General features: G+C 43.2%; 4 protein-coding genes and 1 long non-coding RNA gene across 5 annotated transcripts; all 5 read right to left on the bottom strand.

Moving 5' to 3' along the window:
• Positions 1–21,666: 21,666 nt before the first annotated feature.
• On the bottom strand, positions 21,667–27,228 carry LOC129829219 (sclerostin-like). The gene is made up of 2 exons (XM_055890877.1): positions 26,777–27,228; positions 21,667–23,653 (listed from the first exon to the last, which is right to left on the bottom strand). Exons 1-2 carry the CDS (start codon positions 27,015–27,017, stop codon positions 23,232–23,234), a joined length of 663 nt encoding a protein of 220 aa, XP_055746852.1. The 5' UTR covers positions 27,018–27,228; the 3' UTR covers positions 21,667–23,231.
• Positions 27,229–55,495: 28,267 nt separating this feature from the next.
• On the bottom strand, positions 55,496–60,410 carry LOC129828527 (dual specificity protein phosphatase 3-like). Its single transcript, XM_055889545.1, has 3 exons — positions 60,337–60,410; positions 59,498–59,730; positions 55,496–55,557 (listed from the first exon to the last, which is right to left on the bottom strand). Exons 1-3 carry the CDS (start codon positions 60,408–60,410, stop codon positions 55,496–55,498), a joined length of 369 nt encoding a protein of 122 aa, XP_055745520.1.
• A 4,979-nt stretch (positions 60,411–65,389) lies between these two features.
• Positions 65,390–86,581, bottom strand: LOC129829218 (dual specificity protein phosphatase 3-like). The gene is made up of 3 exons (XM_055890876.1): positions 86,173–86,581; positions 74,513–74,745; positions 65,390–70,398 (listed from the first exon to the last, which is right to left on the bottom strand). The coding sequence occupies exons 1-3, from the start codon at positions 86,337–86,339 to the stop codon at positions 70,157–70,159; spliced, it is 642 nt and encodes a 213-aa protein (XP_055746851.1). The 5' UTR covers positions 86,340–86,581; the 3' UTR covers positions 65,390–70,156.
• Positions 86,582–105,475: 18,894 nt separating this feature from the next.
• LOC129829217 (uncharacterized) lies at positions 105,476–112,499 on the bottom strand. Its single transcript, XR_008755353.1, has 4 exons — positions 112,061–112,499; positions 108,409–109,535; positions 107,955–108,082; positions 105,476–107,769 (listed from the first exon to the last, which is right to left on the bottom strand). It is a non-coding gene; the product is annotated as an uncharacterized LOC129829217 (long non-coding RNA).
• A 10,169-nt stretch (positions 112,500–122,668) lies between these two features.
• On the bottom strand, positions 122,669–125,135 carry LOC129829216 (ADP-ribosylation factor-like protein 4D). Its single transcript, XM_055890874.1, has 2 exons — positions 124,970–125,135; positions 122,669–123,970 (listed from the first exon to the last, which is right to left on the bottom strand). The coding sequence occupies exon 2, from the start codon at positions 123,842–123,844 to the stop codon at positions 123,239–123,241; it is 606 nt and encodes a 201-aa protein (XP_055746849.1). The 5' UTR covers positions 123,845–123,970; positions 124,970–125,135; the 3' UTR covers positions 122,669–123,238.
• Between the last annotated feature and the right edge of the window lie 172 nt (positions 125,136–125,307).

Raw genomic sequence — 125,307 nt, 5'->3', positions numbered from 1 at the left:
TATATCGATATAGGACTCGTTTTACTGTGGATATAGATACTTTTGTACCTGTTCCCTCCAGCATCTTCACAAGGTCCTTTGCTGTTGTTCTGGGATTGATTTGCACTTTTTGCACCGAAGTACGTTCATCTCTAGGAAACAGAACGCATCTCTTTCTTGAGCGGTATGGTGACTGTGTGGTCCCATGGTGTTTAAACTTGCATACTATTGTTTGTGCAGATGAACGTGGTACCTTCAGGCATTTGGAAATTGACTTGTGGAGGTCTACAATTTTCTTTCTGAAGTCTTGGCTGATTTCTTTTGATTTCCCCATGATGTCAAGCAAAGAGGCACTGAGTTTGAAGGTAGGCCTTGCAATACATCCACAGGTACACCTCCAATTGACTCAAATTATGTCAATTAGCCTATCAGAAGCTTCTAAAGCCATGACATCATTTTCTGGAATTTTCCAAGCTCTTTAAAGGCACAGTCAACTTAGTGTATGTAAACTTCTGACCCACTGGAATGGTGATACAGTGTATTATAAGTGAAATAATCTGTCTGTAAACAATTGTTGGAAAAATGTATTGTGTCATGCACAAAATATATGTCCTAACCGACTTGCCAAAACTATAGTTTGTTAACAAGACATTTGTGGAACGGTTGAAAAACGAGTTTTAAAGACTCCAACCTAAGTGTATGTCAACTTCCGACATAAACTGTATATACAGTTCATAATACATTGTCCTATCTCCTCTTTCTCCTCTATTGTTGCTTCATTCCTTCCTCGCTTTCAACAGTTGAATGAAATAAGTTTCGCTGTCCTTATCTTCATCCTTCTAATGACATCCTTGAATAATATAAGACTAGAATTAGATGCAGAAGGCTTTCACTTCTCTTCACGAAGATTGAATGGTTATGGGTCTGAACGAATAACTTCTACAGCCATCGCGTCTTCACTCTTCTTTCAAGCTACCCGTGAGTTCTATTGGCTGCCGTCTTTAACCTTCAGCATAAAAGAGCTCATGTCCCTCTCATAATAGTCTATTCGTATAAGAAATGCAAAATAAATTATATCCAACAAGCTTTTCTAGTCTAGTTTTTCCTGCATGGGACTCCAAGAGTTAGGGAGCGTTTTTTAAGGAGAGGCCAGCGTGCTTGCGTACTGTGCAAGAGACAGAGGTTATAAGTTAGAAGCTTATTATGCATAACGCATCATTAATTCTCTAAATATAAGGTGAATACTGCATTGAATGTATTACCTGAAAGAGGTAGGCTAGGACATCTATAAATAGGGCTATATATCAATCTAGAACAGGATTCTATATTTTGGGTGCAATTTGAATGGAGTTGATGGAGACAAAGAAAGACTTTGTGTCACGACTTCCGCCAAAGTTGGTGCCTCTCCTTGTTCGGGCGGCGTTCGGCGGACGACGTCACCGGCTTTCTAGCCGCCACCGATCTACGTTTCATTGTCCATTTGTTTTGTCTTTATTGTACACACCTGGTTTCCATTACATTATGATTTATTCCCTCTGGTTTCCACATGGTTTTTGTGCGTGTTTGTTCGTTGCTAAGTGTTCGCTATTTCTGTGAGCTGGAGTAATTTCCCTGCGTGGAATTATTTTTGTGGTTTATTCGAGTAAAGTACGTTTTTTTTTTACTCAGTTCTGTGTCCTGCGCCTGACTCCGTCCTACCCGCTGCACACTGACACTTGACACTTTGAGAGAGTGCTCGCATGTGCACTGATTTAAAGCAACGATATTGGAGTGATAGGCTGTTTTAAAACTCTGGAGTGGTAATAAATAAAAAAACTAATCTTTTAGAATTAAAAAACAAGGTGACCCCCGAAAGCCAGATGGATATGGGTAAATTAGACACACAGTCGGTCTTAACATTACTGTAGCTTAGGCAATGCTGCAGCAAATGTAGGCCTACCTGTCACAAGAACAACAGTTACCATGATGAAACGATAGGTCTACATGCTTTGTGAACTGTGCTCCATACTGGGATGGTCTGTCTATCCCCACCCTGAGCGTTGATTCATCATGCAGAGGCCATGGGGTAGCCAGATTTAGACACCGCATATCATTTAACAGTTCCATTTCACGCCATGCTGATCATATCAATAATTTATTATAGTTTACCGGTTTCTCGCAGTTATTTATCCCGGGAAAGGGGAATGGTTTTGTATGGTAAATCCCGGTAAATCTCGGTAACCGAGTTCCTGCTATTCAACCCTAGTCCCCACGGACCAGAAGAGACCTATGGAGACTTGTGGTCCTTTTTCTGTAGTTTTCTCTCTCTCTCTGCTGGTCCAATCAGACTGGCCTGCCGTAAGGTGTTTATTAAAGGTTGAGGGACGTTCCCACAGGAAATGACTGCTTCTAGGAACATGGATGGATCCGGCCTCCATGCTCCTTCCTGCTCCACAAACACAGCTCAGCCAGACCGGCAGCCATGATGGATGAAACAGGCAGGCTAGCCCTACCTCCGTCTTATTTATGGGACCAGAAAGCTACACATGGAACAGTGAATGTCATTACACAGGAAGGGTAGAAAAAAACATCTGACATTGAAATGAACTACATGTAACAGTTATGCTGGAAATGGGGAGTGATAGCTGTTTGTAATATGGACATTCCAGAGCTCGAGGTAATGCCGAACCACTAGACCCTATTTCATTTTTCAGTCTGGTCTTTGGATCATGTTGTTCGTCCGTGGATACTGATCCAAAGCCTTGTAAGTGTTGTATATTTGTCAAACTTCTCTGTATCTCTGGCTAGGTACCCAGGCAGTAATGATAACCTGTATTCATTAGGATGGGGTGAAAGTTGGTTTGGTCCTGGGTGGGTCATTGAAGTTTCTAACCATGACACGAGCAACTGGAATCACGCACTGTATGGTTCAGGATGGTTTGGCTCAGCAGGGTGGGTCGATGGGCTCGAATTATTGTGGGATCATGCACAACAAGTGTTTTACCACTCTTGGCATTGATACAGTACAGCAGGAGTTTGTTGAACCTTTTGTTACAAAGTTTATGTAGGCTGGAGAAAATGGCAAAACATTTTATGGAAGAATGGAAATGTAAGAAGTCACATTTCCCTTGCTTTCGTTTGTATTCAATCATGTTATCAGAGTTCCATCTAAGAGTAATTCATGTGTGTGTATTGGAAGCTAAACTGTTGACAAAACAAAATCTGGTTAGATTGGAAGAATATATTTCTAGAACTACTCTGCTTTGACCAAACTGTAAAATATGATCAAGTGTGATAATCAAAGATTGTACTGCAGGCAAAATAGACATTTGTCTTGAAAGAATTTTCCCTCAAAGGGTGTTATACGGTTGTCATTTATTTGGCAAGGAAAATGTCCATTACAAAGGCTACATTATTTACATTAGTTTAAAAGAGATTTTAGCCAGTGAGGTTGTTCAGAGTGAAATGGACATCAGTGTATTGCTAACAGTATATCTTCCTTCACTGTCTCTGTCCCATACCTGGCTCGATCCCCTGCTCGTAGACACACGACTGCACTCTGTGACAACATACCAACAGTTTCAGCTATCAAAAAAGATCTAATTCGATAGCTCCATCGGAGTCATTTCAAGCTAGCTGTGGAGTGAGCTTATGGTACGTTCTTATACTCACTCCTTCTAAACTCGCTAGACAGCGAGCGACGCTGGCAACTGAGCCCAACTGGCAATCCAGATCACGGCACCAGTGAAACGGACGTCAACCAGCTACCGCATAACATTCTGAGAACCACATGCTTTTTAAAGCTTGGTGAGAGTGTGGTTGTCCTATGGTAATTTTGCATACAACCTTCCCACAACTTTCTGGGAAAGGTGCAGGATAGATGCTTGGCTTTGGAACATTCTCAGCACATTTAAAGGAACTTGACAAAAAAAAACATTATTTTCTTGGTGTGTCATTACTTTAAAATAACATATACTAAAAGTAAAAAAATATGGTTACATTTAATTTCAATTTTGGTGATGTTCTAGGAATGTTTTCTAACTGGTTTGACATTGGTAAATGTTCTCAAAATGTTCAGAGAACATTAAAAACAATGTTCTTCTGTGGGAATTTCAGTACTTCAGCATAAAGTTTCCTACAGGTTCTATTTAAAGTAATGTTCTCAAATTGTTCCAAGAACATTAAAAAACAACGTTCTTCTGTGGGAATGTCAATACAGCATAAATACGGTAAAGATGGAACACAGACCGTGGGTGATAAAAGGCGGACACTGGATTGGTGCACATTCAACAAATCTGATCTAACAAAGTGGATATTTGTCAAATCCGTCATGATTAATGTATTATAACAGGCCCACAATGTGGTTACTAAAGCCCAATTTGGATATATTTGGCTGTTTTCACTGCATAACAATTAGAAGTTGTTTCTTTTCAGGTTTAGAAGAAGTGACTGCTAAATGCTAACTCCCATTCGTATAAGCTGTTAGCATAGATAGCATACAGAAATTGGTGGTGGTAGTCAAAATTGTGCTTAACTGCAATACCGTTGATTGGTGACGATGACAATGACATGAACATGTATTGGGATTGACATTCATACAGGCATTATACTCAGATTTTTACCTCAACATAATGTGAAATACACATAAACAATAGCCTAAATATAGTCTAATTTCGCTTGCGGGCAAAGAAGAGAATTTTGGGATCATTCCCCCAAGGCATCTTTCCCCCACACGTTTCCATGGCATTTCCATTGTTTTGGTAGAGCTGCATTGACCTATTTACTGCATCTATAATGTTTTCTGCAGGTTTAATGTTCTCAGAATGTAATGTTCTCAGAATATTGAGAGATGGGTAAGAAACAATGTTCTTCTGTGGGACTTTCAGAACTTCAGCATAACGTTTTCTGCCGGTCTCCTCGTGGTTCTATTTAAAGTCATGTTCTCAAAACAGTAAGAAAACTTTCCATGATAGCATGAAATTTGTAACGTTCAAAGAACATTCTAAGAATGTTATTTGAAAACATACGCAGTACATTCTGTTCTCAGCGTCGAACAACTCTCTATATTCTCTATCTTGTTACTTGTGTTCAGGTGTGTTGGCCTCGCTCTCTAATTGGCCACACCTGATCTTAATGAGTGCTTGTTTTCTTTGAAATGGGATCTGTTTGAATAGATGGCACCGTGCCACAATAAAAAAGAAAACGTGTTTGCATTTTAATTCCCATGTGTCCTAGCTGTTCAAAACAGTTAACCTAAGCTAGCGGTGTTATTAAAAATGTTACTGAAACATTCAGTGAAAGATTTAAGGAAGTTATTAAAAAACCTCCCAATAACCATAACATTTAATTGAAAACATTCACAACATTTAGAGAATGTTCTCAGAATGTTATTTAATTAACTTCGAATAATCTATAATTTCCATTCTCAGAACTTTAATAAAACCCAGGAAAACTTTCAGGGAACCCTAATAAAACGTTCTCTGAACATTCCCAGAACAGGCAACATTTTCACCTCTGCTTTTACCGGTCAGGAACCTATTGCTTTTTTCCCCAGAACCAATGTGAAACCAAAAACATACGTTCCCACAACTTCTAAGGAACCAAATGTGGTTGCTGGGAAGTGTGTTGCTATCAGTACATTGTATTTTCCTCCACTGTCCCTGTACCCATACCAGGCTCGAACCAGTGATCCTCTGCTCGCAGACACATGTGACTGCACTCCTTGACAGCATACCAAAGCTATCAAAAAATATCTCATTAGATTGCACCATCTGCGACAATTCAAGCTATCTGTGTCGTGAGCTTATGTTATTTCCTGCCCAAGTCAATGACAAGCTAGCATTTCTATATGAGAAACCTATTGACCTTCTAGACTAGAACTAAGACTATGCACAGTAGCCTTGGGTGGGTTGCTAACACAGTTAATTAGCCATGCTCTCGGCCAGGGACGGATCTACAGACATCTGTTTGCAGGATCAGTTCTCTCTCTCTCGCTCTCTCCTCCGTGGAGGTATGAAATGGTCAGTTTGCCCCCTGTTCCTTCCTCTGGGTCAGATATGCGTACTAGGGGAGTAATCGCAACATGCCACGGCAACAACACCAGATGATCTGAGGCCTCCCTTACGCCCTCTGAGTGCCTGTGAAAGAATGGCGTGTGGAGTGGGCTTAGGGAAAAAGGGAAGGATGGGAGGACGGGGGTGGGGAGAGATGGAGAGATGCAGAGGATTTCACAATAAAAATGGTGAAGAGTTAGGCTGCTCATTGACAGAATGGAAAAATCCTCTCCTCAGTTAAATGGTAGACTGTGAGTCATGACAAGGAGCCCTCTCGCTCACAGAGCCATTTTATGAACAATTAGCCGTAGCTGTCAAGACACTACTGTAGTAATCCAGCGCACCCAGGCCCAGCTTCCCTCAACTTGCCTTACGCTGCTCTCATCCCTGCCATGAATGCCTATGTGAGAAAAGAGGAAAGGGGAGACCTTGGCAACGTGTGCCCATACATCCATCATACCATCGTCTATCGAGCAGAATGTGGCCCAAAGAAACGAGCTGAATACACATCACCGAGCTTTTCAGATGAACATGGAAACACTTAGCTTTGAAAAGCAAATATTAGTTTCATGGCACCGTAAGGCCTGGCGGGCCCAATCAGAATGATGCATTTCACTCAACAAAACAGGGAGGAGTTTATGAATTTCACCCAGATGAGATTTTGGAAAAACCGTGTGATACAACTCCTTAACTGCCCAAACCCATTCAGTCATTGACATTACAGCAGGGCTTGGAACAAGACTTAAGTGAATGACTTATACAATTCCAGAGGCTGTCTGTCGTCTGATAAGGAGCTGGAGAGCTGAATTGATCCTGATCTTAAACTCTCCTAAGTCCAGCAGATCCTGAAGATATCTGGAGCCCAGTCTCTCCTGGGCCACACGGCTAGGAAGTCATTTCCACAGCAGTTTTACTGATTGCCTCGTGTTCCTCGAAGTGGGGTCAAGAACGAGTCTAATCAGAATAACTAACAGCATTAAAACAGCTTCCACATGGTACACAATCAGAAAAATGTTTAGTGTGTGATTTGAAATAAAATAATATTATGTTGAGAGAAAGAGAGAAGGGGTGAAGATATTGAGCCCCCTCCCCCCCCCCTCAAAGAAGGATGACGTAAACAAAGGCACCGACTTGTCTATGTTAGCGGACATAAAAGTGGAAACATATTTTTATGGCATTATTGTTATGGCGGAATAAATGCGTAAACAAAGACCACAGTTGACCTCTTTGAACTGGAGTCACAAGATTGTTGTGCAATGTCAGTGGACTGAACGGGTGTTTAGTTGTGTTTTGTGGTTTATGGAGATATCACTCTTGGGGTTGGCTAACCTTGGACCCCACCAATAGACTGGCACTAAGTCAGCCTTGGAGTAAATAGACTGGCACCTTTCTGAGACGCGGGGGGGGGGGGAACAAGGGAACTGGGGAACCAGGCTCAGCCTACATGTGTTGTGTTGAGAGCTGAGGTAATGCTACAGAGACTTATTAAAGTCCTGGACACAACATGTGTCATCATGTGCTCGCTCCAATCCAACAGAGTTCGGTCATGTTCAAAATCAGCTGACATGCCCATAAAAGTGATGAGAAGTGGGAGCGAGCTCCATGGATGGTGCCAGGCCATAAATCCATCGCTAACACAGTGGGGCTCAGAGAGGACTTCAAGGGAAATCACTTGATTCATACTGTCAACTGCTTCTCTGAGAAGTAGAACTATGAGCGAATTTGTTTGTGAGAAAATGTCTGCCTACTTGAGGGCAGTAAATATTTTTCTCATGGGAGATATAATCCCTAACATGCCATGGCTACCACACACTCAAATACTTTGCTCCTGTTTCAAAACGTCCCACTAAATGTAATCGTTCCGTGTGCTTCAAATGAAGCAAGCTTTAACAATCATTCCTCCTGTTTTATTATTTACCACTTATGCTAGTTCTAACTGGCTTATTGAAAACCTGCATGAGACTCGAATGTGTCCGATGACCACTGTGTGTGTGTGCTCTCGCTCACGCATGTGGGTACTTGTACATGTGTGTCTTATAGTGTGTGTCACACGTGTGGTCATCGATGTCCAAATTGCAATGATACTAACTCTGTCCATTACTCCATAAGTAAAAACAGTCAGGTTCGTTCAAGCACCATCTGGACATGACACAGCTGCTGATAGAAACCTCTGAATGTCATTGAGTGAGAGACATATTTCGGAGATTATGAAAGCAGGCAATTATTTCTAAGCCATCCATTCCCTCTGGCCTGGGAGGGGTGGGGTTGGTCTTATGGCGTGCTTAACCCTGGTATAAGCTAGAGCGAAGACTTGTCCTATTTTCTTCCACATGGATGATATTCCATCCTTATGTTTACCCAACTAGCACATTTGTTTAGTTGGTCGTTGTGGGAATGTACGTTTTTGATTTCATACGTTTCCTGACCGGTAAAACTAAAAGTTATTTAAAAGTTCTGAGAATGGAAGTCAATATTTCGCCTGTTCTGGGAAAGTACATTTTTAGGTTGCAGGGAGGTTTCTGCGAACATTTTATTATGGTTCCTGGAGAGTTTTCTTGTGAGGTTTTATTAACTTTTTGAGGATGGAAATGATATGTTATTCGATGGTAATTAAATAACATTCTGAGAACATGTTTCAATAAGACGTTTAATAACACTGCTAGCTTAGTTTGGGTTACATGTTTTGGACACCAATCACAGATAGGACACATGGAAATTCATTTTCTTAGGCATTCATCTTGTAAACATTAATCTCTCTCTCTACCGCAACTGCTGTCTCGACCTCTGAATGCTTGGCTATGAAAAGCCAACTGATATTTACTCCTGAGGTGCTGACCTGTTGCACCCTCTACAACCACTGTGATTATCATTTGACACTGCTGGTCATCTATGAACTTTTGAACATCTTGAAGAACGATCTAGCCTAAATGGCCATGTACTCTTATAATCACCACCGGCACAGCCGGAACAGGACTGGCCACCACTCAGAGCCTGGTTCCTCTCTAGGTTTCTTCCTAGGTTCCTGCCTTTCAAGTGAGTTTTTCCTAGCCACCGTCTGCATTGCTTGCTTTTTGGGGGTTTTAGGCTGGATTTCTGTATAAATACTTTGTGACATCGCACATTTATTTTCTATTGTGGCACAGCATCAGTGAGATTTGAACCTATGACCTTCTGTCCTCCATGGAATCAGTCCACTGTGCCACCAGGATGGAGCTAGCATGCCATGTCATACAAGGTCTCACACTAATTTTTGTTTATTCAAACATACCCCATTTCAAAGGAAACAAGTACTCAATAAGATCAGGTGTGGCCAATTAGCGGGCACAGCCAACACACCTGTAACGGCAGTCCTCCTCCTCTTCATCTGAAGAGGAGGAGTATTGAGGGAACCAAGGCGCAGCGTAGTGAAAATACATATTTTATTAACGAAACACGAACTTGATTAAACTAACAAAAACAACAAACGGTGTAGACAGACCTAGACGACGTACTTACATAAAACAAGAAAAAACGCACGAATAGGAACATAGGCTACACAAACCGAACAAACCGTAAACAGTCCCGCGTGGTGTACAGACACAGACACGGAAGACAATCACCCACAACGAACACTGTGACAACGCCTACCTAAATATGACTCTTAATTAGAGGAACGCCAAACACCTGCCTCTAATTAAGAGCCATACCAGGCAACCCAAAACCAACACAGAAACAAAAAACATAGAATGCCCACCCAAACTCACGTCCTGACCAACTAACACATACAACAAACTAACAGAAATAGGTCAGGAACGTGACATAACCCCCCCCCATAAGGTGCGAACTCCGGGCGCACCAGCACAAAGTCTAGGGGAGGGTCTGGGTGGGCATCTGACCACGGTGGTGGCTCAGGCTCCGGGCGAGGTCCCCACCCCACCATAATCAATCCTAGCCTCCATCTCCCCCTAAGAATGTCCACCCTCATTTTACCCCCACAAAATCCCCTTAGTAACATCAATGACAGGGACAGCACCGGGACAGAGAGATAGATCAAGACAGAGGGATAGCACAAGACAGAGGGATAGCACAAGACAGAGGGATAGATCAGAATAAAGAGGTAGATCAAGATAGAGAGGGAGATCATGATAGAGGGGCAACTCCGGACTGAAAGGCAGCTCCGGACAGAGAGACAGCTCTGGACTGAGGGGCAGTTCTGGGTATATAGCCGTTTCTGGCTGAAGGGCAGCTCATGGCTGACTGACGAATCTGGACGCTCATGGCAGGCTGACGGCTCTCGACGCTCATGGCAGGCTGACGGCTCTCGACGCTCATGGCTGGCTGATGGCTCTCGACGCTCATGGCTGGCTGACGGCTCTCGACGCTCATGGCTGGCTGACGGCTCTCGACGCTCATGGCTGGCTGACGGCTCTCGACGCTCATGGCTGGCTGACGGCTCTCGACGCTCATGGCTGGCTGACGGCTCTCGACGCTCATGGCTGGCTGACGGCTCTCGACGCTCATGGCTGGCTGACGGCTCTCGACGCTCATGGCAGGCTGACGGCTCTCGACGCTCATGGCAGGCTGACGGCTCTCGACGCTCATGGCAGGCTGACGGCTCTCGACGCTCATGGCTCTCTGACGGCTCTGGACGCTCATGGCTCTCTGACGGCTCTGGACGCTCATGGCTCTCTGACGGCTCTGGCTGCTCATGGCTCGCTGGCGGCTCTGGCAGATCCTGTCTGGCTGGCGGCTCTGGCAGATCCTGTCTGGTTGGCGGCTCTGGCAGATCCTGTCTGGTTGGCGGCTCTGGCAGATCCTGTCTGGTTGGCGGCTCTGGCAGATCCTGTCTGGTTGGCGGCTCTGGCAGATCCTGTCTGACGGGCGGCTCTAGCGGCTCCTGTCTGGCGGGCGGCTCTAGCGGCTCCTGTCTGGCGGACGGCTCTGTAGGCTCATGGCAGACGGGCGGCTTTGCAGGCTCATGGCAGACGGGCGGCTTTGCAGGCTCATTGCAGACGGATGGCTCAGACGGCGCTGGGGAGACGGATGGCTCAGATGGCGCTGGGGAGACGGATGGCTCAGATGGCGCTGGGGAGACGGATGGCTCAGATGGCGCTGGGGAGACGGATGGCTCTGGCCGGATAAGGCGCACTGTAGACCTGGTGCGTGGTGCCGGAACTGGAGGCACCAGGCTAAGGACACGCACCTTCATACTAGTGCGGAGAGCAGGGACAGGGCACACTGGACTCTCAAAGCCCACTCTATACCTGGTGCGTGGTACCGGCACTGGTGACACCGGGCTGAGGGCAAGCACATCAGGATTAGTAGGGGGAGAAGAAACAGTGTGTACAGGGCTCTGGATACGCACAGGAGGCTTAGTGCGTGGTGCCGGAACTGGAGGCACCGAACTGGATACACGCACTACAGGGAGAGTGCGTGGAGGAGGAACAGGGCTCAGGAGACGCACTGGTAGCCTAGTGCGTAGTGTAGGCACTGTAGGTACTAGGCTGGGGCGGGGAGGTGGCGCCGGAAATACCGGACCGTGGAGGCGTACTGGCTCTCTTGAGCATTGAGCCTGCCCAACCTTACCTGGTTGAATGCTCCCGGTCGCCCAACCAGTGCGGGGAGGTGGAATAACCCGCACCGGGCTATGTAGGCGAACCGGGGAAACCATGCGTAAGGCAGGTGCCATGTATGCCGGCCCGAGGAGACGCACTGGAGACCAGACGCGTTGAGCCGGCCTCATGACACCTGGCTCAATACCCAATCTAGCCCTACCAGTGCGGGGAGGTGGAATAACCCGCACTGGGCTATGCACTCGTACAGGAGACACCGTGCGCTCTACTGCGTAACACGGCGCCTGCCCGTACTCCCGCTCTCCACGGTAAGCCTGGGAAGTAGGCGCAGGTCTCCTACCTGCCCTTGGCCCACTACCTCTTAGCCACCCCCCAAGAAATTTTTGGGTGTTACTCACGGGCTTTTTGGGCTTCCGTGCAAGACGCGTTCCCTCATAACTCCGGTTCCTCTCTCTCTTTTCCTCCACTCTCCGAGCTGCCTCCAGCTGTTCCCATGGACGGTGATTCACTTTAGCCCATGGTCCTTCTCCGTTAAATATTTGCTCCCAACTCCACAAGTCCTGTATACTTCCCCGTTGCTCCAAATTACGCTGCTTGGTTCTGGATTCTTGGTGGGTGATTCTGTAATGGCAGTCCTCCTCCTCTTCATCTGAAGAGGAGGAGTATTGAGGGAACCAAGGCGCAGCGTAGTGAAAAGACATATTTTATTAACGAAACACGAACTTGATTAAACTAACAAAAACAACAAACGGTGTAGACAGACCTAGACGACGTACTTACATAAAACAAGAAAAAACGCACGAATAGGAACATAGGCTACACAAACCGAACAAACCGTAAACAGTCCCGCGTGGTGTACAGACACGGAAGACAATCACCCACAACGAACACTGTGACAACGCCTACCTAAATATGACTCTTAATTAGAGGAACGCCAAACACCTGCCTCTAATTAAGAGCCATACCAGGCAACCCAAAACCAACACAGAAACAAAAAACATAGAATGCCCACCCAAACTCACGTCCTGACCAACTAACACATACAACAAACTAACAGAAATAGGTCAGGAACGTGACAACACCTGAAAACGTAAGATAGAGTATAGAGAGTTTTTTTGACAGTGAGAATGGAATGAACGTTAAAGTTTTCTTGTTTTTATGGAACATGTTCTTAATGTTCTGTGAACATGACTTTAAATAGAACCTGTGGAAAACATGTTGAAGTACTGAAAATCCCACAGAAGAACATTGTTTCTTAATGTTCTCAGAACATTTTGAGAACATTACTTTTAATAGAACCATGAGAAAACCTGTAGACAATATTATGCTGAAATACTGAAATTCCCACCTAAGAAACATATGGTTTTGAGAACGTTATGAGCTAGCTGGGTATCATACACCATTCCCATAAGGTTCTGGTGGTCTTCTCTGCGGGACTGGCCGTCGGCATGGACTTGTCATTTCCCGGGCAGCTCCAGGCCAGGTGTCCCTCTTGGCCACAAGTGTAACACCTTCTCTGGTCCACGCTAACTACCGGTCGCCACCTCGAGGGTGACCTGGGTTCAGTAATAGGAGGCTGTCTTGAAGCGGGGTTCAAATAGCCATCTCACTTTGTACCACGCGTTGGTTCTGCCTTGACTTCAGCCCTACTGGGCTCTAACCTGGTGATTTTCTAATAAAGCGACCAGGCACTTTGTGTCAGTAGGGAAGCCCCGGATACATATTGTCACGTTTCTGACCTGTTTTATGTTATTTTTGTATGTGTTTAGTTGGTCAGGGCGTGAGTTCGGGTGGGCATTCTATGTTTTGTGTTTCTATGTTTAGGTCACTTGTAATTAGCCTTATATGGTTCTCAATCAGGGACAGGTGTTTGACGTTTTCCTCTGATTGAGAACCATATATAGGTTGGCTGTTCACACTGTTTGTTTGTGGGTGATTGTCTTCCGTGTCTGTGTATGTTGCACCACACGGGACTGTTTCGGTTTGTTCGTTCATGTATGTAGTCTGTTCCTGTTCGTGCGTTCTTCGTCTATTTGTAAGTTCTCAAGTCAGGTCTGTCTACATCGTTTATTTGTTTTGTAGTTGATTCAAGTGTTTTTTCGTGTTTTCGTTTTCGTCTTTCAATAAATTCAGTATGTATTCACAACCCGCTGCATTTTGGTCCTCCGATCCTTCTCTCCTCTCCTCGTCTGAGGAGGAGGAAGAACTAGACACCCGTTACACATATGTCCATTACCAGTTGATCTATTGCTGATGGCTTGTCCCCAGTGGTAAGCCAACTTCTAGATAATCTAGCCAGCTCGGCTATTTGAGGTCTTACAGGGGAGTGGCCATCATAGGCCCAGGAGTGGAACCGTTGGGCCCGGGTTGGTAGGTTGTGCCCATAATGTGCCAAGAAGGCAGTTTTCAGAGCAGCGTAGTTGTCGACGCCCGCCACTGCCAAGTCCCTGCAGGCCCTCTAGGCTTCTCCAGTCAGAAAGGGGGCCACTTTGCCAGCCTAGTCCTCCTTGGGCCGTCGCTCTCTCTCTGCGATGCGCTCAAAAACCTCTGATACGCTTCAATGTCATCTTCAGCAGTTAGCTTGGTGAGGACCTTTGCCTGGTTACGTTATTCGGTCCGGCCGAACCGTGGCTTGGCTAAGTTGTCTGACGGCCTCCTGAAGGGGCTCACCTCTCTAGCCCTCTGGAGCTGACCAATATCTACTCTTACCATTGTAGCTCCCTGCAGGCCCCTGGGGTTGCCACAGGGGCAAAATGTGTTGAGCACATACAAACAGCCACTCCCAACTGTTTATATTCTTAATAACCCCCCCTAACTACCCCGTCACTCAAACACAGGCACACGCGCACACACACACACACACACACACACACACACACACACACACACACACACACACACACACACACACACACACACACACACACACACACACACACACACACACACACACACACACACCTCCCCCTCAGGGGGTTAAAAAGGTTTGGCATTGGCCCTCAAATGCTCAAAATGTTCTACAACTGTATTGTACCATTGACAGCATCTTGACTGGCTGCATCACTGCTTGGTATGGCAATAGAACTGCCCTCGATCGCATGGCGCTACAGAGGGTGGTGTGGACAGCCCAGTACATCACTGGGGCTGAGCTCCATGCCATCCAGGACCTCTATATCAGGCGGTGTGAAAGGTAGGCCCAGAAGATCGCTAAAAAAAAGGCATAGGTTAAGTCCTGAGATTACAGACTAGTACTAAAACACTTGAAGTAGGCATTCTAGAGTTAAGTCAACAAGTTACCACCCAAGCCATAGACTGTTCTCTCTGTTTCCATACGGCAAGCGGTACCGTTGCAATAAGTCTGACACCAACCGGCTCCTGAACAGCTTCTATCCACATGCCATAAGACTGCTAAATAGCTAACTATATGGCTAACAAAATGGATATACGGATTATCTGAGTTGACCTTTGTATTTTATTCAGATTTCTGCTCTGTCTCTATGCACACTCACAGGGCACTATGTACTACACACACTGATACTCCAACACACATACAAACACCCACTCCATCATTTGCTCACACACACATAATATGCACATACTTGGCTTGGCACCTAAAACCCTCAAAACTTTTACAGATGCACAATTGAGAGCATTCTGTCGGGCTGTATCACCGTCTGGTACGGCAACTGCACCACCCGCAACCCCAGGTCTCTCCAGAGGGTGGTGCAGTCTGCCCAACGCATCACCGGGGGCAAATGATCTGCCCTCCAGGACACCTACAGCACCCGATATCACAGGAAAGACAAAAAGATCATCAAGGACAACAACCACCCGAGCCACTGCCTGTTCACTCCGCTATCATCCAGAAGGCGAGGTCAGGACAGGTGCATTAAATCTGGGACGGAGAGACTGAAAAACAGCTTCTATCTCAAGGCCATCAGAGTGTTAAATAGCCATCACTAGCACATTAGAGGCTACTGTCCTATACACACACAGACTTGAAATCACTTGCCACTTTAATAATGGAACACTAGTAACTTTACTAATGTTTACATGTTTTGCATTACTCATCTCATATGTATATACTGTATTCTATTCTATACTATTGTATCTTAGGCTATGCTCTGACATTGCTTGTCCAAATGTTTATACATTCTTAATTCTATTCCTTTCCTATAGATTTGTGTGTATTGTTGTGAAATTGTTAGATATTACTGCACTGTTGGAGCTAGAAACACAAGCTTTTCGCTACACCCGCAATAACATCTGCTAAAGACCTGTTTGTGACCGATAAAATGTGATTTGATTTTTAAATTTATACTGACTACACACACCCACTCATACACAATCATTATATACTCTGCTACTACAGTGTTTATCATATATCCTGATGCCTAGTCACATTACCCCTATACATATCTACCTCGATCGATCCAGTATCCCTGCACGTTGTAAATATTGTACTGGAACTGACCCTATATATAGTATGCTCACTTACTTTATTGTGTTTTTCTTATTTTTATATTTCATGTGTTTTAGTTCTACTTTGTTATTTTTAGTATTGCATTGTTATTGATTGGTGCATTGTTGGGGTTAGAGCATACAAGAACTGTACTTGTGGATGTGACATAAAAACTTGAAACTTGAAACACACACACACACGTACCTCCTTGAAATCCTAGGATGACATCACACATTGCGATAACTCAAAGGTGGTGACATCACACCTCACACATGTTTCGGTGGCCCTTACCTGCCCCCCCCCCCCCCATCTTTAGATATGAGACTCAACACATGCGCTCCACTTCTCTGGCATGTGTTTGTTGGTAGAACAGAGATTGAGTGTGAGGGGTGCCTTTTTGACTTGGACACGTTGTAATCTTTAACAAAAACAAAGCGCGTCAGGGGCCAGCACCCAACACCCAGCTCAGAACGCCAGCCCAAACAAAATCACATTTTCATTTGGCTTTCTCGGCTTCGATTACGAGTCCAATTAGCCACAGTCAAGCGGAAAAATGCTCTCCCAAGAGCGTTCACCGGTGCCTTTGTTGCTGTGGTTGTTTGGAAATGTTTATTGGCCGCTCTGTTTCCTTCCCTTCTCTACCTCCTGTTATCCTCTCCTCACATATGGTCGGCCCTGGCCTCACTCCTTATTCTTGCCTGCTGGCCGAGGCTTACATGGCTAATTGCGGGCCTGTGACCCATATTGTGCTACCGTCCATCTCAGAAGATGTGTGTCAATCTTCCCCATTCTCCTCTCCTCAGCCCTGGTAGAGGGAAGGCATGTGTAGCCCTAACCTCATCCTGGCTCCTACCAGTCCCGTGCCCGGGTAGAGACGCTTACATACAATTGAAGTCGGAAGTTTACATACACCTTAGCCAAATACATTTAAACTCAGTTTTTCATCATTCCAGACATTTAATCCTAGTAAAATCCCATTTTATATGGGATTGAGGTCAGGGCTTTCTGATGGCCACTCCAATACCTTGACTTTGTTGTTCTTAAGCCATTTTGCCACAACTTTGGAAGTATGCTTGGGGTCATTGTCCATTTGGAAGATCCATTTGCGACCAAGATTTAACTTCCTGACTGATGTCTTGAGATGTTTCTTCAATATATCCACATAATTGTCCCTCCTGCAGCAAAGCACCCCCACAACATGATGCTGCCACCCCCGTGCTTCACGGTTGGGATGGTGTTCTTCGGCTTGCAAGCATCCCCCTTTTTCCTCCAAACATAATGATGGTCATTATGGCCAAACAGTTCTATTTTTGTTTCATCAGACCAAAGGACATTTCTCCAAATAGTACGATCTTTGTCCCCATGTGCAGTTGCAAAGCATAGTCTGGCTTTTTTATGGTGGTTTTGGAGCAGTGGCTTCTTCTTCCTTGCTGAGCTGCCTTTCAGGTTATGTCGATATAGGACTCGTTTTACTGTGGATATAGATACTTTTGTACCTGTTTCCTCCAGCATCTTCACAAGGTCCTTTGCTGTTGTTCTGGGATTGATTTGCACTTTTCGCACCAAAGTACGTTCATCTCTAGGAGACAGAACGCGTCTCCTTCCTGAGCGGTATGACGGCTGCGTGGTCCCATGGTGTTTATACTTGCGTACTATTGTTTGTACAGATGAACGTGGTACCTTCAGGCATTTGGAAATTGCTCCCAAGGATAAACCAGACCTGTGGAGGTCTACAATTTTTTTTCTGAGCTCTTGGCTGATTTCTTTTGATTTCCCCATGATGTCAAGCGAAGACGCACTGAGTTTGAATGTAGGCCTTGAAATACATCCACAGTTACACCTCCAATTGACTCAAATGAGGTCAATTAGCCTATCAGAAGCTTCTAAAGCCATGACATAATTTTCTGGAATTTCCCAAGCTGTTTAAAGGCACAGTCAACTTAGTGTATGTAAACTTCTGACCTACTGGAATTGTGATACAGTGAATTAATTAAGATAATTAATCTGTCTGTAAACAATTGTTGGAAAAATTACTTATGTCATGCACAAAGGAGATGTCCTAACCGACTTGCCAAAACTATAGTTTGTTAACAAGAAATGTGTGGAGTGGTTGAGAAACGAGTTTTAATGACTCCAACCTAAGTGTATGTAAACTACCGACTTCAACTGTATGTTAGCATGTTGACGCTAATGTGGGAGGACGTCTCCCGGCTCGCCTCTGCTCTCCTCTCCCCTGACCCTGGCTTCCCCTTCCCCGCTGAACATTAGTCTCTCAGCCCTCTTCTGAAACCCTATCCTCCTTCTCCAGCAACTGGCTAAGGTACGACAAAAAATGTGTCAGACTGGTTGCTTTCCATGTTCCAGGTCTGTGCCAAGCTGCTCCTCTGGTTTCGATTTCTTTTAAGCTATTAGCACTCATGACCTGATAAGGGTGTGGTCAGTTGAACACAAACATCCCTCTCCAAATACATCTGTCATAGTCCATATGTGTCTGACTTAGGGAATAATATCTGCTCCTGGAGCACTTTGACTTGGGGAATAATATCTGCTCTTGGAGCACTTTGACTTGGGACACAGAGGTGAAATTACTGGGGCATAATAGTATTATACGTTTATATAATCCTTGAAAACGGTCAGAATATCATGTATTGCATTAGCAATGTTCTCTGCTCAGTAAATATATCCCTCCTTGGGAAATTACTTGGAAGGCCGCGAGGTTGTTAGGCTATTGCGCAGGAAGCCGACCAGGGGAATTGTAATATGCCAAAGATTGTTTTTGAGGATTGCTTGCCCTTAGCTTGATTTGAATAAGCCAACATTGTTCACATGCTAGGACTGTCTCCTCAACTTAATTAACGTTCATGTATTACTAGTTCAGCAGAAGAGAGTCGTTTACTCTAGTAATACAGACAACAACTGGCAGACATGCGTATTAGTCAAACATCTTTATATGGTGATATACAATCTACTTAATTTGCTCTCTGGCAAGACATCAGTTAAGTCTGTGTTGGCAGTTGCTAAGCCATTGGTTACTAATCTTACAAAAACATTCTGGCACAAGCTAAACAATAATGCTGTGCACACTGTTGAAATGGGACATTTTACGATTCCATTATACACTTAACAAAAATATAAAACACAACGTGTAAAGTGTTGGTCCCGTGTTTCATGAGCTGAAATAAAAGATCCCAGACACAAAAAGCTTATTTCTCTCAAGTGTTTTGCACAAATTTGTTTACATCGGTGTTTGTGAGCCTTTCTCCTTTGCCAAGAAAATCCAACCAATTGACAGGTGTGGCATATCAAGAAGCTGATTAAACAGCATGATCATTACACAGGTGCACCTATGGGACAATAAAAGGCCACTCTAAAATGTGCAGTTTTGTCACACAATACAATGCCACAGATGTCTCACAACCGCAGACAACGTGTCACCACGCCAGCCCAGGACCTCCACATCCGGCTTCTTCAGCTGTGTCTGAGACCAGCCATCGGGACAGCTGATGAAACTGTCAGAAACAGTCTCAGGGAAACTCAGCTGTGTGCTTGTTGCCCTTACCAGGGTCTAGATCTGACTCCAGTTTGGCATCATAATCGACTTCATGCCCATGGTGGTTGTAGGGTTATGGTATGGGCAGCCATAAGCTACAGACAAAGAAGACAATTGCATTTTATCTATGGCAATTTGAATGCACAGAGATACCGTGACAAGATCATTTAGCCGCCGCCATCTCCTCATGTTTCAGCATGGTAATGCACGGCCCCGTGTGGCAAGGATCTGCAAACAATTCTTGTAAGCTGAAAATGTCACAGTTCTTCCATGGCCTGCATACTCACCAGACATGTCACCCATTGAGCATGTTTGGGATGCTCTGGATCGACATGTACGACAGCGTGTTCCAGGTCCCGCCAATATCCAGCAACTTCGCTGGACAACATTCCACAGGCCACAACCAACAGCTTGATCAACTCTATGTGAAGGAGAGGTGTCGCACTGCATGAGGCAAATGGTAGCCACACCAGATACTGACTGGTTTTCTGATCCACGCCCATACCTTTTTTTTTAGGCATCTGTGACCAAAATATGCATAGCTGTATTCCCTGTCATGTGAAATCCATAGATTATTTCAATTGACTGAGTTCCTTATATGAACTGTAACTCAGTAAAATCTTTGAAATTGTTGCGTTTGTATTTTACATTTTAGCTGATGAGCGTAGTAGTGTGTTTAGAGCACAAGTCCAGAAAGCACTTTTGTTCGGCAACATAGCCTAACAAAAGTGATTAGCCTGAGAAATCGGCAGCTGAAAGAAGGGCTTAATGCAACATCTTGTCAGAGGAATCATTAAAAGTTCATTTGTATCATACAACATTTCTACGTTTCTATGTAAATATCAGTTCTTTCGCTAAGTTTGGGAGGTGGGAATCAGTGGTTATAAAAACCTGTCAGTTGTATAAATATTCACTATACCAGTACATGCCATGAAACGATCAGGAACCGTCTGTGAATCCACTAAAGTTGATTTGTGGGGACCAAATCGGAGGCTTTTGCACTCTCTTTTAATAGCCGAGGCCCCCATAGACTTTCTGCACCTGGTGCTAAGAACCTCAACGACGGCCCTCATAGTGGGCGTAGTTAAGTTGCTTTAGAGTAGACATATGACGTGCCCAAGGGAAACTGATCGCGTCTGACCTGCCATACACCCTCGTGTTCCCTGGGCCTACCGAGGTCGACGCGAGGTAATTGTGGAGTAATGGCCTGTATAAACGCAGTAACACGGGCAGATGCTTTTGTCAGCATCAATCTATTAAGGTACTACTCATGTACTGCATTTAAGTACCCGTTCTTGAATTACTGGGAAACTTAGTCGGATGCCAGTAGTTTGAGCTAAAAAGCATGGCATATCTGCTCTCTTGGATAGGGCTTGATTATGACCGAATATCAATTATTAGTCATTGGCAAGGGTAATGACAAGCACTCACTTACAAATCGTTTCCACTCGGTTCTCTGTTTTGTATTTACTACAGTTTAACATGATTTGGTCTTCTAAAGTGCTGTAGTATAATAGGTGGCAGTTATAATCATTACGAATTACGTTGGTCCATAAAACTCATCGTAAACACCTCATTTGGTGCATTGGAGTGCCTGGATCCAGTAAGTGTTGGTAGTTGTCAATGTTTTCAGTGAATAAATTAGGACCTTGAGGTAGGCGAGAAAACAGGCTAAATGACGGGTTCTATGGCTCGTATCCACCTCTATGAACAAAGCTCTCCTTTTGTGAGCCGGGCCAGACATTCCAAAGAGCTACAAAAGCCTCAACTTCCTAATTGCCCGATATGTGTTTTCATGAGACATAGTGAGAGGTACGCTTAGCGTGCAGGTACAGATAAAAGAGAGAAAGACCTTGACAAAGCAGGCCCATTCAGAGAAGAATGATAACAAACACACAGTTCTTTCAAATATATCTGCCTTTACTTGATTCGTGTACTGTACAGCATTTCATTATTATCTGACAGTCACTATTATTCTAAATGACAATAATGGCTATCATTTACTACAAAAAGTTGCATAAATAATTTACATGTGGAAATAAAAAATAAATATGCAGTTAATTTCTTTGAGTCTGCAAGGTCCCCCCCCCCCCCCCCCCCAACTGCTTTTAGCCAAAAGACCAGACAGGAACAATATGTACAATCAAGCTATACATGACAATTCTACTTATATGACAAAATCCTTTCCAGTTGCTATTTCAAACACACAATTTAACAAGACGGAAACGTTGTCAGTACAGTTTAGAAAACTGGAAATCAGGAAGCAATATGAGAGAATGGAACAATGGAACGTGGACAATAAGTGGAAACGTTATGAGTATTCTTCATGAAATACAGGCCAGGCCGTAGTACTGTAAGGGTTGAAAAAGGGGGAATGGGTGGTCAGCATGGGCTGACTGGGCACCCACAACTTTTTCCTGTCTGTCTGTCTTTCTGTCTATTTCTGTCCGTCTGCATCCTGCAGGATATCAACAGCCAATATCAAACAATTCAGATTGAGAGTCCGTTTTTTTATCTCATTCCTATCTTTCCTGTCAGTGCTATTCAGAGAATGGGGCTGAGAGTCAGAGAAGACAATATTTTTTTTCTCCCTCACACTCTAGGTTCACAATGAATAGAATAGGGATATGACTAGTTGGTCGTCAATGTTACTTGTTGCTGACAAAATATTTCCGGTCAGTGTGGGTTTAGTGGAGAATGTTGTGCCAGAAGGTAACAACAGGCACAATTACTGGAGCCGCCTCCACACGTGGACCTTTTGTGTGTGTGTGTGTGATTCCTGCAAACAGGAACCAGCCATGTCTAGCGGAAATTCTAAACACAGGAATGGGCTCATTTAGTCATTAAGACGAGTCACAGGAATGCCCAGTTGCCTGTTTGACCGAAGGGACCCTGGTCTTGGACTGCTGACACAACCATTTCCCCTCTCTCACTCTCCCTCTCTCACAAGGGCTCTAGGGCCACTGGGCCAGGGGCCCTAACTGACAGCTCCTGTAAGGCTGCTACGGAGCGAGGAGGGCCCTGGGAGGCTCCTGGTGAGTGAGTTGCTGCCCGGGTTGTCATGCGACTGCGTGGTCTGCGGTCGAGGCCAGGGCCTCTCAGGCCTGTCAGCAGCCCACTTCCAGAGCCTGAAGCCCCAGGGCTACCACGTGCTGCTACGGTACAGTACACACAGCCATGGAACAGATGGATTAGAACCAGTTACAGCATAGAGACACCTTTCAACCCTATAGGCCTATCAAGCAGTGTAGCCTGCCCGCTGGGTGTTTTCACAGGTGGGTTTTGAGTTTAGGTGCACCTCTTGCTGTGGCTAAGGTAGATTCTGCTTGTGCCTGAGTCAGAGGCCGTTATCTATGAACTGGCCAGTCACATGGCCTTCCCTGGCATAGTCTGTTGACTCATTTGGTGATGCAAATCAAAAGTTCTGAAATATGTTTGAAAATAGGCTGCAAAATCTACAGTGCCTGTCTGGTGAGAAAACGCATGTCAAGCCAGTCCAACAAACAGCTTAACAAATCCCTTTTTTGTTGAAAAATGTCTCTTAATCTCCCTCTTCCAATGAAGGAGCTGTGTCGGGCTGTGTGTGACATGTGCGTGTGTATGAGTGAGCGTGCTACTTTGGTCTCTGCATTTGTACGGAAGAAGGGAAGGAATCCTCAGTAGGAGTTGCTGACCAGCGCCGGGGTGTTGCTCTTGCCCTGACCCCCGGGCAGCCGAGTGCGTTTCTTGTTGCGCCGGGGCTCGGGCGAAGAGGAGGCCTCCTTGGCATCTGACTGGTTGTGGTGGCGGCTGTAGCGCTTGCACTTGCAGGAGGTGACCACGCGGATTTTGTAAGTCCGGCTGTTGCCGTTGGGGCACTGCAGCTGCACCCGCTGGGTTCGGGAGTGGGCCGGGATGCAGCGGTAGTCGGAAGCGCTGCTCCGCCACCATTTGCCGCGCACGATGGAGTTGGGTAGGAGGTGGGCGGGCATGCACTGACCCGAGCACACCAACTCCTTGACGGGCTTGGCACTGCGGCAGGAGCCGTCAGTGATGTAACGGGTGGAGCGCAGCTCCCTGCAGCTCAGCTCCGAGGCACCTGGGGTGAAGAGGAGGATATCAAGGTTACACAATCTGTGGCATCCCTCCAAACCAAACACTTTGAAGTCGGACCGACTCGAGGAAACAATCTTCCATTTAACTGTTCAAGAGCAGAGAGCTTGAGAGCTGTGTCTCTGTGAGACGTGCTGAATATGTCAATGGCAAAAGTACGTGTGTGTCAGTGTCAAAAGTATGATTCCCACTGTGCGTATAATGTTATTTGTTTATTCTAAGAACTTGGTTTGATTGCATGCGTGGAGTTGGGCTGGGAAATGGAATATGAGTCTCTATTTAATTCATCGGAAATGTTCATAAACTCATAAACTCATAAACTCATAAACATAACATTTCGAATTTCTTAACGCAGAGTGCACTTTTTACAACAAATTTGAATGGTAATTAAATAAATGCAATGTTGATATACAAATCGAATTCAAAATCAATGTTGTCCCCATGTTTGGGTAAGGGCTCAGTATAAGGGGGGAAAAAATAAGTTGCAACTGAACACTAACGTTGATGCATGATCTGATAATGACTGTTGCCTGACAATGAGGTTGGATGTGGAATTCCAGCTGGCAGCAATCAGCTGATAGTAAATCCAGACCAGAATGCTATTAAACAGCTCAATCAAACATAATGGAGATTTAAATCGGAAACAAAAGCTGGCATACACAAAACAGGCCCTCCGGAAAAAGGATGTGAAGATTGGAAACTTTCTCTAAATGCTTGTTGTCATTCCTAAATACAACATTTGACAATTGGAAATGAGACAAATGTACCAAAAGACTTGAGAAAGCATATTCAGTGCATAATTGGTCATTCAACATGTTGGCCATGGCCTTTTCAACAGCCCTATGCATGAGTTATTGTCCTCTTTTTTCTATGTGGCGTGTAGAATGGCAGAGGACGGTTTAAGAAATTATACACTCTTGAGATGCATCTGTTTTCTTCTGTGGCTTCTCATTTGCAAAAAAAGGCAATAAAAAAGGATTCATGGAAGGATGACTTTTCCCTCCCCTCGGAGAACCTGATCTGGTGTTATTTTGTGGCTCGGCTGGTCGGGCAGGCCACAGCATAAGGTCTCTCTCCTGTTCTCAGGTCTCTCCCAGTGTGCTGACTGCTGGGCCCAGGGACCAGGGATGGACTGTCCTGGAGGGGAGCCAGACAGAGGTCACCCTCTCTGCCTCAATGACTCCACTGGGGACCATGGGAAGAATCATGGGAAGATATGGTACTCCCAGAGGAAGGCAGATAGGCCTATGAGAAAGACCCCTATCGCATATAATATGACCCAATAGATGATTATTTCTCTCTCTCGGGTTGATGGATATTGCTCAGTATAAGAGGAGATTTAGAAAGACGTGTGTTCTTCCTACCCCACCACGAAGCTACAGGTGTAGGATCTTAATCTGACCGCCCTGGTGCAAGGAATGTAATATGCATGGTGTATTTGAGGTTTAAAAAGCCTTCTGAAGTTTATAATTTCCACTTTGACATTTCTGACTTGACTTCCCCTTACGAAAAATATATCAAGCCCATTAATTATAATCTATATAATAAATGACATTTCATGTTGGTGCAGGTTTATTTCCCCTCTGTAGCAAATGGTCTCAAATGAATATCCTACATATGTATCTGTTGTTTATCGATTTCAAGTATTATGTGAAATGTATCTCATCCATCATTACAGTATTTTATATCCTAATCACAACATTTGTCATTTTTACTCTTCGCACAACTTCTTTTAGATTTGAAGTGACATGATTAGATTAGGAGAAAACTGGGAAAGAATGACATTGTGCATCTTGAATCCATGATACAAGGCAATCAGAGATATTTCCTCTGTGAAAATCAGCATGACTACAGCATAACCTTTACTGGCCACAGGTGGGACTCATTCTCTATCACAGTGTTGCAATTTCCAAATACCCTGAAGAAATCCCCTAAGAGCAGAAACTCTTGGATTTTCTATTTGGACACATGATGTTGCAATTAAATAGTTATGGCATAAGGCAGACCTGAACTAATTCGTTGTATAAAAGAGAGGGAAATAGCACCAAGGATCGAGTGAAAACCCTGATCTCTCATAAGTGCAGCTCTTCAGATTGTGTGAGGATGAAACCACGGGCATATTATGTGTCTGTGACATATTGCCCTATCAGCCTTGGCATAGCATTCATCTAACCGCAATCCGGCTTCCTCCATTGAACAGTACAGCTGTTCCAGTCTAATGCATCAGCAGAGAAAGCTGCAATTTAAAACAGCCACTGAGGGTTGAGGCATTACTCATGATATTGCTATTAACTATTCTACATACAGGAAGTAGCACTTCTCGGGCACTTTCATAAATGAAACATTATTGTATATTCTGGGTGGTCTTTGGAGGGTTTCTTGGCATAATGATCGACATAAACCACACAGGTGAGGTTTCATTATTCTCCAGAGACTGTAGGCTACATTGATATTTTAATCAATACCGTGCGCATTTTTTATGATTAAAAGGTCTTGTGTGGTCTTGCACATTGACAGAAACGAAGTAACCCGTGCCTAAAGGATGAGACGCTATGCTGGGAAATGAGCAGTTCGCGCTCTTTGAACAGTGCTGACGGTCCAGAAACTCAGTGCTTGAGAAATAATGCCTTATCTCACATGCGTAACATTACAGGTTATTAGATATTGTCAAACCGTTTACCACAAATTGAAAACGCATTTTTTTCACTAAGTGATTGCGCACATTATGCACCTGAGCATATTGCGCATTGATCTCCAGGAGATATTAACACTATTCCACGCAGTTTATTTCAAACTCCTCGATTTGATATAAGTATCCTACGAATAAATCGAACTCGGTGTTAGAGTAAATTCGAGTGTTAGAGTAAATTGTTAGAGTAAATATTTGTTAGATTGATTAAACAATATCCCAACGTATTCAATTAAATTGATGAAAGATTACCCACACAGAGACATCGTTTCTCTCTACCAATCTCACATTGTAGGCTACGAGTGTCTCACAAGTAAAGCAATTAATTATTACAAGTATTCATAATGCGCCTTGAATATGGACATCCTCTATTCCTTCTAGCTATGTAGGCTACCAGACAACGTAAAAATGTATACTCACTATAGGAGGCTGTGTTTGCTGATGATCTCCTTCCCCCGTGTTTTGGTCGATTCATTGTATTATTGTTATTATTAGAAGCTTGCAGTATTGGTTCCCCGGGAGGCTGTATGTCTTCAGTATATTCTGGTACGATCTCTGTAGCATCGTTTTTTAGCACCCTCCATCCTTGCACGAAGGTACAACATCCCTGTAGCAGCAGCAGCACCGTGCTGGAGACAAGGAGCGCGAGAGACACCTGCATGCTTATCGATTTGCGGAGCTGGAAAAAACTATGGGTAACATGCGCTCTGTGACAAGTTGACCAATTCCTCCCATACAAGAAACCTTGACGCTATTTAAGTACCTCGGCGTTCGTCAAAACTGACAATTGAGTGCTTACACGAAGTGGGAGGGGTCCTGCCCCCGCCAAATTCATTGAAACTGGAGAGGTGCATGTGCGCGCGCCAAGAGAGGTGCGTGCGGGTTTTGGGTTGGTTGGTTTGAGGGAGACAGCGCATCTAGTTCCTGTATTGCCTCATTTTTCCTTCGTGATTCATGCAATATGTACGTGTCTCTAAAATATTCCAGTTGTTTTGATGTGGTATTGTTTGGAGTGATGCAGGGCGCAGTCTCGATGACCATTGAGTGATGTTTTATGGCGAGACTGGTTCCCCCTCCATCATAGACAATGTGTTTGATAGCTGGCGCAATTTTGTGTTGTAAAAAAATATGCAAAATTGTGAAATTCGTACACGTTGACAGGTCGCAACAGTCTATTTACAATAGTACTTGCTTGTTTTATAGTATTTATTTTATTGCTTTTTTATTGTATGCTCGTGTATCTGCTTTTGAATTAATAGACTATTGACTAACTTGGCTATTGACTAACTTCAAACATTTATTGCAGCCGAAAAAGTATCTATAAAAATGTAACACCATTCATCATCAAACAATCTCATTAACTCATTATCACTGTTTTTTTTATTCACTGAGAATGACACGTGGAGTCCCATCCTGGTTTCAATAAGATAATAAGGATGGAAAAGATGGACCCAGACAAATTCTTGGCATCCTTGAAAATCACAGCCTTTGGATTTGCAGAGGTGTCATGCCCATATGGGGCACAAGGGCACCTGCTGCCTGATATTTTGTTTGTTTATGTAATTAAAAATAAATCATATATAGCCTGTATTTATTTTTTTAAATACATTTTTCAGATGTTAAATTAATTACTTAACTTCATTTTTAAGACCACGTTTTATCATAATGATTTATATATATTAAAACATTATCTGTGCAGAGGGGGGGGGGGCACACTACCGGGACCAGGCAAAGAGTAACCCCCTATTCTCCCAAGTAAATGGTTCTTTCCAAGATGCACCATGGAGCAAAGATATGCTCTAATGCTTGCAGACAGTATCATCTGTTGAAGAGGAGAGAGTGAAACACACAGCATTTGATTGGATGTTAGCTGCCGGTGATAGGCAAGACTCACAGGGGGTATGCTTGTAAATTAATTTGATCAAGCTACATTACATGACCAAAAGTACATGGTTATAACCAGGTTATAATACTAGCCACCTGGCAATTTTTGTTAAGTTGGCTTTAGCTAGACAGCTAGATCGGTTCCCAATCTCCAAACCTCATAACTCACTACCAAGCCATTTCAGGCTATCAATCAAGTTAGTGTAGTTTGTCTTACTATCTTAGCTGGCATGCCTGGTGGCAAAGTTGCTAGACTTTCGAAAGTACTAAAATTGCTTTAATTCTTGGGTTATACTACATGTGGTAGTTGTACTAAACTCCTAAGGCAGAATAATGGATGCATGGAGGCTCAATTGTACAAATACTGCCCTCTTGAGGGACAATAAACAAATAAACTGTTCAGAGGAAGCAGATAGGATTAGGACTGCCCTCTGATCAAACTGAAATGTTCTCCTATTGGGAGTCCTTTTAAGAACACAGCAGACATGCACAGGCAGGCCAACCAGGGTGTGTTGCGTGAAAAATTATACTTTTACACACATTCTGGTAAAATAGTACTGTTCATGACACATTGTCTCCTCTCTTACTCATTTTGGGAACTGAGCTATGGTCATAATGAGATGTTTGATGGTTTCCTTCTAGCTTCAAGCCTATTGAAACCCTACATCAGGGTTGGAATAAAGGGAGCCATCCAACCGGCTTCAAAACCATGCCAATAACGATCAAGATGATTCATTATAGCTGAAATGCTCCTTTCAGGGGCCACAACAAACAAACAGCATAAAACCTGTCAAAAAGAGAGATTGTTATCTTTGTTGATGAACTTCTAGCTTTGGCACAGTGATTTAGTGGACTGGACACCGCTCTCCCAAAGACTCTGTCCATGTGTCTCCATGTCTTCCCTTCTGTCGTCACGCTGGTGAAAAACGGTCCCGTGTTCACCCCAGAGCCAACTCTGATTACTACCTTGCCTCCGTCCCTGCCGCTCACAGTCCTCATTTAGATCTCTCTGGCTTTCTGAATAGAACACCCGGGCTCCAGTGCTTTTTTTACTGCTTTATCGATAGCAGCCGAGGACCTGAATAACAATCAGACGCTCTCCAGATTGTGGGCCGCCAGCAGCGAGAAAGGATGGGTGGATATTTTATAGGAGAATGTCTGAGCCACATAAACAAAACATTTAGCTGCCCAGGACTCAACCTGGTCTCATAGACTAGACATAACATAGTAAATGTAAATCCAGGACACTCAAATTAGTATGCTATGTTTGGTATGGTTACATAAGACAGAAGGTTACATAAGGCAAAAAAACGAAAGTAGGGTGGTTGGTCGGGGTGGACGTATAAGGTTGCGAGTTCGAATCTCATCACAGACAACTTTAGCATTGTAGCTAAATTATTTTAGCTAATTTTAACTACTTAGCATGTTACTCAATCCTTCCTCTAACCTTAACCCTTTTAGCTAACCCTAACTTTAACCCTTTAACTTAACTCCTAAACTTAACCCTAACCTTAACACCTAACTTAGCTAACATTAGCCACCTAGCTAAAATTCGTAACATATAGTACGTTTGCAAATTCGCAACATATAATATGAATTGTCATTCGTAACATACCACGCGAAATGGGTGATGGACATCCACAAATTAATGCATACCATATGAAACGTAACACATCATACTAAATGAAGTGTCTCGGATTTGGATACAGAAATATACGAAATGCTCTGAAACCAGGTTGCAGCAGCCAGAACTGGAGGACTGGGTGTTGGGAAACAGTGATTCAAGATGCTAACTACTTGACCACACATGTTTGAAAAATATGTTTATTTCAGATGTGTGTGAAATGATTGTAAATGTTGCGTGGAATCGTAAATGTCTGTTTTGCAATTCATTTTGCCCAAATTCTTAATTGTTTCCATTTTTCGTCATTGTTTAAGTCAGTCAACAATGTGTCCTCTGTAGTTCTGCTGAGTATCAACAAAACTTCTCATATCTGGCATCTTCCCCTAAATACACCCTGCTGGCGTGATATCTATCTTAATAGTTTCATTCGTAGAGAGGGTCATATAGAGTGCAAAATGGAAAGGACATAAAATGCAGGCAAACATGTTGATGGAACAATATACTGTATACTGTATCACCATGCATTCATGTCCCTCTGTTCACATAATATAACAACTGCATAGGACTGTACTTGAGAACTGGAGTGTCCAAGCAACTCAAAAGACAAGAAGAGTCTCCTAAATCTACTCAATTTAATGGAGGGATCCTGATAACCACAAATTGTAAGAGATATTGTAGGAATCTGTCTCAGTGCTAGAGGCGTCACTACAGACACCCTGGTTCGAATCCAGGCTGTATCACAACCAGCTGTAATTAGGAGTCCCATAGGGCGGCGTGCAATTGGCTCAGCGTCGTCCGGGTTTGGCCGGTATAGGCCGTCATTGAAAATAAGAATTTGTTCTTAACTGACTTGCCTAGATAAATAAATATTAAATATATATATTTTTTACATTCAGTTGCTTTGGAGAGGAGATATTGGATACATGGAAACATTTAACAATGTGTATTAGCTAAGCTACTTGGGGAAAGGTTATTAATCCATGCACGTTTAAAAGCAATGCATTATTGGCAGGTGTTCTGCACTGTATCACAGTGTATATTTTACAGGGCAGGAATGCTTTGCTTTGCTTTCAAACAGTCCAGGCACTTGATTTATCATTCATTCATATAAACACAATGAATTCTAAACCGCTTCTGCACATTGTCACACAATGAAAAAGACTGATCAACATACAGTATAATGTTGCACTCTCCACAAAACAGAACACAGGACATTTTCTATCTAGGAAAGGCTTTATGATATACATTTTCACTCTGCCTCTATAGCTGAAGCTAAACGAACTGTGTGAAAATCCTCTGCTATTTCAACGGTGAAGCTAGAATTTCAACCACTTGTCATGACAGGACTGGAATTGGTGAGCTTTACACCACCCATCTCCCATTTACTCGCGACGCATGACACATGTGGCTAGGACCACAGACTATCAAGGACTACAAGGCAAATCCAGCTGTGTGGTGCCCACCGAAGCCTCCCTCCCAGACGAGTTTAACAGATACGTTTTGTCACCAAGGCCCCATATACTACCCACCACTGCGACCTGTACGCTCTCGTTGGCTGGCCCTCGCTTCATACTCGTCGCCAAACCCACTGGCTCCAGGTCATCTACAAGACCCTGCTAGGTAAAGTCTCCCCTTATCTCAGCTCGCTGGTCACCATAGCAGCACCCACCTGTAGCACGCGCTCCAGCAGGTATATCTCTCTGGTTACCCCCAAAGCCAATTCCTCCTTTGGCCGCCTCTCCTTCCAGTTCTCTGCTGCCAATGACTGGAACGAACTACAAAAATCTCTGAAACTGGAAACACTTATCTCCCTCACTAGCTTTAAGCACCAGCTGCCAGAGCAGCTCACAGATTACTGCACCTGTACGTAGCCCATCTATAATTTAGCCCAAACAACTACCTCTTCCCCTACTGTATTTATTTATTCATTTATTTTGCTCCTTTGCACCCCATTATTTATATTTCTACTTTGCACATTCTTCCACTGCAAATCTACCATTCCAGTGTTTTACTTGCTATATTGTATTTACCTCGCCACCATGGCCTTTTGCCTTTACCTCCCTTATCTCACCTTATTTGTTCACATTGTATATAGACTTATTTTTCTACTGTATTATTGACTGTATGTTTGTTTTACTCCATGTGTAACTCTGTGTTGTTGTATGTGTCGAACTGCTTTGCTTTATCTTGGCCAGGTCGCAATTGTAAATGAGAGCTTGTTCTCAACTTGCCTACCTGGTTAAATAAAGGTGAAATAAATAAATACAATTCTATGCTCAATTTGAGGCAGACAATACCAAACCATCCAGGAAGACTCTCGCTGCTCTTGGCGACCAGATGCGTTCGCTTTCCTAGGCTGACGTGAGGAAAACTCTCGAAAGCCGCTGGCCCAGATGGCATCCCTGTCTGCGTCCTCAGAGTGTGTGCTGACCAGCTGTCGGGCGTCTTCAGACATCTTCATCCTGTCCCTGTCCCAGGCTGTAGTCCCCACTTGCTTCAAGGAGACCACCATCATCCCAGTGCCCAAGAAAAACAAGGTGCCCAAATGACTATCGCCACGTCAAACTCACGGCCTAGTATGGGAATTGCTTCGTCCATGACTGCAAGGCCCTCCAGTGGGTGGTGAAGATGGACCAGTACAACACTGGGACCGTGCTCCCATCCATCCATCCATCCAGGACATCTACTCAAAATGGTGGCTGAGGAAGGCCTGCAGCATCATCAAGGTGCCCACACACCCTAGCCACAAATTGTTCACTCCCTTACTGTTGGGCAGTTTGTATCGGAGCATGAGGTCTGATACCAACAGGTTCAAAGACAGTTTCTATCTACAAGCATTAGACTGTAGAACACTTCAACTGGACAGACCACCTGCTCTGATTTGCCGCACCGTAGCAAACACCCCCCCCCCCCCCCGTGTGTATCTCTCAGCTCTATCCTCTACTAGGCCTAAACCTAATGCTGCATATTCTCGTAGGTAGACGGTAGTCTCATTCTATGCCCTGGCAAACAAGGCTAAGTAGACACCAGCAGGAGCACATAACAGCCTTTATGTCTTGTTCCAATGCTTTCCAAACTGAGCCTTCATCTAAATCTGCTCCGTACACCAAAGCAGGCATGAGCCATGTGGTGGGAACTGTGGGAACCTCGACTGCGGCTTGACTGGGGAGCCTGAACCATGTGCTAACCAGTTGCGCTACCCAGAATGCCGCAGGTGCTATTCTTAGCTGCTAAAGTAGTTACCCTACAAATCAAATTATTCACTGCCAATGTGAAGGCTTTCTCTGGAGCGTTTTACAAGAAGCTCTAACATAGCGGTAGATTACGAGGCAAGGGAACAGAATTCTAGCTTCTTTCTCCTCTCCTTGACTGACCTCTCACCAAATACACATGGCTGACGCCAAGAGAAGAAATCTCTGATGGGATATTTTGGAGGAGAGCAGGGTTTTTTGCACACAACATTAGTGGTTATGAAAACCAAACGTTATTGTCCTTTTCCCAAAAAAACGTCCAATATCAACTGTGTCCACCCCCCTTTCTTTCTCCGCAGGCCGGCATGTTTCTCCTGATTGTCTTTGGTCGCTGCTCCACTTTGTTATAATCCAGATTGCTACTTTTGAAATGCTTTTATCAAATGAGGGCCATGATTGCCAACTGAGATTCAACAGAGCATTGTTTCCCATACCTTAAAAGTACCTCTTAATTGGTTTGGCATTGTCAGTCTTCTCTGTGACCTACGTTTGCCATTTGATGTTCACTGTCGATGCTATTCATTAGATTGGAAACCTTGTAGGTTTACAAGACTGTATTATACATTGGCCATAAAGTATGTGCACAGTGTTTATTTAAGCTCTTAGAATGGGGAAGCTCCAACGGGGCTGCCTGCATGTGAAGGCCAATTGGGCCAGGAGGAGAGGTCTGCTTGTGGGATTGTGGCCATATGGTTTGTTAATGGAGCCCTCTCTCTCTCTGTGTGTGTGTGTGTCCATATCGTGGTATGGCTGTGGAGGTCACACTCACACCACATACATGAACAGAGATCCTGAATTTGGCCCTCTACACTAACACGATCCAGGGCATTTTGATATGGAACCTGGTCCAATGTATGATGTAGTGGTATATCGTAAGTATTTCTTATCCTACCAAATATTCCCTGACTGTGTTTTTTAAAGCTTTCGATATTCCTTGCCCGCGTCAACCTGTCAGGAAACATGGTATACGCCCAAACCCAACTTGAGAAAATATAAGTACTAGCAGCGTGGCCCACCCAAATCTAAACTTTCGGAAGCTTGATACATATTGATGAATGAGAACGGAGTGTGATAATCTCCCAGAATACCGAGTGAGGTGTTCTAATTAGCCATGAAAGTATAAACAGCCTTCAGCTGCTGAACAGACAAGAATTTACATCCACACACGGGGTGTAAAAACATTCTTATTCTCAGAGCCGTTTAGGACTAATAAAACGACGTACGAAACGTGAACATAATCTCCGGCTCTGGGCATCTAATGCAATAAAGAGCAGCAATAAGGGGGTCATGCCACAGATTGTCTCATAAAGGTAGCTGTTGAGCGTCGCAGATAAGTAGCCATTCCCTTTGGCCACCCAGCCTGCTAGCTTCCAGAAAACACTACCCAGCCCCAGACTCGAACGATGCCTATCCATTGCTAACAGTAGCGTGAAAACAAACCTGTAGCGGATAGAAACAGATTAAGCCTACATTCCTAAATTAGATGGCATAACCCTGTGTTTACCTCCGCCATTGGGTTTTTTCATTCAGTAATATGGGCTTTCATGGGGTTGGCTATGTGATAATAGAGATTGATAAGGTCGATATGGTCATGGTAAAATAGTACATGTATAAAAAGAAAACGTCTCCTTGTTCATGCTATGACTATTGATACTGTGTTTCTTGCAAGAATTTTGCCTGTTGCCATGTAGTTCTGGGTAGTCTTTTTCCACAGCAAGTGTCAATAATAGAGTGCAAATACAGGCCATATTTCTTTTATATACCCTGAAGTATATTTGGTCATTTTCTTTCAGATGTACTGTGTACGGCGCTAACAAAAATGTTCCTGTCAAGCTACAGTACATTTGAATCCAGGTTATGTTATGTGGGTGGTACACAGTCACACAAAGCCATCCAGAGTAAATGAAAGTAAGTAGTACTCAATATCACGTTGCACAATTGATATCCAAACACATGCTGTTTAAGGCTAACCTTGGCAGGAGGACACATAAGCCTTATGTGGAGCGTCAACAATCTTACCCCAGTTTCCTCTGTTATGACTTGTTATTACTATACCTTAGCAAGCGTTTCATGCCGATGTTAGGCCTGTGGATAATTTGACCACATTATGTTTCATATGCCGCAATATTAATAATAATAATGCTTTTCAATTGGGGAGAGTGGGGTAAGTTGAGAATTTTGTTTTGACATTCAACATCACTCAGTCAAGGGAAATATAGTTTTCTTTCTAATAAAGATATCAACATATATTTCAGGATGTTGTGTATCCCTGGAAATAATCAGAATTCAAGTAAACATTACAGTTTTGAAAACATAGTCCAGAAAAAGTGGCACAACTTACCGCTGGTATGGGGTAACTGGAGCCACTGGATAGGGTAAATTAAGCCACCTACTGTACACCTTCAGCTGTACTGAATTAAATATTACCACTACCTTTTTAAAATCATGTCAATTTTTTCTCCCGAAAACAATTCAACACAATCACTTGTTCGTCTTTTAATAATTGTATGCTTCTTTTAACAAAGGCTTAACACCTAACAAACACTTTGTACTTTATTAAACAATTTTAACAAAGTCCAGGCCCTGCTGTTACCTCATATCCCAGCGATAATACCTTGCAGTACAAGAATGCACTTTCATGCTAGGTTTAGGACATCATATTGAAGTTTACAGAGACCCCCCGACAGTCTCCAGTATCTATTCTAGGGAGGCTAGGGTCAGTCTGTCTTATCTGGTGTCCTTGTGTGAATCTAAGTATGCTCCCTACCTCTCTCCCTCCCCTTCCTGAGCCCTAGGATCATGCCTCAGGACTACCTGGCCTGATGACTCCTCCCTGTCCCCAGTCCACCTGGTCGTGCTGCTGCTCCAGTTTCAACTGTTCAACTGACTGCAGCTTGGGAACCTGACCTGTTCACCAGACGCGCTGCCTTGTCCCGGACCTGCTGTTCTGGACTCTCTCTCTACCGCAACTGCTGTCTCGACCTTTGAATGCTCGGTGACTAAAAGCCAACTGACATTTACTCCTGAGGTACTGACCTGTTGCACCCACTACAACCACTGTGATTATCATTTGACCCTGCTGGTCATCTATGAACATTTGAACATCTTGAAGAACAATCTGGCCTTAAATGGCCAAGTACTCTTATAATCTCCACCCCGCACAGCCAGAAGAGGACTGGCCACCCCTCAGAGCCTGGTTCCTCTCTAGGTTTCTTCCTAGGCTCCTGCCCTTCTAGGGAGTATTTCTTAGCCACCGTGCTTCTACATCTGCATTGCTTGCTGTTTGGGGTTTTAGGCTGGGTTTATGTATAGCACTTTGTGACATCTGCTAATGTAAAAATGTGATTGATTGATTGAGTGTAAAGTACTTAAGTAAAAATACTTAAAAGTACTACTTAAATACTTTTTGGGGTATCTGTACTTTACTATTTATATTTTTGAAAACTTACTTCACTACAGTCCTCAGGCAAATAATGTACTATTTACTCCATACATTTTCCCTGACACCCAAAAGTACTCGTTACATTTGGAATGCTAAGCAGGACAGGAAAATGGTCTAATGCACACACTTATCAAGAAAACATCCCTGGTCATCCTACTGCCTCTGATCTGGCGGCCTCACTAAACACATGCTTCGTTTGTAAATGATGCCTGAGTGTTGAAGTGTGCCCCTGGCAAACTGTATACAGTGCATTCGGAAAGTATTCAGACCAATTGACTTTTCACACATTTTGTTATGTTACAGCCTTTTTCTAAAATTGATTAAATAGTCGTCCCCCCCCCCCCATCAATCTACACACAACGCACCACAATGTCAAAGCAATAACAGGTTCTTAGAAATTTTTGCAAATTGATTAAAAATACAAAAAAATCAGTACTTTGTTGAAGCACCTTTGGTAGCGATTACAGCATCGTAAGGTCCAAGTCTTCTTGGGAATGGCGCTACAAGCTTGGCAAACCTGTACTTAGGGAATTTCTCCCATTCTTCTCTGCAGATCATTTCAAGCTCTGTCAAGTTGGATGGGGAGCGTTGATGCACAGCTATTTTCAGAGATGTTAGATCGGGTTCAAGTCCGGGCTCTGGCTGGGCCACTCATGGGCATTCAGAGACTTGTCCCTAAGCCACTCCTGCATTGTCTTGGCTGTGTGCTTAGTGTCGTTGTCCTGTTGGAAGGTGAACCTTTGCCCCAGTCTGAGGTCCTGAGTGCTCTGGAGCAGGTTTTCATCAAGGATCGCTCTGTACTTTGCTCCCTTCATCTTTCTCTTGATCCTGACTAGTCTTCCAATCCCTGCTGTTGAAAAACATCCCCACAGCATGATGCTGTCGCCACTATGCTTCACCGTAGGGATGGTGCCAGGTTTCCTCCAGACGTGACGCCTGCCATTCAGGCCAAAGAGTTCAATCTTGGCTTCATCAGACCAGAGAATCTTGGTCTGAGAGTCTTTAGGTGCCTTTTGGCACACTCCAAGCGGGCTGTCATGTGGAGGAGTGGCTTCCGTCGGGCCACTCTACCATAAAGGCCTGATTGGTGGAGTGCTGCAGAGATGGTTGTCCTTCTGGAAGGTTCTCCCATCTCCACAGAGGAACTCTGGAGCTCTTCCAGAGTGACCATCGGGTTCTTGGTCACCTCCCTTAGCAAAGCCCTTCTCCCCCGATTGCTCAGTTTGCCTGGGCGGCCAGCTCTAGGAAGAGTCTTGGTGGTTCCAAACTTCTTCCATTTAACAATGATGGAGGTCACTGTGTTCTTGAGGACCTTCAATGCTGCATGCATTTTTTGTACCCTTCTCCACATCTGTGCCTCAACACAATCCTGTCTCGGAGCTCTACGGACAATTCCTTTGACCTCATGGCTTGGTTTTGCTCTGACATGCACTGTCAACTGTGGGACCTTATATAGACAGGTGTGTGCCTTTCTAAATCATGTCCAATCAATTGAATTTACCACAGGTGGACTCCAATCAAGTTGTAGAAACATCTCAAGGATGATCAATGGAAACAGTATGCACCTGTCGCTCAATTTCGAGTGTCATAGGAAAGGAATTTTAGTTTTACATTTTAATACATTTGCTAAAATTGATAAAAAACAGGTTTTTTTTGTCATTATGGGGTATTGTGTGTAGACTGATGAGGAAAATATATAATTGAATACATTTTAGAATAAGGCTGTAATGTAACAAAATGTGAAAAAAATCTAGGGGTCTGAATACCTTCCGAATGCAGTGTATTTTTTAAAAAAGAAAAGAAAATTGTGCCGTCTGGTTTGCTTAATATAAGGAATGTTAAATGATTTATACTTTCACTTTCAATTTTGATACTTATGTATATTTTAGAAATTACATTTACTTTTGATACGTATGTTAAGTATGTTTATAACCAAATACTTTTAGACTTTTACCCAACTAGTATTTTACTGTGTGACTTTCACTTAAGTCCTTTTCTATTAAGGTATCTTTAATTTTACTCAAGTATGACAATTGGGTACTTTTTCCACCACTGTTTAGAATAATCTTAAAGTTATCTACTTTGGTTTAGATACAAGCATCATGAAACCTCTAACACAATAAATTAAATTGACTTGGTGAAAATATGTTTTTGGGACCTAACTTGCTTACCACTTTTTCCATGGGATTTCTTCCTTCACAGACACCATGAAATGATGACCAATGGACAAATGATACATTTTGTGTGGCTCAACTTACCCATTTGGAACAACTTACAACACCCTCCCCTACAGGTAACAAGGTGATTCACATCATAAAATAATACAATTAAAGTATAAACAAATAAACAAAGACAGGAGGATGGAGAATGAAAAAAAAGATAGCTAATTATACATTGAAATCATACATTAATAGTATATATTTTTGAAGTGTGTTCAGCAGGGATTTAAAAAGAGCCACTGAATCTGCAAGCCTGATCTCATCTGGCAGATCATTCCAAAGTCTAGGGGCCCTAATGGCATATGCCCGGTCTCCTTTTGTTTTCAACCTACACTTTGGATTGGCAAACAGTGCCCAGCCAGAGGATCTCAGGCTGTCCTGGCATAGGGAGATAAAATATCTGCGATATAGGATGAGGATAAACCAATAATGAACTGGTTCCCTATTAAGTAAATCCATCATTATTACTGTCTTACATACTCGGCATGTTTCCCAACACAAATCAAATGAAAACCTTCGGAAAGAATAACAGGCAAGCTGGAGTTATACACTCCCCGCCGCTTTCCCTCAAAGGTCAGAAAAATGAAAACATTTCTGTTTTCTTTTTTTTGTGTGCATGGGGGACATTAAATATGTTATGCTCTCACCACCAACTCTTAAAGGGACGGGTAGTTCTAAAGAGCTTGGCGGCCATCTTTTGTCAAGCGTGACATGACAGTTTCTTCTTTCTCCTTAATAAACATCAGAAAGGCGTGCTTGGCCCGGCTCCACGGCTCTGTAAAACAACAGAGCGGGAGGAGATGAAAAGAGCGACACCACCACGGGCACAGGCGCTTGGAAGAGGATCTGAGGGCCATCCATTCCAAACTCCATTCTATCCGATATTTCCCAATAATTAGCACTGCGCCACAGATGTTCCCCCTCTTCCCTCCCTCTATTCCACCTCACCGCACTGTTTTTTTTGTGAAATGAGCGTGGTGGAGTATTAGGACAAGGAGTTAAGGGGAGCATCATGTGCTTTTAATTTGATAAAGTCATTAAAAAGAGGACAAAAGATGAAAGCGGAAAGGCCTACATTAAAAAGACAAGTAAAGAATTGCAAAATAACCTACATTATCGCTGCAGAGATGGAGTTCCAGATCCGAGCCGTTCGATGTTGGATGAACCCAAACATACTGATTTCACCCAGAACGCAGTTCATTTTGAATTAAAAAATGTGCCTTCTGGTATTTTGACATTATAAACCCTGAGGGGAAAGGGATAAATTAGTCGACTAGCATTATTAAAGATTTCAAAATACACCTGACAACTTTATTTGGTGGAATTAAGGGAGACTTATTGATAATAGTCTTGGGTTGAAACCGATAATATCTGCTATACATATGACTAGTACACCACACCAATGAAGCATCTCCTTCCTAAGCTAAAAAATAGTCACATAAAACTCGAGTGCTAGTTATGCAGTGTGTTGTCGCTGATGTAATGACAGCTCTGGAAGAGAGAATGGTTCTGTTGACATCACTCCGATTACAGGAAGACAAGTCTCTCTCTTCCAGCATTCTGACACATCCTCAAAGTATCTGACTGTTTCCCTAATATAGCGAAGGAATGAGGCCATTCTCACTTCCAACTGTGCTACAAATCACTTAGCAAGACGTCCGCCTTGAATCCTCTGCCATCACCACAACACAGCATAGACACTTCCTATCAGAGAATACCCACTAGCTGCAGATAGCTGAAGTAAATTACACTTCATCATGCTAAGCCTAGCTCGATTATTGATGAGATTCCGGATACAGCGATCCAGGATTAACACTGAGCCGCAGAGATCTAGGGACCCATAGCCTGCTACATCCAACACATAATCCTTCCACTTTACTCCTGCTAGTGTCTGACCTCTGCTCCCCCGCCCGCTTTTCCGGCAGGGGCCCTGGATATGACAAGGCAGGGAGGAGACCCCTGGATCTCGGGTGCCCCTGGGGAGCGTTACAGCTGGGCTACAGTAATTGCAAAGTGCAAGTGGCCGTGGTGAGAGCGGGGAGTCAATGCACAATCAGTATCGGGCCTTTTCAATAGTACTCGTGGACACATGCTGTTTGAGAGGGGCCATCCCCAGGCCAGGTGTGTGCCACTTCAACGTTGTAAAACCTAAAAGAGGATTTAGATCAAATCAGGGAGACGTGGCTGCTGGCTCGATGTGTGAAAAGGAGAGAGAGTGAGAGAGAGAGAAAGAGAGAGAGAGAGAAAGAGAGAGAGAGAGAGAGAGAGAGAGAGAGAGAGAGAGAGAGAGAGAGAGAGAGAGAGGGAGCAAGAGAGAGAGAGAGAGAGAGAGAGAGAGAGAGAGAGAGAGAGAGAGAGAGAGAGAGAGAGAGAGAGAGAGAGAGAGAGAGAGAGAGAGAGAGAGAGAGAGAGAGAGAGAGAGAGAGAGAGAGAGAGAGAGAGAGAGAGAGAGAGAGAGAGAGAGAGAGAGAGAGAGAGAGATTTCAACAAGGCTCTCCAGAGGAGTGTGTCTCCATCTAATGGTCAGGTGATACAATGCCATTCAGGAGATAGAATACAGAGAGGATGTGACATTGGATCAGTGTCACCCATAGACTTAGTTAGACGACTCATCTTTGTATTTGTCCCATTATGGTGTCTTTGAGAGCATGGGCAGTGTCATTGAGGCCATCTCCATCCTTCCTTAACCCATCCGAAGTCCCACCCAGTTGAATGGTGGAAACCCTCAATTGCACTGTCTATGCAAAAACAGTTTTTTTCCAAGTAAAGATCTCTATCCATCTCTATGGTGTCACCTCACCCACCAGTCTTATCTGACGCTTGCCTGACGACTCACCCTGAATGTAATTCCCCTGCTCTATTGACTGCTACATACATTCAGTCTGAAACTTCCATCCTAGAAGTCGTTCGCATGACCTCAAACTAAGATGCGTTGCACAAAACAAATTCATCAGCGGTTGGATCGTCTCTTAACAAATCTAACCAATCAGAGTATCAAAGATGACAACGTCATCATGTAGGCTGGCTCTGGCTCAACCCATCTGTTTCTGGGACCAATCAGAACTGTCAGAATGGGTTCTCGTTCTAGAAATCGTCGGGGAGGGAGGAAAATCCAGACTCATCGTGGAAAAGAAACATCAGTTGGCCGGAGCGATGTGGAGGGGTAGCCAGGTAAATCTGACGTGACCAATGTGGGGAGCTGTGTTTGTGTCACCTTTGAGGAGATGATCACAAAGGACTCCCCAGTAGAAACCCGTATCGCAGCTGTTGCAACGGTTAAATACAGCCCAATGTTTTCAATGCCAGTCAAAAGTTCATTGTGCGTGGAGTGCAGACTGAGCGAGTACAGTAATGCATTAAGGTAGTATTCCTCCTGTCAAATGTGTCAGAGATACAGGGCTGAAAAGTATCACTACATTACTGCAGATATAGACAGGGTTAGAGTGAGCCCCACCGGGCACAAACTGGTTGAATCAACATATTTGGTCAATGTAATTGTGTCAACGTATTGTGACGTGGAATCTAAGTGGAAAATAGATTGGATTTGAAAAAAGTCATCACTGTTGTTTTGAGGGTGAAATTTCAACCACAGGATAATGTCATCATGGAAACCAAATTTCAACATAGACAAACCTTGTATAAAATATGTTGAATTTGTACCTTTGAATCGACGGCAGATCTTCAACGTTATGTCCACTATCCCCCCCAAAATGTAAATAGGTTAGGCGGCAACTCCTACTGTAGAAATTGATCTATCTATAGCTTTCATTTAGTCTCCCTTCCGGGGATTTTACCAAGCCCACCTATGATATTTGCCAGTGACTATTACCAATGTGCTATCGTGAGAATGATTGAGAGATCTCCACTTAAAAACGAAATAGATCCATGGTTGCTATCAAAGTCATTCCACATGGTAGGTTTAACAGAGCAAATTAAATGTGACCATAGTTTATCACTCAGGCCTATATAGCACGTGCAAAGTCATCAACAGCTATTGTTTCAATTCTACCCAGAATTCAATAGAGACACTACAATAGGCCTAGGGTTTCAAGCTCTGGTTGATTTCAAATGTCATGATATTTAGTGATATTGAATTGTGTTTGGTTGTCAACGCAACCAAATATAAACATTTGAAGGAGATGCATCTTCTGCCTGGATAGTTCCATCTGTGCCACTGATTTATAGGATGTGTTCATAAATTCAAACTGGACTGCCAGAGTGCGCTCTGGGCGTTCGCAAATTCAGAGCGTTGACAGATTGTCCGTTCGTAAATGTACAGCGTTTCGCTCTCTCTGAGCGTTCAGAGCGCAGACTGACGCTCTGAACGGCAGTCAAGCTAACTGGCTAAAGTTGGCTAGCTTGCTAGCTACTTCAAGACACAAATGAGTGAACACCTCACTCTGACCGTTTTATTCACTCTAGCAGAGGTGCAGAATCTCGAACGGCATTGATCATTTGCACCATGCACTTTTAAAGTAATCTCAACTGCAATCCAGGTCATTTGGTTCTGCTATTAGATGATAACACAGCACAGTGATAACACATTATTCTAAATATCTGACATTTTATTCCCATTTGAACTTTGCTGTGCTTTTAAATGGTTGAAAGCTCAGTGAGATACATTTGGGTGACAACTAAACCAAAAATGTGACTTTGTTTTTCTATTGGAATTTGGTTGTGCTTTTATGCGTTCAACCACATTGGAAATGCAACTTGTGGCTTTTTATCTATGAGACAAGGCCTTGTGCCCAGTGGGAGGAATCCGCTTTCTGTTTTAAGGCTAAAGATAAAATATTCTGAAGTAACTCTCAGGTAAGCAGTTCTTTCAACATTTTCTCGATTTGAACAGTATATTCACATGGCCTTCAAGTTTTGTATTGCTTGGTTTGATTGACGTCTCTGCTCAGGCCAGGCAGGCCTTTGCCCGTGGATGGTCATGGTCCTTCTCTTCTGTATACTCTTGTGATTTGGGACTACTGTGTGCTCTGTTTTTCCTAAATGCATTATTCTCCTCTGTGGTAATCAACGGCCCATCAAGACAAAGGAAGGGATAGCTTGCAGGATGTAATAGAAAATGCTCCAGTAATAGAATATTGTCATGCAAGCAACATGGCTCCCCATAAAACATGTCCTTCTCATGCATGGATCTGCTCTACCAGGAAATCGTGGAATTGTGGGTTATTAGAGTATTTTACAATGATGCCTAGGTTAATAAATGTTATACCATGTTTACAGGGTAATTGAGGGGTGTCAAACACAGAGCAAGACATGAAATAGAGGCATGGAATATCTAAATATGTGCTGTATCTATCACAGATCAAGCTAAATGACAGATTAGTTTGGAGAAAACAATATGGTAACACTACTTGACACCTAGCACTTTATTTTATGGCTGATTATGGACACGTTGTCAAACCCCACCTTTCCTTTGTGTTTTAAAGTTTCTTAAATAAATTGTGAATTCTGTAGTCATGTTTTGTTGTTAAATCATATTAATAACTTCCAGAAAACACACTTTAGGACACTGTCATGAAGCATTGGGACCATCCTGTGCCACTTCACTTTGACCAATAAAAAAAAAATACACTATGAACATCATAATCGTATAAGACAGACAGGCCTATCATGAACATGCCCTTATTTCAGTCATTAGTCAAAAAGAGGGGCTCTTGTCCTGCTCCTGAAATCATCCCAATCAGCAACGGAGCATTGGGGTAGGTGCATGTCTGACAATGTGTGAGCAATTACAATTATCATTAAATAAAAGGTCCATAATCAGAAAACATTATACAACATAAAAATTACTGTTGACATGTAGGTTATGGTGGAATAGAATGGAATGTTTTGCCTTGTCTGGTAGGTTGTTTGTTGACACTTATGGAGTCATAACCAGCCATAGAAATAACAATACGTCAAAAGGTGTATATCGTGTCATGATCATATGACAAGTTGTCAGCTGTTATGACATGGCTGTGACAGGGTCGTAACACTAAGTGTCAAGTAAAGTGTTACCAAAAATACTGTATTATACACACACACAAGCAGAAAAAAAATTCCAGCCACCAAAACAAGGTTAACATCTTAGCCATTTATTGTTCAACATAACACTTTAAAAAAGGTCAGAAAAATTACATAGCAATTCAAAATCAAGTGCACTTCAACGAGCAGTCATCTCCACCTGCAAGGGTGCTGTCCTTCCAAATGGTGTGAAGAAAGTACATCTTCAGTGTAAGGCTTTTGGGTGGGATTATGTGTCATTAGTCATGATGCATTTCCTGTGATGAGTTTCCTGTTCCTTCTCCAGGCAGCGCCCGCTAACTGCTAATATGAAAAGGAAATTAACCCAACAAACCAATATTTTTGATAGTGGTAATCCTCAGTGACAAGAATAAAGGACACGAATGTAACGTTGTGAGAACGTGAGATGATAACTGGGGTGTGGAAGCCAGGCAGTGTGGGGTCATTTGTGCCAAATCTCCTACTACTTCATAATGCCTGAACGGAATGGAGGGGGCACTGATGTCACTGATGGCAACGTGGAGTAGGAAAGTGACATTTATGTCTGTCTGAAAACCCCAAGGTAAATCAGATGGGGCTGGAAACATGAAAAATTTCAGTGAAAGTGAAGAGTGACTTAAGGAAGGCTGGGTGCCAGAATATTAACTGTTTATAAGAATAATAAAAACAGCAGCATTTATTAGTACAGAGAAATAACTAGAAACAGAATACTGGTACACAATGATATATTACTATAGGGCTGATTAAAAACCTTTTGTGATTGTAAAATACAGTGACTCACAATAGCCAGAGCGCAATTACTGTAACTTACATATCCCTCATATAGTAATATACAGTAGAGTAATATCACATTCTTGACACATCACATAGCAAAACCATAAGCACAGAGATGTTACATTAATTATTCAAATGTATATTATATTCAAGAGTGAATATTCAGCACATAAATTACATTTCATGGCACACGTTACTCAAAACAGACCAGAAAAATATTCCCAGGTCAGTCTATGTTTCACAATACGTACAACTGTATAATAGACAGAAAACCAGGACTAATGATAATTTGCAAATAAAAAGGTGTCAGCTTAATGGCATTCAATAACTGAATAAGTTGTGCAAAAAAACACTGGAATCATTTGAAACAGCAGGGGGCAGTGTTTATCCTTCAACACTAACGGAAGGGTGTGTTTGATGCTGACCTATGGAGCTGGTTCAACCAACCACTTGCTATAAAGTTAACCATTTAACCTAATGTGTGGCAAAAAAAATTGGGTACTAAAAATCAGTAAACTGTAGGCAGATAATATATTTTTTTTTACCCTCATCTTAGACCAATAGCCAGAAATTCTCCCAATGGGTTGAATAACTGAACCTTTAAATTGGTAATCAATACGGTTTGGAAAAATGAAATGGTATCTAATAGTGTCTTGTTGCCTATTGTTGTTCAGTAGGAAAACAGACGTATGGACCTGATAGAAATAGGCCAATTAGAACAAGACAGACAACACTCCTTTCACGTTACCAAGCCAGTCATTTACATTGTAACCAGCTACTGTAGGTTGCTTGGAACAGAACATCTTGGCACACTATGTTTGCGTTAATGGCAAAAGGGTCTCAGTAACTACAGTAGGTTAGGTTGTATAAATCATAGGTCTTCAGATCATACAGGAATGTTAGACATGTCTGGACTATCACTTTGTTTTAAAATGGATTCATTAGGAAAAACAATTTTGCGCTGTTGGCGTGATGGTGGTTATGAATGGTAGTGTGTGATGCGTGAACATCCTATTAGTTAGCACCATGACTCACAGAATCGATAGCAATCAAAATAGATCTACAAATCAGTCCATGTATATCGCATCATCTTATATCCTCAACAAAACAGAAAAATGCATGAAAGCATCTTTAAAGCACAGATATTGGAATATAAAAGAAATGTAGACGAGTTAGTGGTGGGAGGATTGAGTGATCTAATGTTGACAGAAAAACGCTAAGTGTGTAAATGTTGAACTTATGGGGTAATACATTTAGAGCTACAGTAATGATACAGTACAACGACTAAACCACATGTACTAATGATACCTACACATTAGACACATTGCTTAAATATGTATATAGATGATTCATATTTAGATTAAAAGGAGGAATAGATAGCGCTGTATCAGATAACACAACCCAGTTCTCAGAGTTCATTTTCTCAGCCAGAGAGAGAACTAATCCAACTTCTTTTTTTCCATCCATGGACGCACCAATAAGTCAGCAGGCCTCTATGGTGAGCGTTATCTGATTTGACACATGGGAAGAACTGGGTGAACAAACTGTTCTAGAATCCTCTTTAGTGCATCATGTCCAAAATGGAGTGATGCTGGTCATTAGGACTCTATCCACGTTAGTGGGACTGGATCCAATGTCAAGTCAAAAGACAACACCGGATATCTGAGGGGTGACCCCACCGCCCCCCAAGGCTCGATGTCTAGTGAGCTCGCCTGTGGAGCATTTTTCTTCCCATTGATTCCGACGTCATTGCTTCAGAAAAGCCTACCACAATTCATCTCAGTTGATGTACGACTGTGTGTGCAACACTGGATATAATAAGTTCTGACGTTTATATTTTGGATTCGATCATACAATATACTCTAATAGGGCATTGAGAGATATACAGCAATGTACTAACACAGACAAACGAAGGCCTTGGGATTTCACCTCATTATGTGCATGTTAAGCCAAAAGAGGCATAACATTTGTATACACATATTTTGGTGCAAGGCAGTGGACATGTAAGGGCCAATTGGAATTGCTGTGAGTGACATTGACCGACAGCGGAACTGTAATTAGTAGGCGGTAACTCTGGCACAGTAAGTGCGTATTCCTTTGGCTGACATCTTGGGGAGCCACCTTTCATGTTTCTATGGAATGATTTGTTGATATACCAAATTAGTCCAGCCAACACTACATTTGTCCCTTCCTGGTGTTATGCCAGGGTGCTTCGCTGTCACACCCAATCAGGAAGTCTAGACCAGGTATTCCCAAACTGGAGTACACGTACCCCCAGGGGTACGTACGCGCAATGCCGTTGAGGGTACGCGGCTATAAAAATAAAAATAAACCATCTAGCGTTCAGCGAACTAACAATGTCAAATACAGGCAGCCTAGTCAAATAATACACAGTTGAGGGAATTCCACTAACGGCCCGTATGTAGCCAAATGTAGCTGCTGCTCATTCCGTTTGCTCGAAAATTGATAAATGGTTAAAAAAAGGCCAGTGTCCATAGAGACACATACCAGCTCTACTGGTAGTACTGCTACTACCAGCAGTACTACACCTGCACATGTTGACAACACAAGTTGTTCTGCTTCCACGAGCACATACAATGCTAGCATCAGTAATTCTACATTTGTTGTTAGCCCAGCTAGCATGGACACTGACAATTGTGAATCTGATGCAGCCGAAGAGCTACTGCCCCCTTACCCGGGAAAGCACCGAACAGACAGGGATGTTGGACCATCGAAGAGGCGCAAATATGATGAGAACTACATTGATTTGGGGTTCACTTATAATGGGAGCAGTGCCTTTCCTCAGCCACAGTGTTATATGTGCAAAAGTACTCTCTCACAACTCAATGAAACCTTCACTCTTGCGCAGACATTTACATTTACATTTAAGTCATTTAGCAGACGCTCTTATCCAGAGCGACTTACAAATTGGTGCATTCACCTTATGATATCCAGTGGAACAACCACTTTACAATAGTGAATCTAACTATTTTAAGGGGGGGGGGGGGTTAGAAGGATTACTTTATCCTATCCTAGGTATTCCTTAAAGAGGTGGGGTTTCAGGTGTCTCCGGAAGGTGGTGATTGACTCCGCTGACCTGGCGTCGTGAGGGAGTTTGTTCCACCATTGGGGTGCCAGAGCAGCGAACAGTTTTGACTGGGCTGAGCGGGAACTGTACTTCCTCAGAGGTAGGGAGGCGAGCAGGCCAGAGGTGGATGAACGCAGTGCCCTTGTTTCGGTGTAGGGCCTGATCAGAGCCTGAAGGTACGGAGGTGCCGTTCCCCTCACAGCTCCGTAGGCAAGCACCATGGTCTTGTAGCGGATGCGAGCTTCAACTGGAAGCCAGTGGAGAGAGCGGAGGAGCGGGGTGACGTGAGAGAACTTGGGAAAGTTGAACACCAGACGGGCTGCGGCGTTCTGGATGAGTTGTAGGGGTTTAATGGCACAGGCAGGGAGCCCAGCCAACAGCGAGTTGCAGTAATCCAGACGGGAGATGACAAGTGCCTGGATTAGGACCTGCGCCGCTTCCTGCGTGAGGCAGGGTCGTACTCTGCGAATGTTGTAGAGCATGAACCTACAGGAACGGGTCACCGCCTTGATGTTAGTTGAGAACGACAGGGTGTTGTCCAGGATCACGCCAAGGTTCTTAGCACTCTGGGAGGAGGACACAATGGAGTTGTCAACCGTGATGGCGAGATCATGGAACGGGCAGTCCTTCCCCGGGAGGAAGAGCAGCTCCGTCTTGCCGAGGTTCAGCTTGAGGTGGTGATCCGTCATCCACACTGATATGTCTGCCAGACATGCAGAGATGCGATTCACCACCTGGTTATCAGAGGGGGGAAAAGAGAAGATTAATTGTGTGTCGTCTGCATAGCAATGATAGGAGAGACCATGTGAGGATATGACAGAGCCAAGTGACTTGGTGTATAGCGAGAATAGGAGAGGGCCTAGAACAGAGCCCTGGGGGACACCAGTGGTGAGAGCACGTGGTGCGGAGACAGATTCTCGCCACGCCACCTGGTAGGAGCGACCTGTCAGGTAGGATGCAATCCAAGCGTGGGCCGCGCCGGAGATGCCCAGCTCGGAGAGGGTGGAGAGGAGGATCTGATGGTTCACAGTATCAAAGGCAGCCGATAGGTCTAGAAGAATGAGAGCAGAGGAGAGAGAGTTAGCTTTAGCAGTGCGGAGCGCCTCCGTGACACAGAGAAGAGCAGTCTCAGTTGAATGACTAGTCTTGAAACCTGACTGATTTGGATCAAGAAGGTCATTCTGAGAGAGATAGCAGGAGAGCTGGCCAAGGACGGCACGTTCAAGAGTTTTGGAGAGAAAATAAAGAAGGGATACTGGTCTGTAGTTGTTGACATCGGAGGGATCGAGTGTAGGTTTTTTCAGAAGGGGTGCAACTCTCGCTCTCTTGAAGACGGAAGGGACGAAGCCAGCGGTCAAGGATGAGTTGATGAGCGAGGTGAGGTAAGGGAGAAGGTCTCCGGAAATGGTCTGGAGAAGAGAGGAGGGGATAGGGTCAAGCGGGCAGGTTGTTGGGCGGCCGGCCGTCACAAGACGCGAGATTTCATCTGGAGAGAGAGGGGAGAAAGAGGTCAAAGCACAGGGTAGGGCAGTGTGAGCAGAACCAGCGGTGTCGTTTGACTTAGCAAACGAGGATCGGATGTCGTCGACCTTCTTTTCAAAATGGTTGACGAAGTCATCAGCAGAGAGGTAGGAGGGGGGAGGAGGGGGAGGAGGATTCAGGAGGGAGGAGAAGGTGGCAAAGAGCTTCCTAGGGTTAGAGGCAGATGCTTGGAATTTAGAGTGGTAGAAATTGGCTTTAGCAGCAGAGACAGAAGAGGAGAATGTAGAGAGGAGGGAGTGAAAGGATGCCAGGTCCGCAGGGAGGCGAGTTTTCCTCCATTTCCGCTCGGCTGCCCGGAGCCCTGTTCTGTGAGCTCGCAATGAGTCGTCGAGCCACGGAGCAGGAGGGGAGGACCGAGCCGGCCTGGAGGATAGGGGACATAGAGAGTCAAAGGATGCAGAAAGGGAGGAGAGGAGGGTTGAGGAGGCAGAATCAGGAGATAGGTTGGAGAAGGTTTGAGCAGAGGGGAGAGATGATAGGATGGAAGAGGAGAGAGTAGCGGGAGAGAGAGCGAAGGTTGGGACGGCGCGATACCATCCGAGTAGGGGCAGTGTGGGAAGTGTTGGATGAGAGCGAGAGGGAAAAGGATACAAGGTAGTGGTCGGAGACTTGGAGGGGAGTTGCAATGAGATTAGTGGAAGAACAGCATCTAGTAAAGATGAGGTCAAGCGTATTGCCTGCCTTGTGAGTAGGGGGGGAAGGTGAGAGGGTGAGGTCAAAAGAGGAGAGGAGTGGAAAGAAGGAGGCAGAGAGGAATGAGTCAAAGGTAGACATGGGGAGGTTAAAGTCACCCAGAACTGTGAGAGGTGAGCCATCCTCAGGAAAGGAACTTATCAGGGCGTCAAGCTCATTGATGAACTCTCCAAGGGAACCTGGAGGGCGATAAATGATAAGGATGTTAAGCTTGAAAGGGCTGGTAACTGTGACAGCATGGAATTCAAAGGAGGCGATAGACAGATGGGTCAGGGGAGAAAGAGAGAATGTCCACTTGGAATGCATTTAGTCCATTTAGAAACAAAACATGACAATTTTAAAAATAAGCCACAGGAATTTTTGGAGCAAGAATTAAGACGACTTTTGAGTAGTAAGACATGTATAAAAAGCAACAGATACCATTAATAAGAAGGGGCTAGAAGCGTCGTAAACGGTGAGCTACCGAGTGGCTAGGACAGGCAAGCCCCATACTATTGAGGAGGACTTAATTCTTCCTGCTGCCACGGATATGGCTGGGACAATGCTGGGGGAAAAGCCCCCCCCCAAAAAACTACACAGTCAATGCCTTCATCAAACAACACTGTCACGACACATCAGTGACATGGCAGGAGATGTTTTGAAACAATTGCTGCTTCGCATACAAGCCAGTGAATTCGGTGTGTTACAGCTGGATGAGTCAGATGTGGCAGGCCTGGCACAGCTCCTGGTATAGGTCTGTTACATTTATGGGGGGGTCAATTAAAGAAGACCTCTTCTGCAAACCAGGACAACAGGAGAGGATATTTTTAAAAGTACTGGACAGCTTTGTGACATCAAATGGACTTTGGTGGTAAAGATGTGTTGGTATCTGTACTGATGGCACAAAAGCCATGACAGGGAGACATAGTGGAGTAGTAACGCGCGTGCAAGCAGTTGCTCCCGACGCCACTTGGGTACAATGCAGCATCCACCAAGAGGCTCTTGCTGCTAAAGGAATGCCTGACAGCTTGAAAGACATTTTGGACACTACAGTGAAAATGTCTAACTTTGTTAAAGCAAGGCCCCTGAACTCATGTATTTTCTGCACTGTGCAATGATATGGGCAGCGACCATGTAACACTTTTACAACATACAGAAGTGTGCTGGTTATCAAGGGGCAAAGTATTGACACGTTTTTTTTTTAAATTGAGAGACGAGCATAAAGTTTTTACTGAACATAATTTTCACTTGTCTGACCACTTGCATGATGACGAGTTTCTCAAGACTGTCCTATCTGGACAATTTCTTCTCCCACCCTCGCCTCAATCTATGATTACAGGGAATCTCCGCAACTTTATTAAATGTGCGGGACAAAAATCGAGGCTTTGATTAAGAAGTTGGAGCTCTTCTCTGTCTGCATTAACAAGGACAACACACTGGTCTTTCCATCATTGTATGATTTGTTTGTGTGCAAATGAACTCAAGCTACGGACAATGTCAAATGTGATATAGCAAAGCACCTGAGTTAGATGCTCAATTACGCAGGTACTTCCCGAAACTGATAACGAATCCAGTTTATCCTTTTCATGCTCTGCCTCCAGTCCACTTACCGATATCTGAACAAGAGAGCCTCAAAATTGCAACAAGCGATTCTGTGAAAATGTAATTTTAAAAATCAGAAGCCACTGCCAGATTTCTAGATTGGGCTACGCTCAGAGTATCCTGCCTTGGCAAATCACGCTGTTAAGACACTGATGCCCTATGCAACCACGTACCTATGTGAGAGTGGATTCTCAGCCCTCACTAGCATGAAAACTAAATACAGACTGTGTGGAAAAGGATTTAAGACAGACTTCAAGCACACACTTCTCATTAACCTGTGATGAGTTATTCACAATTTTCGATTAACAAATATGGTTTTATATGTAAGATGGTAAAATAAAGAGCAAAATTATTATTATTAATTATTATTGCCCTGGTTCTATAAGAGCTCTTTGTCACTTCCCACGAGCCGGGTTGTGACAAACTCACCCTCATTCTTATGTTTAATAAATGTATCGTATAGTGTGTGTGTGGCAGGCTTACAATGATGGCAAAATAACATTTGAGAGTGCGCTGACCCTGGTGCTAGAGGGGGTACGCAGCTGGAGGTTGAACATTTGAAGGGGTACGGGACTATAAAAAGTTTGGGAACCACTGGACTAGACCAAATGAACCAGTGTCTGTCAAAACATTCCAGACTGGTCTGGGATACATTTTGTTGGTGTCATGACATCACTGTAGTCAGACAGTCCTGGCAGTGTGATACTATGAAAATATTGTGCTATAATCTATTACTCGTACCTCAGAGCTCCAAAAGTGGCACACAGGGAGAGCTGTCCAGTGTTCTAAACCTATGGTCTAGGGAATGCTTCATTGGTCAGGTCAAAACCTCACACTAGGAGAACTTTGGAGCTGTATGTACTAGCAGTGGCATGTATGTTATTGGAATATAGAGAGATGGGTGACAGAATATACGTTAAAGCACTGAGCCACGGTTAGAAGGCTTCCATCTCTCCTCTGCCTAACATAACTCCCCCGCTGTTGGACAGATGTAACCAACGATACAGGCAGAGAAAGAGGACAGCAGCGTGACAGATACAGTGTGTGTGAAAGAGAGAAAGCGTTAGTTTGTGTGACTGTCAACATGCATGCATGTACAGTGCCGTGAAAAAGTATTTGCCCCCTTCTTGATTTTCAAAATGTCTGCCTATTTTTGATACGGAACGTTATCAGATCTTCAATCAAAACCTAATATTAGATTAAAAGGGAACGTGAGTATACTAATAAATTATACACATTTTATTTATTTAAACAAAAAAGTTACGCAACATCCAATTCCCTTGTGTTGCACCCTTACACTCAATAACTGGTCGTGCCACCTTTAGCGTAGGTGTGCAACCAAACGCTTCCTGTAGTTGTTGATCAGTCTCTCACATCGCTGTTTCACCCACTCTTGCATGCAGCACTGCTTTAACTCAGCGACATGTGAGTTTAAGCATGAATTGCTAATTTAAAGTCCCTGCCACAACGTCTCAATTGGAATTAGGTCTGGACGTTGACTAGGCCATTCATTCCAAAAGTTTAGATGTTGCTTTTTAGACATTTTTATGTAGACTTGATTGTGTGTTTTGGATCATTGTCTTGCTGCTTGACCCAGCTGTGCTTCAGCTTACAGACGGATGGCCTTACAGACGGATGGCCTCACATTCAAGTAGAAATCATAGTTCCCTCTATTAAAAAAGGCAAGTCGTCCAGGTCCTGAGGCAGCAAAGCATCCCTAAACCATCACATTACCACCACCATGCTTGACCGCTGGCATGAGGATCTACAGGAGAACGTCAGGCCATCCGCCTGTTAATGCTACACCAGAAGTTAATGGGTATATGTAGGAGGAGTGTACATGGTAGGGTCAATGGAGGTTGGATAAGAGCCAGGGGCTTGGAATGTTACGAAGGGAAAAAGGCAATCACATGGTTGCGGTCACTGATAAAGGGGATCTAGCTGTGGATTAGAGAGGAAATTGGGGCCGAGGTCAGGTCACATGAAGTGAGAAGGAACAGTTTATTACCCATATCACTTCATTTCCCGCCCAACAACGATGTTTAGGGAAAAGGAGGAGACTCCGTCCTAAAGGGGAGGGTATAAATACTTGTGCTGGAGGAAACACGTCTGTCTTCTGCAGCTGTGTGACCCAGTGGGTGAATAAACTTGGTTTGAGCTTTACTCTATTTTAGAGCTCAACAGCTGGCGCTGCGAGCAGGGTCAACCACGATTTACAGTCCAACTAGAGAATCCGAATCAGTGAAACAGGAGCCGGCACCAAAAACAAGGTAGGCACAGTTCCTACACCTGTTATCACTCATTCTGACTTATTGGGGAGATGAGTCGTAGGCTGAACCAATTATAGGATACAGACCTAGAAAGCCTGAGCTTATTGAGTAGTCCCATTGTATTACGACCGATCGTAGATTTAGGATATATGGTAAGTCACGGAAGGTAAGCCCGAGCAGGCTAGTACCTGCAGAGGGTAAGTCCTAGGGGAAAAGGGGGCAAATACTTTTTCCACACAGGGGCATTGGGTGTTGCATAACTTTGTTTATGAAATAAGTATGGTATTTGTTGTGGTATTTGTTCACTCCGGTTCCCTTTATCTAATATTAGGTTTTGGTTGAAGCTCTGCTAACATTCCGTATAAAAAAATAAATAAGCAAAAGTAGAGAAAATTAGAAAGGGGGCAAATCCTTTCACAGCACTGTATGTATATGCATGCATGTTACAGGTTGTGGATGTACGCGTGTGCATGTGTCTGAGTGATGTGTTGCTGGTCAGGGTGGATTGAGGCCGGTTGGCTCTTAGGGGAGCAGAGACCTACAGAAGGTGTTGGGTCACGCTCTCTCGTTCCCTTATTTGGTCTTCAACTTGGCCACCACGACTGGCATCACCCCATTCAACTTGCCCTCTTTCGCCAGCTTCACGTTGAGTTGGCACAGCTGGCGCAGAAAGCCGTCATTGGGGCCGATCTCTCTCTTGAGCCTCACTGTGGCGACCGCCACCCGGGCGTCCAGTTTGTGGCGCAGCATGAGCTAAGCGATGACAACGGTGGGCGAGCGGCTGTAGCCCTCTCGGCAGTGGACGTACACCTTCCCTGATGGACAGAGACAGACACTTAGGGCTACGTCCCAATTCTCTTTACGCAACTCCTTTCCTTCATGAACACTGACGGTTGAGAGGACTGGATAGGGATAGGGTTTCACTATACTGCTTGCACCCATCAAATCCTGTCAGATCTGTGGTCTTAAAGGAACACAAAAAAAAGGAGCATTTAGTCATTAGGATTCTGACGAAGACTGCGACTGAAGTAAAAGGAAAAAGAGGGAACACTGAGGTACTGTGATGATAGGAGGGAGGGAACAGATGCTCCAAATATAACCTTGCCTGGCGAAGCATCTCAGCCAGGGAGATGCACATCTAGGGCCTGACCTCTGCGGCAGACAAGTCAATGTTAACCATCTTCATTGCACCTAACCACTGGCCTAGCCACATCAGAGCAGTGTGCGCACCTGGATACGTAGGCTACGCGTATCATCCTCAAAGCATACGCTCGTTAAGAATCAACCTACTCGCCCGGGAGGAATTCACCGTGCTGACTTCACCGAGAAGCTGATCTGCTTGTGCTCGGTTCAGAGCTGCCAAGCTTCAAAACCCGATGCCGCCCGCCGATCAATGCATGGCTGACTGTAGCAGCTCATTATATACACCTCGCCGCTTCCCACAATCCCGCTAATATATATATATAAAAAATAAATAACACACGCTCGGTCAATACACACGCAACCTGGCTGGCAACACGCACTCGTCCACTTGAGCAACCCGGCTGACGAGTCACATGCACAAGCTCCAACGCTGACCTTTCCACAGCTCTGCACGGTGGTCACAAAATGTCACTGATCAAGCCTCGGTGGGTTATAGCAGGACACTATCAGGAAGGGGCTGGTGTTATGGCATTGTGTGTCTCGTTCGAAAGATGTCCACCGCCTCTCTCTTCCACCTCCTCTACTGTAGTACACTGTGATTTACTGGGGTGTCGATGCAGCTGCCGCCTAATTGGCTGAGAATTAAGATGATTTATAATTGCGCAGCTGTGTCAACGCTTCCATTAAATCCATGCCACCAAACAGTGTTCAGGGCTCCAATGAAACGGGCCCCCAGGGTAACATTTGGGAGAGGAGAGGAGAAAGGAGCCAGAGGCGTGGTCAGAGATAGGTGGCTGTTCTTGTCCTTTCTGTCTACAGCAGGCTGTTATGAATTAGAGGGTGTTGGTTGAAGTGATGGGACTCCTTTTATTGTTCGCTTCTATGATAGATTTCCATTATGTTTTGTGTTGGTGCTCTGATACAAATCTGACACATATTTCAAAGAGTACGTCTTACAGTACTATCAAACGCAATATGTTTCACTGTCCTGGTACTGTACATCAAATGGTCCTCTTTAAGTAGCATCTCCTAAGCGTGTTTTACCTTTGGAACACAGAGGAAAGGAAAAATAACTTGTGGTGTCTCTTTACTCTCGATGGAAAAATGTGGGGGGTTTGGTACAACAGATCTATCACCAGCAGAATGTTCTCAAATTTAACTGACCGAAACATCAGCTGATACAGCAATGTGGAATAGGACTAGCGTGAAAAACAGTTTACAGGACTATCCATCTCCACTTTAAGCCGGACTGATGACGTACACGGATTATACAAAACATTAGGAACACCTTCCTAATATTGATTTGCACACACCCTTTACCCTTGGAACAGACTCAATTCGTTTGGGCATGGACTCTACAAGGTGTCAAAGGCGTTCCACAGGGATGCTGGCCCATGTTGACTGCAATGTTTCCCAGAGTTGTGTCAACTTGGCTGGTGGACCATTCTTGACATTCACGGGAAACTGTTGAGAATGGAAAAACCCAGCAGCGTTGCAGTTCTTGACACAAACCGGCACGCCTGGCAACTACCACCATACCCCGTTCAAAAGCACTTACATCTTTTTCTTGCCCATTCACCCTCAATGGCACACAACACAATCCATGTCTCAATTGTCTCGAGGCTTAAACATCCTTCTGTGACCTCCCCTTCATCTACACTGATTAAAATGGATTTAACAAGTGACATTTTGTATACTCAGTGTCTAATCCATCATTAAAATATCCTGTGCCCTGAAGGACAGTTGCTGTTACTCCTCAGAACTTGGACTTGGAGAAACAAAGGTTTGTCCACAGTTTTTACCAGGGGGAAACAAACTATTGATAGCAGAGGATATTACGGAGTCATTCAACCTCAAAAAGCGCATCTCAGATTGCTCCGAAATTATTTCTGTAGTTAGAAAACAGATACGATCAGCATTCCTGAGACATTTTGTTGAAATTTCATTCGATCTGAGAAATTTTGAAAAATAATTGCACCCAAATTGGCAATTTTACTTTACAGGATTCATATAATCTTCAACAAATATAGTACCTAAAATCTGATTTGGACCATAATTCTTCCTAACATGAGGAATCCAATAAAATGGTCAAAAGCCACTCACGGACCTCCCAAAAAAAACAGTATACAGTATCAGTTCTCCATGTTTAACAAGTTGTATGGAGCTGCTGCTTGGAGTATTGCCACTTCATCCTTTGTAATGCATTTCCAGTGAATTTGGTGATGTTTTCCCCCTGTTCAGAGAAATTAGCAAATTTGAAGTCACATGCATTATTTACCATAATATTTGTGAGAAAGTGCCAAGCTTTGCCCACTAGATGCCACTTAGAGTATCACTATCCATATTTTCAAAGCATAGTGGTTGCATCATGTTATGGGTATGCTTGTAATCATTAATGACTGGGAGATTTTCCACAAAATCCTTGAGGAAAACCTGCCTTAGTCTGCTTTTCACCAGACACTGGGAGATTAATTCACCTTTCAGCAGGACAATAACTGAACACACATGGCCAAATCTACATTAAAGTTGCTTACCAAAAAGACAGTTAATGTTCCTGAGAAGCTGAGTTATGGTTTTGACTTAAAAATCGGTTTGAAAATATATGGCAAGACTTTAAAATGGTTGACCAACAATGATCAACAAACTTAGAATTTTGAAAATATTGTGTAATCCAGGTGTGCAAAGCGCTTAGAGACTTACCCAGAAAGACTCACAGCTGCAATCACTGCAAAAGGTTATTATTAGGGATGCACGATATCGGAATCAGCTGATATTAGCTAAAAATGCCAACATCGGTATCGGCCTGATGTCTAGTTTAACGCCGATTTTAAAAACCGATGTCAAAGCTGACATGCATACCTATATAAACGTAGGTACACAACGTAATGACGCCGCGTAAAATGTTACGCTACACGTGCAACACAGCATTCCTAACCTAGCCCACAATGTCTGCTGTGTGGATCAAGCAGTCATCATGTCCAGCAGTCATTTGAAAGAGTAAGAACATTTCAGCGAGACGACTCAACGGCGAAATCCATTTGCGTGTCATAAAAGATACAGTAGTAGTGTCAAAGCGGTACAAAAAGTCAGCAAATACTGAGACACAGTGCATTAGACCGCTGCGTCCGTATGGGTGTTAACTATTTAACCGTACTAGTATGCTTAGAAGGTCGCAAAAATTGCAAACAGCGGTATCGGGGTTTTTTTGCAAGGAAAATATCAGATATCGGTATCAGCCAAAAAATGTCATATCGGTGCATAGTTATTATACAAAGTATTGAACACTTATGTAAATTAGATCTGTACTTAACTTTCAATAAACTTGCAAAAAAACATAAAACATGTTTCCAATTTGTCATTATGGGGTATTGTGTGTAGATGGGTGAGATTTATTTAATCCATTTTGAATTCAGGCTGTAACAACAAAATGTGGCATAAGTCAGGGGGTATGAATACTTTCTGAAGGCACTGTATAAGAGGCAGTTGCCACTATTTTATTGCATAGATTGCATAGATTGCATTTATTGCTTATAAACTACATGGTGAAATCGTTTAAATACACAATTATCACCTATGAATAAGTTAAAGAGAACACAGAGTGGTCAGACTCACCTTTGCCATTGTTGTGTGCTAGAGCCTTCTCGATAAAGTCCGCCCCCTCCTCAAAAAAGTTACTGAGGTTGAACTGCGGCTTGTCATTGGCCTGGATGCCATGGTAGGTGATGCCCGAGCCCGCGTAAAAATCTGCATTGGTGTTGACGTGCATGAAGGAGTTGCCTTCCGCCACATTCAGGATGTGGGTCACGCCCAGCTTCTGCAGACGCATCAGATTCTGGCCCACGAACCTGTGAGATATAAACCATAGAAATATCTATTTCTGAGGTAGACGGCAGACATCGATTAAGCACGGGGCACACCCGAGTACATTGCTTTGGAACACTTCAATAAAGTTATATTGAAGGCTTCCATAATCACTCTTATCAGCTTTGTTGAGTAGCTACTCAAGGGTAGATACGGCAAATAAGCAAATGCTAGACCTACTTTACAGTGGCTGTCAAACTAAACACACAGTACATGGTTCAGCAATACCAGGTTCTAGCAGTTCTGACAAAGTTGTCCCAGACATGCTATTCAAGCCATTGTCGTAACACCGTCTCAAAGCCTCTCCTGCTGGTCACCCTAAATGTTCTGAGTAGTCAATGCATTCTCGGAGCATTATTGTGAAAATGTGATTGTTGCATGCGCTTCCTGGTTGTCGATTATCACACCAAATAAGCAGCCCTTCAAATTAGAGGGGATGGCTATTTCAGCCACACCCATAAAATCGAGCACACAGCCATTTTTTTTATAGCAATGAATCCTTTTCTTCTTCTCCCCGACAATTGACCGGTGGCATTTTTATTTAAAATCAGCTTTTCAACAACAAAATACAGCCAAAAGCACACCATTACCGACTAATGGTAACACTGGTCTGCATGGCACTGGGCTCCGAACACTCCCCTGTCCCCTGGGGGACCACTAACATAGGCAGACATATCCCCTGTCTAAAAGTGGCTCCACCAAACTTTACTATGGGGGATAGTAGATAGGTTCAGAGCGTCCATAAGGCTTGAATTAAATTGCCAAAATGATATGGCCTAATTAGCCTACACAGAAATACAATCATTCAAAATAGGCTGCTAAAGCATGACTTGGCCAGAGGTTGATTAGCTTCTCTAGCCTTAGAAGACAATGAAAAGACTCATCTGTCTTTTAGTTATCAAAATTCTCAAATTGAGGGAACAGTAGCCCTATTAGCTATCTTATTGGCACCAGCGGAGAGCGTCGGCCATATCCCCGGTGAGTGCCACCCAAGTTCGGTTTTGGACAATCATGTCCTCTTATTTGGGTCTCTCCTTCTCGTAGGCATATGATATGGACAACATCGTTTTTATTGATCTGAGTGTCAGTAGAATATGCTACCCTGTAATTTGTCAAATTAAAAAATAAATTCTGTTAATGTGTCCAGTCATATAGTGTAGTAAGTAGTATTGCGTGAGGGAAAACACATTTCATGCAAAGAAATAAGTAACGTATCTATATCTATAGCCAAGGCCTCTACACTATGGGCGTTTCGCAATTCATTTAACGGTCTTTTTTGCAAACATCGATGAGTGATGACCATCTATTAAGCACATTACAAATAGTAGGCTCTTACATAAGTCTGCAAATGAGATGACGCATGGAATGCTTTATTATACAGTGCATTCGGGAAGTACTCAGAGCCCTAGACTTCTTCCACATTTTGTTACGTTACAGCCTTATTCTAAAATGGGATTGTGAGAGCAAAACTGCAACTATGTTATAATACTGTAATTGCATCAAATGGTTGTTTCATGCAACAGAATAGAGGGTTCTTATAACTCTATTGTGTCTGTGTGAACTAAAAGTGGACCTCTGGGAGATTTAACACTGACAGAAGATTTACGATGTCTTTGGGTGATACCACATTCCAGAGCATAAGTTAATTTAAGTTTCTGTTCTATAAAAAAGGTACCAGGGAGAGATGGCTCGGGGCCAGACACTGGTTTCTACGCAGTGAGAACAGTTTTTACAGCAGATACTGTCTGCTGTGAATTGTAAGAATCTTTCATACGAATCTTAACCTTGTAACTCATTCCATACATCTGTTGTTTGTCATGTAGACTGAAGGGGGTGTATCTTTGCTATATAAGGCCATGGTATCTTTTGTCGGTGTGTTCAATGAATCACCTACGGGGGGGCTCGATGACAAGCTCCATTAGTGCAGAAATTAAATAAGTTTACTGGTTTTGAAGAAATGTAAAAGTCTCCTTTTGATTACAATAATTCCACGACAGGATTCAATAGACCCCCCCAATCTGCAAACAATACCCCCATAATGACAAAGCAAAAACAAATTCAGAATTTTTAGCAAATGTACTTAAAATAAATATGAAATATAACATTTACTGAAGTATACAGACCCTTTACTCACTACTTTGTTGAAGGACCCTTGACAATTATTACAGCCTCAAGTCTTATTGGTTATGATGCTGCGAGCTTGGCACACCTGTATTTGGGGAGTGTAGTGGCTTCCTTTCCTCTTTATCATAGCCACTGCCCAAGCCTGAAGCGGGGTTGTTTCGTACGGATACAGTTCACACTCAAGGTTTCCAAACGGCCAAACATTCAATGAGATCCAGGGATATGGTGCAACAAATGTTTATTCTTCTTATATCTAACAAAAAATGATTCTCCAATCAACTTAAAGCAGAGATTACTTGATATGGCAAATACATAATATGACCTGTCTGTATGTATGTCTGTATGTTCAAAAAACGACACCGCTCCTGCGTCTAGCAAGGACTCCTTTCCGAAGGCCCAACTTCCTGCCTTTATACTAACACACTTAACACTGTACAATGAATGGGCAAGAGGGGGGGCCAAAAACTGAATTACACTAACAACAAATTAATATATCTCGATCAGGTAAATATAAATCATAAAAGGTACGTACCTAATATTTCATCATATACATTCATATATTTACACAAACGTAAATGGAGCTCAGTATGTTCAGTCTTTTATACAGATATGTCCAAATCGGCTCTAACAGGGAGTATCTCCCATTCTTCCCTACAGATCCTGTAAAGCACTGTCAGGTTGAATTGGGAGCATAGTTGCACAGCTATTTTCAGGTTTCTCCAGAGATGTTCGATCGGGTTCAAGTCCAGGCTCTGGCTGGGCCTCTCAAGAACATTCAGAGACTTGTCCCGAAGTCATTCCTGCGTTGTCCTGTTGGAAGGTGAAACTTTGTCCCAGCTGGAGGTCCTGAGCAGGTTTTCAAAAGCATGATGCTGCCACCACCATGCTTCACCATAGGAATGGTGCCAGGTTTCCTCCAGACATGGACACTTGGATTTCAGGCCAAAGAATTCAATCTTGGTATCATCAGACCAGAGAATCTAGTTTCTCATGGTCTGAAAATCCCTCAGCTGCCTTTTGGCAAACTCCAAGCGGGCCATCATGTGCCTTTTACTGAGAAGTTGCTTCTGTCTGGTCACTCTACCATAAAATGCCTGATTGGTAGAGTGCTGCAAATATGGTTGTACTTCTGGAAGGTTCTCCCATCTCCACAGAGGAACTGGAGCTCTGTCAGAGTGACCATCGGGTTATTGGTCACCTCATTGACCAAGGCCCTTCTCCCCAGATTGCTCAGTTTGGCCAGGCGAGCAGCTCTAGAAGGAGTCTTGGTTGTTTCAAACTTCTTCCACTTAAGAATGTTGGAGGCCAATGTGTTCTTGGGGACCTTCAATGCTGCAGACATTTTTTGGTACCCTTCCCCAGATCTGTGCCTCGACACAATCCTGTCTCAGAACTCTTTCATTTTACATTTACATTTAAGTCATTTAGCAGACGCTCTTATCCAGAGCGACTTACAAATTGGTGCATTCACCTTATGATATCCAGTGGAACAACCACTTTACAATAGTGCATCTAACTCTTTTAAGGGGGGGGGGGGGGGGGTTAGAAGGATTACTTTATCCTATCCTAGGTATTCCTTAAAGAGGTGGGGTTTCAGGTGTCTCCGGAAGGTGGTGATTGACTCCGCTGACCTGGCGTCGTGAGGGAGGTTGTTCCACCATTGGGGTGCCAGAGCAGCGAACAGTTTTGACTGGGCTGAGCGGGAACTGTACTTCCTCAGAGGTAGGGAGGCGAGCAGGCCAGAGGTGGATGAACGCAGTGCCCTTGTTTGGGTGTAGGGCCTGATCAGAGCCTGAAGGTACGGAGGTGCCGTTCCCCTCACAGCTCCGTAGGCAAGCACCATGGTCTTGTAGCGGATGCGAGCTTCAACTGGAAGCCAGTGGAGAGAGCGGAGGAGCGGGGTGACGTGAGAGAACTTGGGAAAGTTGAACACCAGACGGGCTGCGGCGTTCTGGATGAGTTGTAGGAGTTTAATGGCACAGGCAGGGAGCCCAGCCAACAGCGAGTTGCAGTAATCCAGACGGGAGATGACAAGTGCCTGGATTAGGACCTGCGCCGCTTCCTGCGTGAGGCAGGGTCGTACTCTGCGAATGTTGTAGAGCATGAACCTACAGGAACGTGTCACCGCCTTGATGTTGTTAGTTGAGAACGACAGGGTGTTGTCCAGGATCACGCCAAGGTTCTTAGCACTCTGGGAGGAGGACACAATGGAGTTGTCAACCGTGATGGCGAGATCATGGAACGGGCAGTTCTTCCCCGGGAGGAAGAGCAGCTCCGTCTTGCCGAGGTTCAGCTTGAGGTGGTGATCCGTCATCCACACTGATATGTCTGCCAGACATGCAGAGATGCGATTTACCACCTGGTTATCAGAGGGGGGAAAGGAGAAGATTAATTGTGTGTCGTCTGCATAGCAATGATAGGAGAGACCATGTGAGGATATGACAAAGCCAAGTGACTTGGTGTATAGCGAGAATAGGAGAGGGCCTAGAACAGAGCCCTGGGGGACACCAGTGGTGAGAGCACGTGGTGCGGAGACAGATTCTCGCCACGCCACCTGGTAGGAGCGACCTGTCAGGTAGGACGCAATCCAAGCGTGGGCCGCGCCGGAGATGCCCAGCTCGGAGAGGGTGGAGAGGAGGATCTGATGGTTCACAGTATCAAAGGCAGCCGATAGGTCTAGAAGGATGAGAGCAGAGGAGAGAGAGTTAGCTTTAGCAGTGCGGAGCGCCTCCGTGACACAGAGAAGAGCAGTCTCAGTTGAATGACTAGTCTTGAAACCTGACTGATTTGGATCAAGAAGGTCATTCTGAGAGAGATAGCAGGAGAGCTGGCCAAGGACGGCACGTTCAAGAGTTTTGGAGAGAAAAGAAAGAAGGGATACTGGTCTGTAGTTGTTGACATCGGAGGGATCGAGTGTAGGTTTTTTCAGAAGGGGTGCAACTCTCGCTCTCTTGAAGACGGAAGGGACGTAGCCAGCGGTCAAGGATGAGTTGATGAGCGAGATGAGGTAAGGGAGAAGGTCTCCGCAAATGGTCTGGAGAAGAGAGGAGGGGATAGGGTCAAGCGGGCAGGTTGTTGGGCGGCCGGCCGTCACAAGACGCGAGATTTCATCTGGAGAGAGAAGGGAGAAAGAGGTCAAAGCACAGGGTAGGGCAGTGTGAGCAGAACCAGCGGTGTCGTTTGACTTAGCAAACGAGGATCGGATGTCGTCGACCTTCTTTTCAAAATGGTTGACGAAGTCATCAGCAGAGAGGGAGGAGGGGGGAGGAGGGGGAGGAGGATTCAGGAGGGAGGAGAAGGTGGCAAAGAGCTTCCTAGGGTTAGAGGCAGATGCTTGGAATTTAGAGTGGTAGAAATTGGCTTTAGCAGCAGAGACAGAAGAGGAGAATGTAGAGAGGAGGGAGTGAAAGGATGCCAGGTCCGCAGGGAGGCGAGTTTTCCTCCATTTCCGCTCGGCTGCCCGGAGCCCTGTTCTGTGAGCTCGCAATGAGTCGTCGAGCCACGGAGCAGGAGGGGAGGACCGAGCCGGCCTGGAGGATAGGGGACATAGAGAGTCAAAGGATGCAGAAAGGGAGGAGAGGAGGGTTGAGGAGGCAGAATCAGGAGATAGGTTGGAGAAGGTTTGAGCAGAGGGGAGAGATGATAGGATGGAAGAGGAGAGAGTAGCGGGAGAGAGAGCGAAGGTTGGGACGGCGCGATACCATCCGAGTAGGGGCAGTGTGGGAAGTGTTGGATGAGAGCGAGAGGGAAAAGGATACAAGGTAGTGGTCGGAGACTTGGAGGGGAGTTGCAATGAGATTAGTGGAAGAACAGCATCTAGTAAAGATGAGGTCAAGCGTATTGCCTGCCTTGTGAGTAGGGGGGGAAGGTGAGAGGGTGAGGTCAAAAGAGGAGAGGAGTGGAAAGAAGGAGGCAGAGAGGAATGAGTCAAAGGTAGACATGGGGAGGTTAAAGTCACCCAGAACTGTGAGAGGTGAGCCATCCTCAGGAAAGGAACTTATCAGGGCGTCAAGCTCATTGATGAACTCTCCAAGGGAACCTGGAGGGCGATAAATGATAAGGATGTTAAGCTTGAAAGGGCTGGTAACTGTGACAGCATGGAATTCAAAGGAGGCGATAGACAGATGGGTCAGGGGAGAAAGAGAGAATGTCCACTTGGAATGCATTTAGTCCATTTAGAAACAAAACATGACAATTTTAAAAATAAGCCACAGGAATTTTTGGAGCAAGAATTAAGACGACTTTTGAGTAGTAAGACATGTATAAAAAGCAACAGATACCATTAATAAGAAGGGGCTAGAAGCGTCGTAAACGGTGAGCTACCGAGTGGCTAGGACAGGCAAGCCCCATACTATTGAGGAGGACTTAATTCTTCCTGCTGCCACGGATATGGCTGGGACAATGCTGGGGGAAAAGCCCCCCCCCAAAAAACTACACAGTCAATGCCTTCATCAAACAACACTGTCACGACACATCAGTGACATGGCAGGAGATGTTTTGAAACAATTGCTGCTTCGCATACAAGCCAGTGAATTCGGTGTGTTACAGCTGGATGAGTCAGATGTGGCAGGCCTGGCACAGCTCCTGGTATAGGTCTGTTACATTTATGGGGGGGTCAATTAAAGAAGACCTCTTCTGCAAACCAGGACAACAGGAGAGGATATTTTTAAAAGTACTGGACAGCTTTGTGACATCAAATGGACTTTGGTGGTAAAGATGTGTTGGTATCTGTACTGATGGCACAAAAGCCATGACAGGGAGACATAGTGGAGTAGTAACGCGCGTGCAAGCAGTTGCTCCCGACGCCACTTGGGTACAATGCAGCATCCACCAAGAGGCTCTTGCTGCTAAAGGAATGCCTGACAGCTTGAAAGACATTTTGGACACTACAGTGAAAATGTCTAACTTTGTTAAAGCAAGGCCCCTGAACTCATGTATTTTCTGCACTGTGCAATGATATGGGCAGCGACCATGTAACACTTTTACAACATACAGAAGTGTGCTGGTTATCAAGGGGCAAAGTATTGACACGTTTTTTTTAAAATTGAGAGACGAGCATAAAGTTTTTACTGAACATAATTTTCACTTGTCTGACCACTTGCATGATGACGAGTTTCTCAAGACTGTCCTATCTGGACAATTTCTTCTCCCACCCTCGCCTCAATCTATGATTACAGGGAATCTCCGCAACTTTATTAAATGTGCGGGACAAAAATCGAGGCTTTGATTAAGAAGTTGGAGCTCTTCTCTGTCTGCATTAACAAGGACAACACACTGGTCTTTCCATCATTGTATGATTTGTTTGTGTGCAAATGAACTCAAGCTACGGACAATGTCAAATGTGATATAGCAAAGCACCTGAGTTAGATGCTCAATTACGCAGGTACTTCCCGAAACTGATAACGAATCCAGTTTATCCTTTTCATGCTCTGCCTCCAGTCCACTTACCGATATCTGAACAAGAGAGCCTCAAAATTGCAACAAGCGATTCTGTGAAAATGTAATTTTAAAAATCAGAAGCCACTGCCAGATTTCTAGATTGGGCTACGCTCAGAGTATCCTGCCTTGGCAAATCACGCTGTTAAGACACTGATGCCCTATGCAACCACGTACCTATGTGAGAGTGGATTCTCAGCCCTCACTAGCATGAAAACTAAATACAGACTGTGTGGAAAAGGATTTAAGACAGACTTCAAGCACACACTTCTCATTAACCTGTGATGAGTTATTCACAATTTTCGATTAACAAATATGGTTTTATATGTAAGATGGTAAAATAAAGAGCAAAATTATTATTATTATTAATTATTATTGCCCTGGTTCTATAAGAGCTCTTTGTCACATCCCACGAGCCGGGTTGTGACAAACTCACCCTCATTCTTATGTTTAATAAATGTATCGTATAGTGTGTGTGTGGCAGGCTTACAATGATGGCAAAATAACATTTGAGAGTGCGCTGACCCTGGTGCTAGAGGGGGTACGCAGCTGGAGGTTGAACATTTGAAGGGGTACGGGACTATAAAAAGTTTGGGAACCACTGGACTAGACCAAATGAACCAGTGTCTGTCAAAACATTCCAGACTGGTCTGGGATACATTTTGTTGGTGTCATGACATCACTGTAGTCAGACAGTCCTGGCAGTGTGATACTATGAAAATATTGTGCTATAATCTATTACTCGTACCTCAGAGCTCCAAAAGTGGCACACAGGGAGAGCTGTCCAGTGTTCTAAACCTATGGTCTAGGGAATGCTTCATTGGTCAGGTCAAAACCTCACACTAGGAGAACTTTGGAGCTGTATGTACTAGCAGTGGCATGTATGTTATTGGAATATAGAGAGATGGGTGACAGAATATACGTTAAAGCACTGAGCCACGGTTAGAAGGCTTCCATCTCTCCTCTGCCTAACATAACTCCCCCGCTGTTGGACAGATGTAACCAACGATACAGGCAGAGAAAGAGGACAGCAGCGTGACAGATACAGTGTGTGTGAAAGAGAGAAAGCGTTAGTTTGTGTGACTGTCAACATGCATGCATGTACAGTGCCGTGAAAAAGTATTTGCCCCCTTCTTGATTTTCAAAATGTCTGCCTATTTTTGATACGGAACGTTATCAGATCTTCAATCAAAACCTAATATTAGATTAAAAGGGAACGTGAGTATACTAATAAATTATACACATTTTATTTATTTAAACAAAAAAGTTACGCAACATCCAATTCCCTTGTGTTGCACCCTTACACTCAATAACTGGTCGTGCCACCTTTAGCGTAGGTGTGCAACCAAACGCTTCCTGTAGTTGTTGATCAGTCTCTCACATCGCTGTTTCACCCACTCTTGCATGCAGCACTGCTTTAACTCAGCGACATGTGAGTTTAAGCATGAATTGCTAATTTAAAGTCCCTGCCACAACGTCTCAATTGGAATTAGGTCTGGACGTTGACTAGGCCATTCATTCCAAAAGTTTAGATGTTGCTTTTTAGACATTTTTATGTAGACTTGATTGTGTGTTTTGGATCATTGTCTTGCTGCTTGACCCAGCTGTGCTTCAGCTTACAGACGGATGGCCTTACAGACGGATGGCCTCACATTCAAGTAGAAATCATAGTTCCCTCTATTAAAAAAGGCAAGTCGTCCAGGTCCTGAGGCAGCAAAGCATCCCTAAACCATCACATTACCACCACCATGCTTGACCGCTGGCATGAGGATCTACAGGAGAACGTCAGGCCATCCGCCTGTTAATGCTACACCAGAAGTTAATGGGTATATGTAGGAGGAGTGTACATGGTAGGGTCAATGGAGGTTGGATAAGAGCCAGGGGCTTGGAATGTTACGAAGGGAAAAAGGCAATCACATGGTTGCGGTCACTGATAAAGGGGATCTAGCTGTGGATTAGAGAGGAAATTGGGGCCGAGGTCAGGTCACATGAAGTGAGAAGGAACAGTTTATTACCCATATCACTTCATTTCCCGCCCAACAACGATGTTTAGGGAAAAGGAGGAGACTCCGTCCTAAAGGGGAGGGTATAAATACTTGTGCTGGAGGAAACACGTCTGTCTTCTGCAGCTGTGTGACCCAGTGGGTGAATAAACTTGGTTTGAGCTTTACTCTATTTTAGAGCTCAACAGCTGGCGCTGCGAGCAGGGTCAACCACGATTTACAGTCCAACTAGAGAATCCGAATCAGTGAAACAGGAGCCGGCACCAAAAACAAGGTAGGCACAGTTCCTACACCTGTTATCACTCATTCTGACTTATTGGGGAGATGAGTCGTAGGCTGAACCAATTATAGGATACAGACCTAGAAAGCCTGAGCTTATTGAGTAGTCCCATTGTATTACGACCGATCGTAGATTTAGGATATATGGTAAGTCACGGAAGGTAAGCCCGAGCAGGCTAGTACCTGCAGAGGGTAAGTCCTAGGGGAAAAGGGGGCAAATACTTTTTCCACACAGGGGCATTGGGTGTTGCATAACTTTGTTTATGAAATAAGTATGGTATTTGTTGTGGTATTTGTTCACTCCGGTTCCCTTTATCTAATATTAGGTTTTGGTTGAAGCTCTGCTAACATTCCGTATAAAAAAATAAATAAGCAAAAGTAGAGAAAATTAGAAAGGGGGCAAATCCTTTCACAGCACTGTATGTATATGCATGCATGTTACAGGTTGTGGATGTACGCGTGTGCATGTGTCTGAGTGATGTGTTGCTGGTCAGGGTGGATTGAGGCCGGTTGGCTCTTAGGGGAGCAGAGACCTACAGAAGGCGTTGGGTCACGCTCTCTCGTTCCCTTATTTGGTCTTCAACTTGGCCACCACGACTGGCATCACCCCATTCAACTTGCCCTCTTTCGCCAGCTTCACGTTGAGTTGGCACAGCTGGCGCAGAAAGCCGTCATTGGGGCCGATCTCTCTCTTGAGCCTCACTGTGGCGACCGCCACCCGGGCGTCCAGTTTGTGGCGCAGCATGAGGTAAGCGATGACAACGGTGGGCGAGCGGCTGTAGCCCTCTCGGCAGTGGACGTACACCTTCCCTGATGGACAGAGACAGACACTTAGGGCTACGTCCCAATTCTCTTTACGCAACTCCTTTCCTTCATGAACACTGACGGTTGAGAGGACTGGATAGGGTTTCACTATACTGCTTGCACCCATCAAATCCTGTCAGATCTGTGGTCTTAAAGGAACACAAAAAAAAGGAGCATTTATGGCATTAGGATTCTGACGAAGACTAAGACTGAAGTAAAAGGAAAAAGAGGGAACACTGAGGTACAGTGATGATAGGAGGGAGGGAACAGATGCTCCAAATATAACCTTGCCTGGCGAAGCATCTCAGCCAGGGAGATGCACACCTAGGGCCTGACCTCTGCGGCAGACAAGTCAATGTTAACCATCTTCATTGCACCTAACCACTGGCCTAGCCACATCAGAGCAGTGTGCGCACCTGGATACGTAGGCTACGCGTATCATCCTCAAAGCATACGCTCGTTAAAAATCAACCTACTCGCCCGGGAGGAATTCACCGTGCTGACTTCACCGAGAAGCTGATCTGCTTGTGCTCGGTTCAGAGCTGCCAAGCTTCAAAACCCGATGCCGCCCGCCGATCAATGCATGGCTGACTGTAGCAGCTCATTATATACACCTCGCCGCTTCCCACAATCCCGCTAATAAATATATATATATAAATATATATATATATATATATATATAAAAAAATAAATAACACACGCTCGGTCAATACACACGCAACCTGGCTGGCAACACACACTCGTCCACTTGAGCAACCCGGCTGACGAGTCACATGCACAAGCTCCAACGCTGACCTTTCCACAGCTCTGCACAGTGGTCACAAAATGTCACTGATCAAGACTCGGTGGGTTATAGCAGGACACTAGGGGCTGGTGTTATGACATTGTGTGTCTCGTTCGAAAGATGTCCACCGCCTCTCTCTTCCACCTCCTCTACTGTAGTACACTGTGATTTACTGGGGTGTCGATGCAGCTGCCGCCTAATTGGCTGAGAATTAAGATGATTTATAATTACGCAGCTGTGTCAACGCTTCCATTAAATCCATGCCACCAAACAGTGTTCAGGGCTCCAATGAAACGGGCCCCCAGGGTAACATTTGGGAGAGGAGAGGAGAAAGGAGCCAGAGGCGTGGTCAGAGATAGGTGGCTGTTCTTGTCCTTTCTGTCTACAGCAGGCTGTTATGAATTAGAGGGTGTTGGTTGAAGTGATGGGACTCCTTTTATTGTTCGCTTCTATGATAGATTTCCATTATGTTTTGTGTTGGTGCTCTGATACAAATCTGACACATATCACAAAGAGTACGTCTTACAGTACTATCAAACGCAATATGTTTCACTGTCCTGGTACTGTACATCAAATGGTCCTCTTTAAGTAGCATCTCCTAAGCGTGTTTTACCTTTGGAACACAGAGGAAAGGAAAAATAACTTGTGGCAAAGTGGTGTCTGTTTACTCTCGATGGAAAAATGTGGGGGGTTTGGTACAACAGATCTATCACCAGCAGAATGTTCTCAAATTTAACTGACCGAAACATCAGCTGATACAGCAATGTGGAATAGGACTAGCGTGAAAAACAGTTTACAGGACTATCCATCTCCACTTTGTTAAGCCGGACTGATGACTTACACGGATTATACAAAACATTAGGAACACCTTCCTAATATTGATTTGCACACACCCTTTACCCTTGGAACAGACTCAATTCGTTTGGGCATGGACTCTACAAGGTGTCAAAGGCGTTCCACAGGGATGCTGGCCCATGTTGACTGCAATGCTTCCCAGAGTTGTGTCAACTTGGCTGGTGGACCATTCTTGACATTCACGGGAAACTGTTGAGAATGGAAAAACCCAGCAGCGTTGCAGTTCTTGACACAAACCGGCACGCCTGGCAACTACCACCATACCCCGTTCAAAAGCACTTACATCTTTTTCTTGCCCATTCACCCTCAATGGCACACAACACAATCCATGTCTCAATTGTCTCGAGGCTTAAACATCCTTCTGTGACCTCCCCTTCATCTACACTGATTAAAGTGGATTTAACAAGTGACATTTTGTATACTCAGTGTCTAATCCATCATTAAAATATCCTGTGCCCTGAAGGACAGTTGCTGTTACTCCTCAGAACTTGGACTTGGAGAAACAAAGGTTTGTCCACAGTTTTTACCAGGGGGAAACAAACTATTGATAGCAGAGGATATTACGGAGTCATTCAACCTCAAAAAGCGCATCTCAGATTGCGCCGAAATTATTTCTGTAGTTAGAAAACAGATAAGATCAGCATTCCTGAGACATTTTGTTGAAATTTCATTCGATCTGAGAAATTTTGAAAAATAATTGCACCCAAATTGGCAATTTTACTTTACAGGATTCATATAATCTTCAACAAATATAGTACCTAAAATCTGATTTGGACCATAATTCTTCCTAACATGAGGAATCCAATAAAATGGTCAAAAGCCACTCACGGACCTCCCAAAAAAAACAGTATACAGTATCAGTTCTCCATGTTTAACAAGTTGTATGGAGCTGCTGCTTGGAGTATTGCCACTTCATCCTTTGTAATGCATTTCCAGTGAATCTGGTGATGTTTTCCCCGTTCAGAGAAATTAGCAAATTTGAAGTCACATGCATTATTTACCATAATATTTGTGAGAAAGTGCCAAGCTTTGCCCACTAGATGCCACTTAGAGTATCACTATCCATATTTTCAAAGCATAGTGGTTGCATCATGTTATGGGTATGCTTGTAATCATTAATGACTGGGAGATTTTCCACAAAATCCTTGAGGAAAACCTGCCTTAGTCTGCTTTTCACCAGACACTGGGAGATTAATTCACCTTTCAGCAGGACAATAACTGAACACACATGGCCAAATCTACATTAAAGTTGCTTACCAAAAAGACAGTTAATGTTCCTGAGAAGCTGAGTTATGGTTTTGACTTAAAAATCGGTTTGAAAATATATGGCAAGACTTTAAAATGGTTGACCAACAAACTTAGAATTTTGAAAATATTGTGTAATCCAGGTGTGCAAAGCGCTTAGAGACTTACCCAGAAAGACTCACAGCTGCAATCACTGCAAAAGGTTATTATTAGGGATGCACGATATCGGAATCAGCTGATATTAGCTAAAAATGCCAACATCGGTATCGGCCTGATGTCTAGTTTAACGCCGATTTTAAAAACCGATGTCAAAGCTGACGTGCATACCTATATAAACGTAGGTACACAACGTAATGACGCCGCGTAAAATGTTACGCTACACGTGCAACACAGCATTCCTAACCTAGCCCACAATGTCTGCTGTGTGGATCAAGCAGTCATCATGTCCAGCAGTCATTTGAAAGAGTAAGAACATTTCAGCGAGACGACTCAACGGCGAAATCCATTAAAGCCAAGATAATGGAATTCATTGCCCTTGACAATCAACCGCTTGTCGTGAGTGATGATGGCTTTCGCCTTTTTCAGATGTAGCCCTACCGGAGTTGCACAGTAATAGCGCCACTGCTATCAGCTTCACGACATACATACTATGGAACGCCGTTTGGGTCTTTGCGTGTCATAAAAGATACAGTAGTAGTGTCAAAGCGGTACAAAAAGTCAGCAAATACTGAGACACAGTGCATTAGACCGCTGCGTCCGTATGGGTGTTAACTATTTAACCGTACTAGTATGCTTAGAAGGTCGCAAAAATTGTAAACAGCGGTATCGGGTTTTTTTTGCAAGGAAAATATCAGATATCGGTATCAGCCAAAAAATGTCATATCGGTGCATAGTTATTATACAAAGTATTGAACACTTATGTAAATTAGATCTGTATTTAACTTTCAATAAACTTGCAAAAAAACATAAAACATGTTTCCAATTTGTCATTATGGGGTATTGTGTGTAGATGGGTGAGATTTATTTAATCCATTTTGAATTCAGGCTGTAACAACAAAATGTGGCATAAGTCAGGGGGTATGAATACTTTCTGAAGGCACTGTATAAGAGGCAGTTGCCACTATTTTATTGCATAGAAATCAGGTATTTGCTTATAAACTACATGGTGAAATCGTTTAAATACACAATTATCACCTATGAATAAGGTTAAAGAGAACAGAGAGTGGTCAGACTCACCTTTGCCATTGTTGTGTGCTAGAGCCTTCTCGATAAAGTCCGCCCCCTCCTCAAAAAAGTTACTGAGGTTGAACTGCGGCTTGTCATTGGCCTGGATGCCATGGTAGGTGATGCCCGAGCCCGCGTAAAAATCTGCATTGGTGTTGACGTGCATGAAGGAGTTGCCTTCCGCCACATTCAGGATGTGGGTCACGCCCAGCTTCTGCAGACGCATCAGATTCTGGCCCACGAACCTGTGAGATATAAACCATAGAAATATCTATTTCTGAGGTAGACGGCAGACATCGATTAAGCACGGGGCACACCCGAGTACATTGCTTTGGAACACTTCAATAAAGTTATATTGAAGGCTTCCATAATCACTCTTATCAGCTTTGTTGAGTAGCTACTCAAGGGTAGATACGGCAAATAAGCAAATGCTAGACCTACTTTACAGTGGCTGTCAAACTAAACACACAGTACATGGTTCAGCAATACCAGGTTCTAGCAGTTCTGACAAAGTTGTCCCAGACATGCTATTCAAGCCATTGTCGTAACACCGTCTCAAAGCCTCTCCTGCTGGTCACCCTAAATGTTCTGAGTAGTCAATGCATTCTCGGAGCATTATTGTGAAAATGTGATTGTTGCATGCGCTTCCTGGTTGTCGATTATCACACCAAATAAGCAGCCCTTCAAATTAGAGGGGATGGCTATTTCAGCCACACCCATAAAATCGAGCACACAGCCATTTTTTTTATAGCAATGAATCCTTTTCTTCTTCTCCCCGACAATTGGCCGGTGGCATTTTTATTTAAAATCAGCTTTTCAACAACAAAATACAGCCAAAAGCACACCATTACCGACTAATGGTAACACTGGTCTGCATGGCACTGGGCTCCGAACACTCCCCTGTCCCCTGGGGGACCACTAACATAGGCAGACATATCCCCTGTCTAAAAGTGGCTCCACCAAACTTTACTATGGGGGATAGTAGATAGGTTCAGAGCGTCCATAAGGCTTGAATTAAATTGCCAAAATGATATGGCCTAATTAGCCTACACAGAAATACAATCATTCAAAATAGGCTGCTAAAGCATGACTTGGCCAGAGGTTGATTAGCTTCTCTAGCCTTAGAAGACAATGAAAAGACTCATCTGTCTTTTAGTTATCAAAATTCTCAAATTGAGGGAACAGTAGCCCTATTAGCTATCTTATTGGCACCAGCGGAGAGCGTCGGCCATATCCCCGGTGAGTGCCACCCAAGTTCGGTTTTGGACAATCATGTCCTCTTATTTGGGTCTCTCCTTCTCGTAGGCATATGATATGGACAACATCGTTTTTATTGATCTGAGTGTCAGTAGAATATGCTACCCTGTAATTTGTCAAATTAAAAAATAAATTCTGTTAATGTGTCCAGTCATATAGTGTAGTAAGTAGTATTGCGTGAGGGAAAACACATTTCATGCAAAGAAATAAGTAACGTATCTATATCTATAGCCAAGGCCTCTACACTATGGGCGTTTCGCAATTCATTTAACGGTCTTTTTTGCAAACATCGATGAGTGATGACCATCTATTAAGCACATTACAAATAGTAGGCTCTTACATAAGTCTGCAAATGAGATGACGCATGGAATGCTTTATTATACAGTGCATTCGGGAAGTACTCAGAGCCCTAGACTTCTTCCACATTTTGTTACGTTACAGCCTTATTCTAAAATGGGATTGTGAGAGCAAAACTGCAACTATGTTATAATACTGTAATTGCATCAAATGGTTGTTTCATGCAACAGAATAGAGGGTTCTTATAACTCTATTGTGTCTGTGTGAACTAAAAGTGGACCTCTGGGAGATTTAACACTGACAGAAGATTTACGATGTCTTTGGGTGATACCACATTCCAGAGCATAAGTTAATTTAAGTTTCTGTTCTATAAAAAAGGTACCAGGGAGAGATGGCTCGGGGCCAGACACTGGTTTCTACGCAGTGAGAACATGTAAAAGTCTCCTTTTGATTACAATAATTCCACGACAGGATTCAATAGACCCCCCCAATCTGCAAACAATACCCCCATAATGACAAAGCAAAAACAAATTCAGAATTTTTAGCAAATGTACTTAAAATAAATATGAAATATAACATTTACTGAAGTATACAGACCCTTTACTCACTACTTTGTTGAAGGACCCTTGACAATTATTACAGCCTCAAGTCTTATTGGTTATGATGCTGCGAGCTTGGCACACCTGTATTTGGGGAGTGTAGTGGCTTCCTTTCCTCTTTATCATAGCCACTGCCCAAGCCTGAAGCGGGGTTGTTTCGTACGGATACAGTTCACACTCAAGGTTTCCAAACGGCCAAACATTCAATGAGATCCAGGGATATGGTGCAACAAATGTTTATTCTTCTTATATCTAACAAAAAATGATTCTCCAATCAACTTAAAGCAGAGATTACTTGATATGGCAAATACATAATATGACCTGTCTGTATGTATGTCTGTATGTTCAAAAAACGACACCGCTCCTGCGTCTAGCAAGGACTCCTTTCCGAAGGCCCAACTTCCTGCCTTTATACTAACACACTTAACACTGTACAATGAATGGGCAAGAGGGGGGGCCAAAAACTGAATTACACTAACAACAAATTAATATATCTCGATCAGGTAAATATAAATCATAAAAGGTACGTACCTAATATTTCATCATATACATTCATATATTTACACAAACGTAAATGGAGCTCAGTATGTTCAGTCTTTTATACAGATATGTCCAAATCGGCTCTAACAGGGAGTATCTCCCATTCTTCCCTACAGATCCTGTAAAGCACTGTCAGGTTGAATTGGGAGCATAGTTGCACAGCTATTTTCAGGTTTCTCCAGAGATGTTCGATCGGGTTCAAGTCCAGGCTCTGGCTGGGCCTCTCAAGAACATTCAGAGACTTGTCCCGAAGTCATTCCTGCGTTGTCCTGTTGGAAGGTGAAACTTTGTCCCAGCTGGAGGTCCTGAGCAGGTTTTCAAAAGCATGATGCTGCCACCACCATGCTTCACCATAGGAATGGTGCCAGGTTTCCTCCAGACATGGACACTTGGATTTCAGGCCAAAGAATTCAATCTTGGTATCATCAGACCAGAGAATCTAGTTTCTCATGGTCTGAAAATCCCTCAGCTGCCTTTTGGCAAACTCCAAGCGGGCCATCATGTGCCTTTTACTGAGAAGTTGCTTCTGTCTGGTCACTCTACCATAAAATGCCTGATTGGTAGAGTGCTGCAAATATGGTTGTACTTCTGGAAGGTTCTCCCATCTCCACAGAGGAACTGGAGCTCTGTCAGAGTGACCATCGGGTTATTGGTCACCTCATTGACCAAGGCCCTTCTCCCCAGATTGCTCAGTTTGGCCAGGCGAGCAGCTCTAGAAGGAGTCTTGGTTGTTTCAAACTTCTTCCACTTAAGAATGTTGGAGGCCAATGTGTTCTTGGGGACCTTCAATGCTGCAGACATTTTTTGGTACCCTTCCCCAGATCTGTGCCTCGACACAATCCTGTCTCAGAACTCTTTCATTTTACATTTACATTTAAGTCATTTAGCAGACGCTCTTATCCAGAGCGACTTACAAATTGGTGCATTCACCTTATGATATCCAGTGGAACAACCACTTTACAATAGTGCATCTAACTCTTTTAAGGGGGGGGGGGGGGGGGGGGGGTTAGAAGGATTACTTTATCCTATCCTAGGTATTCCTTAAAGAGGTGGGGTTTCAGGTGTCTCCGGAAGGTGGTGATTGACTCCGCTGACCTGGCGTCGTGAGGGAGGTTGTTCCACCATTGGGGTGCCAGAGCAGCGAACAGTTTTGACTGGGCTGAGCGGGAACTGTACTTCCTCAGAGGTAGGGAGGCGAGCAGGCCAGAGGTGGATGAACGCAGTGCCCTTGTTTGGGTGTAGGGCCTGATCAGAGCCTGAAGGTACGGAGGTGCCGTTCCCCTCACAGCTCCGTAGGCAAGCACCATGGTCTTGTAGCGGATGCGAGCTTCAACTGGAAGCCAGTGGAGAGAGCGGAGGAGCGGGGTGACGTGAGAGAACTTGGGAAAGTTGAACACCAGACGGGCTGCGGCGTTCTGGATGAGTTGTAGGAGTTTAATGGCACAGGCAGGGAGCCCAGCCAACAGCGAGTTGCAGTAATCCAGACGGGAGATGACAAGTGCCTGGATTAGGACCTGCGCCGCTTCCTGCGTGAGGCAGGGTCGTACTCTGCGAATGTTGTAGAGCATGAACCTACAGGAACGTGTCACCGCCTTGATGTTGTTAGTTGAGAACGACAGGGTGTTGTCCAGGATCACGCCAAGGTTCTTAGCACTCTGGGAGGAGGACACAATGGAGTTGTCAACCGTGATGGCGAGATCATGGAACGGGCAGTTCTTCCCCGGGAGGAAGAGCAGCTCCGTCTTGCCGAGGTTCAGCTTGAGGTGGTGATCCGTCATCCACACTGATATGTCTGCCAGACATGCAGAGATGCGATTCGCCACCTGGTCATCAGAAGGGGGAAAGGAGAAGATTAATTGTGTGTCGTCTGCATAGCAATGATAGGAGAGACCATGTGAGGATATGACAGAGCCAAGTGACTTGGTGTATAGCGAGAATAGGAGAGGGCCTAGAACAGAGCCCTGGGGGACACCAGTGGTGAGAGCACGTGGTGCGGAGACAGATTCTCGCCACGCCACCTGGTAGGAGCGACCTGTCAGGTAGGACGCAATCCAAGCGTGGGCCGCGCCGGAGATGCCCAGCTCGGAGAGGGTGGAGAGGAGGATCTGATGGTTCACAGTATCAAAGGCAGCCGATAGGTCTAGAAGGATGAGAGCAGAGGAGAGAGAGTTAGCTTTAGCAGTGCGGAGCGCCTCCGTGACACAGAGAAGAGCAGTCTCAGTTGAATGACTAGTCTTGAAACCTGACTGATTTGGATCAAGAAGGTCATTCTGAGAGAGATAGCAGGAGAGCTGGCCAAGGACGGCACGTTCAAGAGTTTTGGAGAGAAAAGAAAGAAGGGATACTGGTCTGTAGTTGTTGACATCGGAGGGATCGAGTGTAGGTTTTTTCAGAAGGGGTGCAACTCTCGCTCTCTTGAAGACGGAAGGGACGTAGCCAGCGGTCAAGGATGAGTTGATGAGCGAGATGAGGTAAGGGAGAAGGTCTCCGCAAATGGTCTGGAGAAGAGAGGAGGGGATAGGGTCAAGCGGGCAGGTTGTTGGGCGGCCGGCCGTCACAAGACGCGAGATTTCATCTGGAGAGAGAGGGGAGAAAGAGGTCAAAGCACAGGGTAGGGCAGTGTGAGCAGAACCAGCGGTGTCGTTTGACTTAGCAAACGAGGATCGGATGTCGTCGACCTTCTTTTCAAAATGGTTGACGAAGTCATCAGCAGAGAGGGAGGAGGGGGGAGGAGGGGGAGGAGGATTCAGGAGGGAGGAGAAGGTGGCAAAGAGCTTCCTAGGGTTAGAGGCAGATGCTTGGAATTTAGAGTGGTAGAAATTGGCTTTAGCAGCAGAGACAGAAGAGGAGAATGTAGAGAGGAGGGAGTGAAAGGATGCCAGGTCCGCAGGGAGGCGAGTTTTCCTCCATTTCCGCTCGGCTGCCCGGAGCCCTGTTCTGTGAGCTCGCAATGAGTCGTCGAGCCACGGAGCAGGAGGGGAGGACCGAGCCGGCCTGGAGGATAGGGGACATAGAGAGTCAAAGGATGCAGAAAGGGAGGAGAGGAGGGTTGAGGAGGCAGAATCAGGAGATAGGTTGGAGAAGGTTTGAGCAGAGGGAAGAGATGATAGGATGGAAGAGGAGAGAGTAGCGGGGGAGAGAGAGCGAAGGTTGGGACGGCGCAATACCATCCGAGTAGGGGCAGTGTGGGAAGTGTTGGATGAGAGCGAGAGGGAAAAGGATACAAGGTAGTGGTCGGAGACTTGGAGGGGAGTTGCAATGAGATTAGTGGAAGAACAGCATCTAGTAAAGATGAGGTCAAGCGTATTGCCTGCCTTGTGAGTAGGGGGGGAAGGTGAGAGGGTGAGGTCAAAAGAGGAGAGGAGTGGAAAGAAGGAGGCAGAGAGGAATGAGTCAAAGGTAGACATGGGGAGGTTAAAGTCACCCAGAACTGTGAGAGGTGAGCCATCCTCAGGAAAGGAACTTATCAGGGCGTCAAGCTCATTGATGAACTCTCCAAGGGAACCTGGAGGGCGATAAATGATAAGGATGTTAAGCTTGAAAGGGCTGGTAACTGTGACAGCATGGAATTCAAAGGAGGCGATAGACAGATGGGTCAGGGGAGAAAGAGAGAATGTCCACTTGGGAGAGATGAGGATCCCAGTGCCACCACCCCGCTGACCAGAAGCTCTCGGGGTGTGCGAGAACACGTGGGCAGACGAGGAGAGAGCAGTAGGAGTAGCAGTGTTATCAGTGGTAATCCATGTTTCCGTCAGTGCCAAGAAGTCGAGGGACTGGAGGGAAGCATAGGCTGAGATGAACTCTGCCTTGTTGGCCGCAGATCGGCAGTTCCAGAGGCTGCCTGAGACCTGGAACTCCACGTGGGTCGTGCGCGCTGGGACCACCAGGTTAGAGTAGCAGCGGCCACGCGGTGTGAAGCGTTTGTATGGTCTGTGCAGAGAGGAGAGAACAGGGATAGACAGACACATAGTTGACAGGCTACAGAAGAGGCTACGCTAATGCAAAGGAGATTGGAATGACAAGTGGACTACACGTCTCGAATGTTCAGAAAGTTAAGCTTACGTTGCAAAAAATCTTATTGACTAAAATGATATAGTACTGCTGGCTGGTGAAATAGGCTAGCTAGCAGTGGCTGCGTTGTTGAGTTTGTTTGAAAGTGTAGCTGGCTAGGTAACCTCGACAATTACTCTAGACTACACAATTATCTTGGATACAAAGACGGCTATGTAGCCAGCTAAGATCAAACAAATCAAACTGTTGTACTGTAATGAAATGAAATGTTATACTACCTGTGGAGCAAAGCGGAATGCAACTACTCGCTCCAACCCGGAAGTGCGTATCGTAGAGGGAGAGGCAATAGAAGTGTTGTTTCTTGTATTATTGTCTTTTGTGTCTTTAGAGGACTGCTTCACCTTAATGTCCCTTTTCCCCCCTTTCCCTTTTCTTCTGTCCTAATTTTGTCCCACTTTGTCCCTTCTTTGTCCCTTCTTCTCTTCTGCCAACTAGACACACCTTGTTAGCTAGCTAGCTTCTTCCAGGAATGTCCCTAGCAACTGCCTAGCAACAGGTAAACAACTTAGCTAGCTAAGAAAACGATATAATTTTATGAAAAAATTGTTACTTTTTCAAAAGCCTTTCTTCTTTGTTTGCTGCTTGTTTGGTCTCCTATTCAGTTTGCAGTTTTCTTTTGATTTTTTTCGATGTACTTTACTCTAAAAAAACATTTAAATTTCAATATTTGTAGGAGCTCATCTTTTCAGCTGCTGCTGCTTAATTTGGAACTTTCATTGAATGCAGGTCATGTTTACTGTATTTACTATGCTCTGGGGGCTATATCATCTCATCCCAGAGTGCTCTGCAGTTGGATGAGCATATCATCAGGCTCCAGGCAGGGGCATGGAGAGAGGCTGAGTGACCCTGGATGGGTCCCCTGGGACAGAGGGTCAACATGCCCGCACTGCAGGGCTAACTAATGAAGAACCAGTCTGCCACCATCTTAGTTTATGACTAGGGGATGAGGTTGCCCATCTGTCTGGCCTGTTTGCAGGGCCAAGGCTACTCTGAGGTGATGAAGCGATGGCTTGAGTACATGAGGCTCAGATCTGCTCACATAACCCGATATAGCTACCCTTCGCTCTCCTCCATCTACCCCTCTCCATCTCCCTGCCATCTACTTTGCCCTCTCATTATTCACTCTGAGGCTCGGTCTATTCTCGCAAATCCAGTCACATTTCTCTTGTAAAGACAAAGCCTCCGTAAAGGGCTGAGGATGAATGTGTAACTTTGAGCATGTGTACAATACATGTTTCAGAGGATGTGCCTGTAAGCACCAAAGTGTACAAAATAAAGAATCTATGCGTCTGAATGTGTTTGTACACCAGTGCCTACCCAAGTGTATGCATACCCGCTTGCGTTTGTACGTGTGCGCGCATATAGGTGCAGGCACAGGCTATACTCAGTGCATGGCTAATGCCTTCACGCCCTCCATTTACCTGCCCTGTCCTCCGCTCACTCCTCCGTGCAGTACCAGCCCATGCATTATTAAAACAAGCAATTACAAAGAACCAAAGTGTGCCGTCAACAAGGGGCTGCCCAGCACTTATATATTAAAGACTGAGCGGGTGTCGATAAAAGCATTTTAGTGCACCTTACGTCATGGCTTCCATTGACTTTTGGCTCCATGGATGGTGTCGTTTGAGAGTGACTCACGCCTCAAGTTTGTGTAATGAGCTTGTCTTCAATCCAGTCACTGAGATGCGTAGTAAACGTATCATTCAGGGAGTGTTCGACCATGATAGCAGCCAGGACAAACATACAGTATTATAAATCTAAGTTTAGACATGTCTAACGTATACTGCCCTAATTTCTGTAAGAATAATTAGATTAACCTCACCTGCAGTTATTAAAATAAAAACAGATCATTACTATTCATCATGAAAGTAGTAGCACTTCCTAAAGCCTATCTGAAGATAGTAGAGCGGGAGGTTTGAAACTACTGTATTACAAAAAGGTACAGGTGGTGGACCAAAAAAACGGGATCAGATGAATGAAAGATGACAAGATGACAATTCCCCCACCCAAAAGTGCATGAGCAGTCTCCAAGTAGTCATCTTCGTGTCCCTCATTTCTTTGCATTTTTGGTCCACCACTTCTAGGTCTTCTGTCCCAGACGTCCCTCAACCCTGATCGTACTCTTCATCAACGACTACCTGTCCACTCCAAACATCTTGGAAAGAGTACAGCGGTTTCAATCTTGGTAAAGGCATCATGGCTAGATGCATAACATGCTTAACTGTAGTTTGTGTAATCGAAACCAAACTATTTATGCTGATGATTATTGAGTATTCGGGATAAACACACTATTCCCATGTGTTTCAATGCAAACCGGGCATAATAGGAGCATACTGGGCTTAACTGGAAGTGATTTATGTTGGGGAAAAAAGACCATAGCAAAGTTTACTCTTAAATATTTTGAAACCAATGGTTTGGGGTATAAATATAAATGATAAGACAAAAATATTATGCCACATTAGTATTGATCAATATTTCTATACATTGTGTAGAGGGAGTGCTTTGTGCTACTGTACCCTTTAAGTCCACCTGAGATGGTGCATTCGGAAAGTACTCAGACCCCTTGACTTTCCATGTTTTGTTACATTACAACCTCATTCTATAAAGGATTAAATAGTTTATTTTCCTTATCTACACACAATCCCATAATGACAAAGCAAAAGCAAGTTTCGAAATTTGGCAGCGATTACAACCTCGACTCTTCTTGGGTATGACGCTACAAGCTTGGCACACGTGGATTTGGGCAGTTTCTCCAATGCTTCACCATAGGGATGGACTATCAGACCATGAGAAACAAGATTATCTGGTCTGAGGAAACCAAGATTGAACTCTTTGACCTGAATGCTAAGCGTCACATCTGGATGAAACCAGGCACCGCTCATCACCTGGCCAACAACATCCCTACGGTGAAGCATGGTGGTAGCAGCATCATGCTGTTGGGATGTTTTTCAGCAGCAGGGACTGAGACTAGTCAGGATCGAGGGAAAGATGAACAGAGCAAAGTACAGAGAGATCCTTAATGAAAACATGCTCCAGAGCGCTCAGGACCTCAGACTGGGGCAGGGGTTCACCTTCCAACAGAACAACAACCCTAAGAACACAGCCAAGACAACACAGGAGTGGCTTCGGGACAAGTCTCTGAATGTTCTTGCCAGAGACCGGACTTGAACATCTCTGGAGAGACCTGAAAATAGCTGTGAAGGGACACTCCCCATCCAACCTGACAGCGCTTGAGAGGATCTGTAGAGAAGAATGGGAGAAACTCCCCAAATACAGTTGTGTCAAGCTTGTAGCATCATATCCAAGAACACTCTAAGCTGTAATTGCTGCCAAAAGGTGCTTCAAAGTACTGAGTCAATTTCCTGAACAAATGTTTTGTCATTATGGGGTATTGTGTGTAGTTTGAGGGAAAATAAACTATCCATTTTAGAATAAGGCTGTAACGTAATAAAACTTGGATAAATTGAATGAGTCTGAATACTTTCCCAATGAACTATATAACAATGAAAGGCTCATTTAAGATAAAATGCATATAAAGATCTAAGCTGTGAATGCCTAAAATCTATTACCTTGTTGTAGTTCACCAAGTTATGTTGCTACTGTGTGACTGACATGCAGGCACGACTGCTTGCATAAAAATAAACGTTTTCAACTGGCAAGAAAGTAATTAAATATGCTATCATGTGCATATAAGTACATGAATCTCTAAATTTTACATAAAGTACAATCACTTATCTGAGAAGATACAGAAAATATCAGGGGGAAAAAAGTTTATGAAATTGAACTTAGACATCACTGTCAACTTAAGACACCAGATTGTCTTAGAATACAAACTTCTGGCTATAACAACCAGATGAATTGGTTGAAACATTAGAACAGAACGTTTCGTTGTTTGAATCCAAAGATGGAAGTGGGCTTAATACTTTAGGTACGCTTACCCTACATCATAGCACGTTTTTGGGTCATGCAGAAATCTTAACCTGAAAATAGAATCCTGTAGAAAAATAATTATATTCCGAAAACATTCATTGAAAATGAAACCGTTGCTGCTTCCGGTTGTCATGCAATAAGTAACTTTTTTTGGCGACTGAACAAATTCACATAGAAATGTGAGTTATTGATCTGTCACTCATTTAAAGCAAATCTGAGGCAGATCTGTTCTGTGCGCCATTTCTATGCTTCCCATTATTACCTTTTTGTTTACTTTAGGTTTGTACACCAGCTTCAAACAGCTGTAAATACAATATTTTGGGTTATGGAAAATACATTTCACAGCAGTTTAGATGGTACAATGATTCCCTACACAATGATTGCTTGTTCTGTAACAAACTGAAATTAGGCAAAATTTGAATTTTTTGCAACCAGGAAATGGCAGTGATTTCTGCATATTGCTCCTTTAATAAGAACATGAAATATCCTTGGAGTAACTTTAGACTCCTTTAGCCCAATATTGGGCTACCGCCTCCCATGCTCGTGGCAAATATTATGAAGAGATTGCATTAGCCTAATGCATAAAATACATTACTTGACAAGGTTAGTAAAATACAATTGAATGCGGAGACACCTTTTGACGATGTTTTTGGAATGGTTTGATTTGGAAAATGTTCGTTTACAATATGGTGATGAAATATGGTGATTCATTGATGGTGATGAAATTGTATACTAGGGCTCTCCAACCCAGATCCTGGATAGTTACTATTCTGTAGGTTCACTCCAAACAGAATATAGCGCACCTGATTCTAATAATTAACTCGTTTAACAATCATGTTAATTACAACCTCGGGTTGGTTCCCAAACCAGTGTAACCAGAAGAGCCCTGTTCTATACAATTATTGTTATACATTAGACATTTTTCAGCACAACTAAAGCACACATTCCTCAGAATTCGGCCAAATAAAAATAACTTACGCGTTACCAACGTATATTCTAGGGAAGACCTCGTTGAAATGCTGTGTTGGTAAACTGTAAAATCCGCTGCTGTTTGACAAAAGCGCGTTCAGTTGTTGCACGGTAACCTCGTCGTCTGGCACGGTGACTTCAGCTGGTGGTGGCTTGGCCGGGCTTGATTTTTTCATGGTTCCGGGCTCTCTCTCTCCAAACTGGCGAACAAACGTGTCAGTCTCTGAGTCGTGTCAATTTATGATTTTGCAGCATTTTATTCTCAGTTAAGTCATGTTGTGTAACCTACACGGTGTCTGAAACGTACGCTCTCATCGTTCGCAGACACAGCCCAACTCGCCCACCGCGGGTCAGACACTCGAGATAGGAATTGGTTGACGACACGCGCGCGCAACACAAGAGTATCTACCGGATAATAAGGCGGAGATCCGGGCGCCATTAAAGGAAATAAACCCATTTTTACGTGTGTCCTTATTTTCCTTCTTTCTGTGCTAGTTGATCCCCCACCAAATATATATTTTTTATATTTAGTTTAATTACAGAGAAAATTGGTTGTCACATTTTGGTGAGTCATCACTTGCCATTGACTATAATGCTATATGCAAATATGTCTAAAGCGTCTTAAAAACCTTTTTTCTTATTTTTTTCCTTTTTTTTCTTAAAAACAATTACACGCTCCATACCAACTCATATTACATCATAGCTTGTACTAATCAGAGAGTAGAAGACATGTCTCTAACATGTAGGTGCACTTTTTGTGAACAGTCCCATCACAAATCCGACTGTTGAATAAACTTAATTTGTACATACTTTACCTGTTGTCTGCTGATTTTGTCCTTATGTAGCAGGTAATCTGAGACGATTGTGTCTTTTTTACAGCAACTTCTTTCAGACTGATAGCCATGCAGTTAGTATGGTAACAGTCTGATGATAAGACAATTTAGATCAGAATCCCATTCTGAATGATGACTCTGCAAAATAAAAATGTCCACTGACAAATCAATTTTTATAATTACGCTGTTTACAAATATAACATCAAAAAATGGGAAAATATGGATTTATGGGACAGTGGAACATTAAAAAAAATAGTGCAGAGACATTCCGAATGGGATTCTGATGTAATATGAGTTGTTTTGGAGTGTTTTGGAGCATTTTCTAACGTTTTAGACACATTTTAATAATGCATTGTAATCAATGGCAAGTGAAGACAGCAAAATGTGCCTACCAATTATCTCTGTAATGAAACATAATATGGCATTTCCATCTAAAAGAACCCATGAGCAACAACATGAAGTTCAGAGGAGCATGTCAAATTCAGACCCTTTGACTTTTTCAATATTTTGTTACGTTACAGCCTTATTCATAAATAGATTACATAATTTACACACAATACCCCATAATGACAAAGCGAAAACAGGTTTTTAGAAATGTTTGCAAATACATTACAAATAAAAAACAGAAACCTTATTTACATAAGTATTCAGACCCTTTGCTAAGCCACTCCTTAGTAAAAAGCACATGACAGCCCGCTTGGAGTTTTCCAAAGCGCACCTGAAGGATTTTCAGACCATGAGAAACTAGATTCTCTGCTCTGATGAAACCAAGATTGAGCTCTTTGGCCTAAATGCCAAGCGTCATGTCTGGAGGAAACCTGGCACCATCAGCAGCAGGGACTGGGAGACTAGCCAGGATTGAGGGAAAGATTAACGGTGCGAAGTACAGAGATCCTTGATGACAACCTGCTCAGGACCTCAGACTGGGGCAACGATTCACCTTCCAACAGGACAATGACCCTAAGCACACAGCCAAGACAACACAGGTGTGGCTTCGGGACAAGTCTCTGAATGTCCGTGAGTGGCCCAGCCAGATCCCAGAACATCTCTGGAGAAACCTGAAAATAGCTGTGCTGCGACGCTCCCCATCCAACCTGACAGAGCTTGAGAAGAATGGGATAAACTCCCCAAATACAGGTGTGCCAAGCTTGTAGTGTCATACCCAAGAAGACTCGAGGCTGTAATCGCTGCCAAAGGTGCTTCAACAAAAGGACTGAGTAAAGGGTCTGAATACTTATGTATATGTGATATTTTTGTAAAATGGCAAAAATCTATAAACCTGTATTGCTTTAGTCATTATGGGGTATTTGTGTGTAGATTGATGAGGGGGGAAAAAACAATTTAATACATTTTAGAATAAGGTTGTAACATAACAAAAAGTGAAGGGGTCTGAATACTTTCTGAATGCACTGATCATTTTTCAACCATTTTCAATCCTAAAAAGGCTTTGATTTCTAAGTCAAACAGATGGAAAAGAGGCCATGTACAACATCTACCAGAACAATTCCTAAAAGGCATTAGAAATGCACCAAAACACAATGTTGAAGGAAAGACCCTTGCTAACTAAAATCAACACTTTTATATTTAGTTTGGGAGAAATTTGCCTTCTGTAAGTTTAAGCAGGCTGCATCACAACCGGCCGTGATTGGGAGTCCCATAGGGCGGCGCACAATTGGCCCAGCGTCGTTAGTGTTTGGTCGTGGTAGGCCGTCATTGTAAATAAGAATTTGATCTTCACTGACTTGCCTAGTTTAAAAAAAAATGCCTTGTACCTGTAATTCAATTATCAAAAACCCACATCTCAAATCGAATCAAAGTTTATTGGTCGCGTACACAGATTTGCAGATGTTATCGCAGCTGTAGTGAAATGCTTGTGTTTCTAACTCCAACAGTGCAGTAATACCTACAGTGCCTTCAAAAAATATTCATAACCCTTGACTTTTTCCACATTTTGTTGTGTTACAGCCTGAATATAAAATGGATTCAATTGAGATTGTTTTGTCACTGGCATAAACACAATACCCCGTAATGTCAAAATGGAAACGTGTTTTGACATTTTTACAAATTAATAAAAAATGAATAGCTGAAATGTCTTGTGTCAATAAGTATTCAATCAATCAAGTTTATTTTATATAGACCTTCGTACATCAGCTAATATCTCGAAGTGCTGTACAGAAACCCAGCCTAAAACCCCAAACAGCAAGCAATGCAGGTGTAGAAGCACGGTGGCTAGGAAAAACTCCCTAGAAAGGCCAAAACCTAGGAAGAAACCTAGAGAGGAACCAGGCTATGAGGGGTGGCCAGTCCTCTTCTGGCTGTGCCGGGTGGAGATTATAACAGAACTATGCCAAGATGTTCAAAATGTATTCAATCCCTTTGTTATGGCTAGCCTAAATAAGTAAATAAGTAAAAATGTGCTTCACAAGTTGGATGGACTCTGTGCAATATTAGTGTTTAGCACGATTTTTAAATGTTTACCTTATCTCTGTACCCCACACTTATAATTATCTGTAAGGTCGAGCTGTGAATTTCAAAAATGGATTCAACCAGAAAAACCAGGGAGGTTTTCCAATGCCTCGCAGAGAAGGGCACCTATTGGTAGATGGGTTATTACACAAAAAGCAGACATTGAATATCCTTTTGAGCATGGTGAATCTATTAATTACACTTTAGATGGTGTATTATTACACCCAGTCACTACAAATATACAGGCTTCCTTTCTAACTCAGTTGCCAGAGAGGAAGGAAATCGCTCGGGGATTTCATCATGAAGCAACATTGCAGTTCCTCCACAAAACTAACCTAATTGATAGTGTGAAAAGAAGGAAGCCTGTGCAGAATACAAATATTCCAAAACATACATCCTGTTTACAAGGCACTAAAGTAATACTGCAAAAGATTTGGCAAAGCAATTCCCTTTTTGTCATGAATACAAAGTGTTATGTTTGGGACAAATCCAATACAAAACATTACGGAGTACTATTCTCTATTTTCAAGTATAGTGGTGGCTGCATCATGTTATGGGTATGCTTGTAATCGTTAAGGACTTTTTCAGGATATAAAAGAAACAGAATGAAGCTACGCACAGACAAAATATTAAAAGAAAACGTGGTTGTCTGCTCTCCATTAGACACTGTGATGAAATCACCTTTCAGCAGGACAATAACCTAAAACATAAGGCCAAATCTACATTGCAGTTCCTTAACAAGAATATAGTGAATGTTCCTGAGTGGCCGAGTTACAGTGTTGAGTTAAATCTGTTTGAAAATCATTGGCAAGACTTACAGTTGAAGTCAGAAGTCGGAATACACGTCATTAACTCGTTTTTCAACCACTCCGCAAATTTCTTGATAACAAACTATTGTTTTGGCAAGTTGGTTAGGACCTCTACTTTGTGCATGACACAAGTAATTTTTCCAACAATTGTTTACAGACAGATTATTTCACTTATAATTCACTGTATCACAATTCCAGTGGGTCAGAAGGTTACATATACTAAGTTGACTGTGCCTTTAAACAGCTTGGAAATGGCTTTAGAAGCTTCTGAAAGGCTAATTGACATCATTTGAGTCAATTGGAGGTGTACCTGTGGATGTATTTCAAGGCCTACCTTCAAACTCAGTGCCTCTTTGCTTGATATAATTGGAAAATCAAAAGAAATTAGCCAAGACAACAGAAAAACAATTGTAGACCTCCACAAGTCTGGTTCATCCTTGGGAGCAATTTCCAAACGCCTGAAAGTACCACGTTCATCTGTATAAACAATAGTACGCAAGTTTAAACACCATGGGACCACGCAGCCATCATACCGTTTAGGAAGGAGACGGTTTCTGTCTCTTAGAGATTAATGTACTTTGGTGAGAAAAGTGCAAATCAATCCCAGAACAACAGCAAAGGACCTTGTGAAGATGCTGGAGGAAACAGATACAAAAGTATCTATATCCACAGTAAAACGAGTCCTATATCGATATAACCTGAAAGGCCGCTCAGCAAGGAAGAAGCCACTGCTCCAAAACCACCATAAAAAAGCCAGACTATGCTTTGCAACTGCACATGGGGACAAAGATCGTACTATTTGGAGAAATGTCCTTTGGTCTGATGAAACAAAAATAGAACTGTTTGGCCATAATGACCATCATTATGTTTGGAGGAAAAAGGGGGATGCTTGCAAGCCGAAGAACACCATCCCAACCGTGAAGCACGGGGGTGGCAGCATCATGTTGTGGGGGTGCTTTGCTGCAGGAGGGACAATTATGTGGATATATTGAAGCAACATCTCAAGACATCAGTCAGGAAGTTAAAGCTTGGTCACAAATGGGTCTTCCAAATGGACAATGACCACAAGCATACTTCCAAAGTTGTGGCAAAATGGCTTAAGACAACAAAGTCAAGGTATTGGAATGGCCATCACAAAACCCTGACCTCAATCCTATAGAACATTTGTGGGCAGAACTGTAAAAGCGTGTGCGAGCAAGGAGGCCTACAAACCTGACTCAGTTACACCAGCTCTGTCAGGAGGAATGGGCCAAAATTCACCCAACTTGTTGTGGGTAGCTTGTAGAAGGCAACCCGAAACGTTTGACCCAAGTTAAACAATTCAAAGGCAATGCTACCAAATACTAATTGAGTGTATGTAAACTTCTGACCCACTGGGAATGTGATGAAAGAAATAAAAGCTGAAATAAATCATTCTCTCTACTATTATTCTGACATTTCACATTTTTTAAATAAAGTGGTGATCCTAACTGACGTAAGACAGGGAATTTTTACAAGGATCAAATGTCAGGAATTGTGAAACTGAGTTAAATGTATTTAGCTAAGGTGTATGTAAACTCCCGACTTCAACTGTACGTTGATACTATTCTCAGAGGCGACCAGGAACATTTCCCAGTCTGCATGATCAACACAAACTTGAAGCATATATTCCGATTGGTCAGACCAACGTGGAACAGTCATTACCACGGGTTCTTCCTGCTTAAATTTCTGCCTATAGGTTCCGAAGGGAGGGCGGGGGAGAACATTGTAGCCTTCCCCGAAGGTAGAGTAACAATGACCCAGAGTCCTCTATGCGAGGGTAGCACAGGAGCGGTGTTGATAGAATTTTGGTGGCGTTTTGCGCAGATTTCATTTATTAAAGTCCCCAGCTACAATAAATGCTGCCTCAGGAAATGTGGTTTCCAGGAGGGAGGATAATGAAACTTCACAGAACTAACAAGTAAAGGCAGACCTACCAATTCAGTTATAGTGTTTTTACTGATATGAAGTTTGTTTATTCATTATTAAGTGATTCAAACTCCAGTGTAGTTCTTTGAGAGCTGTCGTGGTGTCGGCTTGGGAAGGAATATAAACGGCCGTGACTATCACCAAAGAAAATTATGTCGGTAGATATTCCAGATCGGAAGTTCCTTCACATTACCACAATCACACCATGAGTTGTTAATCATAAAACAAACTCTTCCATCTTTCTTTTTCCCAGAGTTCTTTCTTCCGGTCTGTGCAATGGACAGAGAACCCTAATGACTAAACGGACGGGGATAAAATATCAGGAGAGAGCCCTGATTCGGTAAAACAGAGTATGTTGCAGTCCTTGATGTCTTTCTGGAAGATCCTCACCCTGAGCTTGTCCACTTTATTGTCCAGGGACTGAACGTTAGCAAGTAATATACTGGAAAGCGGTGGATGGTATGCACAGTACCAGAGTCTGACTAGGGCCCCACTTCTTCTTCCTCTTCTGATAGAGCTGCCTTGGGAAGTTCAAACAAAGGATTCAGGTAAGGGAATTTCTGATAGATTTCTGGTGAGTGACTACCCATCTAATATCCGAAAGTTATTTTGGGCTGTAGGTAATAATACAAAAAACAATTCTAAGCAAATAATGTAAGAAATAACACAAAAATAAATATAGTGCAAAGTTGACTACGAGTTATAAAAAGGACGCCGTGTCCGTCCGCGTCACCTTTAAGATATTTTCACATTTCCCTCCCTTAGGGAGGATAATGAAAGTTCACAAAAGTAACAAAGGTAGACCTACCAATTAGTTATAGCATTTTTACTCATATCAAGTTTATTACGTCATTAAAATTCGTAATTCTGTTACCAAAATCAGAATGACAGCAATTGAATTGCTTACAATGGGAAATAATAGTAGTCACAAATCATGGTTTTAAAAAATCCAGTAAAAAAGATATTTAAAAAAATGTTGGGTCACCTGCTACTGTCCTCCCTTCAACTGGCATGCTGTAATGTTTATCATTTTTTTTTTTTTTTTTTTTTTTATCTTTCCGTTGTCTGGTGGTCAAAGCAAGACTGAGAAAACAGTCTGGACAACCCCTCCCTCTCGCTCTCCCTCTATCTCTCTGCCGCTTTCTCTCTCTCTCTTTTCTCTCTCTCTCTAGCTCTCCCGGTTCTTAGTGACACCTACCACCTACCCTCTTTCCATTTACTGTAACAAGCATCCTCACCCACTGAGCACTGACCGAGACTGGACGTCCATGGACATTGAAAGTACCTTCATGTAATTGGTCCACCCTGGCCAGACCAAATCTGACCAAATCTGAAATAGTCATTGACCTTTATGTTTCCCAAGTTTGGACCGCACAGTACAGAGCACAATATAGAACAGTACAGTATAGAACAGAAAAGTACATTACAGTACTATACAATAGAGTTCAGTACAGTAGAGCACACTAGAGTAGAGTATATTGTACTGTACTCTACTATATCTACTTTACTTGAGTTTACTGTACTGTACTAAACTCTTCTGTGCTGTGCTGGACTGTCCAAACATAGACGTCTATGATTGTTTCAGATTAGGTCTGGTACTGACCAACCAACTGTGGAACTCATTACAATAATAGCCAGTGTGCATAATAATACCCAAATATGCAAAAGAAGGATATGTCATATTTATATTCTTTGTGTACCTATTCAGGATACATCACCATCAAGATAATGATATTCATATCCATAATTATGCATTTCTGTATAGTACAGATCAGGAACCCATGATTTACAGTGGCAAGAAAAAGTATGTGAACCCTTTGGAAACACCTGGATTTCTGCACTAGACAAACACCTGGATCACAACAATAGACAAACACAGTCTGCTTAAACTAATAACACACGAACAATTATACGTTTTCATGTCTTTATTGAACACACGTGTAAACATTCACAGTGCAGGGTGGGAAAAGTATGTAAACCCTTGGATTTAATAACTGGTTGACTCTCCTTTGGCAGCAATAACCTCAATCAAACATTTTCTGTAGTTGTGGATCAGACCTGCACAACGGTCAGGAGGAATTTTGGACCATTCCTCTTTACAAAACTGTTTCAGTTCAGCAATATTCTTGGGATGTCTGGTGTGAACTGCTCTATTGAGGTCATGCCACAGCATCTCAATCAGGTTGAGGTCAGGACTCTGACTGGGCCACTCCAGAAGGATTATTTTCTTATGTTGAAGCTATTCTGTTGTTGATTTACTTCTGTGTTTTGGGTCGTTGTCCTGTTGCATCACCCAACTTCTGCTGAGCTTCAATTGGCGGACAGATAGCCTAACATTCTCCTGCAAAATGTCTTGATAAACTTGGGAATTCGTTTTTCCGTTGACGATAGCAAGCTGTCCAGGCCGTGAGGCAGCAAAGCAACCCCAAACCATGATGCTCCCTCCACTGTACCCTACAGTTAGGATGAGGTTTTGATGTTGGTGTGCTGTGCCTTTTTTTCTCAACACAGTGTTGTGTGTTCCTTCCAAACAACTCAGCTGTAGTTTCATCTGTTCACAGAATATTTTGCCAGTAACACTGTGGAACATCCAGGTGCACTTTTTCAAACTTCAGACGTGCAGAAATTGTTTTTTTTGGACAGCAGTGGCTTCTTCCGTGGTGTCCTTCCATGAACACCATTCTTGTTTAGTGTTATACGTATCGTAGACTCGTCAACTGAGATGTTAGCATGTTCCAGAGATTTCTGTAAGTCTTTAGCTGAAACTCTAGGATTCTTCTTAACCTCATTGAGCATTCTGCGCTGTGCTCTTGCAGTAATCTTTGCAGGACCGCCATCCCTAGGGAGAGTAGCAACAGTGCTGAACTTTCTCCATTTATAGACAATTTGTCTTACCGTGGACTGATGAACATCAAGGCTTTTAGAGATCATTTTGTAACCCTTTCCAGCTTTATGCAAGTCAACAATTCTTCATCGTAGGTCTTCTGAGATCTCTTTTGTTCGAGGTATGGTTCACATCAGGCAATGCTTCATGTGAATAGCAAACTCAAATGTTTATAGTGTTTTTTTATAGGGCAAGGCAGCTCTAACCAACATCTTCAATCTCGTCTCATTGATTGGACTCAAGGTTAGCCTAGGGGTTCACATACTTTTTCCAGCCTACACTGTGAATGTTTAAATTATGTATTCAATATAAACAAGAGAAATACAATAATTTGTGTGTTATTAGTTTAAGCAAACTATGTTGGTCTATTATTGTGACTTAGATGAAGATCAGATCAAATTTAATGACCGATTTATGCAGAAATCCAGGTAATTCCAAAGGGTTCACATACTTTCTCTTGCCACTGTAATTATGTTACTGTGATTTCTTTACCAGATGTTAATCCACTTCACCTACTGTAGTTCAATAACCAAAACACGTTTTTTCGAACTCAAGGTCACAGCTGACAGTCACAGCTGACAGTGCAATTATCCAATTAGGGCTGCTACTGATTTCTAAGGGACATGTTGGTCTACGTAGGCCTACATTTGCATAGACCTATCAACATTTAGGCAATATTCAGCACTTATAGAATGCAAAAGCTGTCTATACACTCTTAGAAAAAAGGATTCTTTGGCTGTCCCCATAGGAGAACCCTTTTGGCTTCCATGCAGAACCCTTTGTGGAAAGGGTTCTATATGGAACCCAAAATAGTTTTTTTCTACCTAGACCCAAAAAGGTTCTACTTAGAACCAAAAAGGGATCTTCAACCCTAACAACACCCCTGCCAATATATCCTCCATACACCAGCATCTCTGGCATTGTCACTTAAGTAGAGCATTCACCTGTTCAGTCATAATAGCCCATGTCCATACACTTTAACTTAAGTAAGACATTGGGTCTTATGACTTCAGTATACTGTCATTGGTGCCCTAAAGATTTGATGTCAACCTTGTTGCGTCACAGCCAGTCTTGCATAACTGGGTCCTAGGTTCTCCAGTCTCCACGGGCAGTGACCGAAACTACATTGATCAAAACAGACAGTGAGGTCACACTAGAATTATAGTTACATAGACTTATAGGCCTATCTATGGCTCTGGATCACACAGAGTGGATAATCACGCTACCAATGGATGGGGAAATGGAATTTGCTTGATATTTCCATACGATGTAGCTGCCAAACTAGATATATTCTAACATAATCTACTAAAATGGTGGACAACATGTTCATGCAGAAGTGTACAGGTAAATATTGAACGCAGGCCAGTTCGTTGACATGTTAATGCACCTTCTTCAGCTTACAGTGAAGCTCTCTGATTGTTGAGTTCATATTCTTCTCCACAAGGGGTCAGTGTACCCCATTCTTGGGACACTGAAACTTACAAAAATGTAGTCTACCCCGACAACAAAATCTGGTATCTAAAACTGTTCATGTCTATTATATGATCCCTTTCTCTATGCCCCATCGCTTTGTTTGAGTGATATTTTAATATATCCTGTATCCTTAGCCTATTTCTTTCCAATTCCTTTCCATTACGTGTCCCTCTGCAATCATGTTTTTCAGTAGGCTGTAACAAAGTACTTGCGGTAAGTGAACTATTAGTGCAGATTTAAATATACTGTGGCTTTTGGCCATTTTATGCATATTGGAGCTGCAACATTATTATTCCATCAAATGCCGTCATGTCTCTCTTCCTCTCTTTCTCGCGAGAATGTGTGCGTTTGTGTGTATTGAGCGCACACACGTTTCACATATGGGGCCTGATTCTGTTGAAGTTCTATATGTATCCGGGTTTTTCTCCCATACATCTGAAACACCAGTAAGATTAGCGTCATATATCGTATTTGTGTAATAATGGCCCACAAATGCTATTGCGCAGTATGTCAAACATAAGCCATCAGAGAAGTTTTGTCTAGGACATCATTCTTTACAGAGATACCTAAAACAACATTATAAAAGTGAGTCCATCTAAGCTGATGTTTCTAGCTGAGCGATCGGAGTGAAGAGCCCATCTGGCTGATACTGTCAGGGCAGGGCATTCATTTAAAAAACATCTCTATTGACAGTTTCATTCAGGTCATCCCTCATGCTGACCAGCTGTTTGGAACGTTCACCAGCTGGGTCCAGGCTGTAAATCTAAGAGCCCACCCAAACTCTAATCAGGGTAATTCATGTCTGCTGCCGCTAAAGTTCGATAAGCTAACGTGAGACGTGAACAGCGGGTTTCCGGATGCAATTCATTAGATATCATGTCACATAGGCCTAATACTTCTTGTCGTTCCACCTTGCCCTCTATGTTGGATAGAATATACGTATGCCAGTCCAATCCTTTCATATCTACAGTACACAGGTGGCTAAGAGATCAGCAGGGGCTATGGATTGTTTCTGGACCAGCGCATACTCTTGCCCTTCATTGTCTTTGACTGGATCCCAGGCAGGGACAGTACATGTCAGTTAACAATGAGTAAAGAGCCTTCCCACAGAGAGTGACATAATATCAGCACATGTAACAGTATAACTTTAGTCCGTCCCCTCGCCCCGACCCGAGCGCGAACCAGGGACCTTCTGCACACATCAACAACAGTCACCGACGAAGCATCGTTACCCATCGCTCCACAAAAGTTGCGGGCCTTGCAGAGCAAGGGGAACCACTACTTCAAGGTCTCAGAGCAAGTGACGTCACCGATTGAACGGCTATTAGCGCGCACCACCGCTAACTAGCTAGCCATTTCACATCCGTTACACATACACCAGCAAGGTCTCTGTCTCACTCTGGGGGAGGTTGGCTACATCCATAGGGAATATGTTGGTTTCATTTGCATCCTGATTGGATAAGCAGTGCAGATTGGATAAGCAGTGCTGATTGGATAAGCAGTGCAGCTTGGATAAGCAGTCATTTTAGTGGCAACAAAGCAATCATCAATGTTATTTGTCACATGCTTTGTAAACAACAGGTGTAGACTAACAGTGAAATGCTTACCTACGGGTCCTTTTCCAACAATGCACAGTGAAAGATAAAGATAACTATTGAAATAGTGACACAAGGAATAAATACACAGTAAATAGCGAATATCAATAACGAGTAAAAATAACATGGCTAAATACAGGGAGTACCAGTATCGAGTCGATGTGCAGCGGGACAAGGTAATTGATGTAGCTATGTACATATACATAGGTAGGGGTAAAGTGACTAGGCAACATGATAGATAATAGACAGTAGCAGCAGTGTATGTGTAGAGCTCTGCTACCCGACCTGAGCCGAGCCCGACGGGCCCCGACATTATACATCAGGTTATTTTTCATCAATAACTACGGTACGGGCAGGGCAGGGTATCACTAAATTGATCACTAACATTTTAAAGCTGAGCCATTTGCTCGTGCTCTGCTGCACAGTCAAAGTCATAACTGACTAAGATCATAACATGGTGTGAGAAGTCCTTCAACCTCTTCAAATATAAGACAGAAGAGATTTATTTGGAGTAACGAAAAGTAGCTAACAGCCAACTGCTCTCTCGTGTCTCTTTATTGAGCAGAGTAGCCTTAGCGGAGCTGTTGCTATGGATACACACAGACTCGGAGCCGCCATGAGCAAAACGCATGTAGAGTGAGTTGCAAGTCGGGAGCAAGTGACAGACAGAGAGGAGCAGCTAATGGATTTAATAACCGAGGAAGTTATTTCTGATTTCGGGTTTTGGGTAGGGCCGGAACTTACATTTGGCAGAAGCAATCGGGCCTGGGTAGGGCCTGAACGTCAAGAGTAGTAAACAAACCAAAATTTGACCAACTGGTGACATTTTGTTAGTCCCCTCATGGTCAAATGCTATTTCTAGGGGGTTTAGGGTTAAGTTTAGAATTAGTGTTAGGGTTAGAATTAGGGTTAGGGTTAGGAGCTGTGGTTAGGGTTAGGTTTAGGGTTAAGGTTAGGGTTCGGGGTTAGGGGAAATAGGATTTGGAATGGATTTTGTTTCCCCACAAGGTTAGTTGTACACAACAAATCAAATCAAATTGTATTTGTCACATGCGCCAAATACAACAGGTGTAGACCTTACCGTTGAATGCTTACTTACAAGCCCTTAACCAACAATGCAGTTCAAGAAGTTGAGAAAATATTTACTAAATCAACTAAAGTAACACAAGAAAATTACATTACAATAACGAAGCTATATACAGGTGGTACCGGTACCGAGTCAATGTGCAGGGCTACTTGTTAGTCGAGGTAATTTGTACATGTAGGTAGCTCAGTCCCCTCCTGTACTCCCTGTTCACTCATGACTGCACGGCCAGGCACGACTCCAACACCATCATTCAATTTGCCGATGACACAACAGTGATCTCATCACTTCAGGCCCAGACATTGACTAACCAGTAGGGGTCACTCTCCCCTATGAAAAAAAAAAAAAAACCAAACTACAGTACCATACAATCATCCAGACGCTCTGTGCTGTACTCTATCATTATATGCATCCTCTCTATATGTTTATCCCATTGTCATGCATATAAGCATGGGGTGATTTTTTTGCCTATTCCCCATTCATATCAAAATCAGTGCATCCCAATGAATAAGAAACCATTGCCTTTCCCTTCATAGCAGTGGTCCATCATTTCATCTTGCTTCTCAACAATACCTAATTCCAAAGGGAAGGGCCCAACAATGGTGATCCATGATTAATATACAACCATCAGCCTGTATAGGCAGCTTGATCAAACATGACTATAGAATTAGCTTACTGCTCTGAATGCGTTGAAACTATATAAGGTTATGTATAATAGTACACATTTTGCAAAGCATGTGTAAAATGCATGATGAAAGTACTTATCCTGTGTGTATGTGTGTGTGTGTGTGTGTGTGTGTGTGTGTGTGTGTGTTGGAGCTGAGGGATGAGACTGACCTTGCCGACCACTCCACCCCTCTCCTAGGTGGCCAGACTGTGGGTGCATTTAACCCTAAAGTTGAGAAATGAGGTCATGACCTTTGATGTTTCTCTCTTAGATGGGGTCATCTACTCTGTTTGGGTAGAAGGGTCTGCTCACCATTTTGTTGTCTGCCCCCCTAACCAACAGACCCGTTGTGTCTGTTGTCTGTTTGTTAGGGGGCCAAAAAACGATTGACCTTCTCTTGTTCAGACACAGGTGTACATTTTTTTTTTTATTAGGTCAACGATTGGTTTACTCTTTCGTTTTTTTTTCTTGTTCAAGACATTATATCAAAGACTTTTACAGATAAACAGTCATTTCAAAAGAAAAAGTGGTTCCTTCGTTGTAAGCCTTATATAACGGCCCAGAAAAAGAGGGAGAAAAACGGATGAATCCACACAGCGTGCGCATCGTGTAAGTAGGATGGGGACGATCAGAGAGTGACATCACAGCAACGGGAGATGACGGTCTACTATTAGTCAGACCATTCAAAATGTCGCATGCAGAAACCTGCTGGGACCTGCTCGTGCCTTTGCCAGTGGTTCGTACCAGTTCACCACAAGCGGCTCCTCGATTCACAGGGAGTAATCAATGGTGTGTTGTACTACAGACGCAGGAGGGATATTGGCCTCCAGTTATTGACTTTTGTTTCTATAAGAGGAATTATTCTGGTTGTTAATGTCCACCCACATGACTGAGAGTTGAATGAGGATCATATTGCTCCTTGCCTTATTCCCTGCACTAAAGCTAAATTATTAACATTACAAGTCCAAACAAAAAAAAATACATGATTTAATACCATCTATATTAGTCAGACATCGCATATTGAGTTAACTGCTTCTCTTTTATAGGGTAGATTTTCATTCTTTTATAATATGGAACACGGCTTTTGTGTCATATATAGGCTAATATCTAGCTAGTGCCTGAAAGCTCGATTTGGGCTTTTGACATTGACATTTGGATGGAGTTACAGCGTTTGCTAGGCAACAAAGTACATAAATGGCTGTCTGTGGAAAGGATTTCTAGCATTTTCTGCAATGCGATTTACTACCCCTTTGTCAACGTGGCTGAACAATGGCCCTGTTTTCAACCCCTGACTAGTTCTAATGTTATTTCAACCATCAGGTGATTATCATAGCAGCCCAGTGTTGCCAAGTAATCTTTGTTTGTGAGTAATCAAATATTGACCCCAGCAAAAGTGTGTGTGGGTAGTAACAAGGCAAACTCTTTATCTAAGCTGACAATGGGTTGCTGTCAGCTCCTAGGATAGGGGAGTGGATATAAATAATGTCATGCAGGCATACAGTACCAGTCCAAATTTTGGACACACTTACTCATTCAAGGGTTATTTATTTTGACTATTTTCTACATTGTAGAATAATAATGGAGACATCAAAACTATGAAATAACACATATGGAATCATGTAGTAACCAAAAAAGTGTTAAACAAATCAAAATAGATTTTAGATTCTTCAAAGTAGCCACCCAAGGCCTTGATGACAGCTTTTCACACTTGGAATTCTCTCAACCAGCTTTACCTGGAATGCTTTTCTAACAGTCTTGAAGGAGTTCCCACATATGCTGAGCACTTGTTGGTTGCTTTTACTTCACTCTATGGTTCAACTCATCCCAAACCATCTCAATTGGGTTGAGGTCGGGTGATTGTGGGGGCCAGGTCATCTGACGCAGCACTCCATCACTCTCCTTCTTGGTCAAATAGCCCTTACACAGCCTGGAGGTGTGTTGGGTCATTGTCCTGTTGAAAAACAAATGATAGTCCCACTAAGCGCAAACCAAATGGGATGGCGTATCACTGCAGAATGCTGTGGTAGCCATTCTGGTTAAGTGTGCCTTGAATTCTAAATAAATCACAGACAGTGTCACCAGCAAAGCACCCCCACACCTCCTCCTCCATGCTTCACGGTGGGAACCACACATGCGGAGATCATCCGTTCACCTATTCTGCATCTCACAAAGACACGGGGCTCTCAAATTTGTACTCATCAGACCAAAGGACAGATTTCCACCAGTCTAATGTCCATTGCTCGTGTTTCTTGGCCCAAGCAAGTCTCTTCTTATTATCGGTGTCTTTTGGTATTGGTTTCTTTGCAGCAATTCAACCATGAAGGCCTGATTCACGCAGTCTCCTCTGAACAGTTGATATTGAAATGTGTCTGTTACTTGAACTCTGTGAAACATTTATTTGGGCTGTAATCTGAGGTGCAGTTAACTCTAATGAATTTATCCTCAACTGAGCATTGATTCCGAGGGGTTGGGTTAAATGCGGAAGACACATTTCAATTGAATGCATTGTTGTACAACTGACTAGGTATCCCCTTTTTCCTTTCCCTTTCCATTAACATTTTTCTTTGCTTTTATAAGAGCCTAATGCTTTATTTGCGTGTTGTTCTATTTGTTGTATGTCTACTTGTGCAACAGAGTGGTGTAAAAGGCATTGCATGGTGTCCCCATAGCTTTTCTAACTCTCATAGCATTTTATCTTGGACAAAGTGATTGTCACATCCAAAATAATTCATGGGATTTAATGACGTTTCCACTCTTTCCATTTAAGTTTCATTGTGATTGTCAGTCATTACGAAAATAAGCCAGCCATGTTGAAAAGTTCTATGAGCCAATGGACTTACATTTGAACACTGGACTGACTAGGAGAAAAGCACTGTCAAACCATTTTGCGAAGGCAGCTGTAATACATTGTTTCGTTTCCATTTTTCATTCGTGATCTCTATCTGTGTCCTCTAGGCATTCATTCCACAGTACCTCTAGTCTACGCAGTAGGATTGGGTGTGTTAAATATAGGCCGTCACACCATCGCTGTAACTAAGAATAAGACTAGAGTGGGTCAAAGGGAAAGAGAGACCGCTAGACAGCTAGCTCAGACAAGGGTTCTGAGTGCGTGTGGCTTAGTGGTTTTAAAGAAAGATTAGGCTACCTGGCCAAAACATCACACCACCACACACCTCAGAAGCACCCACATCATCAACAGCAGCCCCAGGGCCAGGCAAGCGTCTCAGACCGACTCAAGGAGGTTTACTACCGTAGCCCTATTTTGGAATGGTTCAGGGCCAGTTCTATCTATAGCTCAACAAGCTAACCACAAGCAGGATTGGCAAGATGTATCAAAACGGGAGCCTGAACAGAAAGTGGATCACTGAGCCTGGTGTGATTTTCTGCTAATTCCGTCCATAACACTGTGTGATGGGGCTGATGTGCCAAGTCTGACCATAACTATCACTATGTCAGAAGCAGAGTTCTGGTGTGGTGACACATATTCAATGCTAACAGCCACTCTTGGGCCAGAAGCGACATGCATGGGGTTACACTTTTGGCGGATTGGTGAAAAATATTCATGTAAGCCCTCAAATCCTAGGCAATTGGAAGAAAATGCGAAGAAACAAAATTGGACGGAGGATTTGGTGTCCTGAGATTACAGCGGAGTTAAGATTCAATTCTGTTTACCAGGGAAAGATCAGGAGACGAAGTCTCAGGACCTGTCATTTCCTGGAGGGTTGTAGCCACTGCAAAGTAGTAAAGCACAAAGTAAATGACTACACGACGTGCAATGTAGTCTATTCTTAGTTGAGGGAAAATAACCAATTAACCAAAGAAGCTGTCCTTCACTACATGGAACAAATGATGAACGCATACTTCTATACTTGATTATGTAATATTCCTCAACCATGGACATTCATTATGTGAAGCCTACTCTCAGCCCAGCAGTGGTTTTACACCAGCCATTCGATGAGGGCCCTCGTTCTGTAGAAACCCTGTTCTGTTTGCTCAGGTACCTGCTCCTCTCCCTCTGTGCCTCTGTGTACGTGTGTGTGTGTGTGTGTGTACGTGTGTGTGTGTGTGTGTGTGTGTACGTGTGTGTGTGTGTGTGTGTGTGTGCGTGCGTGCGCATACTGTAACCTTGAGAGAACTCAGAGTGTCCGGGAGCGCATGTGCTATCTTTAGCTTTTGTAGATGGTTTTCTACTGGCCTCTTCCTTCTCTACTCCTCCTGCTCCATCTCTTCTCCCTTTAGCCCACATCACTCACTCACTGCAAACAAGACTGAACTGTTACCGGGCAGATTAGCAGGGGGGAAAAAAACTTGTGGGAAAACACGTGCCACATGTTTGTTTTTGTTGCAGAGTGAAAGAAACGGCAATCGCACTCGCTGGCCTTGATTCCTGCCAGCCGGCATCTGTCAGGCCTGGGCAGAGGATATACTGTACACTGGGAAGTACCCACTGGCTCTGCACATGCGGAATACATTTGTTTCACACGAGTGGTGATGGTGTGGAATGCAGAATGCTGGGACCTCTATATCTTCTGGCTGATAGTGTGCTCTGTGATGCCAAAGGGATTGCCTGCAAGAGCTTTATCCTACAGCCTGAATATATTTGCTGTAACTATACATAGACTAGAATAGTGCCTGTGATTTAGCTTACTGGCTCACTCTGGGTGACATGGTTACTTTGCCCTTTTGTGACTATTCCATTGGTTCTTGTATGCAAGACAAGTTGAATCAAGGTATTTGAAGAACAATTTTCACCCTTGTCTAGTCCATTAATAGCTTGCTCACTCATATCGGTCTGTGTAATACGTCTGTGCGGGTGTGCCAACGGGGGATTGAGGGCAATACAGGGTCAGTCACTCCAGCCACGTTTTAGAGAGAGGTGTAACAGAGCCAAGCCAATTAGCCAGGTTTACACTGTTAGGTCAGATACCATGAGGCCTTATCATTGGTAGGCTGCAACTAAATGGCTTCCTTTCAGGCATCTATTGAGATCTCTGGGGCACGTGATGCCAGAAGAATCTGAGGTACAGATGTACAATCTTAATTTGATCACTCCTGCACAGCAGGAAATCCAAACTTGTAGTGTATTCAAAGTTTAAAAAAGCTTCTAAAGTTGGTACGTAATTTTAACTTTAAAATGGCAGTCTTGATTTGCCCTAACTAAAAAAAATATATCAACCCCTACAAAAAATATTAATTAATTATAATCCACATAACAATTCATATTTCCTGTTGCTGCAGGATTATGTTCCTGCTGTCGCAAACTGGTTCAAATTAAGATACAGCATCTGTATATGGGTAAGCTGATTCATTTCCCATGTCCTCCTTTCTCGGTTTAGACCTGACCGTCTGATATACAGTAAGTACGGTATTTCAGATGGTTATCAGAATCTGTGAAGTTACGAGAGTTTACCCACTGGGCACAGATGTCAGTTCAACATCGATTTTTTTTATTTACATTCTGTTGAATTGTCAACTAATGTGAATTCAACTAAAACATTCACCATGTCATTTACGTAGACAGGCTCCTGGATCTCCTCTTCAATGAGGTCTCCCTTGATCCACGGCCGTATGAGGGGAAGCTGTGTGCGCGGCCCTTCCCAGGACCCCTGTCTGCCCGGTGTGAGAGGCCTGACAAGGAGGAGGCCATAGCTGGAATTGTCTCCCACTTCAATCTTGAAGCTAAGTGGGTGACTGAAGCCTACTTAATTGAACCGGGTTACACGGGTCCCGCTCCTCTCTCGCTCCCCTCCCCATCAATCTTTGTAGTTGGTTGCATTTCCTAAAGCCTACGTAATTCACTTTTACGTGATATGATATCACATTTTGTTACTTTGTATTGTTTTATTCAAGATTTCGGGAGGGAAATGAGTGCCACAAATTGTACGAATCAGTGGGTCCTGCACACTGTAGGGCAGCCTAGATTAGGCTTATGGATCTAATTATTATGTCAAATGATGTCTCCCCATTATTTCTCGCCTTTATTTGACATGAATGTTCATGTTGATCGATACATCAAATTCAGATCATATTGTCATTTACAATGCTAATGCAGAGGCACCAATACATTGTCCAGTACACTTATTGCATTCTGTTTTCATGTACATTCCCTTATGCGGGGAAGCTCTATATTTTTTGTAGGCTCCCGAGTGGCGCAGTGGGTCTAAGGCACTGCATCTCAGTGCTAGAGGTGTCACTACAGACCCTGGTTCGATTCCAGGCTGTATTACAACTGGCCGTGATTGGGAGTCCCATAGAGCGGAGCACAATTGGCCCAGTGTCGTCCGGGTTAGGGTTTGACCGGGTTAGGCCTCCATTGTAAATAGGAATTTGTTCTTAACTGACTTGCCTAGTTAAATAAAATAAATGTTTAAACTTCCAAGGTAACTCAGGCTTTACTAATTAGTGTGAAGAAGTGTGTAGGTGAACTGTATTCTGTAAATAGTTACAAAACAATAGGAATTCAATGGTGTATTTCTGCTGTTCCAACAGTCCATGATCAGCTCTGTTGACCGTGAGAGCATTTTGCTGAGAAAATGGGTTGAGGCATACTATTTAGGATTGGAATGACAGGGCCCATGGTTTACCATTAAACAAGGGACTTTAAATAGTTATTGGGTCATTCTCACATCAGGAATGGATATCGTGCTTTGCTCTTTGCGACTCGTTATATCCAAATGGATGTCAAAGTCAGATATACATTACATGAAAAAAAAAGGTATGTAGCTCAGGGGAATGTCATGCTACCCACTGGGGGGGAAATGGTTGAATCAACATTGCTTCCACATCATTTCAACAACAAAAAAAATCTTTGCCATGACATTGAATCAACGTGGGGAAACTGATTGAATTTGCAAAATGTCATCAACGTAGGGGAATTTATCATCTCAATACGTAGCATGTCATGTTTTTGAAAAGGGAAATGTTTGTTAAAGGTGTAGTACATTTTATTAGTTCTGAGTTATGATGCTATCAATTCATAGTGATCTACTCATTCTACAATGTGTTTTCTGGCGTTTCATAAGTACTCAATTTGAAATATGCAATATTTGGTTGTGTACTTTTTTGGTCGTGAAACTTCTCAATGTTTGTACTTCACATTTTTGTGTACTTGAAATGCTCAGTTGATGCATTTTTGAAATGAATAACTATGACTTCCACTATGTTGGGTCTGTGTTCACAGCCTTGGGTAAGCTCATTTTGTACCTGCCTGCGGTTGGTGTTCTCATTGAAACGCATAGATGCTAGGTATAGCCTAAAATTATAAGGGTTTGTTTACGGAAAAGGATACTACTGTAGTCACTGCTCATTACAGATGTTAAAAAACACGTTTTTTGTGACGTAATATACCTGCACAGCATTCCAACGCATGAAAAAAAAAACTTTCTTGGGCGTAAACCTAAGAATAAGGCTGTGGAAGCTTTCCAGGGCAGAAGTCTGGTGGACAGGGCTCAGTTTGGCCACATCCTTCAGTAAATGCTTGTTGAGCAGCTGCTTCTCCAGCTTGTAATCAGCTTGGTTTGGTTGCTAGAAAAGTGGTAGTTAGTGAGTGGTATTAAATATCTCAAAAAGTCACACAGATTTGATGATAATTTCTTGTATTACGGTACATACTGTATCAGCCATTTGTTGGTGCTTCTGGAGCATGGAGGCACTTAGGGAAGAGAGGATTGTCATGTGTGTGGACATTCTGCAGGTGATTGAAAAGCGATGTCCACCTGGCCAACCTCTCTTCCTCACTTGCTCCAGGACTCGTCGACCAGTAGAGGTGGTTGGTGATGCTCTGCACCCATTTTTTCCCCTTCAGACATTCCTTGTCCTTGGCTACTACCTCCACTTTCCCTGAGATACCTGATAATGTAGAATTCACAACAAAAATACAAAGGAACAATGGATTTTATCAAACATAAAATCATGTTTCTTTTATGTTGTTGGGGTACGCTTGCTTGAGTTCGATGGGTGAGCAAACTTGGCACTTTTGGAATTATTGCCATTGTACCAGTCTAGCTAAATCAAGTTTTTATATGACTTCTTACCTTTTGTCACATGCCAGGGATCATAGAAGTGGATGATCTCAGGATACACCTCTCTGAGGAATTCCTGGATCTGGGGATACCGATCCGTGATCATAGATGCGACCCTCACATTGGACAATCTTATTGCTCTTTTTAAAAGAGAAATTCAAGTGAGTTTGTGATGAAGAACACCTGGTCAGATAACAAATACCTGTGACTGGGGTGGGCAACGGCACTATATTATGATGGGTCAACGCAAGGCATTTGTTCCAGACCATCAGCCACCAGACCAATTATCAAACCGATCATCAACACATGATACTATGGAATAAAGACTAACTTGTACAAGCGGGACATCCACAATCTTGGAAGTTTCAAGGTCCATCACAGAGTATGACCCAAACTTTAGTCATGTTTTCACAACCACCACCAGACACACCTACTTGTTGAAACATTGCTAGCCACAGTAAATCACCATAAGACGAAGAGCAATCTTGGGGTTATGCATCCCCTACCCGAGCGGACTGGGGATTCTGCCATCATGTCTACTTCAGTGGCAACTCCTCCCTCCCTCTGTGTCATGGACCGAATCAGCTATGCATGCTCTGTGATAAATACAAATGATGGTAGCTGCAAATCATCCTCACACGCACAGCTGTCAGCATCTGTAAAGACATTATGGTTGAGTACATGGTTTTGAACTGGAATGGCAATTGAACAGCAGAATATATCCCAGTATGTGCATTTAACTTGCCTTTGTCTGGATAAAAGATGACCCATCTGGGTGGGATGCTACCAGCTGGGATGCTACCAATGAGAGGCTGGCTCTTCCACTGTCTGAAAAAATGAGCAGACAAGAATGTCGTCCTCATGAATCATGTGACACTGTGCACCCTTCTGCAGATGGGGTAGTCCTGGACAAGTTCCAACGGGCAATCCTCATACACAATGTATTTTGGAATGTCCTCCATGGAATATCCACACACACACACACACAGGTATGACTCAATAAATCTCCCAACACTCAAAAAAGTATCCAGACTCAAAATCCATTTCAAATTATGATCATCTTTAGGCTACTTTATCCCAGTTATCAATCATGGAAATAATGTTTTGTGGATGAATCTACATTCTGTCAGTATGAGTGCAGACAACAGCCCCGCAGTAAAAGGTCATATCAGAAATGATTAGAGTAACTCTCTATCAAATCTTTGCTTCCTCCCGTCACTGTGGTCCCTTTTATGGACAACCTCTCCAAGCATGACGGAGGAGGGGATCAAAGGTCTATCCACTTAGATCTCCTCCTCCAAGGAGCAATGATATTGAGAAGAGGAGCTGAGGACACATGGATGGGAGTAAGTAAGTATTTTATATCTAGTGGAGTGAGGTGTAGAGACATTCAGAGCAGTGTCACAACCAGTCCCAATTCACTCCCTAATGCTTCCACTTAGCCCTTAACAAGTTGATAGAGGCTTTCATCCAAACAGGACTCCATCCGTGACCGTTTTGCAGGTGCAGGTTGGGATGTTCTGTCTTCGACAGGTGACTCGAGCATGGTGGTGCCGACACCCACAGTTTGGGTGGATGTGGTTGCCTGGGAAGCTGTGCAGACAGAGTAGATGTTAAATTTTCAAAGATGTCTATCATTACAGCTTGACGATAACGGAAAGACAAAAGACAAAATCTGAAAAAGTAATACCCCCCCCTAATCATGATGATTAGCCCCAATGACACAAGCTACATCAACTGTAAGACAACAACCCTCACAATGGAATGGCAAAATTTGATTGTCAGGGGTAAATTACAAATACTATACACACAGCGACTCCTTTTGGGGACAACATTCCACCGTGCCAGCAACATAATTTGTTGGTAATACTGACTGGTTAGCAACATAATTTGTTGGTAATACTGACTGGTTAGCAACATCATTTGTTGGTAATACTGACTGGTTAGCAACATCATTTGTTGGTAATACTGACTGTCAAGCAACATCATTTGTTGGTAATACTGACTGTCAAGCAACATCATGTGTTGGTAATACTGACTGTCAAGCAACATCATGTGTTGGTAATACTGACTGTCAAGCAACATCATGTGTTGGTAATACTGACTGGTAAGCAACATCATTTGTTGGTAATACTGACTGGTAAGCAACATCATTTGTTGGTAATACTGACTGGTAAGCAACATCATTTGTTGGTAATACTGACTGGTAAGCAACATCATTTGTTGGTAATACTGACTGGTAAGCAACATCATTTGTTGGTAATACTGACTGGTAAGCAACATCATTTGTTGGTAATACTGACTGGTAAGCAACATCATTTGTTGGTAATACTGACTGGTCAGCAACATCATTTGTTGGTAATACTGACTGGTCAGCAACATCATTTGTTGGTAATACTGACTGGTCAGCAACATCTTTTGTTGGTAATACTGACTGGTCAGCAACATCTTTTGTTGGTAATACTGACTGGTCAGCAACATCATTTGTTGGTAATACTGACTGGTCAGCAACAACATTTGTTGGTAATACTGACTGGTCAGCAACATCATTTGTTGGTAATACTGACTGGTCAGCAACAACATTTGTTGGTAATACTGACTGGTCAGCAACATCATTTGTTGGTAATACTGACTGGTCAGCAACATCATTTGTTGGTAATACTGACTGTCAAGCAACATCATTTGTTGGTAATACTGACTGTCAAGCAACATCATTTGTTGGTAATACTGACTGTCAAGCAACATCATTTGTTGGTAATACTGACTGTCAAGCAACATCATTTGTTGGTAATACTGACTGTCAAGCAACATCATTTGTTGGTAATACTGACTGTCAAGCAACATCATTTGTTGGTAATACTGACTGTCAAGCAACATCATTTGTTGGTAATACTGACTGTCAAGCAACATCATTTGTTGGTAATACTGACTGTCAAGCAACATCATTTGTTGGTAATACTGACTGTCAAGCAACATCATTTGTTGGTAATACTGACTGTCAAGCAACATCATTTGTTGGTAATACTGACTGTCAAGCAACATCATTTGTTGGTAATACTGACTGTCAAGCAACATCATTTGTTGGTAATACTGACTGTCAAGCAACATCATTTGTTGGTAATACTGACTGTCAAGCAACATCATTTGTTGGTAATACTGACTGTCAAGCAACATCATTTGTTGGTAATACTGACTGTCAAGCAACATCATTTGTTGGTAATACTGACTGGCAAGCAACATCATTTGTTGGTAATACTGACTGGCAAGCAACATCATTTGTTGGTAATACTGACTGGTAAGCAACATCATTTGTTGGTAATACTGACTGGTAAGCAACCACATTTGTTGGTAATACTGACTGGTAAGCAACCACATTTGTTGGTAATACTGACTGGTAAGCAACCACATTTGTTGGTAATACTGACTGGTAAGCAACCACATTTGTTGGTAATACTGACTGGTAAGCAACCACATTTGTTGGTAATACTGACTGGTAAGCAACCACATTTGTTGGTAATACTGACTGGTAAGCATCATCATTTGTTGGTAATACTGACTGGTAAGCATCATCATTTGTTGGTAATACTGACTGGTAAGCATCATCATTTGTTGGTAATACTGACTGGTAAGCATCATCATTTGTTGGTAATACTGACTGGTAAGCATCATCATTTGTTGGTAATACTGACTGGTAAGCATCATCATTTGTTGGTAATACTGACTGGTAAGCATCATCATTTGTTGGTAATATTGACTGGTAAGCATCATCATTTGTTGGTAATACTGACTGGTAAGCAACAACATTTGTTGGTAATACTGACTGGTAAGCAACAACATTTGTTGGTAATACTGACTGGTAAGCAATAACATTTGTTGGTAATACTGACTGGTAAGCAACATCATTTGTTGGTAATGGAAGCTTACATTGACACCCAATCGACCTTGTTGGTGTGCTGCCACCCAATGTAGGGGGCTTGGATGGAAGATCAAAAACCATATAGTGACTATCAGGTGTGTTACAATATACCGTTCACAAGTCAAAGCAGCCACAGTTGCATTATCTAACATTAGCCCTCCGATCCTCCAGAAATGTTGGTTACCAAACTTCTGATACTTACATTAAGGTCATCGCTTGCAAAATCCATCGTCAATGATGGTACAGCATCCGTATTCAGGATTAGCATCCTGGCAAGACCCATCGCATGTTCTCAGTTGATAGAGCCACTTTGCTCGAAATGTGATCCTGCACACGTTTGACATGATCGTTATTTTTCGGTGCAGCCTGTCCACCCAAAATGAAAAGCAGCCACTGCTGTCAAGCTTTTCATTCTACATAAAATAGTGTACCGTTAAATTTACTCGATGGCATCTCGTCACAACAAAATGTGCTTTTGCCGGCATGCTGCTAAGTCGCTTGCTAGCCAAAAGTTGCACCACAGATGAAAGGTTACCAGTATCTTTGGTCGTATGTTCTGCTTGAGCTAGCTAGTTTACGGTTTATAAACATGTGGTGATAGTTTTAGGCGGTACATATTTCAATTAGTTCAGCTGATAAGACACTACCATTAGTGTATAACATTTCCGGCTTTATGTGACGTTGCATGAAGGCAGAAGTAAATCTTTGGTAATGCCTGCTCCCTGAATCCAAGTGTTTGACACAGGGGGAGAAGACCAGTAACTTTATGATCAAGCTTTATCAATGTAAAGCAACAGTCATTTTTCATACTTGGATCACTCTACATTGAAATGGTTTCATCCAAATATCATCCAATTTGATGAAAAAACAATTATTTTTTTTTACTGTTGGGACCTTTACGTTTCAGTCATGTAGGTGTAGAATTGTCTATCAGAGCTAACAGGAAAGAGTGAGATACAGATGTAGGATCTTCATTTATTGTTTAGAATTTTCCCTGCATCGCATGAAATGCAGCTGAGCATCGTGATTGACATAAATTCACTGAAAACCCACACTGACACATGGTTATATTAACAGTGTTGCACTTTTCATGTGGCCTACTTTTGAGCAGCTAATAGCTTAACCACCGATCAAGCAACGTGGACAGCATTTTCCAATCCTGTCGCTGCAGGATCATTTTGCTTTGACAACATAAAGTGAGCTCCATAGTATTGGGATAGTGACACATTCTTGTTGTTTTGGCTCTGTACTTCCAGCACTTTGGATTTGAAATGACACAATGACTATGAGGTTTTAAAGTGCAGACTGTCGGCTTTAATATGAGGGTTTTTCCATCCATAGCACTTTTTGTACATAGTCCCCCCATTTTTAAGGGGACCAAAGGTATTGGGACAAATTAAAGTCAGTGGTGTAAAGTACTTTAGTAAAAATACTTTAAAGTACTACTTAAGTCATTTTTTGGGGGGTATCTGTACTTTACTTTCCTATTTATACTTTGGACAATTTTACTTTTACTTCACTACATTCCTAAAGAAAATTATATACTATTTACTCCATACATTTTCCCCGACACCCAAAAGTACTCGTTACATTTTGAATGGTTAGCAGAACAGGAAAATGGTCCAATTCACACACTTGTCAAGAGAACATCACTTGTCATCCCTACTGTCTCTGATCTGGAGGACTCACTAAACACACATGCTTCGTATGTAACGATGTCTGAGTGTTGGAGTGTGCCCCTGGCTATCCAGAAATAAATAAAAATATAAGAAAATGGTGCCATCTGGTACTTAAGTATATTTTAAACCAAATACTCAAGTAGTATTTTACTTGGTGACTTTCACTTTTACTTGAGTCATTTTCTATTAAGGTATCTTTACCTTAATTTATGAGAATTGGGTACTTTTTCCACCACTGATTAAAGTTTAATATTTGGTCCCATATTCCTAGCATGCAATTATTACATCAAGCTTGTGACTCTACAAACGTGTTGGATGCATTTGCTGTTTTGGTTGTGTTTCAGATTATTTTGTGTCCCATAGAAATGAATGGTAAATGCATTGTGTCATTTTGGATTCACTTATTCTAAAAAGGTTTGAATGTGTTTCTAAACACTTCTACATTAACGTGGATGCTACCATGATTACGGATAGTCCTGAATGAATCGTGGAATAATGAGTGAGAAAGTTACAGAGGCATAAATATCATACCCCCCCCAAAAAAACTCCCCTGTTATTGTAATGGTTAGAATGTCCTGGGGGTGAAATATTTGTGCTTCAGAGTACAGAGCCAAAACAACAACAAATGTGTCACTGTCCCAAGACTTTTGGAGCTCACTGTCGGCTACATTAAGATGCTCTGCTCCAACACTAGGTGTTCTGTATCAATTGGTTACCTGTGACAACGTGTTCCACTTCCTCTTGCGTTGCAGTGTGGCGTGTGGAGCTGTCACGTGTGTACGTGCCACCGGTATCTGTGGCCTCTGCCTGTCAGCTCTGCCCTAGCCACAGACAGCACATCAGTAATATCATACACTCTTGCCTTTGTCCTTTGACTTCACATTTTGAGCAGTGCTCCCGTGGCACGTACTGAACTGAATTGTGAGCAGTACTGGGCCACAGTAGAGAAGAGAGTCTTGCTTCGTTTTTGTTGTTGTTCAGCCACCCAGCTACTGCGTATGATTGTAGTATAGGTATGTTGCTCTTCTCTATTGCCACAAAATGCATAAATGTGTTAAAATGAAAGGCAATTTTCAGGTGATTTCAATTTTTTTTAAGTCAGTTTTTTTTTCTCTGTAATCATGGTGAAAGGTACAGTGTAGACCCGATTTTAAGCTATTATCACAGCGCTATTATTCCTGCTACGTTGAATGTAGCAAAAATGTGTTCTTGTCATGGCAAAGCAGGTCGTGTATTTCAGAGCTTTCCACACCAGTGATTTACACAGCTGCAGTCTGCCCTTGACAGTGTCTCTGGGTACTAACTGACTTTCAATGGTTGCGATTCGGGACGATTTGATTTATTTGATACATTCCACTCAGGTCTGTAATGAGCTGCTGAAGGGAAAAGTTCAGGCGGACCTTGCCATTAACGCTTACAGATCATTGGGCCTTACACGTGAGGTCATTTAGAAGTGTGCAGAAGGACACGTTCGGATCATTTACTCAGAATGTTCAGATGGTTTCCGGTCATTTTTCTTTCCTATCCTGTAATAGGGAAATGGCTGCAGCAGACAATATGATGGTGCATTTCTTCTCAGGAAATTGCATAATTGTAGTCATCTTAACCCGACACCTAGCAACACTGACAATTGCTGGATTGGGCTTCAAGTCCCAGTTGCCTCTACCATTTGAATTTACTACAATATGATTCATGTCTACAAATGGCTGTTCCTGCATCATTCAATACCAACAACAAATACACCCATGAAATTGGATCACATTTTTCTTGTACTACAGTATCTTTCTCATCTTGGCCAGAGCTTTGGACTGCCTGGCACAGTCTTAGAGGTCACAATCCATTGGCTCCCATGTATGATTCATGATCATTTTTGACCCCTGACTCTCTGCTCTGACATCAGTGATGCCTGGCAACACTCCTCTGTGTAGTATAACAGGAATAATGGAGGATGAGAGTGCTTTGGACATGTCACACATGGACACAGAGGTCAAATACCAACCATACTCAGAATGCTTAATGTATAGTGTAACGACAAGACAAAGGAGACCATAGTAATAGCCTAATGGGAGATTTTATAATACATTTAGCCCTTTATACATTTACCTAGTCCATGTCTCCTTTGGTCTATCTTTATACTGTATGTATGATACATTTGGTTTGTGTTTGTATAATACCTTTGGCCTGTGTTCTTATGGGCTTATATTATATTTGAATTTTAGTCCGTATACTTATGTTCTTACATGTAGTGGACTACATGGCTAGCAAACCACAGTCAAAGCACGGTACCAGCAGTGGCTCTGACACGACGTCAAATGGAGTCAACTCAAAATAATTGAAGATGTACACAGTCTATGTCTTAATTATGAAGTGTCCCAGCCAAACGATTAGGGAGTGGAATCTGCCTCTGCTATTTTATTTGTGCCTGTGTAACGGATGTGAAATAGCTAGCTAGTTAGCGGGTACGCGCTAGTAGCATTTCAATCAGTTACGTCACTTGCTCTGAGACATTAAGTAGGGTTACCCCTTGCTCTGCAAGGGCCGTGGCCTTTGTGGAGCGATGGGTAACGATGCTTCGTGGGCGACCGTCGTTGATGTGTGCAGAGAGTCCCTGGTTCGCGCCCGTGTCGGGGCGAGGGGACGGTTTAAAGTTATACTGTTACACCTGGCTGTTCTTCTGAATAATTAGACAACGAGTTTGGCCGATCGTCGTTTGTGTTATATCCATACTGATGGTCGGTTTGTTCTGTAGTTCATGTTCACTGAAGCGGTAGTGTCTAGGAATAGCAGTGCTAAGCTAACTCCGTGCTCCAACCATTGAACTCCATTGGCATGGTTCACAGGCAACAGGAGCCTGAAAAACAGAATTTGGTAAAACTCTTCTAGGGTAAAACGTGATGTCCAGTCTCTGAACCGAACCAGCTCGTCTGACAGACCTGGCAGTCTGTTCCAAAAGCCTCCAACAGCCAATTTATTGATTGAAAAATCAAAAAGAGGGACAAAACAGAGTGTAATGGCCTATAAAAGACTTTAACTTAACTGTGATGAACAGAATAAGCATTATAGATGTCTCTTCAAGGGCCTAGATAGCAGATCTTCTCCACATGGATTCCCCTTTACAGTCTGGGCCAGGAACCCAGGCTCTTTCTCCCAAAGTCAAATCCAGTCCTGACACGCTACACTCCCATGATGTAGAGCTACTGTACCTGAACGGTTGTTTCGTCACCTGACTCAAACACTCAGAGTTACTCGAGGAAGTTGATGAGCAGTGTTGGTGTCAAATGAGGAAAAGCTCACTTCGAAGAGGATAAAACAGGACGACATTATTGTTTGCCTATCGGGATGTTAATAATTCTAACATGCTTCTACCGAAAGTTCTGCACCATCTCCTGTTTGCACTTGGATCGATTTGAGTAAATCGTAACATATGCGTAAGGCTAGTGTCCCCCATGTCACTGCCCAATGATTTCCAATAGTGCATTTAGCACAGCTGGAGGAGAGTGAAGGTCAGAAATAGATCTTGTCCTGGGCGGTAGGAGGTTTGAGTAACAGCGAGGTGATATCTTTACTCTACCCAGGAAAAAGTTGCTGACAGCCAGTTGTCCCGCGAGCTCCTCGGCTCACGTGGTCACTCCTTCACATGTGCGCTCCCTATCTCAACGAGGTCTTGCTCACCTACCGGTTTTCACGGCTGGTGGAGCATGCAGAGGCGGCGTGTGCGCTAGTACTACAGTCTGCATAGCTAGCAAGGCTATAGCACTAGTTGGAGTGACAGGCTCCCGGGGGAGAGGAACGGTCACATATTCCTTTAGTCAGGAACGGTAGACACAATACAGCCGGAGGGATGGAGGGATCTAACACGTGATGCTGTGGTGAGCCTGATCTCTCGTACAGAGAGCGGTGAAATCAAACACCACATGGACAGGCACTGGGCAGTCCAAAGCACGTGCAGTCTGCAGTGGATTACAGTACATTCATTTGTCTCGGTGCAATGTCATCATGTGACTGACTTAATTGATCAGTGTAATGCTTATAAGGTACACTGAAATAGCATATTACATGAGTATAATATAGTATGTGTACAGTATGTATACTACATTCTACATGAATCTATGATGTGACTCACCTCATTTATAATTTGTATCGTATTTGATGTGTATATCATGCAACTACATACACTATGCAAGATATGACATGGGCTGCATTAAATACATGAAATCATCTGTTTCTCTCATATTCAGCACACTTCCAAACCTTTCCATGCCAACAACACAGCAACAACAACAAGATAAATATATAGCAACAGATCACATCCATTCCAGAGCAATCAGCTTGTGGATCAGACCCTACAGCTCTTCCAGGCAGGGCAGACGGTCACGCTCCAGATGGGTTTGTGGGTAATACAGCCGTGGGGAGATAAGGAGACCTCTGGTGGGTCTCGGCTGGATATGGATTAATTGCAATCAAAGCTGAAAAACATCATAAGCCCCCAAAACCTCCCAAAAACCTTAATCTGGGCAGCCTCTCCCAGACAAAAATAAGACCCGCGCTAACATTGTCTGAGTAAGAAAGCTAAATGAGAAGGGCTCATTATTACAGTGAAGGGGAATGTTCCACCATGATTCAAATCATTTACTGTATTTCTAGAATGTAAATCTTTTTACTCCTAAACAGTCTTGTTCGTGATCTAATGCATTTGCATTGATCACCAAGTCTACCCTGCTTGTTTTAGAGAAGTGAAGTGGAGCCTCGTCTCAGTGGCAACGCTGATTGACTCCATTTGGCAGGGTTCTGCATGAAAACATTATTAATGGAATAATGTTAAGTCCCTCTGTAGCTGAAATGGGAAATACGGGGTGAAACTTTGGGCATGAATGTTTAAATGTCTGTAAATATGCCAGCAATTATCCCTCAAACCTCCCCTGAGCGATGCATCACACCCAGCCTACAGTCTGCAGAGAAGCACGTTGTATTTATGAATATGAATATCTGTGCTTTTGACTCCCAGTAATAATATCAGTTATTCATATGAAAATAATTAGTGTCTGTAGCCTGTGGCCAAGGACATGGAGAAAGAGACAATTTAATCCATATGTTGTGGCTCTGGGTCACTTATTTTCTTCCGCCGCAGGGTGAAGGCAATGGTTTGACGCAAACACATCAAATCTCTCGTGAAACATTGAAATTCCAGCCCCGTGTTAAAGCTCCTTTTCCAAGACCAAGAAATATGGGCTCGGTTGCTTTCTCTTGCCTTCCTCTATAGACATTGAGGCAAAACAAGCGACACAGATCCTATAGTGAATACACTCAAAGTGAATTTATGACCCAAGCTCCTATTCGCCTTTGGGACTCTTTTATATCACTCCTTCCACACTCACAATAGTCTACTGGCTATAGTCTCTACTCTCATTGAGCCCAGAGTGGCACTTTAATAGGTCTTTGGGGGGGGGGGGGATAGATGGACTAATCCAGCCTTCTAACATCAGCCATAAGTGATAAACTTCAGCGCCCCCCTCACCCTGAAAATACCTTCCCTACACACAAGCAAGACCCCTTCTTACCGCCAGTTCTCGATAGCTTGACCCTGGACACATTGCAATGTCAGCATGCTTTCTCCAATCACAGTGTCAGTGAAATCAGAGATATTCAGGCCAATGTTATCCCAAGCTGGAGGAGTCTGAGTATTGATTGGAGCTTCTTTGAAATCCTGTTGGCCCCTTGGTAACCACAGCCGAAATTGAGAATTTGGACTTCCAACCACAAAAGCAATTTAACCCCCGCCTCTGCCCTCTCAGGTCACTGATCAATTGGTAAGTACCTCATGGTTGCCGTGGTGATAAATACTTATGTCTGAGCCAGTTGGAGTTTCTTGCTGTTCCAAAGAGGGGCTCCTCTGCACTTCAGCAGTCTTTGTCTGATAAAACACTCTGGATAATATACTGCATACCGTTGAGGTGCTCAAGCTTACGTGATATTGTCTCCAAATACATACTGCTGTCTGGAAACAGCACTTAGACGCAGGACTTGTTGCTCTGAGTAACTCTACATATCCTTACAGAGCTTTTGTGCATGAAAATATATTGGTTTATTCATTATTTACCCAGGTGAGTCCAATTTGAGATACTGCATATGGACAGGGTTGTAGAAGTATCAGTATCAAAATACAATACAATGCAATGACAAGTGAACCTGAAGGGAGAATACAGTAAGACCGAGGTGGGCGATAAAAGGGAAATACCATGGGGAACCCTCTGGATATTGGATAAGCCGGTCTTCGAAGCGTGTGACATGATTTCAGGGATGCACCTGTCAGCTTAGGATCCCCCTGCTTAATCTCCCATAATCCCGCAAGCTCCCGCTCTTGTGTTTCTCCTGTCAACGAACCAGCATTGGCGAACGAAGGTAGAAGGATAGAAAACATATTTATGTCCACCGCAGGATCCCTTTCTCATTAGAGGCATCACGACTACATATATATATATATATATATAGAGAGAGAGAGAAAAAATATCGTAATTTAAAAAAATATATAATAATTACAGTCCAAAAACGAATTCATACATACAAACAACAACTTACAGACACATGCAAACAATGACTACATCATCTCACGATGCTACCTTTTTGAAGAGGCATGCATTTCTCCTATTTCTCAATTTCTCCTATTCATGTCTATGCATTCAACGTTCAAATATTTGCCATTTGAAGTCATTGAAGTTCCCACAGACAAGGAATATACTGTATGTCAGTTTAGCAGCTTCCTTTCCGAGGATAGGCTAATGAATTCCAGTTACCAGCTGCTGTGTCAGGAATCCACAAATACCTCTCAGAATTGTTAATGAACAGATTGGAGTGAATAACTTGGGTGTGTAAGATCATGCCGGTTACAGTCATGGTTTGTGTCAACGTGAAGAGGCCCAGACTGTTTGGCAGCCAAATGACATGTCCCTCTGCGTCGCAAAACATGATCAGCTAAGGTTGTTATAAGGTTGTGGTAAGGATGTTGTATCCTACTGTATATCAACGGATGGTTCATAATGGAACACCTTATCAGTCATCTCATTAGAGACTAATGTACAGTGTTCTATAGAAGCTGGAACACATCACTGGCGCATGATCAGTGCAAGAAATGTAGATTTTAGATTGGTTCATTGCGCAACGGGACGCTCTAGTCACTGCATAACTTTATATTTGGATTAAAAAAAACACAAATGCAATAAAAAAAAAGAAACAATTTGTACATTTAGGAGAGAACAGTGATAGAAAAGTCCCAAAATAGCAAAAGTTTTCAATTGGGAGTATTGTTGAGTTTGCTGGATTTCCCTCTATTGATCTCCATCTTGAGAATACCTTCTGTGAAATCAACAGCTTCAACCAATGTCCCATCTGACATATACATTTCTCTGTAGTCGGCCGCACTCAAACAAAACAACTTTACAATAGTGAGGACTGAATAATATGAAATGTTGTAGTTGTTTTTTTCATCAAGGACTCATTCCACAATTGTTGGATTAAAAATAAAGCATATTTATTTGGCAGTCAGTATGTGTCTCCATCTACTACAATCTCCACTGTGTAGTAGGGGAGAGAGTGTTAATGTTTGCTTGCTCTAGGTCTTAGGGACAGTAGTGTCTCTTCTTAATTGGACTTCTCAGACAGGGGGCGTGGGTCTTATCCACTATGAGAAAACATTTAAGTAGCTGGTCAGTTTCATTCTACCTAAATGCCATCACTGTCTGGACTGCTACAGCAACATGGCTTTGTCTCATATCATCCTTAAAGTCCTCCCAATAATTCATTTTCACTATTCTGTTTATAATTGAGAATACACAAGATCCAAATGTTTCACAATAGTGTACACTTTAGCACTAGTAATATAATGTATATTCCTGGTGCTAAAGTGTACACCTTATGTCTGACCAAATCCTTCTATATTCTATACTTGAAGTATGCAATCTTGCCTATTATGCATATTGGTGAGCCAGATCTATAGAATGACCAATCACATTCATTACTGACTCAAGAGGTGTCCTAAAGTAGCTCTGCCATAGTCACGGCGATCCATCTCTATTATTCCCCCGAAGCTGTTTGATTCTGCCCACAACCACACTACTAATTGATTGACTTACAATTGCAAGCAAGCTGGCAGCCTAGCTGATGTGGAAATCAAAGGACATGGATATGGTGGCTGGGGGCGAGGCTGCTCTCCATAGCCAATGTGCTGACTCAGCCATGAATAGAGTAGAAGAGATTACAATGCATACGACGCCAAATGTGACGAACATACTGGACGAGCGCCGCCATTCCACATGAATGTATCATATCCAGACCTGCTCTGTACAGCTAGCACATGTAGGTTGTTCTAAAACACTGGGCTAATATTCAGTACTATCGGTATGTGTTTGTAATTGTCTTCTTTGAATGCATATGTAAACTTAAACAGTAACTCTTGTTCTCTTATGCAATACTAGGTCATCTTTCTATGGGATTATGGTGAACTTTGCTCTTTCAATGGTGGCTGATTTGCTGTAGGACATTCTTTTTGCACTGGCAGTGAGACTATCATCAGCAGAAGCTGTATTGTGTCTATCTATAGTACAGAAGGGAAAGCTAGTCAAGTTCAGTACATCACCCTCAGGGCAGGATTTGCATTTTGAATAACCTATCCATCATATACCGTAGCTCTCTGCATTGTGCATAAATCAAATTAGATTCATGGCTGAAAGGGTATCTTTGCTGCAACTTACTTATTCAAATGTCTATGACCTACAGATCTGCTATCTTCATTTGACCAGTTTGACCACAGCAGGAAAATAATCCTGGAGTAACAGGACATGTGGATTATAATTAATGGACATGTTGTATGGGTTGGTAAACATTTTTGTTAGGATAAATCAAGTCTGACATTTTAAAGTGGAAAGTACAAACTTTAGAAGCCTTTAAAAACCTTTGAATACACTACAATTTGCATTTCCTGCTGAGGGTTTAAATGAGGATAGCTTTATGTTAAAGGACGGCAAAAGGAAGCCAAAGAATTTTAAAAAACACCTTCTTTAAACACTTTCTGTGTCCCCTTTAAAATGCAAGATGTGTTAACGTTACACTTTGATGTTGTCTCAAAAGAAAGCAACATATTTAATACAGTGGGTTGTTTTATTCATTCTTCAGTGTTACAAAAATTGTACAACTTGTAAAAACAGTCTGTGAATCCAACTGAAACTCTGTGTTGCATAAGGGGAATGCACTTGGAATTGTTCTTTCAAAAGTGACCAAAATAATAATACTGTAATCGCCATGGTATTCCATTTGATATCAACACGATTTAGCTTCATATCATATAAAATGTGTGTCTTTGTTCAGATCCAACAGGAGTTCAGAGTTCGGTATCACATTTCTACTGTGTTGTAGGGTAAAACAAGTGAGTCCAACTTTCTGGGACAAAATATGTCATAGGCAGCTACAGCCTCTCGTGGCTATCACATATTCATTGCATACAAAGGGCAGCTGTGTGGCTAATACAAGGTATGAAAGACGGTGTATCAATACTGCATGTCACATAAAGGCCAAATCCATTTCTCCTGACCCCTGTGTCATCTGGAATTGGTCCTTTGTTGGCAAAAAAGCCTTCCCCTTTATTTAAAGGGACAGGACCTCCGCTCAAAGAGTCACAAATGGCCCTTTTAAAATCAGGACAATCCAAAGGCTCATCTCTTTCTGTGTTTGTTGTGTTTCACCATCTTCTTCCTCTTCAGGATCATCTCGTAGAGTTTCTCTAGGCCTGGTTGTAGGCCTTGTCCATCCACGGCGCTGCAGCTCTGTACATGGTGCAGGGTGGAGGCATTCAGTTCACGTACGGCCAGTACCTTCTCCACCTCGCTCACAGACAGAGCTGAGGCCAGGTCCTGCTTGTTGGCCAGCACCAGGACGGGCACCCCCTGGTTCTCCGAGGTACGGGTAATCTTGTGAAGCTCCACCTTGGCCTCCTCCATACGTTCGGTCTCGGTGGAGTCCACCACGAACACCATGCCGTCGGTCCGCCTCGTGTACGACTTCCACAGGGGCCGCAGCTTCTCTTGGCCCCCTACGTCCCACACCTGGAAGGTGATGGCCCGCGAGCTGCCCACCGCTACCTTGATCTTCTCTGTGTTAAAGCCCTTGGTCGGGATGGTCTTGACAAACTCCTTGAGTTTCAATCTGTAGAGCAGAGAGGTTTTGCCAGCCGCGTCCAGGCCAATCACTACCACGTGCAAGGACTGGAAGTTTTGCAGGAACGGGGTGTTGGGGGCTATCTCGGTCAGCTGGTTCCCCATGGTGATGGGATGTTCTCACCTCTTTGGGTGAGGTGGCAGATTCTCAGTAATCCTTTCTAATAGTTTGGCATTGGCACCCTCTTCAAAGGTGGAGGTGCCAGACTGGACGGTTGCAGGACTGGGGACCTTATCAAAAAGCAAACACAATGAGGTACTATTTAGAGACTAGACAATGAGATTGTAAGGTATCACTACAACTTGAGGTGCTTTTACACAATAATAAACAATGACACAGATATGAAATGTCAGACACTTTGATATAACACATTAATGATTGCTACTACAGTTAGTACACTGACATGATTGCTTTACTGTGTTTGCATCTATAAATCAGACTGATCAATTACTGCAATTTCTAATGAACTTGCATTTCAAATAGTAAAGCAACAATTGAGACCAATTGGTTATTCCTTGTTGGAATAAATCCACAACCATAACAGTCATAGCCTAAGGCGAGGCAATTTAATTGTCAGTCATAGAAAATGTCCAGACAGCACAATTCAATTTAATAAGATCAGTTATGGTTTGGGTTTAAATCTTTAAGAAGCGGTATGCCTGACAACATGTAATTGGTGGTTGGTTGTTCTCGTTGTCTTTTGCCAAGTCTTTTCTAATCCTCTTAGGACAGTTAAACCCCAATGGCTGTCTTGGGGCACATTGATTCCAAGTTTAATATAAATGAGAGAATATCTATTTATTTGCACATTGAATGCAGTTGATGCCCAGAATAGGATTGCGATTAATTATAATCCAAATGTTTTTGAGAGACTTTTGTAAAAAATATATATAACTATAAACACAACCCATATTTTCTCCAACAGTCTGTTAAAAAAAAAGATTAGTGTCACCCCAACTATCTAATTATGAGAACACCAGATATAAGAATATAGCCTATTTACTGTAATTCTGGCATCATTCCGAGGAATTAAATATGCGATCAAACTGCAGATTTATCACAAAAATAAAATGCATACCCATCTATGAGTGAGACAGTTTACTGGAATGACTCTGCTATAATAACCAGCCTTGCACATAGCATTACAACTCAGAAATATGGTATTTTACTGCAATGAAATCTATCTGTGCAAAATCCTAAACCTGAAAAAACTATTGTGATACATTTACCTTCTAGACCACTTGAATGAACATAAATGGCATCATCCTAGTGCAGCAAATACATCCATACAGCCAAATATTGTTTCTCTGCGCGCTAATATCTGTCTGTCTGCTCCGTGCACCGATGGAGCAATGAGCAGCAGTGTGGAATGGAATAGCACGCACAAGACCTCCTCTCTAGAACAACAACCCGAGGTGACGTCGCTCAAAAACATACTCCCCCTGCTGGTCTAGTACGTCAATGGTTCCGTGTACAGAAAGTGAGATGCTGGCATGCAGCAACAATGTAGCAGGAATCAGGTTACGCAGCCCTAATGTCGCAGGATAGAGCAAATGTGAATTACAGT

The sequence above is a fragment of the Salvelinus fontinalis genome, chromosome 30 (assembly GCF_029448725.1).
Source record: "Salvelinus fontinalis isolate EN_2023a chromosome 30, ASM2944872v1, whole genome shotgun sequence".
NCBI classification, from domain to species: domain Eukaryota; kingdom Metazoa; phylum Chordata; class Actinopteri; order Salmoniformes; family Salmonidae; genus Salvelinus; species Salvelinus fontinalis.
Note: the sequence above shows the minus strand (reverse complement) of the source record. Positions and strands in the feature narration are given on the sequence as shown.

Excerpts from the sequence above, each read along its gene's own strand:
- LOC129829219 (XM_055890877.1), bottom strand. The coding sequence starts at position 27,017 with ATGCAGGTGTCTCTCGCGCTCCTTGTCTCCAGCACGGTGCTGCTGCTG. Across the intron at positions 23,654-26,776 it reads AGCAAACACAGCCTCCTATA|GTGCCTCGGAGCTGAGCTGC; the intron begins GTGAGTATACAT and ends TCTTCACCCCAG.
- LOC129828527 (XM_055889545.1), bottom strand. The coding sequence starts at position 60,410 with ATGTTAGTGGTCCCCCAGGGGACAGGGGAGTGTTCGGAGCCCAGTGCC. Across the intron at positions 59,731-60,336 it reads ACCAGTGTTACCATTAGTCG|GTTCGTGGGCCAGAATCTGA; the intron begins GTAATGGTGTGC and ends TATATCTCACAG. Across the intron at positions 55,558-59,497 it reads AGCACACAACAATGGCAAAG|GGAAGGTGTACGTCCACTGC; the intron begins GTGAGTCTGACC and ends TCTGTCCATCAG.
- LOC129829218 (XM_055890876.1), bottom strand. The coding sequence starts at position 86,339 with ATGAAAAAATCAAGCCCGGCCAAGCCACCACCAGCTGAAGTCACCGTG. Across the intron at positions 74,746-86,172 it reads AGAATATACGTTGGTAACGC|GTTCGTGGGCCAGAATCTGA; the intron begins GTAAGTTATTTT and ends TATATCTCACAG. Across the intron at positions 70,399-74,512 it reads AGCACACAACAATGGCAAAG|GGAAGGTGTACGTCCACTGC; the intron begins GTGAGTCTGACC and ends TCTGTCCATCAG.
- LOC129829216 (XM_055890874.1), bottom strand. The coding sequence starts at position 123,844 with ATGGGGAACCAGCTGACCGAGATAGCCCCCAACACCCCGTTCCTGCAA.